Consider the following 111,974-nt stretch of genomic DNA (forward strand, 5'->3'; position numbering starts at 1 on the left):
TAGAATTCAGACATTGTTATCAGTTCAACCTGTGATTTTCCTACTGTGACATGTAAAATGTCAATTTTTTAAATGTATGTCTATTTAAAGCATTCCAAATCCACTAGATCTTAACTGGATGTGAATATTAGGCTAATTATTAATCAAACACTCACCTGAGAAGGTTATTCAAACAATATAAACCACTGTTTACATTCAGGTATAGCTTATTGTGTGAGGTAAAGCTGGTTTTAATTTGTTTGTTGGAAGTTTTTAACAATCGTCAAAAAATCTATTTTTCCATGAATGAATCAATGACAATACTTTAAACAACAATTCATTTTATTATTAACCAGAGGATTATATAGATATTTGAAGGTGATTTGGTTTCCTGGGTGTGGTTTCACCAGCTGCGCTGCTGAAAGAAATATTTGTTGGAGTATAAAGGATATGCACAAAGGATATGAGGTCTATCTACAAATTTAACACAAGCAGATGCACCACAACAATGTGACCCAAAGTAAAAACCTGTCTGTTACATAAGGATCTATTTTAGCCGGCACCAGTAAGTTAGGTCAATCATGTGATTACTGTATATTATCACAGGGTTTTATCTCAGGGTGTGCTAATGCTGAGGTGCAACCACATTTTGGAACATACACAAATTAACAAATTGCTACTTATACTTTGAGGCAGACTTTACAGTGAGACATAAGAACAAAGTTATGCGTATCTGAGAAATCCTCTGAGGCTATGCTCTTGGGAACACACATCAGCAAGCAGGAAAATATCCGCCATCATTTGTTTTTATGTCTTGAAGAGAAACTGTGTGATGGAAAAGACTGAACACTGTGGAGTGCTAAGAATGTCAGGCCTGCAAATACAAAATTAAAACGAAATATCCAGTTTTACAAACATTTTCACATGTGATTTCTCAGGTTATAGTCAGTCGTGAGGCACTCATATTGGACAGGCAGTTTATTTACAAATAGCAGACCCGTACACAGAAAGAAAAGAAAGTCATGATGGCAAATTTCCAAAGAGTGTTGGGTGATGGAGAATTTGTATCCAACAGATCTCAACAATCAAATTCCCTCAATCTCTAATTGCTACTGGCTTGGGGCATCAAAAAGTACTCAAAAACATACAATCACCAACGGTCATCAGCAATTTACTTTATAAAAATATCACCATGGTGATCCACAGACTCACAGATTTGACCGTCGAAAGAAAGACATATTTACAGTAATCCACACAAAGGGAAAATGGAAAGAAATCATTGGGGAACAAAAAGGTTGGAGGAAAAGATGAGCAGTGCAGAGAGGGTCCCAAAAGGCAAAGCTTGAGCAATTCTTGCTTTAAGGTCTCTAAATGGACACCTCTTAATCTTTTTCATTTGACCTGTAAAGATCAGACAAATATATCCGTTAAAATGGAATCACAATGGTGGAGGATTGTACAATTTGTGATGCACAAAGAAACATTTACAATACAACAGATAAACTTTGAAATATTAAAAACAAATATATGTTTTTAATTTGCAATTGTGTCTTTCTGATTTGTCATACATGCAAAATGACCTGTGAGGGTAGAAAAATGCATGTACTTTATAGTGTTGGCATAATAATGACTTATTATGAAAGAAATACTGTTTATCAGTATTGTCTTGTACATTTTGATTAACCTGAAATGAGAAAACAGTGCCTTAACAAGAATTTGGTATGAACACAACAGAAACAGAACTAATTACATACTGACAATAGAAAGTGTTGGATATGTTACTTTGGTGGACCACTATTAATTGCCATTACCATTTATTATCTGAAATTTTCACAAATGATAAACAACACATGAACTAATGACTACTGCAGGAAAAAAACACTATCTGTAGTATTTTGAAAGTGGTACCATATGGATCAGGTTTTAACTATAGTCTGACATTTCTTTTTCCCAATTATTCCTTATTTTTTGTATATTTATCTGTTGGCAACTTTAGTTATTACATCAATCTTTTCTTAAGAAACATGCAATTAACAAAATAATAAGTTGTATAAGGTAAACACTTTAAAGACACTAAAACACATAAAACTAAATATGACCAGTATGCATGTAATGTAGATGTTACAATCACACATATACAATTGTCATCGTACCAAAAAAGAGAAACATATAGGTATAAAGTTTTCATTCATGTGAAATCTCTCCTAATCTTTTATCCATTATTTTAGGTGTATACAAACAAGATGTGTATGCCATATATCCCAGGACTGCACTAGCATTGTGTTTCAAATTCTTTCTATCCAGTGGTTCTGTGTACCTATCATAGTCTGTAATTACAGAAATGTGGTTTTAGACATCAAAGTAGAAGAAAGAGCAGAATGACTGGAGGATTTGTAGAAAACTATGCTGCATTAAAACCAGAATGTGTGTGCAGGTTGGGAGAGGTAGTCAAAACATGACAGACAGGTGACTCAGGTGAGTGAGATATGCCCTCAGCAAGATCTCACCTCATAGTTCTTCAGCAGTACAGCCAAGGTTGACAGACTGACAGGGTTTAGTATCTAGAATGAGACTGCCAGTGCTGAAGGAGCAGGGGGAAAAGGATGAGAGGACGCTCCAGTCACAATTGAGACCAGTACATGAAAATAAAAACAAACAGGAGATGTCGTGCATCCATACATTCACATAGAAGCCTATGGCTATATGGCCTCCTCTATCTTTGTGATACAATTAGCACAGGTACATCTATGAATGAATAATACTGTGATTGCAGCATGCAACATGATACATTTATATGACATGGGTAAGAGATGTCATACCACAATGAGAATGATGGACTGCAAGCCTAACATGTCACTCTCACTCCTCCAGGTGGATGATGTATGGAAATCCAGGAAGAAAACTGACCTCTGACCACACAGTGAGGTGAGGTAAAGTGTCCTTCCTTTATATTCTTAAGAGCAACATCATCAGCTAAGACCACTAGCTTTTACTGATGATTGATGAGGTGATGAAAGGTGAGGCGGAGGGAGCCCTCTGCTGGTGAAATATGAGATGATGACAGGATGGCAGCCAGATGGGAAAGGATCAGGACAGCACACTGGTGTTCTGTGAATCCACGTCTCGCATGTTCATGACATCTGTACTTACTCCGCACTCATACACAGGGTTGTCGAAAGCTGACTCTTCTGTCATGTTGTCATACGGTGGCGAGGATGTTGGCATTCTGATAGACTTCCCTTGGAGTCTGAGTAAACAGTAGGGAAACAAAGAACATCCTGTTAAGGCTTATTTGATTCCAAGTGAAATAAATAAAGTTTTAAATTGTTACTTACTTGGCAAAGTAGACATAAATCCCAAGGACAACCACCAAGATGATTGCAGTTGGAATAAAAACTGCAAGGGCAATATTGGTTCCCTCCATGCCATAATCCATATTAACAACTAGATGGGAAAAAACACACAAATCAGTTATTTCTTACTGCACAAAAGAGAAATATTAATATTTATACTGCAATGTTTTGATGCACAGCTCACCATCTAGCCTGCGTTCGTTCACATATTGAGTTGAGGATGCTACCAAGACACAAATGCAGTTAGTCAGTATTTGGACTAGAGTTGTGTAACACAGCGTACAGCGCATGTATTACATTTAAGCAAAGTATTTGCATTCACAAACAGCAACAAAATCAATGGCACATAATATGGTCCAGGTCGTATTGTATTTCCAAATGTTGGGAGAATTGTAAAAGCTGAAAAGCTTGCTACAGTGTGTGAGCATAATTCACCTCTGCAGGCAGGGGGAGTGCTATTCCACTGCGACGGATGTCCAGGGATACAGTAGATGGTGGCGTCACCCTGAAGCTCATACCCTGAGTGGCAGGAGAAGGTCAGCATCTCCCCTGCTTGGTAAAACGCCTTTTCAGAGCTCTGCACACTAGTGGAGGCAGCACCAGGGTTCCTGCATGGCTCATACTTTTCAGCTGAGAGGAAGGACAATATCTTAGGTCACAGAAATACTCACTCACTCACATTTGTACATTGTACTTTATGAAAGTAAAGTAGCCCTATTCACTTCAGTTTTGTATGTTGAAACTACAGACGCATGATTTGGCAAAAAATAAACCAAAATTCTAATTGGCACCTTCAAGCACAACATGTTTAAATCATATATTCAAAGAACAGTGGTGTGTGTGTGTCCATGTGTGTTTCCGAATTATGTGACTCACGGACACACTTGGGAAGCCTCTCGCTCCACTTGGGTGTGGCTGAATCTCGGTTGTAGCAGGTGAGGAGGCTGTTGCCAGACAGGACGTAGCCTTTATTACAGATGAACTGCACTGTCGATCCAACGGTGAGGCGGCTTCCCGTGATCACCTTATGACTGTGCTCCACATTTCCAGGGTCCTGACATGTCATAACTGGTGCATCACCAAAACAAACGATGATTTGTTATCATTTCCATTGGTGATGTTGGTAGTTTAAACAAGCAAAATAATTATTTACATTATTTTTATATTATTACTTTTCTAGGATAAATGACAGATTGTGCACAGGTAAATTCCTAATACTGTAGGTACTTCAAGGACCTGTTTTAATGCCACATAAGATAATTAAGCACTATTCACAGTATGGAAAAGGGTTTTAAAAGAGTACAGTACTGCTACAGCTTTGAACTCCTTGATGCTGCAGAACTAGAGATATCATCTTTTTTATTCCACATATTCCTCTTCCTTGTCCAAACCAGGTCCCTACATTATCCAAAATGCAACTCAACCGCAACTTCTAGCTACTAGTCTCAAGAAGAGATGAGGAGGTGGCTACCGACCTCTAAACAGAATCAACTGATATGCTGAATGCTGACTCAAGTGACATCACTTGAGGCAAATCCTCAGATCATCAGATTTTACACAGCCATAAAATTCTTTAAGTGACTTTCCCTTTAAGAGCTTTCCTTTAAGTTCACAAATCACAGTTGCAACCAATGATACTATGGAACGTTGGCAGAATGTTAGTTAGTAGTATTAGACGGCTAAAACAAGGCCTGCGTCGACACTTGAGTTTACAATGGCTTCAAAACGCCTGCTAATTGGCACCCAATCAAAATATGACCCACCATTGTATCAGAGTTTGCTATTGTGAATCAGCCACGTTAAAATATGAAGTCTTTTTTCTGCGTTGTATCACCAATCTCCATCCAGTACTAATTTCCTTTGAATATGTTGTATATTTGACATTTTTTAAAATTGTGTCTACTATATACAGTTTGCTTTCTATTCGAGTAACTGAACAGGCATTACATTCTTTCCTCTGCAGCATGTTCAGAATAAATTTACTAAGAGAATAAAAGTTTTATTATGTAATCCAGTCTCCTCACTGTACTGAAGCCAAAATATTCACAGACTATATGACTGAGGGCTGACTCTTCTGCTCTCCATGTGTCAAAAAATGGTCAAAATACGAAGTTTTGCATGGTTCTTCTCACCTTCCCCACATCTTGGCACGTCACCGCTCCAAGTGAGATCCCACTGGCACATGAGGATCTCAGAGCCTACCAGCTCAAATCCAGGGTAGCACTGGTAGGTGATGACAGTGCCATGGATGAGGTCAGGGTGAGATGTGCTCTTCCAGCCGTTGGTGATCTCCGGCAGCTCAGAGCAGGTATCGTTCCTCGGCACCTCTGTTGGCGTTGGAGCAGTTAGTGTTGCGTTGTGTTGGTGGGAGAGAAGATATGCAGAATGGGAAATGTTGAATTACCGATACATTAATTATTTTTATTGACACAATAAGAAAAGACGATGGTATTGGGAATGCAGATAAACCTCAATAATGCTGTTTTGTATACAGGATCAAGATTGTGAAAGGACACAAGATGACCTTGTCTGTGGGAATACAACTGCAAATGTGTCTGTTTGGTGTGCACTAAACAGCAGCAGTTTGAGAGAGAATGTAAATAGAGGTTTGTGATGTTTGCTGGGAGGAACACAGCATGTGGTTTGGCACCAGTCAATCTGTGCCTCCCTAACTGCACCATACATGGCCAAGAACACAAAGAAATGGGCAAAACCAGCTGATGTTGAAGTACCCTATTATTGTGTGTTCATGTTTGTTGTTATCAAATCCTGTGCACCTGGGATAAGCCAGAAGACAGGCAGAGGCACAGCGAGAGAAAGAGGCAAAGAGACAGAGGAATAAATAGACTTTTTTTTCCAATTGCTAACCTGCAGGGTTTTAGGTACAAGTAAAATTTTATATTTCACACTTAACCATTCTTTGTTTTGTTTTTTGTCATCATACATTTAATTACATTTAATTCTAAGATAAAGTTATGGATTTCAGTTAACCAAGAAAATTAAGTAGTATTTTTTATTCAACCATAGCTGAACATACAAAAAGAAAACCACAATCTTACCAAAGAAGTGGACCACAAAACCATTGTTGTAGCCATAGATGTTGGTGGCAGGATCTGACTGAAATTGAATTGTGACATCAGCCATGGAGGTATAGAGCTTGAAGTGTGGCCGTGTGCCACTGTATTGGCCCAGGATGTTCGCTGTCAGGTCATCACCATCATAGAAGGTCAGCAGGTCATTCTTGCCAACATGGAGACTAGAACAGACATAAAATAAGTGGTTACATTTCTTCCTGGTGATATGAATTAAGGTTTTTTCTATAAAGTACAGCTATGTCCCATGTCTTTGGTTATGTGGTATGATGGCTGAGTATTTTGCTCAGAGCTTTAAGAGTTAAGCAACTGGTATCCTTCTTGGCTGATGAAAGCAAAAGCTGATGGCATAAGGCGATGTCAGCAGTCCTTGGGAAATAATAATTCTGTTTATACTGGATGGATCTAATGTGAAGTAAACACTAAATAATTCATGATGTATGCCTTTTCAGTCCCCCACATTGCTCTGATGAATATGTACTATAAAGTGTATATTTACAAAAATGAGCATAATATACCATTATCCTCTAGGTCACTACACCTATACAAAAAGCGGACAACCAGGATTATAGAAAATAATGACAACAAATAGAGGAAGAGATGTTGTCTCATAATCAGAAGATTGCTGTTCAGTCCCCAGCTTCCCAGAAAGCCCAGTAAATTACTCAGTAATGGAGTAAATGGCTAAGTAGTTGAGTAAAAGAGGCTTTTCCTTCCATTTCCCTACGACATCATAATGACACATAGCTCATAGTTGAGCCAAAGGGCTCTGTGAGCCCTTGATTTAGGGACAATGACATGGCTGGATAGCTAGCTTGTCTTCTTGTTAAACATAGGGCTCTATGAGAGAGCTTTGATATGATAGCAATATTAAAAGTCAATAACACTACGTATGGTAAATTTAATTTGCCATTATGTTTAATTTATGATGGCTAGACGACTGGGTCAGAGCATCTAAAACTGCAGCTCTTGTGGGGTGTTCCCGGTCTGCGGTGGTCAGTACCTATCAAAAGTGCTACAAGGAAGGAAAAGTGGTGAACCAGAAACAGGGTCATGGGCGGCCAAGGCTCATTGATGCAATTGCTGAAACAGTTTGCTGGTTCTGATAGAAAGATGCCAGAACACACAGTACATCACAGTTTGTTGCGACTGGGCTGCATAACATTATGGCTGATTGGTGTATATTTATGAGAAATAAAGATTTTGTTGTCATTACATTTATTTCAGCACACTAATTTAGAACAGTGGCAGTTTCACTGGAACTACTTAGTAGGTGTCCTACATCAGGTATTAATGTACACCCTGCAGTCAGAATAGAGTATTCACCTAGACCATGGTATTAAAATGTATAATTTCAAAACTATGTGGACTATCAAAATCTGAAAAACAAGTTATATCCCGAGTGGTCCAGCTATGCTATGTAAACAATTGAATGTAGATTGCTCAAAAAATGTAGGAGTAAAAATAAAAAATGAATAAATAAAAATGATTTTGTTTCTGAGGTCCAAATGTTAAAGGCCAAAATGTAACATCTGAAGTTATAGTGCCACAATCTGATCAATCGATAAAAAACATTTTTGTCTCTGTAGTGGGTGAGATTTCCAGCCCATCTGCTGAAATTGAGAACTGTTATGGTTTCTGAGACCAAGGTAATTTTAGAGAAACTCGTTGCTCTTTATGTGCCTTAAGCACAGGGGGACAGAATAGCAGTGCAGATTGGCCGATAGTTTTGTGTTAATATTCAATAGGTGTACTGAACAGAACTTAGCAGTAATAGAATAATGCCATTAGGTAGGAGCACTGCTTTTATAGCTATGTCACCTGTCCCCTGCATAAGCTCCCCCTCACCATTTAGTGTGTACGATCAAGAAATTAATGAAGCGCACATACAATTTTTGGGAGACCAGTGTATTCCCAAAATGGTAACTGATAAACCTCACAGCTTCTCTCGATTCCTTTGCAGAATTTTCATTAATGCATTAAGGGTCCCTCGCTTGTAGTTTTGATCACACGTTGTTATCAAATCATCATTGAATTTTCCTCTGGATTTATCTCTCTTTGTCACTGATTTACTTTGGCTTTTCAAAGATATCTATTCTGTCTTGTCATCTAGTATTCAGTTGTGATCCTTTATGTTTGTGTATACTTAAAGATAGCTGTGTGATAGGTCAAAAGTCAAAATATTTCACAAATAAATAAATGGGGGTTCTGAGACAATTTGCTATTGTCTGATTTAAGAATAGCCCTGAAATACACTCCTAGCAAGGTTGCAGGTAAAAAAGTCACACAGCATCCGAGAGACATATTCAGAGTTACTGACGGGTGATTTACGTCAATAAGATCACATGGCAATCAACATGAACCTAGAATAAGACCACATAGAGAGGTCAATCTTTGTCAAGAAAGCCTTCCTATGTCTGCATCCTAGGAACCAACTAATTAAAATGGATAACCAAGGACAAAAAAAATCACCAAGAAGAAAAACAGTCTGCAGGAGAACACAAAAATGGAAAATTGTTTGGTAAAACATTTGGGTGCCTATACTGTATATATTAATAGAAATGCTAAGTGTACAACACAATACAATCATGCATTCCCAACAATGTAGCAGAAGCAAATCTTACATGCAAATTGCCAGAGTGTTATTATTTCCCTCTGTTCTTATTTCTATCAATTTGTACTTTTTTGTACTTTTAATTTTTTCTCAGATTTTTCATTTTGTCAGTTCCATATGAATGACGGTGGATTTTCTTGCCTAAATTACTTCTCTAACAACTCTATTTCATCTTCCGTAATCCACTGTTTCTATGTTTATGGTGACTAGCCCGTGACCTCACTGATGTTCTGATATCTTTTCCCCTTCCTCTGGCATTCTCAGATTGACCATCAGAGCCCATGATCACTGAATATGAGATTCAAACATGCACAGACTAACTACCTTTTTTATTTTTGTGGGAACAAAGACAGCAGTAGAAGTCTAGGATGTGGTTTAAATGTGATTGACAGAGTTTTATGATAATAGAAGGAAGCTAATGGCCCTAGTCTGTTTACCTCTCCTCAATCTAACCTCCCCCACAGAGTTTCCATGTCACTTCTGAGTAGAAACACATTGCAGTTAAAATCAATTAAATGCATCCACTTCAGGTATATTCATCCAGACTAGGAACAAATTCTACCTATTTATGTGATTTATGTCGACTATAAGCCTTAACCAATAATTACACCCACAGGTGAATTCCCTGGTTAAGGCTAGCAAGTCCCTGAGGGCACAAATTTGAGACAAAAACATGACTTTATTCCACTGTCTGTTTGTGCAGTGTGCTGGTGCTGAAATTTGGACAGAACTAAATTCCAGCTTCTCCTGATGGACACAAATAATAGATGCCAGCAGCATGAATGAGAATGAAATGAGGTGCTGAGTGACATGGTACTCCCTCCGGTTAGTTGGACAGCTATGGGGACAATTTACACCTCCATGTTCTCTAACAATCAGCGGCTGTGGATAGAAGTGACAGGAATGACAATGCCAGTTTCCATTTCCAGACAGCCATGGAGAACACTTGCATGCATATGTGGAAATGCTGTGTGTGCAGTGATCAAAAAAGAAGAAGGAAATAAACATAAGACAATAAGCCCATGACGTTTTATTACTCTTACATTCTTTGTTAGGTATATTTTTGTCACATCTTATTTGAAGCATCCTCAATCTATAATATGTACCCTGCTCACACTTAGTGGCTGCATCGGGTGACAGACGATGGGGATTTTATTAGCAGTAGGAGTAGTAGTGTCACAGTTGTCACAATAAAACGGGGGTGTCCAAGTCCACAGACGAAAACCGCAGCCAATGGTGTTTGCATCTCCACATCTCACACTTCACTTCACTTCTATTCAAGCTCTATCCTTCACTTGCTGCTCATGTCAACAAGGCTATCCACCTTATCATTGCACTGTATTTCCCCTTATCTCCCCCTGTGCATTCAGACTAACCTAGAAGGAGGGATGGGGTACTGTCAGTTGGCAATCTTACTGTGTGATTAACTCCAGTCTCTGCATTTCATCGAACTCAACACAAATATACAGCACCTGCTGATCCCCTTTGCTATGTACAGGTTAGCAATTCTCCCAATTAGTCTAGTTCTTACTTTTGACTGCTTTTATTGTAAAGCATTCTACTCTCCTTCACACTGGTGTATTTTATCAATACAACAACCCATATTCTTTATCTTCTTTAACTAATCTGATATTAGATAGAGCTCAATAGCATTGCCACTGATCTTCATCCTTTACTGATAACTTTATACCACAAACATGTTTTTGTTCTTGATGGTGAAATCTGCTCTCAATTCTTTATCTTTCAGAAGTCAATGCTGCTCAAGATTGAGACTGTGCTTCTCTGTGTCTCATCTTCATCATGGAGAGATCACAGAATTAGAATCTGTCTTCACACTTTCCACTGAGGCGTGGGTCTGGGGCCAAATTCCGATTTTTCTTCCTGACTTGCTGAGACACACAGCTGATATCCACCTCAAAATTACCTTTCCAGGACTGACCTTCTTCTTTTGGAAAAATGTACACCCGCAGTTACTTCAGAACTAACAACAATAATTTTGGTCTGATTTTGGGCAACATGCAAGGCCATCAGCCATATCCGAAAACAGCAGATTTATAATCAACAGCACTAGCAAATCGCACACTGCACCACTTGACACACAGTAACCTTTCCTCCTGTGTGGGTTCCTAAATAGTCTCCCCTGTCGCTGTGACTCATCGAGAATGCTGCTGTCAACCTTGGTTTTAAATTTTCCCTCTGACCCCATCCATTCGCTCCACTCTCTGCTTGAAGTGTTTTCATAAAGCTGGTGACAATACAGAAGAATGCCAAACACACTGTGCCTTCAGTCCACACTTACACAGCACTCTGTGGTGAGTCACTACAGGTTGCTCAACTGCCTTCTATGTAGCAACCTGGCAACCGCTCCACCCAAATGTCATCCCACCTGGCTCCTTTAATGGTTTCCCCTCCAGACAGGAAAGCAGTCAAGAAATTTAAACTTGGTGACAGGCACTCTGCTCCTGTGTGTTGCTGTGAGAGCATAAAATTGGCCGCCAAGCAGACAATCAAAATATCGCTGAAACTCAACACTCAACTTAAAAAAATCACTGGAGTCTTGTTCTCCTGTGATTGGACAGAGCCTGGATGACTAATAAAGACTAATGTGAGCTACTACTAGCCAAGGTGATGTTAAAATGGTGATGTGTGAGGGTGTAAGACTGGCTTTAACATAGTTAATTCCAAAAACTTTAAAGGCAATACTTGTTTAGAGTTGTGTAATGTGATATATCTTCTCCACCGAAGAGGCATGGGTGTTTGCAAAGGTCTGTTTGAAAAAGGACTTAGAGAATTTCTGGAGACTCCTCTGCATACCAATGGCATCAGCTCAATTCTGCAGATGAAGGGGTGACAGCTGTGTTTTGTATAAGCCTCTAGGCATTTTGTCACCTTCACTGACCTGTCAAGGGAAGTCTAAGGGACCCGGCAAATCTCCAGTAACTCTAACAGAATGGAAATTGCTTTCAGTGTCAAGCTTTTCAAAAGGCAACCTTCTACATCTTATAGACATATTGGACATTTGAATTGTTCTGCACAGTGAAAAAGGTTATCTTTTCAAATAAAAAACGATTAGTGTTCATGCCCCTACATAACCCCAGCACAAGTGGACTTGCAAATGGCATGTTATGCTCAGAGTCTCCACAAGAGGACTCTATAAACCCAGCATGTTGTATCTAAAAGGTCTCTGTGCTCAGTAAACTGACATAAACATTACTACTGCAAAAAAAAAAAAAAGACGTCCTCACCATGTTTACAGGTGAAACACATTTCTAGATACAGTATACTCTAAATGCTGATATCCACATGCGAACCATTTACCTTGTTCAGTTCCACAGGTGGGGATATCAGCTGTAACCTCTTGTCTCCTGCTCTTGCTCGAGCCATGCTCCATGCTAATTAGCAAAGAGCCAGCCCTCCTGTTTGGCCTAAATTAATTAATCAGTCCTCATTATGCACACTGCTCCTCTGTAATTGCCAGCACAGGCACAGTGATGAATGATAATACAGAAAACATTCTCATTAATGTGGAAAAGTGTGTGCCCACCCTTATAATGAGACAGCTCTCATCCACAAGAGCCTTTTGTCACTTCGACATGCATAACACGTGCACACAAACAACACTTTCACACAAATTACATGTTGACCGAGCCTTAAGGAATGCTATTCTCAAGATGCGCAGGCCAGACATGAGGGTAATGGTAGGGTCTGCAGGGAGCACACAAGCTGTGGGTTTTTACTGCCATGAATGCCATGCATGACCAACCTTGAGATAAACTAGAGCTGGCCACAGCACCATTAATTTACAGCGAGCGGCCTCATGTGGTTCGGATTAAAACAAACTTAGTGCTGGTGCAATTTAAAAAGACTTGACCGCTGAATGAAAATCAGTTTACCTCAAATCAAACTTGTTTACTTCTGCATGGGGGAAAAAAATCCCCTCTGATCTTTTTTACCCTAGGTGCACTGGTCGACTTGCAATATCAGACATTAATCACTGAAACTTAATCTCCAACTAAAGAACAGAGAGGCAAGCAGGGTCACACAAACCCCTGCCTTGTATTCAGACATTGCGTGTTATTGGTTTCCTCTGATGCTATTATTCCCATTTGAATTGTGGATCATATTTGTGTGGTGGCTCATATCTCAGTTGTGGTAAGCCTAAAAGATAAAAGAAGAAGTTAGGGGCATTATGTGCATTGTGACCATGCAAAGGCATACACAACTATATGCTCACAGCTGTGAGGTATCCCCCAGAGGTATTTTAATCAGTTTATTTTAGACTAAATTCAGCAACATCTAAAAAAATACTTGATAAAGTAATGCAATACAACGTTTTATGATAATAATCTGATGTCAATAAGATAAATGTTATTCAAATGTATATTTGTCAACAGAATTTATCTAAATCCAAACTGATATTACTAATACTGTTAATGAGTCAACAAAGCCAAATTTAAGTGCAGTAATACTTCTAGACTAAAATGTCTCATAGTGTTTTTTACACATTGTAATTAAAAAATCTTCTATTTAAAAAAAAAAGCACAGCATCCAGACCTCATGTCATAATTAAACTTTCTAATTTCATCAACTGTTCAGAGATATACAGAATATTCATTCTTACAGCAAGAGTATTTTTGCAAACGCCTACAAACAAATGACCACCATGACCAATAGCTGATAGTACCCTCTGTTTCAGATTTGTCAGGGACTCTATTTTTCTTCAGCCTCAGGCAGTATTCCCACTGGTTTAATTGGAACCTCTCTCTGCCCTCTTGTGTGCAAGTGCTTTGGGCAATAACACAAATATCTTGTAGTTTTGTGTTGTCTACAGGATCCCATGTTCATGGTAATATTCATGGAATGACTCTCAAAACAAGGCAAACAGATGAATCCATAAGATAAGCAGACAAAGACGAAAATTCTAAGGCACACACTTGAATTGTTTTGTTTTTAAAGAGAGTAACATGAAGAAAACAAAGAAATGTGATCATTTACACTTCTCTTAGGAGCAATAACTTGGATAAGAAAGCCTGGGTGTGTGTATGTGCGTGTGCGTGTGTGGTGTTACAGTACATACAGTAAGAGTGATGGGTGAAGGAGAAATGCAGTGTGCCTATATTTGTGTGTGCATCAGTCTATTGCAATCTGTGTGCATGTGTGTTGAATGTGTGTTGAATTACAGTTGGGAAGGCTGGATAAGTGGCTCAGAGTAGTTCACTGCCAGAGCATATTCATTTCAAAGCCAACTCTGAGACACACACCAGGGAAGTAGGAGCAGGGAGGCTTACTGGCTAATCTGGTCAGAGAGCGAGCTGGAAGCTACACAGAATTCTTAATGTAGCGGGTGAGAAAAAAATCTAATTAGTTACTGCAACCACTGAAACACTTCCCCATGTGCATGTCGTAACATGTCTATGTGAGTTACAGAAAAGATGAGAAACATCACTGAATGTTTGTGTCTGGAGATGGAGTCTTTAACATCTCGAGGTCAATTTGACCTCCTCGCTGACCTCGCTGTGGGATTTCTCAGTCTTACACCTGAGTGCAGTCTCTTACACTTGGATGTCAAGCATGATCCTCTTGTCCTCTTCCACATGGATGCCCCAGATGCAGTCCTGCCCCTTGTCATAGGCCTCAGGCCAATTAGGAGACAGCACCACACCGGCAGAGTCTGTGATCTCCCCGCTGCACACAGCTGCAACACACAAACACCTCAGGTTGAAAACTGAGAAACATATATAAATCGTAATGGATTTCAAGACACAGAAAATTTAGACTAACATCAATTTAACAAGCAAAGTAAATTTCAAAGCATGCAATTTAACTTGCTGAATGAAAAGAATTATGTGACTTCATAGAATGGAAACATGGTCGTAATGCTTAAAAAATACAGCTGCAATAGAATGTGCAGGCTCCTTGACATGGACCTTATAAAACTGCATACTACCACTGAACAGCTTGGTGACCATGACCCACAGGAGAAGAAATTAAATTTTCTTATACCGAGCTTTACTAGAGAGCTTTTCAATTTCAGTGTTTGGCAAAATGACCATACAGGCAACAAAGGCCGAGAGTGAGGTCAGTTTCATGTGTGGAAAGTGTGTGAGAGAGAAAGAGAGAAAGGTTTCAGGGGTAGTACAGCATTTAGTATGGCGCGCAGTCTGTGCAGTGTGGCAGTGTTCATCTTAGGCCAACTATTGTATGCCTTTTTAATCTTAAGCACTTCTAAAAATCTGCCCTGCAAGCACACATGTCAAAGTAAATCATTGTTACATTTTAAAGAGGAAATTTATCATGGATCAGAGTAGAGCAGCTTAGGAAGATATAGTTAGCTGGCAGTGGTCTTTTAATATTTGAGTAAAAAGACTTCACTGACTCCTGCAGTGATCAAGTAGACAATAAAAAGCCTTGGGTCCTCAGGTCAGTCATATCTTCCTCTAAGTTCTGCTCCAGTGGAAGCACATTTTTCAAAAGATTTAACGTCGCACAATTACCCTAGCGGATGAAATCTGTTGACTCACCCCTACAAGCCGGCTCAGTCTCATTCCACTGGGGGTTTTGTGCGTCCACACACTCTATCACTACGGAGCCTTGCTCCAGGGTGTAGCCAGGGTCACATGAGAATTCTACCACTGCACCCACACCGTAGGTAGAGTCACTGCTGCTGAAGTTGCCGTACTTCACAAAGGGCTCGTAGCACATACCTTTTGCAAAAGCTGTGGACACAAAAAAGTGTCAAATGCAGGGTGACAAGGTACAGTGTGTCTATTAGGAAACTCTGCAAACTGCATGATCAACCTGCCTTCGTATCTGATGGCTGCACCAGTGGAGGTCATTGTCCCGTCTGTGGTGAACTCTATAAACAAGTAACGTCCAGTACTGAGCACGCCCTCATTGGGCAAATACTCTACCTCATATGAGTCGTACACAGGGGGAGAGTCTATGTTGTTGCCATTCTTTATCAGCAGCCTTAAAAACACAGAAATAGAAGGAAGATAGATGAAAATAGATGTAAGTGAGCCTTTAAAAGAAGTTACAAGCTATCTGAGAGCTGCCCACTGTTCCAGTTGTGGCTGTAATAACTTTGTGATAACATTTTCCACCATTCTGTAATGAGGTGAATGGCCATGTGTGACAATAGCCATGTGGATCAGTAGTTAGTGAAAAATGTAATGCAATTGCTGTTCCCTACCTCTCACTACCCTCTGTAGTCCCTTCAATTCATTCGCTTGATGGAACACTGTTAAAGGATTATAATGATAAAAGGTCCTTTCAAATTCATCTGTCACTCCCTAAAGATTTTGGTTATTTATAGCCTTTGAGGATTTTAATGGTCTATCCACAGGCATGGTGTTATTCAGAGAATGAGTTTAAAGCTCTGTGCCATCTATTAGCTGAAGACACACATACACACAAAAATTCATACTGTACAACACTCTCGCCTCAATGTGTGTTTTGAGTTTTGCAGTGTGCATACACTACCTGTCATCGTCCTCTGCCAGAGCCACCTTCTCAAAGTGAATGTGAAGCCGGTGGCCTTCAGGGGCCTCCAGGACCCAGTGGCATGTCAGATTGTTGCTGTAGTTGCCAGGGAAACCCGGCGAGACGATACGACCGTAGGTGGCATTTTTTATCATTCCCCCACAGGATGCTGTATGTGAGAAGAAAGAGAGGGAGAAGACAAAGAGTTGGAGGGTAAGATTAGATGAGAAAAGTAATGACACCAGCTATGGTATTGGGAGTTTTGGAGAAAAGTCCCTGTCTGACCAGAGATTGCATCAATATCCAGTGGACTGTGGCTGGACTACACTCGGCAGCTCACCTGGGTCTAAGAGTGTGTGACTGTGTGTGATGGACTTGTAAAGAGAACAGCAAAACGGCGGCAGTTACACTATCAGTTCAGAGCAGCTGCAGGCGGGCACGGAGAAAGGTTGGAACTGGCAGATGAGCTTTTACCAGCAGGAGAAGGATAGTCATGCGGCCCAGTTCTAATTAAGGCAGCCAGGTCCAATGGCCTTGTTTTGCCCTGTCTCCAAAGAATAGCTCCCTGTGCTGCTAATCACATGCAAACACACTCATTTGGCCTCTGAGTGTAACTAATCAACTCAGCAGGAGACAACGTAGTGAAAGCTTTCGTTAATCAAAATCACCTGCATTATAGAAGAAAGCTGCAGAGAAAGGGGCTTACAATATACCACACATTTTTGAGTGTTTAAAATGATTTACTCTGCACATCATTTTAATTGTAGAAATGGCTTCTATCAGATTCTAAATAGTATTACTCAATCATACTTTAATAAAGTTTCTTAGGAAACCATTTGGACAAATTTAATTATAAAAGAAAACAAGATTGCTTTAGAAGTCTGCCCCCAGTCTGTTAACTACTAGAAGGTAATATAATACAAAAAAGAAATCCAATCTAAAAAAAAAAAAGCAGTGAGCATACCAATTAACCTGCAGGTGTAAGGACCTACAGTTACAGAGACTTAATTTTGTGTAATTACAGTTTTTGCTGCTTTGTTGTTGCAGTTCAGTAAGGGGCTACCTCATTACCCTGAACAGCTCCTACTGGAAATGAGCTAACATGTGTCTGGCAAAGAACCAGTTTGACTTACCCACACATCGGGGCTCCTTTCCACTCCAGTAAGGTGTGGTTGCATTGCGACAGGTAAGCATTTTGGGGCCTTGCAACTTGTAGCCCGTGAAACAGCGGAAGAAGGCTTCTCCGCCAGCATGGAGGTGCGTCACAGAAACTTCTCCGCCAGCAGGCTCTTTGGGGAACGCACAGCTCAGCACAAAGGCTTGGGAGAAGAAAGAACAGAGTTAGAAATGAGAGAGCAAGCAAAGGAAACATTTTAATTAATTAGAGTATAAGTCTTTTTTTTTTTTATGTGATATTTTTTTGTGACCTGTAACGGACCTTAAAATCATCTAAAACTGAAATGCATTTGATAAATACTATATAGGGGACATGTGCTACTTTGGTTCTGCTAATGTAATGCCAGTAAAATGTATTAAATGTGTGATTGTTGCTGTCTAATGTGTAACATGTTATGCCCAAGATGTCACAAGGTAAAAAAACATTAATTCTATAATGCAATTCAATTAAACAGTTAATTAATTTGCTAATTATCTGTTCTGTAATGCAAGTGCAAATAACTACATGTGTGACCTGATAATGAAACCCCTTATAGAGGGACTCACTTGCGACCTAATTTTTTATCCCAGTTTTAAGTATTCTTTCAGCATTCTGATACTTCAGGGAAATTTTTAATGTTAAAATGACAAAAGTCAAGTTCTTGCCAAAACAAACAGCCAACAATCTTAACTGGCTCCACAACATAATCCTCTGTATCCTGCACTGTGCATAGCCAGTGCTGTGTTGCATTGTTGACCATGTTGTCTCTCCTCCAAACCACCACAGAGCACACATGCATATTTAGATATGGGGGGGGGGGGGTTCCATTGTTTGTGCAAATAAATCAAGTACAATGCTTCAACTCTGTCTCTGCCTTCCTGATTCTCACATACACACAGGCACATACAATTAGGGGTGCTTTATAACCAACCTTCAACTTTCTTCATAAAGACTCCATTTCTTAATTAATTGCAGTTTACCAGTTCATGCAGTATGCAAATGTAGATACATGTTTGCAGCACTACAGTAATTAACATCACCATGTGATGCAGCGTAGAGCCACTGCAAATACTTTGACAAATGGAAATGTTGCTGATCAGTTGAACATCATAGTGGGCCTATAATGTGATAGCTGGAAGAAAAATGGCCTCTGTAGTGGTTGTCAAAGAGTCGTGATTCCAGCAGGGTAAGATCAATGTTCCTGGACTTGCTTTGCATTGTTGTTCTGTCCCTCTTTTTAAATGAATGGTGTAGGATGGGATGGAGTTCACATGGATAATGGAGTGAGCTAACCAAGTCTGTAATGGAAGCTATTAAACAACCTTCTCTTCCTGTCTAATAACCACACTGTTCTACCTCATTAGTGTGGGCACTTTAATGATCAGACTAAAACTTTTAAAGTTCTGGTGAATGTGTTAACAACAAAACAAGCAACATAATTGGACCCACTATGGCTTGTGTTATAATAACAGTGTGATTGTGCACTGGCAAAATTACAGAAGCTACAAAGCTGAAACTATACTCAAACTTTGCAAGTTGCATGTCATGTCTCAGCTTAATGGAGTGTGTGCAAAGTATAAATAAGAGCTAATAGAAGGAAAAAACAACAAGGAAAAGGACAAAGTGGAGGACCTGCCTGTGTTGAAATTGGATTTGCAGTCTTAAAAGCAATTATGATAATAAGTAGGTTGGTTATGTAGTGCAAACATCTTAATCTACTTATGTTAATATAATTAAGATTGGTGTTTACAGAATAAAGAAGTGTACTATAGCATTTTTCAGCTGCATAGTTAAAGGGCTGTTTGGTGAGAGCTTGTCTATAGAAATGTCCTATTCTTTTTCTTACATCCAGCCTTTTTGCTTGATTCTTTTTAAATTGTGAACATCACAGAACTGTACCTTCTATCACTGCAATATGCACTTGGCATGAAACATCTAATCAGTAGTACTTTAGTCAAGACCACCTTTGTCGAGTTCAAGACCAGGACTAGTTGAGACAGAGTTAAAAAAGGTTTGAGTCTAAGTCAAAAACGAGTCCAAATGAGAGAGACAGAGTCAAGACCGAGACAGGAGAAAAAGAGTTGAGTGAGTTTTGGCAGCCAGGCATATGATTGTATTGACATTGACCCGTTGTAGATTTTGAATCAAACTAGAGTATTTCCAGTCCAAGACAAATCTAAGTGCAAATACCAACGAGTCAAAGATCAGTCTGTGACAATGGAATAGTCAGAGACCGTACAGCACTGCCAATCAGTATGTTTAGTAAAGAAAAAGTCATACAGTATAATGGGGTTAAAATTTCTGATGGTTTAAAACATAATTGGCCAAATTAAAATTTTCCTGATAAAATAAACATCAACTGTTACAAGATTTTTGACAAAGGTCCCATGATAAAACAGCCAAAGGCCCGGCTTCTTAAGATCTTACGTTTAGAGAAGAAGCAGCAGACATGTAGAAAGCAAAAGCTGACACTTGACAGACAGGCTCTTCGGTCCACACACTCAAAAATTATATTTGGGTTCTGAGGTCTTTGCATGCACACATGCTTAGCAAGTGGAGGTTAAACAGCACAAAAAGAATTCTGTAGTGGGTTGGATCTGAAGTGCTTTCATTGCAGCCAGTCATTTGTAGATGAAAAACAACACTTTAGTGATGTTTCTAGCATTACCTTGAAGCTAAATTGGATATTCAAAAATGTTATTCCATCAATCTTTGAACACATACTCGAGGGAAAACAGCCCTAAATGCATAATGGCCATAAAGGCTTGTGAAACTGCCCTCATCTACTATGTTTTAATCTACTGACTGGGTTTTCTTTTATACAAGCCACTGGTCCCCACCATAATGAAACAGGCCTTTCTTTTGCAGTAAATCAGTGAGCCACAGGGACGAGGTACACTGCCCCTGGGTCATCCATTCAATTCATAGTTTATCACTAGCTCCAATGAACCTCGTTATTGCCATTATCATAGCAGCATTTACATCCCTATTGAGCATGCAGTGGGAGAGCCAGAGGCAAAAATTGTGGAGCCAATTCCTGGAGTATTAAATTACGTGTTGCCTCCATGCCAGTAGATGTGGTGCTGGGCCATAAAGTCTGATTGTTTTGCCATTACAAATAATAGATCCACAGTGCAGACAGCCAGGAAGATTAGCTGATAGTACTATAGGGCCACAGGAAACAGACATGGAGCTTATGTCTTTAGTGCGTGTTTCCTTGCAGAGGAAAGGCAATGGTCACATTGGTAACACTCAGGTAAACCTTCAGTTTTAAAACATTACTAGTATGGACTAGCATTTCAGATCAAATGTATGCTTTTGCAAAGTGATAAAAGTGTGCACTGCAGACAGGAAGTTGCAATGTACACCGAAATGTGCACATTTTCTGAATCACAGAGCTAATTTAAACAAAATGCTAATGTGGTTGTTGCCATTCTGATTAATCCCTAAATAAGTGATAGACAATTACTGTCAAACAGATAACAGGGTGTTATCTTAGTGGAAGACGTGGTGTGGAAATGATGTACCACCTCACTGTGTTCCCATATTTCTTTTAAAATTACTCTGTTTAGATGAAAGAGGGCATCCCAGGTCAAAACAAGGAGACATTAATGCTGTATCGTCAATATCAAACATGCATTGTACTTTATTTAATATTGTTTTAAAATTAAAATAAAAAGCAAGGAAAAATAGATCAAATTTAAATCTGGGATTGAAATGGCATAGTTTCACATTCTGTTTTATGTGTAGCTTATCAGAACCAATACGTAATCATAAGGAATCTGAACATGGACTAAATGTTTTGCTTGTTTGTATGTTTTTTCAATTTATTTTTGTCATTTCACAGTACTTGTTCACAAGAGTTCAAGAGGAACACATCCTGTCTTCCTGTCTTTCTTTTTCTCTCACTTATCTGTGCAACAGCAATTAATTTGTCCTGCCTTTTATGAACATGAAGTCTTTCTGTTTGTCTTGCTTCCTGCCCTTTCTCACCGATTTAAAATTCAAGTATTTTGTGTCAAAAAAATATGGGACTATGAATCTGTATTTTGGGTCCAATAATGAGTGACGGTTTCTTCAGCCCTGTGTCAGGGCTAGAGATCAACTTTTGGAAATCATTTAAAAAAACATTCCCTGAAAGAGCACTTGATGTGACTACTGCATTCACTCACACACTCTTCGCATTAATGAGCCTTACTCTGCTGTATGCACATTTTTCATTTGCTGCAGTACTTCAAATTGAGAATGTTGCTCTTCAACCAATAATGGACAAATATTGTTGACTTGGGCAAAATAGATGAGGTGAAGAAGCCAGTAACGCTAAGTTATCCACCGTATTTGGACAAACAAATAAAATGCATTTCAATTTAGGCCTAATAAACTGTGTTTTCATCCATTCAGGTAGAGAGCTGGAATGAGATCAAACTTGGCAAGGGGAGGGCAGGATATAATGACAGAAAACAAAACACAAATAATGCAAGTAGTGTCAATTGTTATTGTTATATTTAATGGCTGTATATTTGGAAAATATTATCCACCATGGAGAGAGTAAAATGTGTTTCAAAGGAGACAATATCCTGTGCTGATGACCAGTCATCCCTAGTCTTGTTGTTGTTTTGGTGCACTGTGATGGCAGCAGTCCTGCAGTTAGCAGGTAACTTGTGGGAGGTACAACTGTCACTGTGTCCAAGCCTCATGTCCTGGCTGTGCACCAAAGCATTGCCTTTTACAGAAAGATCAATAGTGTTGTCTCTGCGAAAGTGATTCAGTTGTACAAAGCCAGACCATAGTTCTGTCATGATATGGCCTATTGATATTTATGTGGTTGGGTTAAAAACTCGATTTTAATGGTCATTTACTCAATAAAGGCTATTAAGGAGAAATAACTTTGGACTAGAGGCGGCATCTCATCAATGCTACTGAGAGGTTGTGGCAAATGGTGGATCACTGCCAGGGGCAGAGGTCCTCTGGCCACCTCACTTCTCAACCTGGCTTATTAGTTACAGCTAATCAATAATTCCTGTAAAGCATCACTGCCGTTGGCAATGCCATTGATTATGCTCTACATACTTAATAAAATCCTGCGATAACAATTCAAGCTCACCTATAGATGTTAAGAGGTCAGAGATGATGGCAATCATTTTATCAACTAAATAACAAGGAGGTTGTGGTTCCATCCTAAATTGACTTCAATTTAAACCCACAATGCTCATGCATACAAATGATTTTCCTTTTTAAATGAATGGCAGCATTGACTTGACTCCTCTGTTTCAAAAGTAAGAATATATCTATTATTGGTAGAATTATACCCTTTGTCAAAAAACTCTTTTGCATGCCATCGACACTTTAGGATGACTTTTGATATCCTTTCCACATGCTTGCATGCATTGCACACAAATGTATTATAATTTAACAATGATGTTAGGGGTTAAAATTGCCACCGTTTAACATATACAGTGCCCATTACATACAGATCTCCAGCATTCTCATACATTCCTTCATCACCATCACCACCAGTGTCTAAACTCCATTAGCAGGTTTCTTTCTCATCCTCTCATCCGGCTTTCATCCTCAATGACTTCTTCACCGCCTGTCGATTGGACTTCTTACTGATGACGGAAATCTAGTTGAACACTGAAGGCTTGCTCCACTTGGGGAACTCTGTCTCGATGATTGTAACTTTTTTAGCAGAAAAGATCTAGATCCTAGAGAAGGTGTAGCCGCTGTGTGTTAATAACATTTTAATTGCTGCCTAGTGAACTCTGATCATTTTCAGCCTCGAGGTGCAATTAATCAAAGTAGGCGTGGTCAATCCCACTTTAATTGCACTTTAGTCTAACTAAAATACACAAACCACCACTGATGACCCAATTCGTGGACTTCCTCTCAAACACTATGCCTAACTTTGACCAAGTCCTGATTCTTGGTGACTTTCCTACTAAGCCTCTTGTGAATGAATGTATGCATCTGTTTGAGTCATTTTATCTTGCTCTTCTTCCCACTGGACTCACTCACAAACTAGCCAATACATTTGGTCTAGTCTTATCGTCTGGTTTTCTGACCTGCAATATTGAAATAGTTGATGCTTGTCTGTCAGATCAGAGTGTTTTATTTGTCGCACCTCTGCTTTTCTTTCTGTCTAAAGCTCATCTCCCTGTACATTGGTCCCGCTTCATTAACTCTTTGACTGCCAATAAGTGCTCTGAGGCTCTCTTCCCCCTCTCACCACTGAGGAACTTACTTTCTTATTTAACACCACCTGCTCTTCTATCCTGAATTCCGTTGCTTCCCTTAAATAGAAAAAGCCTAAGCCTAAAGGTCTGCCTTGGCTCAGCGACATCATCAGAGCCTTAAGGAGATAGTGCAGAAGATCAGAACGAAAGTGGAAGTGTGACAAACTTAAGATTTTCTTTGAAATATTGAGACACAATCTTCACAAATATAATTAAGTGGTTAAGGCTGAAAGAGCAAAATACGTGACTATGAGGACACATCTAGTGATCTGGCAGTTAAAAAACAAGTGTGATTAATCAGTTTCATGAATTGTCTCAAGGATATAATGGGTTGGATGGCTCAGAATTTTCTAAAATTGAATGAAATCCATCAAGTTTTGGCAACCTGTCCACCATTGTTTAACCACATGTCAAAACCTTGGTATGATTTTTGATTCCGCCTTTAAGTTTGACAAACAAGTTAAAGGGGAACTTCTGCAGATTTTTACCCGAGTCTTGATCGCTAGATGTCACCAAGTACTGTCGATAGGAAAAACAACGACCAAACTAGCTAGCAAACTGGAGTTCCTGCAGCTAATGGCCAGAGCTCCCAGTTAGTTATAATACACTTTTTGAGGGCATATCCTAAAGAGTGCCTTTTGCTCCTCTTAACAGACACAAAATGCAATTAAAATGTCTGTGCAACATGATCAGGGCCCTTACATGACAACAACATGCGTTTTCAACTCATACATTGTGCAGAAACTGTTTAAATTCAAAGTTTACAAGTACTGTCACCTACCTGTTTTTCCATCGCTCGCTTCACTGAAAGCCCAGAAGAGTCGATCACGGAAGTCATGCCTTAGCGACGAAAACTTTAAGTTTAAAAAGTTTATTTCCCCCTCAAAAATGTCAATGTCTTCACACACTACGCTCCAATCTGCACACTACAACAACTGAATTCCCACGGGACTTCAGCGCGAGTCTCGTGATCGACTCTTCTGGGCTTTCGTGATGCGAGCAATGGAAAAACAGGTAGGTGACAGTACTTGTAAACTTTGAATTTAAACGGTTTCTGCACAATGTATGAGTTGAAAACGCATGTTGTTGTCACGTAAGGGCCCTGATCATGTTGCACAGACATTTTAATTGCTTATTGTTTCTGTTAAGAGGAGCAAAAGGCACTCTTTAGGATATGCCCCCAAGAAGTGTATTATAACTAACTGGGCAGCTCTGGCCATTAGCTGCAGGAACTCCAGTTTGCTAGCATCGGTTTTGGTCATTGTTTTTCCTATCGACAGTACTCAGTGACATCTAGCGATCAAGACTCGGGTAAAAATCTGCCGAAGTTCCCCTTTAATGCTGTAGTTTAAGCTAGTTTTTTCCAACTTCACACCATTGCTAAAATTAAGCCATTTCTCTCTTTCAAAGATATTGAGAAAGTCATCCACACCTTTATATCCTCTGTTCTGGACTATTGCAACTCTCTGTACACTAGAATTAGTCAATCATCCCTGTCCCACTAACAGTTGGTCCAGAACACCGCAGCAAGGCTCCTGACAGGTATTCAGAAGAGGGCCCATATTAGGCCTATTCTGGCCTCTCTCCACTGACTGCCAGTACAGTTCAGAATTGATTTTAAGGTTTTCCTATATGTCTATAAATCTCTTCGTAGGCTGGCTCCCTACTATATTGCAGACCCCCTAACCCTGTTATTCTACATCCAGGTCTCTCAGGTCTGCTGGCTTCTGGCTGTCCTGCGTTCCTGTGTGGTGTGACTTTTTTTAATGTCTGTATTTCTTTTAAATTATGTTTTTCTTAATTATGGTTTCCTCTACCTGCTCTGGTCTGTATAGCACTTGGGGTTGTTTTATAAATACAATTGATTTGATTTGAATGAACAATGGATGTTCTATGTAGATGAGGATATGCGCATAATGCATGTGTACTGAGGAAAAGATAAGAATAAGAATGTACAAGGAAAATGGAATGCCCCTCTCCTGTCCCACACTCCTATACATATCAATAGTAAAACACACTCATAGTCATGTTCCAAGTTTCAAGCTCACCGCTGATGTTATAGAGGCATCCATCAGTCTGCCATCGCAGGCAGAGCCAACGCTATGCAGATATTAATTACCCTGAGCTGAGATCCATCTCTCCACAGTTCTGTCTCCTTCTCCACGCTTGTCCAATCACATTTCTCACAGCCCATTATAAAGGACAAGGTGATACTCTGCTTACCAAGGAGAGGAACACAAATTGAAATATCTTCTGTGTATCCAATATGCCTAGTCTTCTATAAATCTGCTCTTTGCATTTTTTCTCATTAGTAACTAAATAAACACAATTTGTCAGATTGTCTTCTAAACCAAATAGGATGTTGGTGGACAGGTAATGCCACACATCTGACAGCAGGGATTTTATATACCAAACAATTACAATACAGAGTTACCTAAGTTGTCTATGTGACAGTGTTTCATAAGGGTTTTATAGGGTCATAACAACTGATATCATAAAGTGCCCTGGAATATCTACTGTTGTGTCAGACAGACAGACAGATATCAATCATCAATGTTAAGATGAAGCCCGCTTTATATCAAATAAATTGTTTTGAAACAAACTAATTAAAAGTATTGAGAATGAAGCTAGACACTGCCCTGGATCAGACATCCACAGGCACCCCTGAGAGGGTTGATATTTTTATAATTATTTAATGATAATGGAGTTTGATTTTTTTAGCTTTGCTTAACTTCTACTCTGTGCTGTAAACAACACATAGTCAATTATCAGGGTAGATTTACTATTATTGTCCCTGATATGAACCTTATCCTGGTTCTATTCATATTTTTGATATGACATACAACATAAGAAACCTGGTCACTCAATATCCAACAAATGACAGTTTCTGTCCTTTCTACTTACAGTAGGCTATATTATTCATAAATATCCAGGTTTAAGATCAGTACAGATTTTATCATTTCATATTTTCTTTAACTGATTAACAAGTATGTGACTGGTGTGAAGGACAAACCTGCTATGAGTCTTATCCAGGTTATAATCTTATTAAAGATCAAATGTTTGCATGGATTATAAGAAATCACTTGATTATTCATGTTCTTCTTACTTTTGTGACCCATGTGAGCAAATGTCACATGGGTCACAAAATAAGCAGCAGCCAGCAGTTTCAATAAATAATATTATGGGCATCAGCATCTTGTATAGTGCCGCCACCAAGTGTGTCTGTAGACACCTCTTATGACCAGGTGCAGTGTGACCATTGGGTTTATCTAACACTTATTGTGGAATGGATCGATAAATAGGTATTTGTATTGATACAAATGTCATATATATAATATATAGTTCAGGATGTCCATCTATATTCATCAGTAAATCACACAAAATCAGAGCGAAAGAGAGAAACAAGATTTACTGAAATGCAAAGAAAAGTGAAGTAGAAAAGTACGCCAACTGACAGTGTAATATATTTCAACCATTTGTAAATATCTGTCCCCATCTATGCATCACCCTGTATAATCTGTACTGACCCCTCGCTGTCATCATTCAGCCTGACCACACACCCGTATTCGCATATCCAACAGCGATGGGCTGATTTATCTCACGTCAGCAGCACTGTTTTGATGGTCGCTTTCATTTTCGAGCTGATGAAAGCACTACAATAATGTGGTGGAATGAATGTTTTGTCCACTAGCTTCCACCATCAACTCAAATCGATGGGGCATGTAATTGGTGGCCACTTTGTGTGATTGCTAAGATAAACAGACATTGTTGCGGACATGGAAGATCAATGTCAGGCACAAAACAAGCGAGAGAGGAAGGGGGAGATATTTATGGGCCGTCATATTCACCGACAACATACAGTAACTATCTCTGCTGACAGATTTTGCTGCTGTTACACCCTGTGTGTCCATGTTCTTATTTGACCACATTTCATTCAGTATTGTTTTAATCTCTGCAAAGGCCGATGGAATTCAGCACTCACAAAACCATTTAATGTTTTTATATGAACCGCAAGTTATATTCCCTCCTGCCATGGACATCTGACTGACAAGTGTGGGAAAAAAAACAATATCCACCCAACAGGCAATGTTTTGGAACAGAGCATTTTATACGAAAATAGACCTTGTTAATACTTTTTTTATGTGAACTGAGCACAAGAGTACATTTCTACAATGACAGTTGTTCCCTCCCTATCTTTGTTGGGTGATAGCTGCAACATGATAAGAAGCAAAGAAGAAGAATCTCTTCCATTTCTGTAAATAAAAGTGATGGCAGCATAAAGGCTGGTACAAGTTAGTTTTTTCTTTGTACATACAATTTGAATGCATTGTGAGACTAAGCTGAGCAGTTGTTGGACTGATGCACAGTTTGAACAATCTGACAATGTAGCTGGCATGGTAGTGGCTCACCTTGGTAGTGCAGCAGGACGAACCCGGAGTTGTGCTGTTGGTCGCTACGAAATCGGATGGAGATCTGGTTGCTCCAGCTGCGTAGTACAAGGCCCCTCATCAAGACTGACTCATTGGCAAGGATGAATGGTTCTCGGCCACCTGTATCCTCCACTGTCACCTGCTCCCCCTCCAACACACTCACATTTAGCACCTAAAAAAAAAAGAGACCGTGCCATATGATTACACATAGGCCTTTATTGCTGCATTTTTGCACATCATGCATGATCTCATGGTAGCATGTGGTTCACTGACTGGCTTACCCTTTTCAAAGGGGTCTTTACAGAGTATCACATTGCACAAATAATTATCAAAGCTAACAGTCAGTGCATGATATTTTTAGATATTTTAGAATGAGCACATTTATTCTGAGTGAGCACATTTATTTATGTGCAGTATTTGAAAAGACCAACAGACAAAGTTCATTTTTACTTATAACTAGACCAACACTGAACATAAAAAAATCACATTGCACACAAAACCGGTGACACACTGCTGACTTATGAGGTCTCAGTTCACACCAGATGGGATCTTTATTCAGCGCCGCTACTGTTGTTCCCATTTAAAGTAGTCTAACAAAGTTGTTCTTAAAAAATGGGTCACCCGCTGTGTTACTTTGCTCAGTTGTCTATCACAGTTGCGCAGGGATATGTTTGGTTTCGTCATTTCTTTGTTAACCTGCTCTCGGATTGTAGACATGTTTTTGAGTAATTGTAGAATCTGCCTGGGTCATTCCACTCGTGTTTTGCTGCACGATTGACTCATCCTCTTCCTGTGTTCTCCGTGTGCCCGTAAGCCACTCTGACAGCAGTGCTTTATGTCTTCAACAGGTTTGAACAGCATCTGCAGCTAAATCTGGTGAGGGAACCTCTGGAGGATTGCATGTAGTTAAACTGTCTGGATAATGGAGTACTGACACATTCTGGAGCAACATCTGATTCATTCCCCACAGAACTAGGGAAGAGGTATGTTAATCCAACAACAGGTCGTGGTTATTATTCTGTATGATAAAAATAAAAATATGTCACCTTCCCTTGTGGCATGTCTTAAATAGTGTTGGGGTATGATACACTTTTATTAAAGCTAATAATAATAATAATAATAATAATAATAATAATCATTCTGAGTGATATGATGTTAAAGATTACTAAAACTCAAAATGACATTAAAATAGCTAAAATTTAGGATTATCATACAGATTAAATGTTGCTGTTCTGTGCTTGCTGGACCCAGCTCCTGTCTTGAAAGATAAGTGCACCATCAAAGCTAATTCAACCACATCTATCCCAAGCTCTCAGTGAAATTCATAACATGTTCTGAAAGCTACTGCTGTCATAGGCAATGGGCTCAGGTCTCAGGTATGCCATGAGGCAGAAAAAGGGTTGCCCTCCATAGGCTGATGTCCCTGAGGTAATATGTGTGCAGGAGTGTTAGTGCAACAGCCTGGAAAAGCTGAGACAGTGGGCAGGATGAGCACACTGCACAACAGAGACAGGAAAATGAATTTGGTCGGGTTGACTAACTGTCACTCAGTCGAGGGGAGCTGACAATGAGCACAGAGAGGCTAATGGACACTCTGAGACTGAGCTTAGAGGTGACTTCTTCCTGAATGATCCATGAGGTCAGCCACATTGATTGATTAGATTTTTATCACAAGCAGAATTTAACGCAACACCACTCCAGAGGTTTTAAGACAAACTGAGAACACAGAGAGCAAACAGTAGATATTATATATAGCCAGACATCAGATATTTCTTTTGTGTGTGTGTGTGTGTGTGTTTGTGTGTGTGTTTTAATACAAAATTGTGCATCTTGTCATTGTAGTTTAGGTAGTTTAGTTGTTGCAGGCCCCTTAAACAGCAGTGTCACAGTGAGTAATAAAGGAAATGTCACATGATTTTAGAATCCCTGTTTCTCAAGGGCAACGGCAATGACAAAGCCTTAGGCACAGTACGTTTTTTTTTTTTTTACTTCAGCCTTTTTTCTCTGAGTTAATATGGAGGGCTTGGATGTTTTGCAAATCGGGTTATTTCGCCTACTTGGTAATCTTATAACTTCCTAATTCACTCCACAGAGCAGTACAGTAATTCTCCCTCAATTTAACATTCATACTTATATATTCATAAGACCGAAATGCAGACAATGTGGAATTGCAGTTTCACTTTGTGGCTCAATCGTCTGACAAATTCAGACAACCATGGAGACTCAATTCTAAATTGCATCCATAATTGATTATATTTTGATCAAATGTAGATTGTTTACATTGGGGTCTCATATAATGTAGCTTTTCAAAATTTCAACATTTTCAAGAAACAGGAAATTTTAATCAATACATGTTAGTAATAAAATAGATGCTATCAAATCTCACAATTTAATTCTAAAATCATTATCCTGTTAGGTGTTACTGTTGCTTCCACCATTATGTTAAGCTGATGAGTCAATTAGATGATATTCCACCATGGTTCATACATTTTTCAATCAACCATCTCTCCAAAAATCAGGCCAGAAATCAAATGTGCATCTCGCTAAAGCCCTCCGTGGAACTGGTGGAAAGCCTTTTATCCTAGCTCAGTTCACCCACCCCTAGTTGCTCCAAAGATGGTCGTCTGTCTATAATTTGAAAACAATACAATATGAATTAAAAGAAGAAATTTAAAATGTACTCTGCAAATAATGTCTGTAGTAATGTAGTATTAAAGAACTGAAGAAGTTATAGGGGAAAAAAACCATTTAAATTGGACTTTATTCTTGATGTAAACAAAGCAATAAAAACAAGTTGTCTTTTTTCTTTCTTCTGTTTTTAATTAATCTAAATGCATTAATGGAATAGTCAAAAGAAATATTTATACAGATGTGCCTACTGTATTGGGATTGCTAGAAATCATGATGTTATTTTTTCCATTCATGTGGGGTTTTTTTCAACTCAAGAAAATAATTTTTCATGTTGTGTACTGCTTGTTGTATATACTTTTATTTTTTCCCGCCTGGACTACTTTAATGCACTTTAGGCTGGTATCAGTCAAGGCTTCCTCCACTGACTCCAATTGGTGCAGAACATTGCTGCTAGAATTATAACTGGCACCAAAAAATATAGACATATTACTTCTGTACTAGCCAACTTATGTTGGCTCCCTGTTCGCCATTGATTTTCACATTTTATTGCTGACTTTCAAAGCATTAAATTGCTTTGCTACACACACACACACACATATAAATATATATATATCAGATTTGCTGACTCCTTTCATTGTGTCACTGTAGATTGATGGATGGGGCTCAGCTAGTCAGCTAGTAACCAAGGGCAACCAGGACTGTGAAGATATAGTCCCAGGCCATTGGAATATTTTACCCATTGACATCAGACTGCTCGTGTTTGAGTCCCCTTAATCATTAATATGACTGTGTGATTGCTTTTATTTAGTAATTATTTATCTGTACACCCCTTTGAATAAAGTTTAAAGTGATTTCCAAGAAAAAGAATTAAGAAAATACAAGACTGTTGCCCTAACTGTTTCACCAAAACATTTTGTGACAAAGTTGCAGTATTCCTGTTGGTTATGAAAAGATTACAAAACATTTTGACTATTTTAAATCTTGATTTTGATTATTATTCACTCATGAACTGATGTTCATCAGAATGCTGATTGTAGAAAATGATCTTGAACTTATAAAGACCTCTATAAAGTCTATTTGTTATTTAGTAACACCACACTGGGCAGGTGTTTACGGTGTTGTGTCCATCCACTGTATGGTACGCACTTTGGTATTCAGGGAGGTCAAACAGATGTGGTTCTGTCTGTGGCCACTTGGTTAACATATACCAGGGAGGCTCATGAAGGACAGGTGAGCCGATAGTGGACAGTGAACATTTGGACTGATGGATAGTTTGGCCCAGGAGCGCCCTATCATCTGTCATCCACCCTGGGACCTGTCAGTGCAGCCAGCAACAGCTGTCCTACCTCAATTATGAATCATTGGCCATGTCAGGAGACATCAGACTGCCTTATCTTCACCAGTGCTGCAGCCAAATGCCCAGAGGGACTTCTTTCTCACTGTCTCACACACACATGTACGTTTGTGCACGTATGCACACACACACACGTGTGTTCCTGTGGACTGTAATGAGAGCAGGCTTATTGTAACTTCTTGCTGGAATCTCTGCCTCAGCAGACACATTTGTGGGACTGGGGATTTGGCTGACCAAGCACACTTCTGCACCAACCACAACATTATCAGAGGATGCTGTCTAAACATTGTGCGGTTCCATTTTGAGAATTGTGTTCAGAGAAGAAAGAATGTCCTTTGGTGTTTTTTTTTTAATACAGTTTATGAAAAGAAAGCTCTAAACCATGCAAGAAATATAAGACTATCCTTTGGGTAGGTGCTCTTTGACGCCAAGTGTTTCTCTCCCCCCCCCAACTGTTCCAATAAAATATTTCCAGGGACCAATCAAAATGAGAGGACTACAGGAGAGAGGGTCATCTCTCTCCTCTAGCCAGTCTTTTCAATCAAACCACTATAATGAGCAGACCATCCTGCAAGGCCATGGTGCAATCGACAGACTAGGACTGCACTCGGAATCCAAAAGATGGGGAAAATTCTCTAAAATAAATGTTTCAAAGGATAACAACATTTGCAGGATTGAATACCTTGATCTTTCTGTGTTTACCATGACCTTTGTCGGACAGGGAGCTTCCAGTGTGCCGCAGTGTTAAACTATCTGAGTGAACAGTGTGAAGAAGTGAAGATCCATCTTATCGCATCCAAACAGAAAGCAGCCTGGCATGGCTTTTAATCTGTAACTATAGAGTCACCACTGGAATCTGACAGTTAGTTCCAAATAGGAGATAAACTAAATAATCGGTTTCATGCAATTAGGGATAATGTCTACTTAAAAAAGGAAGAAAAAAAAACACTCAAAATGCAGTTTGGGCATGAAAAAATACACAATCTGTCAAACAAACTGGACTTTTTACACAATCTTGCAATCTTTATTCACTCGTTTATTAATTTATCCGTAAGCACACAGTGTGAGTTAACTGTCTGCAGAGGCTGCCTCTAACTGATAATTTACTGTTGAAAACATCTGGTGGTGCTCTGCAATGAACATTTACACTGACTCACAGGAGCCATTGCTGATGCAGAAATGAGCAGTATGTAATCAAAATGATCCCACTATACATGGAAATTAAATGACCCTGCTGCTGGGGGCAATAAATCAACAGCCATTGGACTCACCAGCTGCAGTGTCATCATTACTATGATAAAAACCCACTGGCTTATGCAGTGGAGCACACTGGTAGCGTACCTACCTCATCGCCCTGTATCTAAGGCTCACATTTGAATAATCTTGGTACATTATATCCAGTTGGTGTTTTTGTGTATCTCCTGATAAATTCATACAAAAAAATAATTCTTCCAGTGCTCATCATATGAAAAACGTTATCTTAATTGAACATTCACCTCTATAAATAAAAAGCCAAGGCCATTTCGTATTTGCTCTGCTGTCTAAAACAATGGGTCCTTACCAATCAGCAGAAGCTGAATGTTAATGAGAATGTGCCGGAGCCAGTGGCTGAATACAATACTAATTTATGTCACACCTACGATAGCCCATTTTATGCTCCACAGATTACCAAATGTCCCCACCACATAGTGAACATCTTCTCAAATATTATTTCTTTTGTATTGTTTTTTCTTCCAGAATCTTACAATAAGGCACACATTAAGACCCTCAGCATTTGAACGAAACACACTGCTTTTTAAAAAATCATCCTCACTGTCTGAGGTGCCTCTTGGGCCATGACATATCCATTTATTTGCTGCAGTGTGCATTTTTGCATAGATTTAAATTCATGCATTGCTGATTACTCTTCATATTTTCCAGAACGAATCTTTACTCTCCCATTCTCATCATGACACTGAAAGAGTTGGAGAGAACATAGCCTTCTGCCAGACAGAGTCTTCTCCCTTTTATGACAGCTAGCAGGGTGGAGGAGCAATTAGTGTCACCTGAAAGCATTCCTCTCGGGATTGCTGGGCCCCATGAAAACTCATCTCGGCAAAGCCCTGACACCCTAAAAAGCTCATCAAGATCAAACTGGCCTTCTTTATGTCCTGCCCTACTCCCTCAAGGCACAACATGATGAAGGCTTCCTTCTGCCTCATCTCAAGTTGATTAAAGGCAGCAAGCCCATCGTGGCCTCCATTACTGAGTCAGGCTCAGTTTCTCTGGGACATATCTGCTACGTGTGGTTTAATCTGTGCTGCTGCAGAGCGGATTTACAGAATGACCAAAACTTTCGCATTACTTTGTTAAAACACCTCTTTCTAGTATGTCAAAGGTGTGGAAAAAGGATTACATGTTTTTATTAAAGGGGAAGTTTTGCTTTTACAAAAGTGTCGAGACCGGTGGAAATTTCATAACACTTTCTTGTGGCCCTTCTATCTGATGAGAGCGCTAGCGGTCACTGAACACCAACAAAACAAATTTTATTCCCTCCTTCATCAGCCACACTCGGCCAGGGTCAATGCCATGTGCATTTTGCTTATTTGGTAAGAAATACTGGAATTAAAATGAGAGTGCTGGAATCAATACAGCAATTCACCCAGCACTGAGAGGAGGCTGTGTGTCAAGTGTTGGTGCTGCTTATTAACATGACTATTGATTGGAGTCAGAGGAGCGTGGTCGCCGAGGCAGCATCAAATACCAATCGTTAACCCTCAAGTCAGGGTTAGCTATAAACATTTGGCATGCTTTGTAACATCTCAATTCTTAAAGGTGCATTTCACTGATGATCCACCTCAACAGTGTTTTATCCCCACCTGAGATGTAGATCATTAGCACATGCAGGCTTGAGCTGATTAGATGTTTTGGTTTTATTTTGCTTTGTTTGGAATTGTCTGAAACAATATTCACTCATTTGAGAGTGAAAAACTTGGAAGCTGTAATTTTCCCCACCGAGACTCAAGGCCTTTGTTTCATATTTATAAGCTTTAATTAACCAAATAAACAAAGAAAAAGTTTCTCTGTGTTCTCTTCCAGTTGATGGACATTTTAAAATCTAACTATACCAGCTTGGCTTTCACCTCAAATCACCTCTTCTAATTTCATACACCATCTTTGTTACAATATTATATTTCCTTATCACAGAAATCCTCCTTTAACAGTTGACTCTCATTTTTTTTTTTCAACAAAAATGAATATAGCCTAGCTATAGTTGTGTTAATTCAGTCGTGTGTTCTGTTAATTTATCCTCTGGTTCTGGGAAGCGGAGCAGGCAGAATAGAAAAACTGATAAATGAGAGCAGGACAGAAAAGGAAAAAGAGAATGAAAGAGTTGTAAGAGGGATGGAGAAGAGGAAAAAAAGAGTTATACAGTATTGACCTCAAAATCCTCCCTTACCATCTCCTTGAATGATGCTGCTTTAAACCTGTCAGAAAATGGAAGCACTCCCCCAATCAGCCTTTGAGGCAGTGGGAGAAATTGGCTACGTCTGGGCTCCTAACCCCTGAAATGTATCAACCACTCTCAGTCCTCCCCACACAAAACATTCTCTTTTAGCACGAGTGCAGAGATGTGGCCACCATGAAACAGAGCTGGGACAACGTGTGCAGAGCCCCTCAGATGGTAACTCCTTGAGACCCAGGCAGGTAGATCAGTGAGCAGAGGAGACGGAGAAATCAGAGCGGGACAGATGGCCTGGAAAGAGCTGATAGCTAGCTAACCCAGCGGATTTATTTGATCAAATAAAAAAAGCTCCAAAACAGATTTTAAGCACTTTAATGCCACAGCCCAGTTCTGGAAAACCTCCATCTGTCCTCTCCTTAAACCTTATTGCCAAAGCGACTGCGAAGAAGAGGAGGAGACGGATATAAAGGACAGAAATAAGTGTGCTTAAGATATTGCCAATTCACCGGTAAAGACTTCCATTTCCACATATATGGAGAGAGGGTCTAACTACCACATGTAAACTACACGATCTACATCAGTCTTAATTCATAGGAAAACATATCTAAAATGATCTCAAATTGAGTGACACAGCTGTTTTGACATGATCATGAAATAGAAAACTATAGTTTATATACAAACTGAATATGCCTATTTTCTAAAATAATAATTCATCACACAATGTAAGTGGTAAGATTGATTCTTCATATTGTGTATATAAAACTGCCAACAGTTTATTTCAAGGACATGAAAGCAAAACTTTCCTCCATAATACAGAAACCTGCTTTGACTTTATAAAGTTATTCATCACTGCTAAACTTAATATAAAATCTAGGAATGTCACACACAAATCTATCTAATTATAACATTCTACCTGTTCAAACACCTTGCATACATTTATTATTTACTCATGTGCAGACACTAAAGTACAACACCTTTTGTAAAATATACTTTCCGCATTTATTACACTATTAGTTTATATGTAAACTGAAAGTTGTTGTTACAGCCTCCTAATATTTGTGCAATTATTCTGCAAATAAATTGTAATGTGGCCAGAATCACCAGATGGGGCAATGCATTATATGCCGTTAGCTGTGGCAGAGAGGTTGAACAGTCAGGCTGAGGGCAGTAAATTCTCCTGATACATTTTTCATCCTCCCTCTTTTGCAAGCTGCCAGTATTCACTAAACACAGAAAAGGTCTGATCTTGCTTATTTATTCTCTACCAATCTCTCTATTTTTGAATACTGGTGGAAATTAGAGGGGTCTGAGTGAAATGACAGACAATGTTCCCATATGTGTGTCTCTACATAAATATTTATTATACAGCCACTGCATCTGTCCTTCAGGGTTTTTCTTTCACCTAATTTTCTTCCTTTGCCCTTGCAAACTGCTGGTCTGTCTGTTATAATGATGACTCTCTTCCATAACGGAGGCTGGCTGCCAAAATAAGAACATGCACTTCCACCATAATGTCCCTCCTACGGCTCCTCCGCTCTGAAGTGTGGAGCATAAGCATTTTTTCCCATGTTAATGTTTGGCACAGTAAGTTGTATATTTCAGTGTTTCCAACAAATATCCGAAAAAAACCTCTATGGCCACAAATCGGCAAACTGTCAATAAGCGGACCAGAGAAATGGCAGGGGAACGTCTGTCATCCCTGCAGAGGACAAGACGATGACAAAATAAGCTCATCAGAAAAGTGGAAGCAATCAATGTAGTCACTACAACAACAGTTCATTTTATCTCTTTTCCTATTGAATCTATGTTTTAAAGCATTGGTTCGCAACCTGGGGGTCCTGACCCCAACTAGGGTCCCCTAGTATAAATATACAGTACTATATACACTATATCATTTTTAAAGTTTTGATTTTTATTCAAAATATAAATGTAAAAAAATCTCATGGAAGGTGAAGACCTGAACACAACCCATATTCACAGAGCTATCTGTGTGCAGACAAATGACAACCGGATAGATAGATATCAGCATTGGTATCTCTTGTGTACCGTCTCCAGTACAGTGATTCATTTTTTCCAAATATGAGCTAGTATTGTATATCACCGTCTTAACATGTTGACTTGCCTGGCTTCCTTGCTGGTGCAATAATCGATACAGAAAAATAAACAATAAAAAAGGTGGAGGCTTCCAAGTAGATGATCTGATTGAAAATCTGCTAGTGACCCTTGTTGCACTTATTTTTTTACACAATTATTTTCTATTAATGTTTCCTGTCACTCTCTAGTGTGAACTGACGTAAAATGGCAAAAGATTATTATATTGGGTGGTTGACCGAAAAAGGACAGAGGATAGTAGATGGAATGCAGCAGATTATTAGCCACCCTTAGCTCTGAATCTCAGAAAGGTGGAATAATTTCATATTTAAAAACCTGGTTTATCTGCATATTTCTGCCTATGAATGTGTGTGCATACATGTGTTGGATAAAGTTCTATCAAATAGGTAAATCCCATGAGACAACAGCTAAATGTGTATCCAACTGTGACGGCTTGCTGTAGGAATTAAACACAGGTGAGTCAGGAGGTTGTGAATTGTTGAGAACATAACATTTTCTGTGCACACTGCTCCTTCCACAAGTATACTTTCTGATCTCCTTCATTTCTTTAAAACCCCTGGACCTGGAAGGCCTCCAGGCAGAGGAGCTTCACACATTGCTGATGAGAAGGTATGACACATACTTGACTTAAATTTCTATCTTTCCATCTTCAGTTAGTTCATGTCTCTGCCGGAAACAGATACCATGGCTCCTCATTCTATTCAGCCGTGCCAAGCATTTTTCTGTATAGTTTGCCATCAGATCAATATCAGTTTAGCTGTACGAGGGAGGGAGACTGTGGACCCATCTGTTCACATGATGGTGCTGAAACACATGGCTTCCTCCTGTTTCTTTATCAGGCCTGGTAGACATGATGATAAAATGTCTATATGTTTTCCCATTATAGGTCCAAAGAAATTTTCTGCCAAATGCACTGGAAAAGCATTGGAAGTTAAGAGCTTATTCATCAAATGTGGTGAAATGCACACTTGTGTGTGCATGCACATGTGCAGGTATGTGTCGCTGTGCACACTGTGTGTGTTTCCAGATTTACTTAAGTTACCCAGAGAAAGCTTTTGGAGAAAAACACACTCTCAAACATATACTCTGTCAAGACTTATCTTAGCCCTCCAGAGGCAGCAAGACAAAGCTCACACATTTTAAAGTCTCCAGTGGTAAATGAGGCGTTTGAGGAATTGCAAATGCCAGGGAACACACACACTGACAGTTAATTTTTATAACCTTTTTGTGAAAAGACTTACCAAGCAAACATTCAACCTGAGAAAGACCCCATCACTTGTGCCCCCATCCACCCACTCACCCCAGCAATTTGCTGCCTGTCTATCTCCATCAACCCACACAAGACCAGTGAGTACTGTAACAGCTAAGACTAAACCAAAATATGTCAATACCCTCCACTTCTTGAATTAAACCCTTTATTGCAACATTTTATTTTATTTTTTTTACTTTCAGGGCAAATTCTTAAGAATCAAACAGCACAGTTTTTGTTAAAATGGCTATATTGTTAGATTAACAATGTATCAAGTGATGATTTGTGAACTGGATTGCTCATTGTGACAAACCCACAGACAATTATCACCCAATTCAGCAGTTCCTCCTAGCTGAGCTTGGTTTTTGTTTGTTTGTTTGTTTGTTTGTTTGTTTGTTTGTTTGTTTGTTTTTTATGGCCGGCAACTGTTCTGTTTTGGTTTAGTCTCTCTCATCAGCATCATTTCCAAAAGCAGGCAGATGCAGTGAAAAACCACGATTAACCCACTGTATGATACCTGCAGGCCATCAAACAGCAAACAAAGTTGTTAGTTGGTTGTGTTAGCTAGTCAACATATTAAAGCATTTAGCCGCTAAAGTAAGTATTTGGTCAGGTGGCATGAAACTGAACTGCAAATGTATGCTAATGTTACACTGTACTAGCTGTGTGTGTAAATACTAACTGTTTGCTTGTCATGTCACTTATGAAGTGATAAAATTGTAAATTGTATTTACAGCTGTTTCTGCTGCCCTCAAGAGTAGGTTTAAAGATGCATTTTTGAACTTTACCACTTTACCAGAAGTTGCATGTTGTGGTTTAAAAATTGAAGGGACAACATCATACATCAACAAAGAGAGCCTTAAACACTGACCTGAACCTCAATGCCATATCCCAGGTAGACCGTAACCAAGTAGTTACACTCCACTCCAGAGTCAAGTTGCTGCAGAATTTCGATGTTACCCTCAGGGTCAGTGAAATTCAGACTGCATGGTTCTGTGGGAGACAGTAAAAAAGACAAGTGATTCCCTCTTTCCCGGACCACTGATCTCTCTGACAGCCCACCTGTGTCTCCATGGCCCCATAACCCTCTAACTATCTCTGCAGATTTCCTCTCCGACACTGCTCATCTGGGCCCTCAGCCCTCAGTGGCCAGTGGAAAGGACAGGCAGGACACATCAGGGAAAATCAGATTGTTTTTGACACATGAGCAACTCTGTTATCCCTGGTGGAGAGATGAATAGCAGTGTGCAGCATGCCAAATAAAAGCAGTGATGTTGATGACCTGATTCTTAATTTTCCTGTCCTCTGGGATAGATGTGTTAAATCTCTGGTGGAAGGTAGTCTCAACTTTGAATTTTCATCTGTGAAAAACTTATTTGGATGCTGCAGCTATTTAGTTCCCTTAGCCTTTTGGATGTTCTGCTTAGTACATCATTGAAAGTCAGAAAAACCACAAAGATCCCTACCTGCTGTTTGCACGGTGGTGATGGTGGTTGTTGTGGTAACGGTTGTGGACGTCATGGTGGTACCCTCTTCTCTGGATGCTGAAGTTGGGTTGAGGAGTGGATGATCTGGGCTGGTTTTGTTTTTCACTGCTGTTTCCCTAGCATCCCCTTTCTCCACCCTCATTGAGGAAGGTGCAAGGGTTCCCTCTGCGGGAAAAGCACTCCAACTTTGAGGCCGACTTCTCTGCGAGGATAAGGAAGCCACTGGGTTGTTTTCACTGACTGAACCTCTATTGTTGGGGGTCACTTGAGTAGTGAGGGAGTCTGTTGTTGGTTCTACCTTGTCTTCCCCCCTGGTCCTCTCTTTAGATATCTTCTTTTGAGGGAGAGACATGGGCGGCCTTGGTGTTGTAGGAGAAAATGTGGTCAGTGGGGAGGTGGCAGCCACGGTGGCAGTAGAGGCAATGTCTGAGAAGGCTGGGGCATCCTCGTGGGGCACCAACTGAGTGACAGGGTCTTTTGCATCTGAGGCAGACACAGAGCCTGGCATGGTGGAATAGGCGGCCACAGAGCCATCCCTCCTAAAAAAGTGCTGGTCACCCTGGAAGTCCCGTGTAAGTAGGTGCTCATGAAGCAACAGGCCCTTGAGGACAGGCTGGTGGTTGGGGACGTTCATTGGTGAGACAGTGGTGACAGCATGGACTTCGCTCTCTCTGTCCATTGTTGATGAGTCCCTGTCTGGGTCCATTGTCCTCTGACTGATATCCTTGGGACCTAAGACTAAAAGAAAAAAGAGAAGATGGTTGTGTTAAGCAAGGCCAGGAAATATACAGTACACAAGAGTAGTACATCTTTTTGACAGTTTCATTATAGAATCATCAAGTCTGCAATAATCTACCAAAATTATGCCTAATGAGGTGGGAGCCTGTCCTTATGTATAATTCTTCCACACATATTTTGTTGCTATTTAAAGCAGTTCATTATGCACGTACGTGTGTGTGCATGTGTGTAGAGTTGGGGGGAGGGGGCTGTAGTATAATAAGTTATCCCTTATATCATCCATTATAGAAGCTTTAATAATAGAAAAACAGTCTGATGGGTTGACATATGTAGGTCACTACGAGTAACGTACAGTATATGCATGGTGTGACATATTTGACTTTCTCGACTGTACATTTAATTGAACTACATTCAAAAGGAAAACCTGCCCGTGGACTACAAGGACATTCTTTAAAGATTCCCATGGACGATTAATACTGACAGTCGTGAGTAGCAGTTTGCAGAAAGTCAGTTTATTATCAAAGACTAATTCCACAATCACACCCACGCGAAATGAAATCTCTGAGCGGAGAAACACCAAACAGAAATAAAGGTTTAAAAACAATTTTCTAAGGCATTCTTGTGTAGGCTAGTGTTCTTATTCCCTTTTTTTCTCAGCTACACATGCACTACTCAAATACAGTGCACACATTTTTTTTTATGTTTTACAGGAAAGCACTCAACCCAGAGAACAGTCAGAAAACCACCCAAAAAAAGCATAAATAAATGTGGGTGTAAACTGCAAAACAATCCTATCAAGATCTGACAGATTTAAATACACTGGTATAATAACTAACATGAACTCAAACAAATGACAACAACAAAAACAGTGTTACTGATACATCAAATTAGACAGGATTGCACTTCATAGGGTAGGTGTCTGAATTGTAATAGGAAATAGGGAATAGATACTAAATTACTTCTCTTTCCTTTTGCCTACACACATACTAATTATCATGGTCTAGTTGACAGTTGACATCATATGTGTTACATTATTGCAAGTCCCAGAAGACATTTGCTGACACAAGTTTCCATATGGAACTTTCACATGACATTATACTGTGAAAAAGCCAAAACAAAAGATGTTCTCTTCCAGGGTGACTTTGCCATTTTGGCAATGACACTGCTAATCCATTTAAAAGACAGACTCAGTTCCAGTTTTAATGAAACAGCCATTTAAACACAGTTAGAGTTTAGTACCGGCAAACAGATGCACACATTTAATAACTGATTAAGCAATAACTTCCAAAAATAACAATGTAATAGCACCACTGGGAAGTAAGCAACACAAACCTGATTTTTAAGTTAAAGACTGGAGGAATTAAAACTGCACGTGTTGGCTACACCTGTCTTTGTGACAACTTTCTTTTCGGTCTTAAAGTCCACTTACAGTAAAAGAGGCACCCCTTTACGCTAAATGATACAGTGAATACTTTGCTTTGAGCACATACAATTCTGGTTTTAGCTACAGAGCCTTCTTCACATATAGAAAGCCAAATCAAATTTAAAGGAGCAGTATAGCCCGATATAAAAACTATTATCTACTCATCTTTATGCCTCTGTATCTTTTAACAGCTCAAAAAGGACAAACTGGCCAATCAGTTCAGTATGTAATTAATGTCATGTCAAGAAAAACTAACAGCATTTTTTTAGGAAAGTTAATATTCAAATTGTGTAAAAAGAAAATTGACAGCGCAAATCTGTGTGCATCCCCCCAATAGTGTGTGATAATTTAAATTTGGACCCATGGCACAAATTAACTCAAACATGAACTCAGCTCTATCTATTAAAAAAAGTGGATGCTTTTGACTGAGGTTCCTGGAGACCCACTATTTGAACTCTTAGAAATCACTAATTAAAACATTTAAAAAACAGTGATATTAAGGGTGGAAGGATGATAGTTAAGTGTGTTTCTATAGCCAAATGATTGCAGTGTGAATCCAAAAGTGGCATATTTACACCACTGTCTGATACATTTTCCTCAAATCAGTTGTTTGGGGTATTTGTAGTGGTAGAAATAATCTATTCAAATGTATTACACTTGGAGCAAATTAGGTACATTATGTCTGAAGAATTTTTTTTTAAATCTGGCAACCTTTTCTCGATTTATCTATTTATATTTTATCTATCTAGTCATCAGATTTCTCTAGACAGTGTGAACAGCAAAGATGAACTCCTTTGTATGTCCTCAGTAGCTGTGACAGGACAGTTATCCTGAAATGATCAAAAGTTCTCCAGCTGGCTGCTAGTTAGACACACTCCAATGGCAACAAAGATTTTTACCTCATTTATGAACCTTTATGTGGAAAGAGTTTTCTTTAGGTTTTGAAATTTGAGTGCTGACTTGCTGTTCTTGCTGTATGTATTGGCAGGATTCCTTTGTATCTTGTTAAGACAGAGGTAGAAATAAAGGGTTTTTCTTTGTGTACTGCTGGACATAAAAATAAAGCATCTATGGAATCCACAGTCCTTTTAGGACGGTGAGATGAATTGACTAAAAATAGCTGACTGTGAATTCTTGCTTTCATTTTGGCATCAATACAATCTCCCCTTTTCTCTTTTTCCATCTAATTTTTTGTATTTTTCACCTCGATTACACTATACATCTTTACTCTGTGCAGTTGTGTATTGCCAAATCGCACATTCGAACAACACTAAACATACATGTTTATCTAAAGCTAGCAATATAAGCATTAAATAATCCTATGTGCTTTTTGTTTAGCATAAATAAGTAGCTAAGATAAATACCAAAAAGAGTAAGGGAGTTTGTATAATCCTCTTATTTGTCTACGTACACGCGTCTACATGAAACAATGGCATCTGATTTGACACCTCATTTAGCTTGCATTCAGGGTGACAGTTTGTCTTAATGAGGCAGAAAAGCTGCCAGAACACTTTTCATGCTTATAGATGATAAGATGTTGTTGACACAGGCAGCAAATGAGTGCGGTATCCTCATTCTGTTAGCTACAGTTCTCCAAGAGGATGAAGGAGCTGGAACTCAAAACAGATTCATTTTAAAATGGTCTGTAGAGATCAGTTGAATGCTTATACAATGATTGCATCCATATTAAATGTCTAGTAAAAACAGTACCGTGCATGGGTGAAACAGTATAACAATACATTGTGAAATTATTTTCAAGGTGAGTTTGTGTGATATTTCCTTATAAAGGTTTGTGTCTCAAAATTCCAAGTCAGATTTCTACCCTATGTCTTTTATCATATCATACATGCTCTAGTTTACAGTAAGGTTTTACAGACAGTTTATCGTCAATACCTGTTTTATCATCATGTCATTAGTTCTTAACATCTGATTAAATTAGAAAGCTTGCATATTTTACAATTGATTGGCTTTTTTTTTTTTTTGATGTATTGATTACAAGCGCCAGTTGGTTTTCCTTCCTCCCTGAAATAGATGCTTAAATCTGCTTGCCAGGAGGCAAACATTCACCCTGGAAAACTGACTTTGTTTTGATTGATTCTGTGAGGATTCCCATAACGGGAAACATACATTTAGGTTTTAAATGAGAAATGGTCTCGGAATAAATGTGAAAATTAAGTGTGCCACGGGAGAGGCTCTGCTTTGCTCATAAAACTCTGAAAGTAGTTGTAAGCCATTGTAACATTTTGCTGATGCAGAGTAGTTTTACCACCATGATGCAGCTAATATAAATGTGATCAGGCTATTCAAGAAGAAGAGTAAACAATTTTGTTACAAAGCCTCTCCCAGGCTGACAGAATTGACACATGGTTTTACATTTTACTGGCAGACGCGACAACACCACATTTATCTTTCTTGGCGACAGAAGCAATTCAAAGACCTTTTGATGTTCTAAGATGGAGGAGAACCATTTCCTTGTAGCCTTATTCTGTCACAACAAAAGCTGCACTATAAAGGCAAACTAAGCATATTTGACATTTCCCACAACCAGCGAGAATAAAGAGTGTAAAGGGAGGTCTTCATGAATGATTGAAGTAAGGCTGCCCTCCTCCTCATAATTGCAAAGTATAGAGGAATCTCAAACACACACACATACTGTATGGTAAAGCTGGGGAATTGTTCTTTTGCCAAGATTTTTGTTATTGCTACATTGGACTTGTAACTGAACCTTGCCTTTTATTTTCTTGTCTTTGTCTCCCTCTCTTTCTCTATCTGTGTCAGATTCTGACCATTCAGTTGCTGCCCCTCACTCAGCATATCGATTGAAAATGGAGAGTGAGAACAGAGAACTGGGTTAAACCAGAGTTTCTCATACACAGATCAATACAAGATCAATGTGTACAGGTTGGAGACTTCACTGTGGTGATTACAGAGGAGCAAGTACTGCTACCACGCTGTTCTCCTCTCTGAGCCTTAATTGGGTGAGAATAAAGCTGAAAACTGAATTTTAATTTGTTGAGTATTAGCAAAACTAAATCAATATATACAAAACAGGAAATGGCCAATTACAAACTCTTTTTCATGCAAGTTGCATTTATTGGTTATAAATTATGTGAAATGCTTTTTTATCTCAGCTGCTGAAAATCCTGAGAGATGTAAAATGAAATAGAGATTATACTGTGAAAGAGGGAGCAAAACATTTTAAAACAGGCAAGCAATGAACTTGTATTTGTTCATGTATGGAGAACATATAGCCTAAATAACAAACAATGACAAACCAAACAAGTAAATGGTGGATTATATTATATATATTCATCAAGAATGCTCTGCTGACATTAGCAACTCGCTCAAAAACTACCAGTACGTCAGATTTGGTCTGTTGATTGTTATACAGTTAAGTAATGCCCTTCCCACACCCCCCAGTTCCAAGCAAGTAGGAGAAACTACGGTGGCCACAAGAGACTCTATCTAGAGCCAGTGTTTTATTTGTCCATTCTGGGCTACTGTAGAAACATGGCAGTTCAACATGATGGCCTCAACGGCCAGGATCTCTTCCCTCTGTTGATAAAAACTGCTCATTCTAAGGTAATTGTACACCATTGAAAACATACATATGAATTTTATATTCTATTTCTGCCATTAGATCCTCTTAAATGTTACAGGACCTTTAAGTAAATGTGTACAAGGTGTAACACAAGTCTCACACCTATGACCCACAGTTAATTTGTAGTTTGTATTAAGTGTGTATTGTGCAAATTCTAACATGGTAGGTTGGACAATCAAATCCAGCCAGACCACTAGATAAAGAAGCTTTTGTATAACAGCTGTTTTCATGTTATTGGAGATGAAATCAAATATTTGTTCTGAAACAAGCTACAATGTAATGCAAATGCTGAAATGATGTTCATCTGATTGGCTAGCCAAGCTTGTACTGTCAAGTTGACATACAATTACAACCTTTGCTAGACCCTGATCTCACCTGTTTCCATCCACAGCTAGAAAATCACACCCTACTGCCAGCCAATTTAAATTTATTGTGCTTGAAGGACTCCAATCAGGTATGGATGTACTGTAATATGCTGGCATAACCAGTCTACTGTCAGAACAAAGTGATCGTGATGTGCTCTGTCAGGTTCACAGAATGGGTGTCATGCTATCATATTTAACCCTTCACATGCCAGCAAGTTGCATCAAGTCACAGGCATTGAATACAATCACAAAGAGGTGAGAACACTTGTTAAGTTGTGCTGTGTATTGTATGGTTCCACTAGTGGTCAAATATTTTTTGGTATAGGCTGAGTGAAAGTGACAGCAGAATTAGCAGATATTGGTGCTTAAATTTAATAACATGTACTCTGCACCTAATATAAAGCAGTAGATCCAACAGCTTAAAGAAGATACCATGCTGCACACTCAAGAGGTTATGCATCTAACTGCATTACATCACACCACACTGCAGCTGGTTAATTAGAGCTAATTCATAAATTAGAGGCGGTAATTACCATGACAGAATGAGATTACTGTTATCTTATTCTGAGCTGAGGCACAAATACAATAAAATACCATTTATTGTCCTTGGAGAAATTTAGTTAGTGAGATGTTTCTTCTTCTGTGTGTACATTAGTAGAACACATTCAGGATAGGTTGGGGTCTCAGAGGAGATCTTAAGCCAGAAGCAGGGGTCTTAGTGTGGAAAACATTCACCTCCTCTTAAAGAAACTGATTGTGCCGTTATGCCATATCACATCCAGCTATATCTTGCCAAAATACACAGCCAAATATGCAGCCATTATTGACAGATATCTGGTTACTGATGCAGAAAAAATTTACTTGACAGTATGAAATTATTAAAACAAACTTCAGTGGATCATTAAAACTACATTGAGTTGTGGTGAAAATTAATACACAATCTGACTGTGGCACGCTGCAACATTCACAAATGCTTAAAAAGGTTTAGTCCCTCTCTAAAGTTTCAAAGGTTTTCTTACTGGATGAAGTATGAATATGAAGAGGATGTTATGGCATGGGTTCAAGTTTTCATTAATCCCAAGTGCAAGTTAAGTTAAGTGCTCTTAATTCTAATACATTATAAATTGCCCCTTGGTTTCTCATTTTATTTTTCTCATCTTTATATTTGCTGCAGATTTCCTTGCTTTTATCATATAGCATTTATTTTATTCTGAATTGCATACTTAGTACCAGCACTTTCATTGTCTTATCGCATTTTTATTATGTTTATGTTTCATGCTTCTGTGTTTTTATGCTGCCTTGCTGCAAAAAGAATTTCTTCTTGTGGGACAATAAAGATCTGAACTGAAATGACCGTCTCAACTGGGCTGCTCATCTGTTTTTCTCAACATACTAAAAGCATTAGAGAAGGCAAATACTGGTTTGCAGAAGACTCTACTGACCAGATAATAATAAATGGTGTCTGACTATCCTGATTATGTGTGACATGTATAGAGGAGGTACAAGCTCCTGCTTTGCCCTGATATACAATGGATCCATGACAATCTCTACACTGACTAAGATGACAGAGTGAGCAATCATAGGGGAATCCTCCTCAAGATGGCAACAGACAGCCTCCTCTCTTCAGTGCATATCAATGGAGTCATCAGTGAACACTCAGTACATCGAGAGAGCGCTAATAAGATGGGACAAGCTACACTCGAGGCAGGCTGCTGATTGACATCAATCTCCTTATATCCAGGGGCTTTATTTCCTTATTATTACAGAGAGCCACTAGACAAGCAAATCAATAAGCAGCTTCCGCTGGGCTCAGATACGAGGCCTTCAGATCACTCAACATGACTCCTTTTAGGGTACGCAGTGGATTTTTTTTGCACTCATGAATTCATTCTAACACCTAAGGTGAACATTTCCTAGTAGTGACATTTGCTGCAAATCCTGCAGTATGTGCAGATTCTACACTTGTTTTCATAAAGCGATAAGGAAAGACTATAGGAAATAATGGGGTGAAACTGATAAATGATTCCATTAGTTAACTTAATGAATTGATAATTTAATTTGGTTTGTGGGTGTGACAGGTGCATGAAAGTGTAAAAAAAATGGTAGCTGGAAGAAAATTAAGAAAATTAAATTAAGTGAGCGCTGGGTGGAAGAATAAGCCTTTTACAAAACAAACAACAAAAGGTCACAATTTCATTCCCCACACAGTAATTTCCAGTCAAACAAGAACAGTACATCCATGACTGCAGACATTCCATTTTCAGAGCATCAAATTTCCCTTTTACTGTCTGTCTGGTTTTTGAGGATAACAGCATATTGAGATGAGACACACTCTTATCCTCCATCTGCCCTTTGACTTCATTGAGCGGAACCATAACTTTTCCTTTTCATTTATTATGGCCTGTCTGTGTTCTGGTTCATTGAGCATTGTCCTTCAGACAGGCTTTAAACAAACTGTGTCTTAATGGTGCTAGAAAGCTCATAAGACCTGACCTTTAAGCTGGAGCAGAACAAAAACAGAGCTACCCAGGACCATTATTTGCATGAAATCTATTGTAAAGCACTAAAGCTGCAGGGGGGTAAATGGGCCAACGTTAAACAAATCTCAACTCTAGGGGTAAAATGTGGTTTAATTTGTAATAATCTTCTATAATCTATCATTTTGTTAGCTGAATCAACTTGCATTTCTAATGCCACAGCTATACTTAATTTGTCTTCTTCTTCTGTGCATTATTTGCTTTTCACCTTTTATGTTGTTTTTTCACCAGAGAATTGAGGGACATATTGTTGTACAAATGCCGGGTTTTAAAATGACATCATTTTCTATAATCATGGCAGAATCTGTCTCATATAGAATGCGGGATCCTTGTTGTATTTCAATTTAGCAATGTGCTGCATCCTCGAAAATACTGGGAGGAATGTCTCTGTTCACACTTCATTTCCTCCCATTAAAGTAATTTATCTTTTCATTTTCTTCTCATTTACTACATGGTGGAGTCAATTAAGGATAGAGCTGTGGGTGAAACAAAACCTGCAACTTTTAAATCTGTAGTGGATTACTGTATTGTGAGAAATTTGTGAAGTAGTAGAAGTTCTGTATACATTTGATAACTACACTTATCTTACTTTTGGCAGAGTCCTGTATTACTTATTATTATCGGATCACAGGTGTATACTTTTAGCATTACAATAATATAATACATCAGTATATAGAGGGGAAGTATGTAATGTATATCTAACTACAGTCACACTTTATTTTCACGTAACGGGTGCAGGTTGTACATTTGGCTCTACTCTTGACAGCACAGACATTAGAGGGGAATTTAAAGCTGCCTGATTGATGTCACACTCTCTTCAAATGATTTCCCAGCACCATAACAATTCCATCAGCTCAAGGAAAATACTACTTAAGGGCTACACTGGCCATTTTCTACTTTATCTGTGTACTTGTCATAGATTGACATGCCTATGTATGCCATCACACTAGTCAATACTCAATGTCTCATAGAGAGACTGGTATCAGTCACAGGCCACATACGTAGAAGCAAAAAAATAATCATTTCAGCCTCAAGAACTCCATCGTTTTCTTTATCAGACAGCAAAGACCATCTGAAACCAAGGAAATTGAAGTGCCAACAAGAAACATTGAGGACCATTGTCTTTGTTTTTGCAATGTTTTTCTTTTAGCAAAAGACTCTGTGCTCTTCTTTTCATGTTAATAAAGCTAATTTGAAAGGAAGTGAGGACTGTCAATGGTTTTAGCAAGCACGGCAGTATTTGGAGCGGCAGTAGAGATGAGTTTAAAAGTCTGTTAAGTGGGCTTGCTTGGCACCCAGTTGTTTTTTTGTATTGCAGTGGAATGGAAGAAAAAGAGAAGATAAGCTAATTGAATTGGAATAAGAGACCTGTATTTTCAAAAGAATTATGGCAACGTAGAATAATATTTTTTGTGTTGAAAAAATCTAGCATCAGGACATCATCAAATTGTTTTACTCGCTAGAACACTCCAGCAAACTAGAAATCTGTTGCCTCAGTCTCACACTCTGTGGGGGTTTTCTCCTGCAGAGTCACCTTCCTTTGAAAGAAGCCTCCTGGCATTCGCAGTGGAACAGAAACGTCTCTGTGTCTCTTTAATACAGACTTAAGATTCAGTACAGTTTACCTTGTGCCTTAGCTCTCACCCGACCAGCTGTTCCATTTGTCAACCTTTACAGTGTGACACACAACCGATCCTGTAATCTGTTCTATACCCGGTGCACCCACACACATGCAGTTTACACACAGCTGGAAAGTACACAGATAACACAGACACATGCTCTTTATAACCTGTAATAACACAAGTCTGTTATAATTCCTTTGTATATCAAACCCACAACCACATTTGTTTTAGACAATACACTGAATTGTATCTCTACAGCATATTCTTTTGTCGGTGACAAGTGGACAAAGCCATTAAAATAGTCTACTGAGTCATGTTTTAGGATGATATTAAGGACAGTGCTTTATACTTCTCAGAAATTTAGGCTGAACATTTGGTGTGATATCTCAAAGTAGTTTTCTGATCTGTTGCTTCAGGCCAGTGCTGCTCATTTTCACATGCCTGAGTATGTTAGATAATTATGACATGAATATTATATTTCATCAATGGTTTCTAATATGGGTATCAGACACAGGGAAAATCTACAGTTTGCAGGGAATCGGTTGTGAAATTCATCTGCAAAGTAACACTACAAGAGTTTTCCTTTGCTTTTACATGTTCTAAAATGTGAAATTGAATGTCCATGGATAAGAGGAAAGAGGTGAGTTTACTGTAATAGTGCTGGATAGCAGAGCAGAAGCGATGTTATTCAAGTGTGAACCTTGACCTTTAAAGGATCGGTTCGAAGGAGGCGGATGAGCAGACTTTCAGCCAAAAATCACTTCTGCACTTACATCTGCCAGGATCAGGGCAAAATGTGAGCAGTGCATTTTCTGTGCACTCTGCTGAAGCAAACAAGCAAAATAAAGTATAATTGGTCGAAGAGATTAGAAAAGAAGAGAAAAGTCAAAAGGATGATATGTGTTTTGAATCTCTTTTAAGAAAAGACAGCCACTCACAGATTGGAAGACTCACCACTAGGTTGCTACTCTTTGAGGGAGATGTTATTTTCTTACCTCTAAACATGACAGACACAAACTGGAAAATTCCATCTAAATCGAGTGACCTAAACATAGAAAAGAGGCTAGAGTCTATCGTTCTTGCTTTGATCAGGACCTCTGGCCTATTTTTCATTCCAGGGATTTAGGTTAGTATCAGTTGGATACCTGTAGAAAACAAAAGTCTCTTCATGGTATCTGATCCATAGTATCAAACAGAGTTAAAAGAGTGCAATGGACAGCTTTCATGAACTTTTTCACCTTTTTATTTTTCTGCTGTCGTGGGGTATTAGAGTCTGAACCAGACTTTAATAGTTGTTGTCGTAGCATTGCACTTATCAATTCTTTTATCAATAAAAATTCTTTTTAAAATGAAAACGATTACAGCACAGCTCTTGTCATGTAACTGCATCAAATCTGAGCAATTTCACAAGAACATTTTTCAAAGCAATCTTGAAACCAGAACCCGAATATAAAACACAAACAATAATAAGCTAAATCCTGGAGGGAGTGACGGGAGAGAACGAGAAAGGGGAAGAAAGATGTGTTTAAGCTGAGGCATTTTAATATGCTGGCTGCATGTAATGCTGAAATTAGTTTTATGCGTTTTGGCAGGGGAATGCCAGAGAGCAAAGCCAGGTGAGGGCCTGTGAGTACACAAGTCTGAAAACATAAACGCTGTAAACCAAAACACAAGCTGCCTATTGGGAGGTGATGGGAAACAATATTAACATTGACAGTGATGGATGATGCTGCTTCCTTTAGAGGTCTGATAGATACAGGGCCCTTTACAGCTGAGAAGCACCATGTTCTAGACAAAAAGGCCATGTGTGCTTCACATACACAGGTAAAAGCTGCATAAGTATAGAGTACCAATGCGCTTTTTTGCATTCAGATTTGCCAGCTAGACTGTCAGTAAATGTGAGATATACCTAACAGCACATTCATACTCTACAGCAGCACTTGCATTGCATCTGAACAGTTATGTGTTGATGTCCACCACTGTTTAGACATGTGACATTATCAGCCTCAGTGCATCAGCTTGCACATCTTGCTAACCCTCCTGATGAAGATTTCAAATAGACTAACAGTGCTACTTTGCTTACAGCTATTAAAAATATCACGACTGGTACCAGTGGGAGAAATGTACCAAAAAACAACAGTACAGTACGCATCATAATTTAATGGCATGTTGCTGATTTGTCCCAGCAACTATTGTGTTTATGTGTGTTTGAATGGTGACCACTAGTATTAGCTTTCCTTTTCTATCAGTAATGACAAGTGAGCATCCATAGTTCAAACAGTACACACAAATAACATCCAAATCAGTTTATGGGCCTCTCAGAAGAAGAAGAAGAAGAAGAAGAAGAGCAACTAAAAGGGAGATCAACAGCCACCCAAACCTAAAAACAATATATAATATTGTCCTCTGCTGCAACAATCTAGAGCTCAAATTGATGTTGCTCCTCACCACAACAGTTCTATTCAATATATCAGCCAGCCACTTGTGGTATTTTAGCTTTAGAGCGATTCCCTTCAAATTCTCCCCTCATATAGCTTAACTGTGTTTTTACAGCATGGGAAAAGGTTAAAGAGAGAGATAAGGTCCTGGAGGATAAAATAAAACATGAAATTGTCATTGATAATAACAAGAGATATGATGACTCTGCTAAGCTAAGAGGGAGATTGAAAAATTATGTAGTTTTACACACATTTCTAAAGTAATTGTAATATTTACGTCATATGAAAGATATGCAATCTAAATTTCCATGCTGTCACTGTGCTGAAGCTTAATTTTGCATCATAAGCGGCACAGTAATTATTCTGTACATACTTACAATACAAAAGACACATGACATACAAATACATATGTAAAACTATGGAAATTGCTTCATATTTGAAGCTATTTGAAGACTATATCCAACAAGACAAGCCTGCGATCACATAACAAATAGGTAACATGTCACTGCGGTAGTTTAAAAGAATCAGAAGATTTATTGATCATATTGACTTGTACTACGTAGGTTATTCCTGCTTTATTAAATCAATAACTTTACAGTAGGAGGGTGTTTTACTTCAGAATAACTAGCAGCTGCTTCAAATAACTGCAACACAGCTTCTTGTAGCTTAGTATAGCATAGTTTTAATAAACTGCAACTGATAGAGGAGTCTACTCACATATATTAGAGAGGCTGCAAGTATTCTGCTCTGATAATATTTAAACTTCTTACAGAAAGGAGGGCCCTGCCTCATGGTGCAGCAGCAGGTTATGAAGTGCTATAAATTACCATACCAGGTAATTGAAGAACATCAGTAGAACCAATAAAGCTGTAGCACTAGCAGATGGTAAAAACAAAACACAGATGATGAACAAGTCTCATAGCAAGCAGCTGTTACTCTCTTTGGACACAAAGTTTACATTAGCATTGCTGATTCCATGTGTACAATTCCAAAAACACCTATCATTGCACTGAAGTTGCAAAGTTGTTTTCCATTGGCTTCTGTGTAATGAAAAGAATCACTGCAGTTTATAAACTTATTATTTTATTAATTTTTTTCTGTGCTTTATAGCTTCACCAAAATTGGATTTCAAGCCTGGCTACCCTAAGAGGATCTACAAACACATGTGGTGCAAGAGCAAATTTGTGTGGAAGAGCACCGAGTGAAAAAATAAAAGAGTGAAAATTAATGTGGTTTAGCCTGAATGGATTTAAGGGTCTGGAAAGGAAATTTTAGTGCCCAGTCATTCATCCCTCTCATATCACTGTTAATATACATTTTTAATGGTTTGTCTGTTCCAGCTCAGCAGAAATCTTGAGGCATTCATCAGTAGGTGTTTCACTTTCACAATGTGTCAAACTGTTGTGTGGGTGGCATTAAATTGTTGCATTAATCTAGTTCTATAAATTATAGATCCCTGCAAGCAGCAATATTGTACAGCTGATGAATGACTCACAAAATCAAAAACAATAATGTAAAGAGACGATAATTCAGTTTTGTCAAACATAAGGTGTCAGTGTGCTTCAGAAAGTGTATGAACCCCCTTTCCTACCATACCTTTGCAACAACATAATTTACAAGGTAACCGAAAATCCAGTGAGCATGATAAGCACACTACACATATGATTATTCAATCATGTCTCACCCCTGTCAATGATGGCAGGCTTTTTGCCATCTGGAACAGGTAAAAACACTTCTATAAAATATAAATTCATAGATGTGTTTGGACCAGCAGATTCAAGATTCAAGATTCAAGAGGTTTATTATCATATGTACAGTATAAACACAAGGCTAGTACACACAACGAAAATCTTACTTTGCCCAACTCCCTGAGGTAACGCACAAGTAGAACAGTAAGAACATAATAATTAAAAAAATATATAAAAATGTTCAATATGAAAATCAGTTGTACCAGATTAAGTAATACTGAACCCCTTACTGTTTTGCATATATTTCCATCCTGTCTCCCAAGGAGAAAATATTTAGGAAAACATAAACAATGTCCCATAACTAACAACATGTATGTACTATATACCGTTTATACATTATAATCCTTAAAGCCCCTGAAAACACGGTTACAATCTTAAGCATCACTCTTAGGGGTGCAATGTGTAACATTTAGGAGGCTCTATTGGCTGAAGTGGGAATATAATATGCATAACTATGTTTTCATTACCGTATAATTACCTGAATATAGAAATTGTTATATTGTTGTCACGTTAGAATAAGCCATTTATATCCACAGATGCCGCAGATTGTCTTGCATGGAACATAGGGGCATTTTTCTTTGTGCTTGAAAGGGGAAGGTGAAGCGATAGAGTTGCAATTACACTGCTAGATCCCACACTACAGCTTTAAATTTTGAAAATTAGTGACTACAAAGAAGTAAGTGACATCACCTTTTCGCAAATGAACATTGCCCAATTCATATCAGTGAGAAGGGCATAAAGAAAAAAAGAGAACAGAAATGTGAAATAACTGATACTGTTCTAACTTTGGCAGAACACTGTGTTCACGTATCGCTTCACATCGCTTGTAAGAAGCTGATTGAGAAAATAAGTTTGCACGGCCTTTAAGATTTAAGCCTTGGTTTATTTGGTGACACCTGGGTTTGCTGGTTGTAACAGGAACTGTGTTTGATTAATTCAGGTCCCAACATGTACTGACCACAGGGGCCACAAAAACATCTTGAGCTGTCTTTGTCAGAAATGACAGAAGAAGAGCAACATGTGTGTCCATTTATTATTACTCAAACAGTTTTATTTCCCCTTAGAAACAATGAAAATGACTATAAAACAGTTCAATCTTTTCTGAAAAAAACCTAGTCATAAACAGGATAAATCATTGATCATCACTTAACTGAGCTACACAGAACATAAGTGTTCTCTAAACCAAATATAAAATATTTGTCATATTTGTGACTTCATCATAATTGTCCCTCTAGTGTCTCTTGGCTATATTTAAAACTGAAGCTCACAAATCAGCTGCAGCTCTGGAGATGAATGCAAAATGACTAAACTTTCAAAACAAGCAGACATCACTATACTATGACTGACTAGATGCCATCTGGAATAAACTGAAAGATGAGCATTAATTGGTAGGTGAACAGTGACACATACTTAGCTGACAATGCTCTAACAATGCCGGAAACTCAGTCTTTCATTTGTCTCTTTCATGTCTCTATTGTATGCTCCTCTTTGAACCCTGTTGAGCATCTCGTGTAGCTCCTCAAGGTCTTTAAAGACAGCAGGTGGTCACAACACCCACGCCAGCAATAACCCCTTGTACCACTGAGCCCATGTAGAGGAGCACATCAAAGCCGATACTCACATCTGCAACTGTTTGTTTATTACACAGCTACGTAGCAAGACAGGAGATGAACAGCTCTTGATTTTAACAGGCTGGAAACAGTTCTCTTCAGCATGAACACACACAAGTCCTACTTTCAACTGCCTACATACAGTGATCATCCATGTCGTGTTATTATTATGCTGCAAAATCAAACTTGTCAGCTACAAAACTACACTGTAATGTATCACATCAGGGTCTAATTTGCCCACAAAAAAAACAAAACCAGAAGAACATTGTTGCCATGCAATCCTTTTGTCAGCTGGATAGCCTTTCATGTATTTCCAGCATACAAAGTTCAGTTTTTTTTAGTTCCTTGCCAGATAGTGAATCGTTCCACCAGGGGCATCGGCATCTTTGTGTGACAACCTCACTGTGTGATGTTAGCTGCTCCAGATGTTTTTATGTTTTACCTGTTTTGCTATTGTTTGCTTGCTTCTACTGTACAATGCAACACTGCGGTGTCACCACGGTCAGATATACTCATGGGTCATCAACAGTAATTCTTTGAAATTGTGAAGAACTCCACCCAGTTTATGCTCTGATAGATTTGACTGGAAAATGGCATCCTGTCATTGCCACATGACAAGAATGTCGAAGGTATTTCAAACCTTATTTTTCACACAAATCTGTTCACATTTGAGGTTTAACTGAAAAGTTCAGACAGTAGCAAGAACTTAAAATCTTGATATGGCTTCAGCTCCATATATAAAAATGAAAAACCTTATCAGCGTTCATCAGTATCTTCTGGCAGGTTTCACAAACATGACCCAAAAACTTCTCTCTTATCTGTTTTCAAAGTGATGTGGACTGACAGTAGCAGTATCATGCATGAAGCAGGGTGAATAATTCAATGTACTTTTTAAAAGGACAAAAGACTAGGGGAGAGTGACAACTTGTCAGCAGGAGATAAACTGGGCGAATGAATAAGAGATGAAGAAAATAAAAGTGAGCCAGCAGACGTGGTAACCCAGTGCCATCCACTTTTCTGCAGCGTGCTTTTATATGTGTTTATCGCTTTACCCTTCCTCCTTTTTTTCTCCTTTTGTTGTTGGGCGCCATAAAAAGAAACAAGCAGATTTCTTTCTGTACATTTTTCGGTTGCCAGTATGTCAGAGCACATAGGAGCTGAAGCTGAGGCAGAGCTTTTCTAGTTCAAAAGGGGTCATGGGAAGAGAGGTGAAGAGATGTTTAATGGTGACTAACATTGGCTGTTAATGCCTTTGGCCACTATGTGACTCACTTTAGCTCCCGTCAAAGTGAACTCTGACCAAGTGTGTCCAACACGGCAGCCTATGTGCAAGGCTGAAGGGAAGCTACACGGACAAGACAGGGGAGGGTGCAGAGCGTAACTAAGGGAGCGGCCAGGAGGCAGGTTCTGCTATGATTTGACAGTTTATGGTCAGTGCATTTATCACAAATGTCATCCTTCATCATCACTGAGTTGTACCACATAACCCTCATATAGAAATATATAGGAAAGGTCTGGATAAAGGCATCAGTGAAGCAGAAAATGCTGGACATGGAGTATTTGATGACATTTTGACAAAGTAAGTTGAAAAAGAACAAAGTGCAGTTCAAAAGCAATTTAATTGCCAGTGACGGAAAACATCTACAGGAGTACTATCATAATATGAGTTGTACTCTTAGTGTAGAAAGAATATTTATGTGCAAGGCATGTAGTATAAAACCTCATATTCACAAGCCAATTCTCCTGGATAGCTCACCTGGTGGAGCTGGCACCCTATGTATCAAGGCTGAGTCTTTACTGCAGCGGCCCAGGGCTCAAATCCGACCTGCAGCCCTTTGCTGAGCATCATCCTCTCTCTCTTCCCATATCCTGTCATTCTTCAGCTGTCACAATTGATTAAAGGCACTAAAAGCCCCCAAAAGAATGTATATATATATATATATATTAAAGTATTGTTCAAATGTTCTGTGGTGATTTGTTTGGGAATGCTGCATGGTATGAAACAAGAGAAAGAAGAAGAGATTGGTAAGAAAGAGAAATTTCTTTTTTGTCAAGTAAGTTTTTTGAGAAGAAAGGATTAGAACATGTAGGACATGAGAATGCAGTGTACATTTTCACTGAAGAAAAGCAAAGCTAGTATAACAGTTAGTATCAACATAACTTAATTAAACGAAATATACTCTCAACACACACACAGCCTCACTTCCCTCCCTTCTGCTTTGTAAGTAGTATACAATAAAGATTGCAGTGGAAAAATTGTAAAAAGAAAAAAAGAATATGCAATGAAAATTGTATTGGCCAGTAGACTACACAATGACTGTACACTATTAAATGTCTATTCTTGAGAGAGAACCTTATTTTTTCAAGGTAAAGGGCATTGCTCAAGTATATTTTGTATAATATAATAATGTTTTTGAACACATTTATACAGTTCTAAAGCAGCAACATTTTTAGATTTCTATCTAAATCTAATTTAATGGATTGAAATGTGAACAAAACCATACAGAATGGTACTTTATGTGTTTCTGTGCTGTGTTCAAGAAAAGTACTAATGCCTGACATGCAGAATATTTTCTATCGTCACTACATTGATTCTTTTCTTCAACAACTAACTTCAGGCATAGTAGTGATCCTTTTCAGGGCATGGGTATTCACTGACTGCACGTCTCCAGCCATATGTTATTCCCCTGACCTTAGGATTTAAAAGGGCAAAACAAAACAAAAAACAAATCATAATTTTCCATATTGGACTTTATTAATACATAAACAGATTAAGTTGGATATTTGTGCAAGCAGATATTCCATTAATTCTAAAATCCACTGCCTTGTTTATAGATTGAGTTGTAAACTGCTTTTGAAGCGCTGGCAACATTTTACCTTCCACAATCACAGTGAACTAGACCCCAACAATACAGTACATGTTATTAATATCTAAATGCCAAGGTTAGAAATGAAAAGTTTCAACTGAAAAGCACCTGTTAAGAAATGATGTCTAGCAAGACGTGAAGCACATTAGTACATGAGGTACTAAATAAGTAAGGAGTCAACTCAACAGCCTGGATTATGAAAGCACTATTATCTTGAGGATCAAATCATCTCTGACTGAATTTCATGGTGGCAGCACTTTTCATAACAGATACATAACAATTTGGAACAAAACCCTTCAATTAGCTGAGATACCATTCAGTACATTGTTTCATTCTTGTTTGTCTGAAATGTTCTCTTTTTCTATCGCTTTATGCTGCTTTCACCTTGTTAACATCTCTCCTGGAGTCCAAGCATTTCCCTACCATCCCTTTTTTCTGTGGAATATAGTGAATGTTAAATCCAGGGATGGTATCACTGAGTGTGAGCTCGGATTATGGTCATTTATGGGCCCTGAAATCCATGATACCAGAATTTCTCACAAAACATGATATATTTTCTAGCAGATCTTTATCAGTACTGTATATACAGAAATGTACCAGGGAGAGGGGCAGTAATTCTTACAATCCAAAAGTAAATCTGGTAAATGTGTACATTTCCTGGTTAATCTTAGTGGGAAACGGTCGTCACAGTGGTGCAAGGTTAAGCGGTCCGTAGCGCCGTGGAAAATACAAACCTTGGTCTAATCCCTTAAATCTTGGCAGATCTACCAGCACAGGGGGAAAAAAACATACCAGCCAGTATACTGGAAACAGATACAATGTGATACACATTGTCTCATTGTTAAATGTTTTATTAGCTCAGCCTCGTATGAAAAGAGCCTTTTCATTTGGTCACCTGATATTTCTCCAACATTTGGCAGGAATAAATGAAATGGACAGATAATTGCAACCGTCATTTAAATCATCCTATTGCCCCGAGTCATTTAACTGCTCTGGTGATAAGGAAACATTTTTAGTGTATATTAGTGAAATTTTCAATTAATTTCAGTGCGATTGTAAAATGGAGTGCTCAGTGTTTTATATTATTTGACAAGTGATTTTGCAGTCAAGTACAAAGCCAGTCTTCAAAAAGACCTGAGGTCTTGGTGGCACCAGCAGCCTCTGACTTAAATACTTAAATAAGAGAGAGTCACTGTTTAGGGCTTGTTATAGCATCATTTGGCGTCTACTACAAAGTCAGCCAGCACCCTCACACAGCTCCAGTTACCTGTCTGCTTTCCCCCTTAGGGAAGTGAATAAGCAAGCGGTCCGACACATCACTGTGTCAGCGCTCCAAGCGGTGCCAAACACAAGGTTAAAAGGACAGCAACCTTTATGCACAGCTGTTCACAGAGAGGTTATGCTAATGCTGATCTTAACTCAGTCTGAAAGAGTTGTTGTTTTTAATTTTGTAGGAACATATCATCATAGTTTCATCGCTTCTCCTGGGAGAAAAAAAAAAGTAAAACTAAATCAGAGATTTGGACTGGCTTAGAGCCTGAGAGCATCAGACCTTGTCGCCCTTATTTTAATATTCTGGACCCAAAACACAAACACACATTCTTCTGCCCTTAAGCCAATGTTTTGAGGTGGATGTTTTCAAAAAAAGAAAATTAAAAATGAGCATGCAAATGTGCGACATTGACTGGAAGGATGATGAATCTAAATGAAATATTAATAACTTCTATAAATGTGTAAACAAAAATGTTCAATTCACAAGGTTCCTATATTTACTAATCAATAGTCTTCATGAAAAATAAAATAAAGATTTATATACCTGCCCCTTTTGGTCTGAGATATTTTCTGTTATGAAAATCTTTCTTATTAAAAGTAGTTTTTTTCCCACTGGAATTAATTAAACCTCCTGTGGAGTTTGTGGAGTCTGAATTTTAAAATGTTCTGTGTCTTTGTGAGACAACCAGCCACTCACTCCACTACACTGCAGTCTCTTCAGTCATGCTCTCTGCCAAAAAGCTTAGCGTCAAAAGTGCTGATGGCCGACTCCCTGGATCGAGGTCTGTGGATGAGGGACGTGTCACACAGTGCCAGAGTGGTAATCAACTACTTGTGAGAGTGTTGGAACAGAAGCTCTGATTGGGGACATTTAATATACAATACATACTACCAATGTCTTCTGTTGCTTAATCTTATTTTGAATTAAAATTGGTTTTATTTTAATGTTGACAGGCATTATTGTTGTTGTTCTGCACCATAAACAGCTGTTCAAATATATAACTACAGTAACACAACAAGACTTTAAATAAATTAGTTGCTGTTCAGTGGGCTCACAGCAGTTCATTTACCACCAAATACAATATTATTGTGATTATTTATAAAACTGGGCAGCCAGGCAGCCTCATTTCTTCTCTTTTACATGCTGCTCAGTGGGATACAGCAGCAGCCACGACCTGCCAACTTGCCTGTAAAGTGGTCCTCTTATCAGCTGGGAATTTATGTCAGCATGTGTAGTGCAATAGCTACATTTACAGATAAAACCATCTATCTCTCTCTGTCTGATGGCTGAGGACAGAGAGTTTAGGTCATGTTGCTGCTATAGCAAAGAGATAACTGATGAAGCGATGACCCTACGACGTCACAGAGATTGGCACAGACAGAGTTTTATTGCCCAGAAAAGGTCACTGAAGCAATAAACAAAATCAGGCGCTGACTGTGCGGGCAAGGTTGTTGATTAAAACCTGAATTTTGCTCATAACTCTGTGGAGAACTTACAAATGAGACATAGACTCATCGACCGATCGCACCACCACTATAACCCAAAGACAAAGGGTAGTTCAATAAGGTGATAGAGCAGATAAAGAGCTGACATTTGAGGCAACAAGTGACAAAAATAGAGCGAGAACAGGCAGGAACGATGCCATTTCATAGCGTCTGAATTACAGCCGGTGCACAGCTTGCGAAACGGGGTAGATTACTGTCATCAAAGATCTTTCAAAGTGCAGACTGCTGAGCTTCACTGAGTTGGCAGCATTGCCTTCTGACAGATTTAGATAAGAAACTGTTAGCTTTACAGTATTTTATGTCTGTTATTTTTTTGACTTTTGTCATTCTGAAGACATGGAGAAAACCAGTCGGGATCAAATCTACAACAAACATCTTCACTATGACTGTGCAACTAATGGAAATGAAACAAGAGGAGAGAGATCATGTTCCCCATGAAGAGGTGTAGGGCGCAAATGGATTTAATTTAGCAAACTGAGAGGTGAGAAACAGCAGAGAAAATTCTTGTATCTAACGCCCCCCATGAATATCATTTTGTTTAGTGCTGTACTGTAATGTAGTGTGTAAGAATTGAAATAGTGGCAATAAAAGTCAAGGTCTAGCTACAATTCCTTGTCTAGTATGAGTGTTGAACATCTAGTTAAGTGTCTTTATCAAGTGAAGACACACTTTTTCCTGAGGTGACCCTAATGATGATAGATTGACGGAGAACATCCATCGGTCATGCAAGTGTCTCTATTATTCCAGTGCAGCCCAAATGAAAGGAGCTGCAAGTTTGGTTGTGAAAACTATAAATTATGAGGCTGTTTGTCAGACACTGGGAACAGAATTTGCACTGACTTTGCATACTGCTGATGCTGCAAAGAGATGCAAAATGGCATTTCATTCCATTTGTGATTGAGTGCAATTGTCAGGCTATGAGCTGTAGTGTCATAAAATACACGTTTATTGAGCAAGACAGCCAGACTCAGACAGGCGTAGTTTGTCTAGACAGCATCATCACAAGGCCTCAATCAAAAGAGAGCTGTTTTCAACAAATGAGAACTTAAGAAATGTTTGACTAAATAAATGTGGAAATTTTTTTACCTCACCTGCAACAATTGAAAAAAAACATCTTCGCTTTAGTTGTATATTGATATAAGGACTGAATTTTAATGTCAGAGTCTGTGTCTCATATTGAGAATTTAAAGATATCTCACATGACCTTCATCATACATCAGTCATTCTCGTTCACCTCAGCTTTGAACAGCCACAAAAAACAATAGAATTCCGACATTATTTTTCATTTTCAGATAATACTGTACACCGGCGTGACCATGATCTCTGAGATACGATTTAATTCCACAGAAGTAGACGGCTGTCATTGTCAATCTGTAGCTTTATTTTCTCAAAGAGGCCCTTTGTTCTCCCTGTGTATCATCCACTTAAGTGCGAAGGGAAACCGTTATCAGGCCTGAAATGTATTGTAATTGATGAAAACTATTGAGAGGGACAAAAGGACAAAGAGAGTTAGGAAGACAGACAGCGAGCGATGTTTGGGGGAGATGATGGCAGGAGAAACCCTGGCCATCCAGCAGAATTTTAATTACTGCAGGCAGCAGCACTTCTCGCAGACTAATCTCCTCCACAGTAGGATTTATAGGCATTACTGATGCTGACAAAGTGATTGCTCAGGGAGAGATAAAAACATTATAAAATAAAGCATGGAAATGGATATGAATAACACTTCCTCCTCAAGGCAAGGTTGTTTTAATGTTTGTTTCACTAAACTGAATTGCTTATTAACAAACTGCTTTGGATTATTACATTATGTGAGAATAAGTGTGTGTTTTTGCATGTGTGGTTATAAAGGCTTAATGAAAAAAAAGAGATTAAATGGGGGGAGAGTGACACTGGTCTATAATTATCAAGCAGTTTTGTTCTAAACTTGAATAAAAGTCTTTTATTGGAATTTAAGCATCACAAGTGTGACTTTCCTCAGCAGCAAATCTAATGCTATTTTAAAGCCGATGTGAGTGGGGAGTAGTAGTGATGAATCCTACGCTAGTTTTTTCTAACACTCGCAGTTAGGACATCCCCCCTCACCCCTCCTTTCCCTTCCTCTTCCCCCTTCCTGACATTTCTATTATTGAGAGAAACAGCAACTCTAGGATAGCATGCTACTGCTGCCGCACTATATCCGCTCCGACTTAATCCTCCTGGCATTTCACTAGCCTGCTCTCCTTCCTCACACACGCCAAACTATTTAATATTTAATCCACTTTGGATGGGATTACCACGCTACGGGTTAGTTGAAAATTTTGGCAGGGGACAGTCTTATCAATGGTTATGATGCATGGCAATTTTTCCCTTATTTCCCCTTTGGCTATGAAAAGGACCGTCAGTTGATTGTGCTTGTTGAGTGTGAACAGGGATTGATGAGAGGTCTGAGTCTGCAGAGAGAGTTCCTAATGAACAAATAAATCAAACATCTCTCCAAGATTGAGCCAGAGTCTCACCGCCTGGATCGCAAAGTCACACCACATCAGACTTACTAAAGAAGATGATCAAGGGCACTAATTGAATTGCAGTATACACACGTACAGTGCAGTGTGCCCCACCCCCAGACAACTGGAGCTATCACCTCAGTGGGTATTGCCTTTAATTTCACAGCCTTGAGTCAATTTCACAGCCCGCAATCTCCATATGTTTATCTACAGAAATGTAATTTATGTTATTAGTGACAGTTTTTCAGCCACATGCTCAAGTGCTCGCACACACGCCATAAACAAGACACTCTGAGACATACTCTGAATGAACACACATACACCCACACGGTTGAAGTGTGAGAGCAAATATCTTGTAAATTCAGTGCAAACTATAATGTTCCTGAGTGAATTCATTCAGCTTATGTAGGAAATTGCTGGCTGATTTTTAAAAAGAACAGAGGAAAGTTATCAAAGAGGACGCTGATGACTTTGGATTGACATTCCGCTTCCGTCTTAGGAGCTAAAGGAAATTGTGACTTTGTGTTGAGCAATTAAGTGGGTTGGTATAACATACTGCAGAATTACAGCCGCACACAGTTTTTTCCTTTAAAGGAGGCCTGATGGGTAGAAGTAGAACTCTCAAGGTGTGATTAGTGTTTTAAGTAAAGCTTTCCATAAATCTACATAGCTGAGATGTTCCCTTTCATTTCCAACACTGCGACTAGTTCTTTGTCTACAAGGAGCCTTGCTGCCAATCTAGCAGATGGGGAGGATAGAGATCATTACTGGAAAAGTCAGGATATATTCTTGTGTGATCAAAATAAAAGCAAGGACCCCTCTGGAGGTTTGTCTGCCTAAGAATAGAAACAAAAACATCAACTCACAAATCTTGCAAACTAAACGAAGTGATAGAAATACAATAGAACTCGTTTCAAAGCACTCCATAGTTAATCATCCTACCGTATCTACTACTGTGGTTCCTGCAGCGAACCTGAAACAACACGTTTGCATCACACCAGGTTGTTCATTGGTTAAGTACCTCTCTCAAAATGAAGTGTTTTATTTAAAGGCAGAAAAACATACAAATACACTGCTTGAGTCACAGCACTAGTGACCATATACAATCAACTTGACCATATATGATTTATTTTCAGGGGTCGAGATCCAACTTATTACCAGAAATGATACAGGTAAAATCATTTTTATGCAGGGGCTGCTTGGCACAAGATGTTTCTGTTGTGTACTTCACCTCACACTCCTCCACAATACAGAAGTTATCGAGCAGGATAAATTGAAGAATTTGTGCAAAGTAAGCTAATGCTATTCACCTACATCCTTTAGGATTTTCTTGCAAGCTACTAGGTTTGGCTCATTCCCCCGGTCGAATCCTAAAACTTACAGTGTAGTTTCCTTGGTGGAAGCTCACCTGTGAGTGCAGTAATGTGCAACATGGACAGACTGATCTTGGGCACAGAAAAAACGATTAGGAATTATGCCTGTCCGGCTACTTTTGTCACCAGACAGTTCTCTTGGGGTTGTTTACTACTTACACTTTTTGTATGTGGTTCAGAAAACATCACAAGTCTCATGTGGAATTGAGAACCTGTAGGAGACGGATTTAGATGTGTCCCCAACCCAGCCTATGCGATTATTGAAAAACTGCGTGAGAGCTCAGCGCCGCAGCATGAAAAATGAGATTTGTAATGTAGAGATGTGGATGCAATACGACAAGACAAAATGTGGGAATGCCCACTGGCCTCCTTCCCCAAGCTTACATATGATAAGCTGCAACTATCGTGTCTTGAGCCGCCAAGTTGGTGTGTAACACGGCCTCATCTGGCAAGGGCAGTGGGCTATGACATTTCACCCCCCTGCCAAGAGGATCCTTCTCCTATCTTCTCTCTCCAAAGCCCCCGTGGCCTCTCAGAGCACCGTCAGCATGCAGCAGTCAGCTGAGGCTGATTGAATTAACTGACACAAAATAGATTCTACTTACTCAACCTGCTGGACAGATGAATGCATCACTGACAGACTTCGAATCCAGCCAGTGTGGAAGTGTGTCTAATACAGGCTTCCACAAGGATATAGGGATGCGGTGGCTCAGACAGCCATTAGGATAAACACATTCTCAGTGCTACATCCAATACAACTGGGACAATATAAACCCTCAACCCTGGCATGGACTTCTCCAAGGCTCTGCGAAAGGTTTCCTGTTTCTGCACTGCATCAAAGGCAGGGTTGGTTGTTTGACGTAAATGTATTTGTTTCCTAGCAATAAGGTGTTGGTAGCCTAGAGTTAAAGAAACAAGTTTGTTATTAGAGGTTTCTTGGGATGTTTGGGTTGTGGAAATTAATTAGAAGCACTTTCCTGTGGTTGCAGCAGGCAAGAACTCAAGCATGAGTGAATGCAATTGCATAAAATCCTCCTTAACCCCAAGGATGTGAAGTGAATGTGCATAAAATAAAATGTACACTTCCTGTGAAATCCACAACATCAACCAGCCATACATATGAAGCAGGAATGCAGCGCGGAGAGTATGATCAAAACACTCAAGAGGACTAATGGGTGTTAAGACCAGTGTTGTTGTTCTATTTGTTGCACTCAAGGCCCCAAGGCAACATACAGTTTCAGGGTCGCTTAAAGCAGGAATTCCTGAACTTCTCTAGTTTCCTAGTTGTACTGTGGCACATGCCTGTGCAGACAAAATTCCTATTTCAGAAAAGAAAAACATTTTGGAACCTCTGCATGTGAAATTTATTTAGTGAAATTATTCAGCAGAATTAAACTTCCATCGAACATTTTAAACGAGCATTGTTTAAAAGTCACAAACCTCAGCTGTATGTATCTTTACACAGTAATCACTTTTTCTTCTCTTAATTTGCCGTTGCTGTCTCCACAAGGAGACACTTAAAGAAGAAACCCACATTTGGAACAACCCGGGAGGATGGGCATGGGATCAGCCTCAGGGATTGACTCATTGATTCCCTTCAGCCCTTGAGGCAGGCTATGAGAGCCACTAGGCAGGTTTCAAGGGCTCTCATTACAGACACGTACATGTAAAGCTGTTCACTGCTGCCTGACGCTGTCTGCAGAAGAAGCCTAAATTGAGCACTGCAGTGAGGATGATGGATAGCCTTGTCTGGGATACAGATGGCTTCTGCAGGGGGTTCGGCTCCCCTTTGGGACGAGTCAGCTGGGCTGAGGACCACATGTTGACAGCCAGAACCTCTTCGCAGTGTAACATAAGGCACAACAGTGCCATCTATAACTGCTTGGAGACTATGTACATCTCTGAGATGCTGTGCCAGTACCACACGATCAATAAAGCAGAGGAGTGTAACAGTAACAGCACCAACATGCATGTTATCCATTCCTAGCTGTGCATAGTCATGTCTAATGTGAGACCCCCTCTGGAGACTGTAATTCCAACACCCACACTACGGTGTCATAGTTAAACTACTGTTACATTCAAATCTTTTAAAAACATTTTGGCAATAGGAAAATGTAAAAGAAAACAATTAATACATATGAGCTTGAACTTTGTAAATGTTGTTTGACTTTCAAAAATGAATAAAAATAGTTAGTAGCATAATCAGAAGGAATTATCAACAAATAATTTATATGCATTTGTGAATTATTGATAACTAATTTAAACTAAGAAATACTTCATATGTCATTCATAAGCTATAAAATTAAATAAATAAAAAATGTTAAAAATGTGATTCATGTATCATTTATAATTTTTAGATAATTATACCTTGCTGGTCTATTACATCATTTATAAACCTTTAGAAGTAAAAGTTGATAAGCACACATAATGTACTATATATGTCTGTGCTTTGACTTTGAGGCTTTGAGGCTTTTTGCTTTGGATTATATTTGGGTGCATCAGGTCAAGCTATTGCCCCAGCAAAGGAAGAAAAAGCAGTTATTGTGAGTGCAAATCGATCTCGATCCAGAGAGACAAACTCCGCCTCCCTGCTTCCTAAGAGGAGTTGACGTTTGTCCTACCCTTGGAGTTCTACTGAATGTGTTACCACATCCTCCAGCACACAGCAGCCACATATATAAAACTGAGCAATTGGCGGTTATAGTGGTGGTATAGAATAGGAAGATCTGCGCAGTACGTCACTTTGACAGAGAGAGCAAGAGGGTAGTGGGTGATGGAGTGCACTTGTGTGACTAAGGGCTCCAGGGTCACATGTCTTTGTGTCCTGCCCTTTGAACAGGCCTTGCCCTCCTGGTCCTGCTGGTCCTGGCTCTCCTGTTGGTACAGGTACAGCTAATCAGAGACTGTGGCATTGGGTCCATGCAGTCAGCCTTGAATAAAACATGGTGCGAAAAATCTAATCAAGAGAGGGCATCTGCGGCTGTCTCAGGCTGCTGGTACCAACACTCCAGCTATTCACCACATGTGTCCTCATACTAATGACAAGCCTAAAAGGAGGCATAGGGCAACCTCTTTTCATAATCAAAGTGTTTTTATTCATGACATGTCTATTAATTAGTTTGGAATAGTCGGCACCATGTTCTCAGAAGAATTTAAATTGGCTGAAGAGGATTTGCCCTTTCTCTGTTGAGCCAATGATTTCTTGGCAAGTCTTTATAACCAGGGAGGGATAAAGAGGGGGGGAGGAAGAGACAAGGAGATAGAAAGTGCGTGTGTGTGTGTGTGTGTGTGTGTGTGTGTGTGTGTGTGTGTGTCTTTCTTTCTCTCTCTTTCTTTCTTTCTCTCTCTCTCTCTGTGACTGACTCCTGGAGCCTATAAATCACTGGGGGCAGCAAAATTGAAACTGTCAGTGGTGTTTGTCCTGTTCCAATGTATCTAAGATTGGTGTGTATATTAGTGAGAACACACAAACACACTGGAATTCTTTTTTTTTTTTTTTTTTTTTAAATAGCTCTCCCCAAGTAATACCTGTTTTTTGTTTGATCTACTGTAATATAAAAAAAATGGAATACAATGTAACTTAATTTTAAGATTTCCTCAAGTGGATTAAGCAGAATTTCTTGAATGATTGTTTGATGGGTAGAGACAACTACATGACAAACCTTAGGATTGCATTATATCCTTTTAAAACTCGGCACTAGTGGCTCCCATGTATTATTTCTCTCCAACAACTAGCATGACTTTGATAATTAAATGTCTGCTCTCGTGGCCTAATCTCCATCCTCTGTGCCTCACCTCCACAGATAAGAAGCTATTAATGTCTGTTTATGTCTCCTGTCATTAAGGCTGTACTTAAACTTCTTTTTAACTTTTGTGGCAATACAATACAGACACAACAGCATTTGTTATCTGCTTTCATTCAAACTGTGAATCAATACTACTCCGCAATTCAAAACCACAATAATGGAACCTCATACGCAACCTGTCTCTGGTACAGTTAACAAGCAGGCGTGCAGTATTGACACTTGTCAAGACATAATCAGCAGTGATGTTTTAGTCATGGTGAAGGATTGGAACAGGAGGCAAATTGTTTGCTAATTCTCATTTCACACTCCCAATGTGAAATCAGCCAGCCACACAGAGCACCGGTTCCTCTACATGCACAATGGTCTGGCTCGCTGCGTAACACCAAATTATCTTTCCCTTGGCTTAATTATTCATTAGGCAAACATAATTAATTTAAGAAGCTTCTCTCACAGGAAGTGTTTCAAATAAAGGCCAGAAGGACAGCTTTCTGCTTAATCATTAACTGAACGCAGAACACAGCCAAGAACCTGCAAGGGTCTGAATGCTTTATTGAATATGATCTCAATCTGTGCCAACAGTTTCTCACAATGCTGAAAAGTTGAGGCCCTGTATGAAAATGCACTGAAACATTTTTATTGGTTCCGCTGATACAGCTAGAATACCTTCAAATGTAAGCTCTTAAACTGTATTTTAATGTCATTGTGAATTAACTTCCACAATAACTTGAGCGAGGAAAACAAAACTGCAAACTCCACTTGCTTTTGATAAAACTGTTTTCCAGTCCTCACTCCCACACATCATTTAGCAGGCCCTATTTGTCTCATTGTATCTGACGGAGCCATGATGCTTGTGTGACTGAGGTGATGTGAAACCCAGACAGACATATTTTCTTCTGCGGCCCTTCTTAGCCAGTCCATCTCCCACCCTACACATTTACCAGAAACCCCTCCTGATTACACACTCTGAGTAAACAGGCAGGCACGCACAAACTCTGCCCTCCCTTCTCCTCCTTTATCTTCCCTTCCTTCGCTCAATGTTCCCGACTCTAACGGAAGCATCTTAGAGAGAAGGCAGAGATGCTTTGATCTATCTTCTCCGTGATTCTGAGCTTTCAGATCAAGGGGCGGTTTGTCTTCAAGCTCACCAAATCCTCAGACGGCCTGAGACAAAGAGCAAACATACTGAAGTGCCTTTCCAGATCCATTTGCGTAATGGCAAAGCTGGCTGTTAGTGTGTGTGTGTGTTTGTGCATTGACCCTTTTCTGTCATCCCCCCTTGTGCCACTCCATTCCAACAATCATTACAGACTTCTTTTTTGTGGTTGATTATCATTATTATTACACTCTATATTTCAGCTGTGATGAGATGTCTAAATTGAAGGACTGTGGCCTCCCTATCACGTTCACCATTGTCTGTGTTCACCTTATGTCAAGTAAAGTTTCTTTGTAGGTGTTACTCTCAGCAAACGAACAATCCTCACTCCTATTACCATGGAAACAACAAGATTTTTTTCCCTGAGGATCTATTAAAACACTTCTATTCTGAGGATCTATTCATAAGTCAATGAAAAGGGTAAATATGACACCTCTGTTGGTTTGTCAATTTTGCTTTTAAAGGCTCTAAACCAAGCAGCAACCAAAGAGAGATGGGTTGTTTATATTCTTGAAACTTAAAGAAAAGGAGAAAATAATATTCTATAATCAAGTTTCCAAAAACAGGTACAAGGGTCAGGGTTATGCATGTTCAGCTTCTTAAGAAAGCTAAGTTTGCCTTTGCTATATCTTAAATTGTAGGGGGAAAAGAAAAACATAGCACAATTTTCTTTGTATTTTATAGTATATTGGACGGGCAAAGTGTGTCTCTGTGGATTTAGTTTTTTTTAGATATTGAACCATCCTTCAATTTGATACGGTTTGAATAAGACTGAACTAGCAAAGCAAGAAAATATAAAACAAGTCTGTACATATCTTTCACCATGCAAGAGAAAACAATAAAGGGACATATTACTCTGAGATAAAGTCAATTAAAAAAAGTCTAACAAATGTGGCAAATATTTTTCTTATAGTAACATTGTGATAACACGTAACTTGCTGATATTTCAGTTTAATAAAAAAGCAACAGTAATTTAATATAAGTGTTAATAAGTTATTACCCAGATAGTATATTGGGCTTTTCTCAATATACACATACAATGAAACAATCATTTTGATATGTTTCAGAAACTGCAACCACAAGCAGTAGCATGTAAACGTATTAAAAACCTGTTTGCCTTGTGCTGTGAAATGAAATGCGAGCTCCCAAATCCCACTGGATTACTGTATATGGTGACAAATCCAGTTGGCTTGAAACCATTCTCTTATCTTTACTTTAATTTACAGCTGAGTGCAGTAGATATAGAAAAATGTCTGAAGTTGACTTTTTTTTGGGGGGGGGGCAGCCTCACTTATGGCAAGGATACTGACACACAACAGACAACAAAAGGAAAGGCTGCAAAATAAAATGACTCCAAAACCACAGAAGACATTTAATCCAATTTCCTTGGCAGTTGGAGCTGTGTAAAAATCACATAGTGGTTTGTCCTCTATAAAAGCCATAGGGATGGCTATATGCCATCCAAAGAGGCAATCCAAAAACACCAGAATTGATCGAAAATCTAACAGGAGAAAAAAAAACTATTCAAAGACTCAACTATTGGAGCCAAAGGACAGAAGTAGAAATCAACTTGTCCAAGTAAAACAGTGAGAGAAATGAAGCATCTTCCCTCAGTTTTTAATTTAACTTAACTGAATGTTTATGTAGTGTTTTGTAATATTAAAACAAATAATCCTGGCAGAGACAAAATGATAGACAGAAAATATCATAGACACAGACCTTAAAATCCAAAATCTGATGAACCTCGCTGGAAGTCAAACCATGCTTTAACTCGTTTTTGTATTCTCTCCATGCTACTAAAACGTTAAATACACTATAGGCTGACTTGCACTACTTAAACTATGTTACTGGGAGCTTCCTCCTCCCTCCTGTCTCTGCATTACCTTTCATCACTACGTCAAATGTGCATCCACACGCAGAGCTGGAGCTCCTGGAGAGGGGCCAGGGAGCGTCCCTACAGCCTCTCAGCAGAAACAGCTTTGTCAAACTCAGTTAGCCGCCTCCGAGGGGAAACACCTCTTTCCACAGTAATACTCCAACTATTCACATCATGCCCCTGCCTCTGCCTCAGCCACCTCATCAATCCACACAGCAACAAAGGTAAACAGCCTCGCACCTTCCAAACAGAGGCCCGTGCTGCTTTGTTGACACAGTGCATGTGCAAACCGCCTGCACAGAGGGTGAGCAACTCACAGGACAGACTGAGCTTCATTTACAGAAGGTAATTGCACTGGAGCCAAGTGGTGCACTTTTGTGATGAGATTTTTTCCAGCTTTGCTAAAACCTTGTCTAGATTTGTTTACTTGCTGGATGGAACTGCTTTGACAGGGACATACAATAAGTTCAGATAAACACAAACATGTCACCTTCAAGCAGGAACGGCCACTGACACTGACATGCTATTTACTAACTATCCTCCCTTTTAAGTACACCTAGCTAGGTATAAAATAAAACAACACTTGTGTGGATCCCTTAAGAAATGAAAGGAAATCACGAAATCCAGGATGAATATGAACATTTTTAGGGTTTTGAGCCCTGTTGGATCCTGTATGTTGTCATGGTTTTGTTAAGGCACTCTAACTTAAAGTGTCCATACCAAATGGTGTATCAAATGTTTTCCCTAATATAAATAGAAGTGGAGAAGATTCCCCACTACTCTCCCTGTCTCTTTAACTCCGCTCTCACTTTTGCACCTTCCTTGTCAAATTGTTTATAACCTGCTACCTTAGTTGAGCCGAGGCACAATTCTTGCCGTGAAAACACAGGATATACCCTCATAACTGTGATCTCATTGAAGGTGTTTGATTCCTCTCAATGTGAAATCTGCAACTTTTATCCCATACTACGTACATGTTCCTCTGTCTTACTTTGAATTCAGTGTGGGTAAAAGTGAGAAATGCATTTTTGAAACCAACCGATGCCAAAAAATCTGTGTCATCCCTTATGCGGAGATAATAAGAGACACTGCGCACTGGAGAATCTAACCCATTATTTCAACAGCTGTCCTCACGCGTTACAAATTCAGTTTAACTCATTTTGTCCTGATGAAAAACACCAGATGTAGCGGAAAATTTCATTCACAATACAACAATAGAAATGGAGAAAACTCAAGAAGCGAAGCAAGCACGGACCAAGATGAAGTGAAGGGGGCTGTTAAATAGTGCAGGGTGCCAGGGTCGAGCTCAAACAGAATGATGGGGGGGCAGGCGTGTCTAAACAGTGCTGTCCATTGTTCTGAAACAACAGCTAAAAGGTAGTTACATGTATCTTGGATAATTTTATTATTTTTCTTTTGCTATCTTTCTATAGAGCTTAAACAAAGGGGGTAAAAACACAACTGAGGGGGCTAAGCCCCCTTAAGACCCCTTGTGGTGCCGGGCCTGAGCATAGCAGTGGTTGGTAGCAGCATGGACAAAAAATGCCTCAAGATGATCTCTCACAGAATATTTTCTCTCCTTTTCTTAAGGCTGCTTGCTGATAAACATCTGGGTTTTTTGTTCCTGCAGACTCTAGGCTCCCCTAAAAGAAATGTGTTTATGATGCTGCTCATGTTGATAGTGAAAAAAATAGAATAACAGGATTCCAGCTTAGAGCTCATCTGCTAAAAAGGATAAATCGGAGGCTTTTTCTTTGGTTCTATTCAGACTGCCTCTTAAATCCAGTAATGATTACTATATACACAGAGACAAATGAAGTTTGTCAGGGTTTGTGAATTGTGCTATTTAAGTGTGGCCTATTATTCTAAATATAAGGATAGAGAGAAAATCAACAGTCCTTTAAAACTGGTGCATTTCAAGGCAGTGCTGCATGGTACAATGGTTAGTATTGTTGCTTCAAAGCAATGGGTTTTGTTTCCCTTTGTAGATTCTGCCCCAGAGTACCTATGCTGGGATAGGTTGAGATATGCTCTTTTTACTGAATTGCCCTGTTCCAGCTCATTGTCCTTGTCCTTGCTCCATCTGTAGATAAAAATAGTCATTATACAGTAATGAAAATATACCTATGAATATTACATTGATCAGCCATAACTTTATGACCACTTGGGCAACAAACTGTGATGCACTGTGTGTTCTGACACCTTTCTATCAGAACCAGCATTAACTTTTTCAGCAGTTTGAGCTACAGCATCTCGTCTGTTGGATCTGACTCCAGCCTTCACATCCCACGTGCATTAATGACCCTGTCTCCGGTTCGCCGCTTTTCCTGCTTCCAACACATCAACTTTGAGGACAAAATGTTCACTTGCTGCCTAATATATCCCACCCATTGACAGGTGCCATGATAACCAGATAATCAGTGTTATTCACTTCACCAGTCAGTGGTCATAATGTTATGGCTGATTGGTGTATATTCCATTTCTGGCAGTAGAGTTTCCTAAATGTTACACACTAGACCTTTAAGAGAAATTAATAAATACCTACCTATGTTTCATGATTACGTTGTTTCAGGTGAACCATTAATTATTAGTTTTCCTCACTTATATAAATCAGTGATGTGCCATTATCCATTAAATTAGTTCATGCGTGTCTAAATGCATAAGCAGTGAAGAGAATGATTTATGTCTATGGTTCAAATGTGGACCAAAACCTATTAAGGCATGGATTTTGGTTAAAGTTTGGAAATTTTGCTTTTTTGTCTTCTAATAATAATAATAATACATTTTATTTATAAGCGCTTTTCTAAATACTCAAAGACACTTTACATAAAAAAAAACAAAACATAAAAGCAGCCAAACAACATCAAATAGTAAAACATTAAAAACACATCAGACTTAGCTAAACATTAAAAGCAATTTTAAAAAGGTGAGTTTTTGTCAGTGATTTGAATGTTGGAAGGTCGGTACAGTCACGGATGGGTTTGGGGAGAGAGTTCCAGAGGGAGGGGGCAGCTACAGAGAACGCTCTGTCGCCCCAGGTTCGGTGCTTGGTCCGGGGTGGAGGAGTCAGGAGGTTTGCTTCAGATGAGCGGAGGCTGCGGGATGGATTGTGGCGATGGAGCAGGTCAGTGAGGTAATAAGGAGCCTGGTTATGGAGGGCTTTGTGTGTAAGGAGGAGGATTTTGAACTGAATGCGCTGTGGAACTGGGAGCCAGTGGAGGGTCTGGAGGACGGGAGTGATGTGATCACGGGTGCGGGTGTGGGTGAGCATACGTGCAGCGGAGTTTTGGATGTATTGTAGCTTATTTAGAGTTTTGTATGGTGTGCCATAGAGGATGCTGTTGCAGTAGTCGATTCTGGAGGTGATGAAGGCGTGGATGAGGGTTTCAGCAGCAGAGAAGGAGAGTGATGGGCAAAGACGGGCAATGTTCTTGAGATGAAAGAAGGCAGTTCTCGTGATTTGGTTTATGTGATGTTCAAAGGAGAGGTTAGTGTCAAAGATGACTCCGAGGTTGCGACTGTGGGGGGATGGAGACAGGGTGGAGTTGTCAATGGTGAGGTGGAAACTGTCTGTGGTTTTGGTGAGGGATTTGGGGCCGATAATGATAAGGTCTGATTTGTCACAGTTGAGTTTGAGAAAGTTGGAATGCATCCAGGATTTGATGTCGGTGAGGCAGTTGGAGAGAGTGGAGTGAGTGGCCGGGGTGATGGATTTGGTAGAGATATAAAGCTGGACGTCATCGGCATAACAGTGGAAGTGAAGACCATGGTGGCGAATGATGTTGCCAATGGGGAGCAGGAAGAGTATGAAGAGGAGAGGACCAAGCACCGAACCCTGGGGGACGCCTTGGGACAGGGGAGCATTCCAAAAGTTGAATGAGAGGCTCTATACCACTCTTGTTTCTGTACACTAAATATGAAGCTAGAGCCAACAGGGTTTGTTCAGCTTAGCTTAACCTTTGACAAAGCCAGTCTTTATGCTATTCCCAAAATGACAAACTATTCCTTTAACTTAAGGGTTAGAGTTAAGGCTAAGAAAAGGTTATGCTGAGATTATGGTTAGCTGTAGTGTCCAGGTAATTAATGAAGGCATTATGTAGGAAAACAGGTGTTACTAAGAACACTAACAACAGCTTGGACTCAGTAAGCCATGACAGTGTGAAAGTGAGCGAGAATGCCAAGACCCTGAAACTGATGCAACTACAAAAGAATTTAACCATTATTTCATTTTATTATTTCCTACTGTGACACCTTAAAATCTCTTCTGCAAGAAAATGCCTATTCCTCACCTGTCCACCAGGTGTTATCAGTGTGTTCCCATGTCCTGCACACCTGTGGCTCTTCCCTTCACCAGCTTTTGTGACTGCACATGCTGCTGCACCTCATTAGAACCCGTTTTTTTGTCAGATCGCCTCAGTTGCCTTGACTGTTTTTGTCTACCTGTCTGCCTACCTGTTTGTTTCCTGTTGCTACCTTTCCACAATCTGTGAGTTTCTATGTTTTATTTTATTTTCTTTCTTGCAAGGTTCCAGTAGAGTTTTTGTCACATCAAGTTCTCTACCTCAGTCTCCTGCTGTCGTTGTGTCTGCAAAATTGGGTTCAAAAGTGTTCTTCTTTGTCATGTTCGCGAAGATGTTTTTTAGTTTTTTTCTTGGCCATAATTGTGGATGGTGCAAAATGCAGTTGTGATTCCACAAAGCCGACGAGTGATTTCACACTCTAGGCCTGATCCTAGATATGCTTACATCATTTACACTAAATCATGTATGAAAAGGAGTGAAATAAGGCAATATGAAATTGGTTTAATATGTTCATATGTGCATCCAGAACTTCAGTCAACATCTGACTTAAATAAACAGCAGATTCATAGTTACGAGTGGTACTCTGTGGTTGTTTTTATCTCTTGTTCAAATAAACCTCTCAACTTGTACAACATCAGCCTAAGGTTGGTTAGTATTCCATGATGCAAGGATTACATCCCAGAGGAGCTGAAAAATCTATAGGCAGGGAAAGTAAATGGAAATAATGATCTGATTATGGCAATAATGTTGCAGCCACAACACCTGCAATCCATAGTTAGACTGAGTTGTTTACATGGCCAAAATACACTGAACATATGTTACTGCAATAATGTTAACTTTATTTATTATGAGCATAATCAAATTAACATGATTTTACAGTAAATCTACCCCAAATTTCTCATATTTCCACCAAAGGAAGGATCTTAACACTTTCACACTTTAACACTGTATCCTCAAGATCCTCCACAGTGATTGGCATTACAGCAATAATATAAATCATTAGGCCTATTCCCACCTGAATACCTTAGTTTACGGGGTAAATACTGTCTAACAGTTCTTGTCCAGTCCTTTTAAGGATCATCGCCTACTGTCAGAATTCCTTTTCTTTATTTGCCTTCATAACTCAGATGTAATCCCTCAAAGCACACACAGCCAGGCTTCATTGACTGAATACATGCTCCTCCCCCAAGCTGCAGGGGTATTTTTAGGAACCTAAATGGGTTAAAAAAAAAGTTTAAATGAGAGTCAAATAAGGATTTTTTAAATTATTATTATTTGTCTATACTTTTATGATTCAGAGGTAATAAAAAAATATATCAGTGAAGTGTAATGCTTGAGTAATAATCTATTTAGATCATTTAAATACATATTATGCCCTACAAACACGTGGGTATATGGGTTTCAGCAAATCAGCTAAAAACCACCAGAATGCCACCAAGAAGTGCAGCTTAACAACAGACAATATACAACACACACACACACACACACACACACACACACACACACACACACACACACACACACACACACACACACACCTCTAAATACACACTGCAGACATCTGTTTCCAGACAATCACACAAAATTTAATCCAAAATGATATAACCACAATCATAAGCAGTTAAATAGAAGAGATTCCCATCAAAACTCCAATAATACAAATGCTGTAAGGATGGTAAGTAATAGAAAAATTCCAATTTGTTCACACACTAACATGCTGATGTTAACCAAGTATAATGTGTTCACCATTTTTGTATAGCATGTTAGTATAATAACACTCACTAATATACAAAATATAAAATATATAGATATAGACATATAATATAGACACACAAAATAGACATACAAATATAATATCAAATTTACAGGTATTTGCTCATAAACCAAAGTATTGCAGAAACTGGTAATGCTGATGATGCTAATGGTAATCCAGCCAATAGTAACTCAAAACCACAAATGTGGTTATGGTGGCACTAGAGAAAGATCAGGGGATCACAGTCGGTTCCATCCTCTGGGGATCATGAGCATGGTAACCAAACTAATAGTAGTTATATCAGACATCTTTATTTCACAAGCTGAAAAGTTAAAATGAGAAGGAATACAAACAGATATCAAGCAATGAGTTACATTATGTCCCTGTCAAAGGTATTGTTTGGCTTTCAAAGCTTTTCCTCCATTAATAGGAAGCCACTAAATATCACTTCACCATTCATCTATTTCACATCATCTTGAAGAAATGTCAGAAATGCATGGAGCTTTTACCACTAAAAGCTATAGTCCAGCAATCAATGGCGTGGTCTAACAGAGCTCCAGCTGTTCCCTGCTAAGTAATCCATTCTTAAGGGCGAGTATTCTTTTTAAAGGCTCCTCACTGCTTTGACAGATGAGGACAGCCACAATGAGCTGACTCTCCATCACCAGGAGAGAAGCAGCGGCAGAGGACTGCATTATAACTGACAGACAATTGCCTGACCACCCGCCAGCTGCTTGGACTGACAATGTTCGATATTTTGAAGATGGCGGTCGATGTTAGAACCTTTAAATCATACACAAGATCCTCTGGGACGTTACTTCAATACATCTCACTACAGAGAAAGAGGCTCACGGTCACATAGCGGCCTTCTGCTCCGTGTCTGTCTTGTCTGGACTTAAGACGTCAGCTGTACAAAATGCTTGGAAATGGATGGATGCCTGTGATACTTTGCTTCATTTTAGCCAGTGATTCAGATTCAGTTCAGTCAAGTATTATTTTCACTGCAAGAAGCCAATGTTTTTGGTGATCTTATCATCAGCTTTTCATATGCATATGCTTCTTCCCTGGAAATAAAATCAAGACAGATAAGGGAGCACAATGGAGTAAAAGGCAGACACGCTGCAACTTTACGGTAAATGCAATGACTTTCCCCAGTGTCCTGCGCATTGTCTTTGCTTGTGTTTGTCTTTGACTATTTTCAATTACTCGTGGAGCTACTATCCCATTCCTTGATCTATCCACAACATTGTTATCTTTCTCTGCTACTTATAATATGTTTACTCATCCTGATGAATTCAATTACATCTTTTCAGAGGAAATTACTGTGGGGGTGGCTCAGCCTGCCAGAGGTCAGGACTAACTGTGAATACTAAAACTACTCCTCCAAACACATTACACAGCCTATTACCTGCTGCTTTTCACACAGCACTCTCCAACCCCTACATAAGCCTTTCCACTGCCACAGATGAAATGCTTTCTAGATGGGATGTGGCGTGGAGAAGAGGGGAAGAGAGCTGGAGCTGTCCCCAGGCCTAATCGTTTCAGAGAGCCATCCCCACTGCAGCCGCAAAACACGCCAGTCCTGATTAGGGAGGTGTGTGCATGGCCAGGCAGAGCATGAAAGGTGTGGAAAGGAGGCTTGGCCTGAGGGAGGCTAACCATGCCGGCTATTTTTTCCGTGGATCGATAAGGCACAAGGCCAAAGGCAAAGCAGGTAAAAGTAAACCAGCAACGTACTGCTGTGACAAAGTGGTAGACATCGCTTCATTTAGGGTTTTGCCAGAGGGTTATTCTTCACTTGGAATAAATTAAATGTGTATGGCCCCACCCGGTTTGGAGAGTCACAGTTTCGGAGTCCATTGCCCTCCCTGCTGGAAGTCCTGCCCCAGTCCTCTCCTCTGAGAGGGAGATTTCATAAGTGAAGCAGCTCTGGGTGCTTGCTTCCGATCCAGAGGAAATTTTTCTCCTTTGCTGAGGATACATGTTGACAATTTCATTCTAAACCTGTTACTTTAAATCTCTGAGGAGATGATTGTGTTGAGACAAAACACAGGGTGTTGGAGAAACCTCTCACATAATTATCTAAATGCAATAAACCATTCCAGTTCTGTCCAAACTGTCGAACTGATTAAACAAGCAGGATTGCAAAAGCTATCAGGAAATTCTTTTTTTCCCCCAATTTTCTCTCTCTCTCTCTCTCTCTGTCTCTGCAGTGTATATTTTTAAAATGCTTTAGAGTATTGTACTATGTATTTTCCCTTACCCTTTTTGTCCCACTAAAAGTAAAGTAAAGCATCATTATACAAAACTAACATGTAGCTACAGTTTTACTGAGGATTAGCTCCTTAATAACTATCTTAAAATATAAATAAATATAAATAACATAAATAATTAAATATAGATAAATCATTAAATCATCATATTCAGAACACATATACATTAATATTCACATCCAAATATCATATACCATACACACAGACTAGATGCTAGGCTAACTGGTTAGCATACAATGGTGTAGTATATATATTTCCTCAGACTGAATATTTAATGAAGCTTATTCTCCATCAGTGATACCATGGGCAGCTGTGGGTCTTCAGTCAGTCCTCCCTTTTTGATCTCTCTCAACTTAATTTCAAAAGCTTCATCGGCTCTTGCAACGACAGCCGCTCACAGCTGGAATTCAAGTTAATTCAACATGAAGCGAAATCTGGCCAAGAAGGACATTTTTTAATTGAATATTAACAACTTGGAACAAATTAGAAAGACTCACATCTGAAACTACACCAAGGAGAACAGCATTGACATCCGTGGCCCTTAACGCTGTCTCTCAACATCAACAGTCCCTCCAGCAACTGTTCCATGCTACTTAAAAACGTCAAAGTTTGATCAATTTGAAACATATTTGCATAATATTTAAAGTTAACTTGCTAGCATGTAGTACTTCTGTGTTAACTTGCTGTAGGCTAGATAAATACTGATTTCATCTGGATAGGTTACAGGAGTAAAAACACCACCACCGTAGACTGTGGCTCTTTTTCTGACTTGCTATTGGACAACATGCCACTGAAAATCTCAACCTAATAGGACATGTCTGTTGTCAAACGGTAAACAAAACTCCCGAAGCATAAAACGTCGCTGATTCAATTAATTCATTTTTCAGCGTTATTGCTCATGCCTGAAATGTAACTCCGTATTTGCTGTTTGGGTGCATTAAATGCACAAGTTTAGATTTACTGATTACTGATTTAGGCTGAACAATAACTGTCTATCAAGAGCTTGTGAGTTAAAGAACCTGTGTGCAGGATTTAGTGGCCTCTAGCAGTGAAGGTGCAGAATGCAACCAGCTTAAACCCACTGACTCAATCGAACGCTAAGTAGAAACTGCAGTAACTGCAAAATCTGCAAAAAAATATGCAGAGGGCCTGTCTAGAGTGAATGTTTGGCTTGTCCGTTTTAGGCTACTAAAAATGGCTCATTCTAAGGTAACGAAAACAGAACAATTTATTTTTTCATTCTCATTTTACACTAATGAAAACATAATTATGAATATTACATTCCTTTTCTACTATTACAGGCCCATACATCTCAACAGACATTGACCCTTTGTGAAGTGTGGCCAAAACATGTGGCAAGCAGTTAGCACTTCTGTTAACAGAAAATAGCAGCACTGTGTATGTTATTTAAAACTCTTGTTAAATACCATTGCTGTATTCTCTCTGTGTATCAGTGTGTAAACAATTATTTCTTTGAAGAATGGAAGAATATCAGTTTGCTAGCCAATACTATAACTGACTTCTGAGTATGTTGGTGTTGATGTTATTTTATTTAAAGATTCTAAAAGAAAAATAAAGTATAATGTATGTAGAAATGAATAATAGTATGCATAAATAGACATTATGTTAATTGGGAGAGAGCCCATTTATCTGTTCTCTATGCTGCAGAACAGAGTACGTTTATTTAATTTGTTAGTTTACCCCAAAACAAGGACACCAAAATGTTCAATTTCTCTAGGGTAAATGAATGCCACCACACTCATCTCTGAGTCTGCCTTAAGGTAAATGCAAAATGTTAAACAAAACAGAAGAAAGGAGGTGAGAGAACCTAACAAAGAAACTGTTATTAAAAATACTTATTTCCCTATTCATACATGGCTGGCTGTCCTAGTTTTTAAAGCTGACACTGCATTTTGACCACACAGTAAGGCTATGTGAAAAAAAAAATAAACCATGTGTCCAACCACTGTGTTCTCCACATCTGAATTTTATTTTAATATTGAACTGCAGATTGAGCTGAAATGCAGCCTTGATTTAGTGAGAACACCAGGCTTTATTTTCTATAGGGTAAAACCAGCTGTTGGAGAACCATGCCAAGCACAACAGTGATGAAATCCAAAAAGATCCTTGCAAAAATAGTCTTTTTCTTTTTGACAAATAGAGCTCCACACTTTTGAGGAAGAAAATATATGAGGCAATGACTCAAATTAGGATGCATAGAACATTCTCACGGAGCGAGTGAGGCATTTGCACATGAAGAGTTGAAAATGAGTCGCATTCAGCCAAGCTGTGAGCTCCACCTAGGAGGCAGTGAAAGAGACCGAGACAGGCACAGAGAGGGGCTGAGGCGTGCAGGCGCCAAGCCTTGAAGAGGGGCATTCTGGCATAATGACTCTCATTTACCATTGACAGGCCTTGGGAAAGTTAAACTAATTATGACAGCACACAGATGCTGAATAGCCCTTGATGAAGTTAATCACTGGCAATCCCACAAACAGGTGTTGAATGATTTCTGTTACCTCCCCTGGAATTATAGGATGTTCAGATTTTTCCAGTGCACCACTCAAAGCAACAATCTACCCTAAATATGCAGTTTTATTCCCACAATCCTAGCAATTTTCAACATTTATGAATATGAACAACACCTCCAATGCCAGAAAACAAAGAAATAGCATTGTAACCTGTGATGTCAGTGAGATGAACAGGCAGGCTTACTATTGAGTTAAATGAATACACATAAAATGTTTTTTTCAAAACATGAAATGAACTTCATTCCACTGTGGTAACAGGTGTCAATACAAAAGCGGAACCGCAGAAAGCTCTCTCTTCTGGGAGTTCTTGATTGCTGTCAGTGCAGCTTTAATATGCACCTCTTCCAATCAAGACCAAAACAGCCTGATAGTAAAGTGGTCATTTTAGGGTCAAGGTAAGCAAATTGTTTATCTCCATGTGGACTAGCTGCTAAATTGTTGTTTTATACAGTCTAAATTGTAATATGTTATAATAACAAATCACTTTAGTCAGATATTGTCAGTTTACTGATCCAATATGAGATATGACAAATAATCTTATGTTCTGGAACAACAAAGACAATTCACAATACACATTCTTGAAACCCACAGTGGCATGTCAATGAGAGCTCTGTCAACCATGAGGAGATCATAACTCATTTAATGAGCTTCAGGATACATAAAACATTCCTTTCTACAACTCCCAGATCACTCCAGATCATTGTTAGCAGTCAGAGATAATGTGTAAGCATAAAGATAATAGGCTCAGCTGAATGTCATTAAATTGTGTAAAACTTCAAGTGCCGCACCAGGGCCAACAAAAAGTCTCCACACTGAATGGATGTGTGATTAGCTATTACATATCTGTCAGAATTGTATTAGATGTTCTAATTTAGATGCAAAATTCAATTAGTATTGAGCGGTTTTGCAAAGAATGAAATGGAAACAATCATAACAATCACTGTGAGAGTTTTGTAAATGTAAATGTAGATTCAGTACACTGACTGTTTAAAGTGGTTAGGAATGTTTCCAATGCATGGATTTCTTGTAGGAACTGTGAAGATGTTTATGTCACTTCCTAGAATCTGACATGACCCAGTGCTTTAAAAGTTATAACAGTTACATCTGATAACACGCTTTATATTAGGGTGTAAATTTGATCGATGCCTCTTAGAACAAGTTCAAGCTGTAGCCATCAGGTTGTCAATCCAAGTTAATGTTCATAACAAGATTTTTTACTTTGTCCCTTGGAGATTCGCACTGAGATAATTAAAGGCCTGTGGCGATCTCACTCAGTACCAAGTGTGACTCTTTGCAATTTGGTAATCACATCCTCAAAACGCTGTTGCTGGTTGCTGCTGCTCATTTATCACGCTGCACATACCTAACCAATTCACAAACATTAACTGTTATTTATTTTTAATTCTCATGAAGCAAGTGCTGTTTTTATTCTAATTAGATTAATGAACTTATTTATTTTGTTTATCTTTTTAATGATGTGCGACAGATTATATCCCAGGATACAATTGGCACACATATCTGGACAAGATGTCATTGTAACAGAGGACAAGTTTTATTATAGATTATTTCATATAATTATAGTATTAGATATTTAATATAGGAATCATCTATGCTAACACAGATAGACCAGCAAACATACTGTATCTATAAGTAATTTCAGAGTCACAAACCATTTTACTTGTATGTCTTTCAGATATGACACTCTAGGCCATCTTCAAAGCATAAGTGAAGGCTGGAGGACAAACTAAATGAAAGTGCCTCATGATGGGGCAGATTTAGGGGCTCTCTACTTTATTTTTCTTGTTGTTTTTGCTGTTAAAGGTGTACATAAAGAACTGTGAGGTTTGGATCAGAATTTTAATAATCCTCCTTCAAACAGGGTTTTTCTCCCTTTCTCTCTCTTGCCAAATGACCTCTTATTAATTTGAAAAAAGGGATAGAAAGCTTGACCAATTCATTTGCAAAGCAACATTATTTGTTACAACTGCCATTATTATATTTTCTCCATCAGTGTGTAATTATTTCTTTCATACTTACATTGTCTTTTGTCATTTGAATGTTGTTCTGTCTACTGTATTTGATGCTTTCTACATGAAAGAAATATCCAATGCTAAAAATTAAGTCAAAGACCAGGACACGCTTTGCAAGAAATGCTTTTTGTAATATGTAAAAAGTCTTTAATCCGTCTGCTTGCACATTGTTTCTGACTTTGAAAAGATATGAAAAGTTAAAAGCCAATAAAATAATTTCTCTGGATATCTACATTCATGTTGACTAAAATTTTTAAATGCATGCTGTGAAAAATCTTGCCGACTATAGTGACAACACTATAGGCTACATTCACACTACAGGCACGACTGACCCAAATCTGCTTTTTTTGCTTATATGTGACTCAGATCGTTTTGTTTTCATGATAGTGTGAACACAACAAATCAAATGGAATCTGGTCTTTGTCATTGTGAATGTAGTCTTCTCTATCTCCACAATCCCTGAATACTTAATGACAACTACATTACACATACTACACAAAAATACATAATACATACATATTAGTGTTAATCACTATAGTTACAAGCCACCTGAATTTGCACTAAAAATAGAAAATGTAAGGAGCAATGCAACTTGCACTGAAAAGAAAAATACCCAAGCAGTTAAGGAACAATCAGTCGCTTGTAATTTTGAACAACAGTTGAAGAGTTCATTTAGAAAAACAGACGAACGCCATTCTTAAAATGAATAAACCAAAATCAGTTTGATTGATTCTCCCTGGAATAAACATGATTTAGGGAAATAAATAAAAATGGAGATATCTGTTTTTGCAAATGAACCTTTCAATTATCAAGCTCCATTTATTACTGAAATAATAAAGTGAAAACGTCTGAATGAATGTGCACACTGCAGATGGGAAAATAATGGCACAGTTCCCTAAATTTAGCAAAATGCCTGTCCCTGTGCTCATGACAGTGAAATGGATGGATTGAGTGTTTGTATTCCCTGCTAGGTAACAGACTGAAGCAAGTTCACAACAACAGGCTGTGCCACAAATGAGAGATTAAGACCTCTGCGAGAAACGAAACCTCACTCATTCCTGTGCATGCCCTTGCGTTCAAAACTTCTCACAGTGGCAAAACATCACAACCACGAGAATTAAAAATTGAAATGGCCTCACCTTGGAGAATTTACTAAGATGTGAGCATTTGCTGGCGAAGCAACAGCAGAGAATTCACTAATGGAAGCTGTTAAATTTTATTTTGCTCTAAAAATAGTGCACTGTGCATTTTTCCTCTCCCTGGAGTTTTGAGCAGTGAGCGAACAGCGCAGGTGTGTTCTTAGGATATGTGCAATTGTGACTCTGAAAACACTCATAAATTCATACATCTACTACTAAGCACTACTGTACAGTATTCCACTGCTGAGTGTACTCAAACAAGTTAATTAAACCAATATAAAATGACTTCTGATGGCGTAAGGCTGTGCCGCAAATAACTGGATTTGTACTTTGCTTATGCAAGGTTCTGAAACTCTGTATTGGAGCAACGCAGCACCTTTCTTCCACTAAATGTTCAATCAGTAGATGCTTTGTTGATAGTGTAAAATATTGTTTCAGGCACTGGTCCAGAATTGCACCTCATTTTTTTATGGACTGAGATGTAATGACTGAAACAGCCCAGGCAATGTGAGTTCATTTTCACAATTATTACATTGTTTAGTCATCACTTGTCCCTCATAAATGTGCTCATTTTCAACATGAAACAGGCCGCTTTCATCAAAGGCTCATCAAAACAGGACGTAGAGAAGCACTCAGTTTACTGTCATTTATTCTTCCTAACACTAAAGGGCTGTGTTACAATAGTATGTGAGGTCCTCTGCCCTGTTCATAGAAAAACCATCAAAAGGTGCTTTTTCCCTATATATTCAACATAGTACTGCTTGATTTTGTATGATATTTTGTTTACCTCATTCACGAGTCATTACTCACACTGGACAAACTGTATCTGCATGCACTGCCTTCGAGGTCTCATGTCTATGTACAGTTGCTTGACAAAGAAGAGATACAGATCGCCACAAAAAGGGGGTGTGATAGTAAAACTGTGCAGACAAGTGGAAACACGGACACACCAACAGAAAGCAGAGTTGCAATGATAAAGAGGAGGCAGACGCACAATGGAGAAATAATTAGGACATGGCCAGTGTGCATGAATCCTTCCATAAGCACTCAACTGTGTCAAACAGCTTGGTCAATAATCTTCAGCAATTCCTGAGGATTAGAGTCTTATTACCGAGCACCGTCTGTCACACAGACCTCAGTGCCCAACCAACTCACTCCCTGACTGTTTACTAACATCTCGCTGGACCAATTCATCCCATTAGGTTGAATATGCTTCAGAATAGTGCTTAGTTTGCGAATGTATTATGAAGTTTTTTTTTCCACTTGATTTCATGCTGTATGTGTGGCAAAATGTGTGTGTGTTTGTGTACGAGTAGGGCGACCTAAAGAGGTTCTGTAAGTTGTGATCGACAGTTAAACGTTATGTAACTGACTGTTAAACACATTTGACCCTGTGGTGAAATGTCAGGATTTATAACTTCCAATTAACTATACTCTGTGTGGAGTATGGAGCCACTTGGAAGCGGATTTCTGATTTAATATTTAAAGAAGTCGTATAGAATGTGTTCAGAGTAGGTGTAATGGCATTGTCTTTGTAGTCAGCTTTTGAACCGGCAATATTGTCCTTTCTTCAGCTTGATTGTGAAAATTTTAAACAACAAATTGTAAAACTTAATATCATTTAAATGATTCTGTAAGCACTTCACTGTGCTCATGTCTCCACATTCACACTTGTAGATCTCACAGTCGTGAACCTGGTGTCATTGCCCAGCACTCAGCTCTACCCTCGCCTGGTGTAGTTTGACAGAAGGAAGTACACGGAACATCCCCACAAAGTACGCATAAGACCCAAGTTCTTACCTTGTCCATGTATTTGGGCCACGGCAGCGGCCAGAACCAAAACCGCGAAGAGGCTCTTGAATTGACAGTCTCGTCTCACACACATGTCTACGAAAGTCGAGGTCGCTCTTCGCGTAGCTACAAAAACACGTCCTTGTGTTGAGAAAGAATACTTCCAGGGCTGAAAAAATAATAATAATAACAAGAAGCAAAGCGAGAATCTGAACGAGTGCGAAACATAAACCGAGCCGTGCGGCTTGTTGTTGCACTTCCGTTAAGGTTCGCGGAGTGAAGACAGTCGAGAATAATCAAGTGAAACGCGGAGGTGCCTTTTTAATTTGGACGCTCAGTAAGCGGATTCGTAGCTATGTGAGCAGTCGGAGGCAGCCGAGGCTTCAGCACCGCGGACAGCTCCTAGCGTCGGCTCCTGGAACAGCCGCCTCAAAGTTAAATGGGGAGGAACACTGTACTCTCTGCTTTTTATCTCCTTTTCCTTTACATTCGGGACACGGTCATCCTTTTCTTTTAGGTTTACCAATTTAATTCTGCTGTTGAGGCTCACTTACAAGAAGCACCGACAAACTGTGTGTTCTTGTCATTTATTTATTTGATTCTTTATTCAAACACTAATCTCACTGAGATCTGAAGCTCTTTTTAAAGACAACGGTATGAGCATGGGGAGAAAACACATAAATTCATAACAAACACACAATTAACCTACAGTCGTTGCACATTTAGAAAAAACCATTACAAGAAGTATTCAAAGTGCTTAAGTATAATATTATTGTAGTCATAGTACTCGATTAAAATGAGACCATTTGTGAGGAGAATTGTATTTAACAGTTTAACAGTTTGCAGTTCTGTTGGCACATGTAGTGTACATTAAGTTAAAATATTCTAACATTATCATAAATGTATTTAGATGTGATCGGAGTGCAGAGATAATTTGTTGTTTTTTTAGATAAATAATGTACGGTGCAACTCCCCTCTGTCAAGAAGACCAGCCCAGCTATTCATATAGGACACAATGGTGAGTGAACAATTTATCATTTGTGATAAAGCGCAGTGCCCTGTGATAGCCAAGGGGCTTTAAGGTGGAGAGAAAGGCATGCATGAACAATTTGGCTATAAAAGACAGAATTGTGTTTCACATTGATCCTAAAAGTGAGTCTGTAATCTAGCCAGATATCTATATTTGTATGCCATTGTCCGTGCCACCATTGGATTGCATTGTTTTTCATGTCTATCCCTAAATTCAGCATACACCGTTCTGGCTAGTTTCTAGCTCACATGAGTCAAGACTGCAGCTGAGTGGATTTCTTTTTTAGTATCATTCCCAGTCAAGTTCGGACCCTGCTGTGCATGACGAGCCCTGAGGTGAGACGTTCCTCAGGTGCTGGAAATAATCACACCATGCTCGGAGTCTCTTAGGTCACTTTTTTTGTCCCTGTTTCTAGGTTCAGTTTATGTCTCAGGGCTGTATCTATTTGATATATGTCTGGCCGGCGTTGGCAGGAGACCTCTACTTTAATGAATAAAGTGAGTATCTTCAATCGGTTACTGCAGCTAAAGCATAACCAGTAAATACACTATGTGGACAGTGTAGAGGCGAGAGCCAAAAACTGTGACAAAGATATAACAAACAGTGAAACAAACCCTTCAGGAAGACATGGGTTTAGTCTCCTGTGTAAGAAGAAAGTTACCAAACTGAAGCAATGAGAAACTCCTACAAGCTTTAAGGGCTGCTGTTATGTGGCTTGGGTTGACCTCTGACCTCCCTGTGGAGCCAGAGCAAGTGAAAAGATCAATATAGTATTACATCATTGTTCTTGTAACAGCAAAGCCAGGTTAGACATCAAATAGTTGCTACAAATTATGTTTTCTTTCAATCATTAATAATCTCACCATCCAGTCTCCGTATGACAAAAGTGATTATTCAGTAATAACTAGTCAGATATGTTAGTTGAAATATCAACCCCCCTTTATCTACTATGCTTATCATTACACCCTCTTTAGTTATCTAGGTCATATTAGCCTGTTATTTTAAAGAGGCTTAATATAAGGCAGAAAAATAATTGCTATGTGCCCACACTGTGTTTATCCAGTCAGTAACTTCTACATAAGTGATGCATGAGCAGTAATTGGTAAAATTCAGAGGTGGTTCACAGTCTACAAGAAGACACAAGCCACAGAACATACAACTTTTCAGGATGGTTTTCTATTTTTTATGTCGCATTGCACTCTGTCACCTGAATAGAAGGAGATACAGCAGGTTGACGTGCATTCACAGGTCTGTTGTGCATCAAAATAAAAGCAATTAGAAGACGAGAATAGAGATAGGGAAGGGAGTGGGGAATAAAGGCTTTGGAAGGCAACCAGACTCTGACTTCATTGAAGACACTAAAATAGTATGTGTAAGCAGATGCTATTTCAAAACAAGACCATTCATTCTAAAAATAAAGGTTTACAGTGGAGCAGTGAAATGTACATCTGTTCTCTGAGTTCTACTCATGCAGTATCTCACCATCAGACAAGTGTGATGTGTTATCATTAGTCGATGGATGAATCTCCCACTTTTCTGTCACACGTCTGGTTCAGCTGCCTTGGATTAGTGGAACTGTTATTCAGAAGTATCATGTACATCATTTTGTACTTGCCTTTATTCTCCTTTTTTTACGTTAACTTTTATTTCAGCTTCTGTTTGACTTTGTCTCACTTTGCCTCCGTCCCCTCTGTCGCTGCACCAACATCTCTCTTTTTCTTCTAAATTTATCTCGCTGTTTCCCTCCACATCCCCAAGCACGGGACACTCCTTGCATCAGTCCCGTATACTCCCTCTGGACAGACTCAGAAAAGACTCTAATAGTGCAACTTTCCCTTTAGTGAAGCTCGGTGGAGCCATAAAGCAGCCCTGAGGTCTAGTTGGCAGCCAGATGGTTGCAGCCGAGCTTTCATTCTGCTAATGGGGTAGGGGGGCAGAGCAGTTAATGAAAATCAGACCCTTGAAATGAAATGACCAATGTACCAAGGTAATGAGGCACACATCGGCAGCAAGCCTTTACAAGCATTAAGGTAATCTTAGATGGCAGGATTATGTAAAAAATATCTTATGATGACTGTTCATTGGATAGCTAAGGACTGATTATTACACAGCATGTTCAGCCAACAAACGCACTCCTACTGACTCAGAGTACTGTCTGTGATATTTAGATTGACTGGCTGGGTGCTTCATCCAAGCAAGGCTGTGTGCCAAATGCTATCAATGAGCCTCTACCCACGTAGCGTTACAAGCTACAAATTACAGCCCACATTAAAGTCACAGACAGCGACAATATCACAGTCACAGGACTCACAAACGCATGCGGGGCTAATCATCAGGCATTACATTCACAGTGCAGAAACTGTGACCCCTTTCAGCCAACAATCGCAATTAGAGCACTATCCCGAAATCTGTTCACTGTTCACTGTTATTTGCTGCTATTTGTTTTACATTAGGCTGTGCCAATCAGACTTCAGCCATTAGAGGGGAGGAGAATGTGAGAGATTTCAAGGTTTCAAGATTTGAAACGGCGGGATAATATCCAAGGTTGTGGTAGAGAATGACATATCTTACTCAGTACAGTTAGTGAAAGCATATTTCTTTATCTAAAGCAACTCAATACAGCAGAGTTTTATATAAAAAAAAAAAGTATCATCACTGTTCAATAGTGGCAAACATTCTTTGTTTTTTAACTATAGTAAACATCCAAAGAAGTCTGATCATAGAGAACAGAACAGCTGGTGTTATTGTGCATTTTGTCAGTGCAAGATTGTCAGGGACATGTATTGATTTTCTCCAAGAGTTTCTTTTTATGATTGTTGGAACGTGTATTTTGGAGGTTTTTTTACGCAATTTTCTTCTCCAAAACACTATTCAAAGAAACAGATTACACATATTTCACATTGGCAAAATGTTTGATTTCATATACTTCCACATATACACACTGATGGATTTTTTCTTTTAAAGTTTACATCATTATTTAAATGCAAATATTTTGAAGTTCATGTCAGTGTTGTCACTAGTGTAACCTTTCATTTAACCACAAGCGCAAGGCTTCATTTCACAGCATAATGTAGGTAAACTTGTCAAATTGTATTAACCATGGAATAGATAAGAGGAAACTGAAAACCTTTCTTCTTTTCCTTTCACCTCATTATTTTTTCACTTATTGTAGTATGCAGATCCTAACAAACAAGCATACCCTGCATATAATGTAACAGTTACTTATTTTAGTTATTTGACTGATTTAGTTGTTGACATGAGTCAAGTGTTGTGAGAAAATAAAACTGGATTTGATTTTAATGACACTCTTTTACCACAATCTGTAAAACTTCACCTCAGAACAGGATAAACAGGCTGAGGGTGTGATGCGTATAATTCTAATAACATTCTAATAATAACTAATACAAAACCAAAACAGACTTGACTCATTCTGCTCACTCTTACATTTCAATATTAAAACATTTTTCTTCATATTTTCATATTTCATAGATAACATAGCCAAAATGATGATGAGGAGAGTAACCAAATCTCTTTTCTCAGAGCCCCAAGAGGTTGTTTCTTACACGCCAGAGTGTTGCTGGTAATTACTGTGTTTGTGTTTGCAAAAATTACACTTCATCAGGACCCAGAGAGTCAGTGGCTAACTACTTAATTAAATCTACATTCTTAAACATGTAAAAACAAATCAACTAAAACTAAGTAAATAAACAGAATCAAAGTGTCCCACATAAAAAATACTATATTAAAGTATTAATGGGAGTGGTTCATCATCAGAGTTCCAAAAAATTGACCAAATAAGTCATTTTAATTTGTGTTTGTGATTAGATTATGATCTTACCATAACGGACACACAGTATAATGCTTCAATGCTTTATATGAGTTACCTTTAATATCATGTTACCCATACTGGGGAATCTTTAACACTATTAATGCTCCTCTACTGAAAAAAAAATCTATAATGTTAAAGACAGTTCCATGTTTACTGATGTGCCACTGTGAAGAACCACAAATAGAAGTGTAATGGTATTTGTTTATTATGTTTAATTTAATGTTTGTCTTATCCACTTTATATCCTGGTCCTTGCTACAGCAATGACCCAATTTCCCTATAAGTAACAAGCTTTTTCTTAACTAGCCCACGCCTGTGTAGCATAAATAGTTCAGTGTAGTTTGCAACATTGTACCGTCTTCCTTCTCGTCCCCATCCCCCTGCTCTTGTTGTGCACTTCCTCCTGGTTGAGCCCAGTTAATTGCACACTCCTCATTACCATGTATTGGAAAAGAGCTCCCTCTGAGCAAGTCAACTGCAGTAGATTTTTCAAAGATTTCAAAAAATCCATTTTCTGCAGGAGAAAAAAGAGGGGGGGTGTGTTGGTGGTGGGGTTGTTACAAGCTCCACCTGACCTCTGACCTCAAATTATGAATTTCACAAACTGCTTCATGGATCTGTTGGGTACAATAGTGTTGGGAGACAGACTCTAGGAGGAAACATTGCTCTTAGCTGCCCATTTTCTTGTTTCCACAGCAAACTGCATGTGAGCAGTGAGGACGGTTGTTGCGCTCAGTCCCAACAGAGGGAATAGAGTGGATGTGACCCCATAGACTGAGCAGCATCTGTTAACCCCCTGATCATTGCTTCTATCTGACGGCAGGGCTGGAGCAGCGTCTGCCCAGTCATGCGGGACCCTGCCAATAGATTCAGCAGACTATGGTAATGAGCCCGAAAGGATTCCCAAGCTCAGTGCTGTCACTTTGATGACTCCAAAATTAACGCCGTGCTAGAAATTCTCAACACCTGCTGTAATAACATTCAAAGATAGAGGGAATATGTCAGTAATACAGGTACAAGAAAATTAATGTAACCCCTCTTGTCAAATGTAATTAGAACCATAGTGGCTCAGATATAGCGCAATGAATGTTTTGAAAGGGTGAAACAAGAAATTATTGCTGCAGTGGGAAACTCTATTTTGTCCTGATAACAGTATTCTGTGTGCCTTCGCAGAGGCGTATGTCAGGATGGAGTTTTCTGTCCATAAGTATAATAGAGTTCTCAGCTAGAAGGGTTTGTATACCACCACACACTCAAACCGTTCCTTTATACAGCACACACACAAAGTCAGAACAAACACCGCACACACACACACACACACACACACACACACACACACACACACACACACACACACACTACCACCATGCAAGATGTCATAAACATGCAGAAAATTTGCATTTTCTCTCTCACAAACACATTGACGCAAATCTTTCATGGAGTATGTGACATGTTGTCCAATACTTTTACATCCACATCTCTGTTCACCAGCTCTCCTCTTCAGCTAGCTGTGTACCCCTCCCTCTCCTTGACCTTCTCTTTTCATTAGTCAGAGTGTGTCTCATGCCCCTGAGCATGCTGATAGTGCACTGCTCCAAGGCTGCATTTATCAAGATGATAAAGTACTCTCAGACAACAGCCAAGTATCTCAAGGCTAGTGGCCACGGTACCTGACAAGTGACAACAAGTCACACAAACAGCTCCGCCTCCAATCCTCCCTATCTCCCCCTCCCGCTCTCGCTGGGCCATATACCATGCCTAGTTGGTCACAGGTTGTTGCCTTATGTCACACAAGCCCCTAATGAGAAGTTAAGTGCAGATGAAGGCGGGTGACTGCACAAGACAACAGATCTGCCCCCACATACACTTTCCCTCCACGGACACAGACTGCACACAGATGTCCATGGCGTCTGGGTTCAGCGACATCCTGTTAAACCATGCAGGCCCTGAGTTACAGAAATGCAAGTCTTTCCACTTTAGCTTCAGCTTTTATCTTTGCCCGCCACTCACCTCACTTTCCTCAATTCAATGGCTGTTTCCCACTCTCAGCCATAAAGGTGCTGTCTTGCCTTGAGAGAGCAGGGGCTCCAGTCGGCAATCACTGTTGAGCTCTCAGACTCAAACTGACAACTGAGATGACGGGAGGGTTATGTTATTCTCTTCAAAAGGTATTAGCAATTGCTCTAATGGAAGGCAATGGGCGATTTTGACAGTTGTTTTTTTTTTGTCTCGCTTCTCTTTTCTAGTAACCATTAAATTTCATTTGGACGTCATTTTTATATTAAAACACATGTTCAATTAGAATTAAAAAGTATATTGTTCACAGAGAGTGATTTTTAATGAAAAGGCTCAAAAGGCAATTTTACTTTATTGCCACAGTTTGATTTCTTTTGTTCCTTCCAGCTAAAAATGTACTTCTCGCTCTGCCTATATCTCCCTTGCTCTCTTTCTCTCCCACACACACACACACATACAAACACATACACATAACTGAAGTGACAGTCTGACAGTCAAACAACATTTACCATATATAAGCTATTTAACTAATTTACATTATTGTACTTTAATATTCATAGATTATCATAGTTTTTGCATGAAAGTCACAGACTGTTAAATTTAAGATTCAGCAGAGCATTTTGTTTATATGATGTGACACCAACAATTCCCTTCTCGTACAATAAACATAAACTGAGCATATAGTTTATATTTTCAAATAAATATCTAGTCAAATTAATAAAAATCTAGCAAGGTGTTGCTCTGAAGAGCTACTCTGAAATCCTGCAATGACAGCTATCTACAGTAAGTGCTGTGCAAGGCAGTTGCTTGGGATTTTAAGAGTTCTTCCACATGTCTTGCTGTTGAAGCACAGGTGCACACTGCTGAAGGATGTGATCATGGCTACACAGAGGTAATAGAGGACCTCTTGTCAAGTGCCTCTGAAATACCAAATGTCAAGGAGGATGGACGGTCATTCTATCACATTTTGTCATCTTCTCCTGGAGCTGCCAGGTTAACAAACCATTTTAAAAAGTGCTGCTATTTGAGTTGCGATTGTAGGTACATTAATTGTACATTATTTACGGTTATTTCTTTAAAGCATGACTGTAGATTTTAAAACAGAGAACACATTTGTATAAGGTCGATTGGCACTTAACACTTTTAAAGCCTTTTTCGTTTTGATGGCTTCACTTCACCAAAGGGCTATACAGATAATCAAAGATCCTTCTACTGTGAAGTCCACTGTAGTCTTTTGAGTGACAATTGCACATGTGCATTGAATTGCTTTCAATCTCTTTGATTTCATTCCTCTAGCTTTGAAAAAAGGCTTTTCCATGTTTCTGTGAACACATGACTTTTACATCTATCAGTGACATAAAAGGACACCACAGCTCTGCCGTCTCAGTGAATTAAAAAAAGAAATCAATGCTCTTCTAAAGCCAAATATTAAATAACATCAACCTGAAATCCTCACCAACTGCAACTGCAACTGTGCTTCCAGTGTTGTGCTTCCTGTCCCTCTATGTATTAGCTTTTTCTCACAAGGTTGTTTCTGTATTCCAGATCATATCTCTCTGTAGATGCTTAACTCTCACCTTTGTCAGTCCTGCTGCATGTGAACTGTCTGCTGAATCAAAAACCTCTCCAGAGCTTCACAGCAATATTTTGGTTTTGGTGACCATTGCAGTGCTTCCTTTATATTTTCAGTTTCATCACTGGTAACGCTGTATACTAAAAAATCAGAATTCTCTGATAAGTTCACTCTCAGCAGAAACTATCTCTGTCTGTATGGTGGTGTTGTGCACTTGGTATTGCCAGCTGCATTTATTTGTTTCATGCGTCACTATTTCCTTTAATGTTCTTTCACTGTATGAGGACTTGGATTCTTAATGGCCTCCTTGTGTTAGGCTCTATGTAACAGTCAACAGGAAACTTGATCTGGATCGTTTTTCTCCTCCTCTTATTCAAAACATAAAGCACTTCTCAGTTGGCATCAAGAACAGTTACTGGGCTTCTTCCTTACTGTACTCAAGACAGTGACATGATGGTAAGATTCACAACATGACTGAATAAACATCATTAAGGAACGCCTTCTTTCCAATTGCAGCAACCAGATTTAAAAGTATGGCTGATGAAATATTGAGACAAAGAGTTTTCTCTAACTGGTATAAAGCCTCTCCTTCTGCCACAGTGTTAGTGACCCTATTGTCTGGAATATAAGTCATATAAAACAGCTAAAATGAGTGTCACATGTCAGCACAGGAGATTAAATTTGCACCATAGAAAGATGAGAATTTTATCTGATGTGTCTCATAAACTCTTTTTGCTTTTATTCCACCCTAGACATTCAATAAACATGATTTTTCTGTTTTAGTGTCTGCTTTTATCCTGCAAAAACAACTAGCCGTATAAACAATATTAACAATAACCTCAAAGATTAAAAAAAAAAGAACAGTACATGAGCCCACCATCGTGACTTGGAGCCATGACATTTCCATTGATTGATTTATTTTTAGTTCTGCCTTGCTGATTTCCTCAGAGGTCTGTGTCTCATTGCTGGATATGTGACATTACACAGATCCCTTGTAAGTGATATTGTCTGAAAATGATAACATCCCTCTGCAATATTATACATTCATAGAGGCAGGTTGGTCTAGGTTTGAACCCACACTCCTCCCCAACAGTCAATATCTATGTGCCCTTGAGCAAACAACTTCACACCCAGCCCCTCCAGCAAAGCAGTGAAAAGTGTGATTGTTGTAAGTAGCTCCCAGGTGTGATTGTCTATGAATCTTGATGCTGGTGAAAAAAAAATCAGCAGGGCTCTGTGAATCTTCCCTAGAAAAATAAAAAGACACTGTCAAAGATAAAAAAAAAACAGAGGCTGCTGTTCTATTCTGAGTTACGCCTGTATCTAACTGATGGTGCCAGGCTGAGGTCATGACCTTGTGCAGGTTGACTCTGACCTCCCTGAATGGCCTCAGCTATGGAGCACGGATCAGTTTGGCTACAAACAGCTGCATATGAGCAACTGCTCTGCTCTGCTCTGCCTGACCTCACTTCTGCTGGAAGGGTTGGAACTAAAGCCCTGACTTTAATGGACTTTGTCAAGATTTGCTCATGAAGAATTCATCAGTATTTGCCTTTATCTGTTCTCAGATAAGTCATTGACAAACCAAAACAATGCTGTGATTGCTATTTCTCAAATATTCACTCTTTGCATTGTTTCTAATGATTATCTTACATTTCAGGTTATTTGAAATAATGAATATATATATATATTTGGAGGTATTGCTCACGGATACTTTAACATGAGGACAGGGAGAGCCGGGGATCAAATAACCAAACCTGATTAATGGTCAGCGGTCTCTACTGCCGAGCTACGTACAGTGGCCCACCAATGATGTCCCCTTTCCAAAATCTAATGCTGTCTGATACAAATGATCCACTATTGTTGAATGATTCATCAGTTATTTCAGTGTAACCTTATAATGGGTTTGAAGGATCCAGTGAGAATAATTTACTGTAACTGGACATTTGCTTAGGAATAAAATAGATTCTGTTTTGGCATTGTTTATGCCATCTAAGAGTATTCAGTCAAGCAGTATTAATGAACAACAACTCTATAGCATGAGTGTAGCATGAGTTATGCTAACTGGATTATTTCATATTAGTGATTCTTGATATAATAGTATGTTATATGTTGAGCCGCTGAGCTCTCGGCTGTTACTGATGAACCTTCTGCACAGCTCTGTTTGTGATTCACAATACTGTCTGTATTCCACCGTCAGCCTCACAGACAAATCACAAAATTGTAGCCACATGGTCACATTCATCTGTACACACACCTTTACTGAAGTCATTATGAAGAAATTTGTGTTATAATTAATTAATTAATTAATAGTTAATCAAAGTTGGAGAGAGCAACATAAATACATAAATACATAAATAAATTATAAATAAACAATATCTTCAATATACATAGACTAGACCATTCGACATTTTTCACACGTAACAGACAGCAGAGTTTAATACTGCAGCAAATACTCCTTAAGCAGCTACTTGGTCAGAAATATAACAAAAGAGCAACTGGTTTATCTGTTTATTGTGCAACGAAACAAACTCATATATAGGTATGCATAGGTAGGCCGTTTGAATCCAGGGCGGGAATGGTGGACTCCACCACAAACAATGAAATCTACTCATATGAAGTTATTCAAAGAATGTATAAACATTGAATGATTATTGCAGGAAAAATACAGACCATAAATAGTATTAAAAATGGGATTTCATAAAAATTTAACTTTATGGCAACAAGCTACTACATTTGCATACAATCAGTTATGTTGCTTTGGTAAATAGCTTAGCAACAGTGAGTCAAACTTTAATTTTTGCTAATCTAAACAAAACTAATAGCTAGTCATTGCTGGATAAAAACCTTGAATGTGTGGTCTTTTTTAGAAACTGTGTGCACTAGCATAGACATATTAAACACATTGGGGTTCTCAAAGATTTCCACTTCTAAACTTTGATTAAGAAATAAAATATTGATTAATACAAACATGTATTCTGAATCCCAAAGAATCCTACTAACCCAGGCTTAAAACCAATGGAATCAAATTCAATAAAGAGCGGGACAGTGGCATTTTAAGCTCAAACCTGAACACCGGGTGGCTGTGCAAGGTGCAACCAGAAACTGAGAGGTGAGCGGGATGCAGTAAAAGGCAGGTGGAATAAAGTGACCTGGGGGCTAGAGCAGAGGGGGGTGATAATAAGGAATCCATGTGACTGACTCAGACTGATGGGCTTACCTGGCCATGAATATTTCAGACAGCACTGAGGTGTGTTATTACAGCTCAGTGGGAGCACTCACAACATGGGGTAAGACATGCTATCACAGGATAGGACTGAGCACACACACACACACACACACACACACACACACACACACACACACACACACACACACACACACACACACACACACACACACACACACACACACACACACACACACACACACACACACAAACAATGCAATTTTTTCCATCAGTCAGAAAGAACACATTTCAGATTGCGTATTCATGTTGAATAGCTGAATGACAAAATGTTTTCATCAAAAAACTAACAACAGCATCTTCCACTGACATGCTCCCTTAAATCGATATACCAACTAATCAATAAGCAGGGAAAGGTTTACACACTATCATAAGCTTAGCTCTGAAAGAGGAGAGAGTAAAATCAAATCCATGTGCAGCATTTTACATGAGTTGGAACAGTCCCTTATGCCAAGAAGACGATTAAATATGTTTACATGGACTGGCTGCCCAGGGGTCTGCAAACTAGTACAGCAAACCAGCTTCACTCAGACAGCTAACAATCTAGAGCCTCTGGCTATTCTCATATGTTCCCTCCATTATTTCACCAGCGTCTGCCTCTCAAACTACAATCTCTTTTACAAAACAGTGTGTGGAGATGAGACTGTCATTGAGTACTATGACGGGGAGTCGTGTGCGGGTTAAAAGCACCCAAAAAAGCTGTTGAGAAATGCACTTTAAATAGATTCAACATAGTGGGAGTATTATTGTATATGTGCTGTAGTAGGTTTCAAATCAAATGCCTATGGCATAAATACTGTATAGCTCATGGACATGGATAGAGCTTAAGGGAATGAAAGTAACAGCTATACACAATTTATAGCATTAAATTGGCCTTGGTTTTCTTAGCTCAAATCTGTATCATAGCTTTAGAAGAGGCAACTTTAAAATAATTCAAAGCAGCAAAATAAAAGAATAGATATTCAAATTCTATAGAATGCCAGTAAAAACAATAGTAGCCACTATCGACTGAGTATTTCCTAACACTAGTTAATGTGGTATTCAGTTGAACTTCCAACACCTTCCAACATGGACACCTGAGACAACGGCAAAGCCCCAAGCAGGGAACTGCCAGTCTTATGCATTAAACATTATCCCTTAGTTATTCATCAGAAAGGACGCGCATTAACCTGTGTGCAACCTGAACACCATTAATATTCAGCAGATAGCCCTGTTTGAACGGGTCCAAAAATAAACGGTGTGACATGTGTTTGACTGGTAATTAAGATGTGTGGTCCTGCAGCCACATATGATCACAAAAGTATGCCATTTGGCAAATGTTTTATATGCTTGCCCTGAATTCGGATCTGTGTTTGAAACTTGTCACCAATATAACTTTAATATTATTCATAATATTATAGCTCTAGATTTTTGCTCAAGCCCTCTAGAGTGTCTATACACTGCTGAATACACTGAGCATGTTTTATTTATGTTAACATAGCTTTATTTACATATCATCTATAGGCTGAGAAACAGTTGAAAGAACTGCTGTTTCACACAGTATCATTTATGTCTGAAAACAATAATATTTTTAACCAAATTTGTAAAAAAATTCTGTGATTTGCAATGGCATACATACACATTTAATTAAAAAGCCACAACAAACAGTAGAGATCAAAATAACTTGGATGGAAATAATGTGAATTATAATTCTCTATTTGTGTGTATAAATAATGCAACAATTGTTCTATAAAAATATTTTTAACGATTAAGACTAAGGTTTTAAACATTATTACAGGCACTGGTGTCATTTGTCTTGTGTTTTGGGTTCCTGGTAACTTTATACTTTGTTAAATGGACAAAACAGGGTAAATGACACTTTAAAAGATGAAGGCAAAAATAAATACAACAGCATACAAAGACAACAATTAACCAAGAGAGGCCATTTAATGAAAATCTAAATTGTTATGTAGTATACATACATACATTTATATGGTTTTATAAAATTTAACATAATCCATGCTTTACAGCATAATTTGGATAACCATCATGTTCTGTTGGAGCTGATGCAGTGGGAGGGGGGTTAAGTGTTATTTGATGGCACCTGAATGATATTTGTTGAGGGATAAAGGATAGGGAGCGTGATCCCAGTCAGTCCGGTGATTCAAGTTAATTATGTTCTGTCTAAAACCTCTGGGAAAAAGACCCCTTTTAGCAAGTAATAAGTTTCTATGGTCAGCTCTGTCACAGATGCACATAAACCGATACTAGTGAGTTAATAAATCGGCAGATAAGGTCAAGCCGATATTGCTGCAGCAGCTATTTGAGTTCTCATAGATGTTACAGAAATATTTATATGTCTCTGGAAAGTCCAAACTCAATATTTTACCCAGCCAATTTAATTATTCACTGCATTTCAGGGAGAGCAAAATGATCATGAGAATCCTGCCAGTACAACAGAACTGGAAAAACTTAATGAAGCTCACCTGTCTGATAGAAATACAATTCTATGGCTGATTCAGTTAGCTTTTGAATCACGCTGGCAGGCACAGAACTCCTTGGTTTGAGACTGGGGAGAGATCCTCGGAGGAAGCTGCCGTCTTTGCTAGCATGAATAGCACCTGTAAAATAGCCAAGCAGGTGTACAATCAACCCAGAGCAAATTCTTACACCTGCCAGAATGTAATTTTGGAGGAGCAGCAGGATGCCTTCCACTTTATACACAAATCACACTGGCTTTGTGTGTGGGCAGGTGTATGTGTGTGACTCGTGTGTGTGTGTGTGTGTGTGTGTGTGTGTGTGTGAGACCTTTCATTACCTTTTCTCCAATGAACAAAGCAAACAATCTATTTATGAAAGATTAGCTTGAAGCTTTTTATTCAGATAAAATAGCATGTTATTTTAGTTTGATTTAGATAATGCTATTAGTTTATTTGAAGTTTAGTCAACATTTTATCATTGAAGAGATCAAATAAGCAAGAAATGGCTCCAGCAAGTGCGTAGTCTCTATTTAGAAGATAACGTAACTGCACTGGATACTATTCAACATAAGCATCTGCACTATTTTGGAGATTAGAGGAAAGGGTTGGAAGGTGAGAGGCTTATAAACTCCATCCATTCTCAACTTATTTTTCCCAGCTGTTCTACATAACCCTGACACTGAACTTACACTGAGGGATTCACTTGGCAGAGTTAAGACAAAATGATTACCAAATCGTGTTTTACAACAGCCTTCTCTTATTACCCAGAAAAGAAGCAGGAGGTCGTCTCTCAGTCAGGTTCATTTGTATAAATGGAGACCTTTGGGCTCTGTGGGAGAGTGGAGGCAGACAAAATCACCACAGATAAAACAGCATTGCAAACTGAATGTTATGTGAAGTGAAAGACCAAATTGTTGGTTTTACTGCGGGTGGACTTTCACAGTAACTGCAAGCTATCTTACACATACATATTATCCACATCAATATGAAATATTAATATATAAGGAAAGCAAAGACGTAAAGGGGTACTCCAGCTATTTAGTATTGCATTTCTTTAAAGTCACTGGACTCACAAGACAGATTAACATTAATTAAGTTCACAGACAGGTAAGTGAGGATGTATGGTGCAGCCTATTTTGATTTAAATGCTAACACATTTGCAAATTCAGTGTGTCAGCATGCTAACATTTGTCTATTAGCATTACACTTAGAGTAGAGTTTACAGTGATGGCAATATCATTACTTTTGCAGGTAAATCATTGAACAAAATGAAATTTTGACTTGACGAGGGCCCTAGATATGAAACTCAAGGGATCAAACTAATTACAATTAATCCTGCAGACATTAATGTCTGTACAAAATTTCATCCAATCAGTCCATCCAAGAGTTGTCAAAGATTTCAGTCAAAACGGGGAATGTCAACCTGCTGGTGGTGCTAGAGGAAATGCCAGGAGATCACCAAAGTCAGTAGGATAAATTATCTGGGAACCATGGATGTCTGTATGCTGCTAGCATGGATGAAAATAGAAAAATTAAATGGGCCAAAATTAAATCATATTACATCATCAGGCTTATTTTTTCAAATCTCCCTCCAAAGCCACAGAAGATATGACAGACAAGTAAGCCGACTGTCATGAGTAAAATTATTATTGGTCATGGCAATTGTGGTAATGATTTGTAAATAATGATGTGAGTGTGTATGTCACACTTAGATTTTCAGGTACAGTGCATTTCCTCTGTCAGGGCAAACCTGATTTGTTAGGTATTAGTTTCCCTAGCTTTAAAGAGGGCAACAACCCATGCATGCAGCTTCTTAGAATTATGAAAAAGAAAGAGAGCTTATTTGTTTTATTAATTAAAGGAGACATTCACTGTAATTTGTATCTAATAAACACACACACACAAAAAAATGAAAAGGCTCATTTAATCAGGCAGACAATCCAGCTGATGCTGTCATGTCAGCAGTGTCGATGCCTATTGCTCCACAGGACAAACAAACCATGGAGGTGGAATTGTGGAAACGAATGTCAGCAAATGTCAGATGGCACAGCTTCCCTTGGGGCTTTGTCTTGAAAACAGCAAGCAGTGGCTCACAGTAGCTGCATTAATAAATCAGAGTACTGGTTAATGATGAATGGATTAAAATTGTTAATAGTTACATCTTTGAACAACATGCACATGCAATGAGAGACATTGTTCCATTTAAAATTCTGGAGAGAACCACATCCGCATTAAGAACAGCATGTGTTGAATGACTGGGTCCTTCCCTTCACTGTTGCCAAGGGAGCTGCAGTGGACATACATGAATAATCTGGCAGGGCTGTGACTTTATCCTCCAGTAGTGCCACCAGCTCTGGGCAAAGTTAGAGGTGAGGCTAATGCCAGTGAAATGTACTTGGGCAGTGGAGCAAAAGAAGCAGTTGCTCCTCCATCATTAAATTAGAGGAAGCCAACTTCAGCTTTAACACCGTTACTTTCCTCTTTCTGTTTTTTTTCATTGCTCAGCCAGAGTAATGTGATAGAAATCTGATGAAAATCATCATGATTCAAAATTTAATCTTTCAGGATTTTTTTGCATTTGGCAAGCCAATTCATTCCCTCTGTTTACTCGCAGTGAAAGTGTAGGGTTTCAAAACGGTCACAAGTCAAGGATGAAATTGTAATGCTACCCTTACGTGCTTTTTGATAAGTGGGTGAGATTTTTTTTGTTTTGTTTTTTTAGTTTCCGTCATTGCCCTAAAAGATTTGAAAAGGTTAAAAGAAATGGTCAAATCTGTGAAAACACTTGGAGCATTTTAGGTGAACTGTTTATTTTGAGCAAAAAAAAAAAAAAAAAGTTAAAACATAGCAGTCGCAAAGTTGCAGATCCCCAGGGGGAGTGTTGAATGACCTGCCAAATCTAATTTCTCAGTGTGTGTATTTACCAGAGTAGCTATAGTGGGGGAAAATGTATTGTGTCAGCGCCTGGCAGTTCTCTCTGTTATGGAAGTTCAGTGACCCATTATTTAGTGGTGTGGTGCACACTGTAGTGCATGGCAGCAGAAATAGGATCATGGAATTACTTGATAGCATACTTGCACATTCTGGCTGATTAAAGGTTTGGGTAAGATAGAAGTACATGCTGTATAAGAATTCTAGGTAGACTGTAAAGGCAAATCACAGGTTAAGGATTTGTTTTCTAACAGACCTGAGCATTCGTATTTTTCCTTGAGCAAAAAAACACACAATTGTTTTACAGCTACATTAAACCCACACTTGTCTATGTGAATGCATGGTGCCAAATAGAGTTCAATGCTTTATTTTAAAAGAATGGCATACTACTTTTGAATAACTTGCAAGCTGTGGATCAGTCATGCATCTAGAAAATGTACCAATATTCAAAAATATATCCTGGACATTGATCACTATCAGCAATTGCTAAGCATATTCACAAATATTAAGTGTATACTGTAAATTTTAGTGCTTAAAATTCTATTGCATTTAAATGATTATACCTATCTCTTTCATTTCTTTATCCTGTAATGCCAAAGTGCATACATTTTGCAAAACACTGAGCCCTGCACAACACTGATTTTGCATTACATCACACAGAACTTTGCCGTTCGCCAAACAAATTTGAAGAGAGTGAATCCCAACTCCACTGAGGAGTGTGCATCAGTGTAAAGGCTGCTGAAACAAACCTTGGAAGAATCTGATTTCCGTCCCACGGACAATGAGGCCCATCACTCAGCATCTGCCATGTAGTACAATGGATTATATTTACACCCAAGACAGCACTTCGGGGCTCCAGGGACGCCATGGGATGCACAGGAAGCGGAGGTCACTTGACCAAACACAACCCATGCAGGCCTGTGGAAAGATAGCAGCAGCCATACATCATGCCATAGGCCATCCGTCACCCAGACTGCTCGATTTGAGGCAGCCACTTTGAGATTTGCCGCAGCCACTGGCCCTTGAGGGACGAGCTGTTGACAGAGCCTCCTACAAATACACTCTATACCTCTCAAAGGCAGGACACTCTATACACAGATCAGAAGTGTCAGGATGTAAACTGCCATCACACACAATTAACTGAGATGATTTTGGTTCTCATGGTTTATCTTATGCGGACATGGCCAGGAGGCATAGAGATGGTGTAACTGTACAATGTTTATAGTGTAACTTAAAGCTTTTCCATTTAATGAGGAACATAAAACACTTACACGCAAAACATTTAATTTCTTGTCTTCTGGCAGATGGAAAGATATTGGTATTTTTTGGATGAGAGAAAACCATGTCTAAATACTGTCTGCAGCAATGATTCACTGGTGCTGTATGCAGACTGAGCTCAGCATAGCAAATCGTCTTTTTATGGTGCAATCAGGAAGGATCTGGCAGTGGTTACAGAAGTGTAGTCCGGTTCTACAATAACTGCAGTATTTTTGGATGAATGGAAATGAATCCGTGAGTGAAGGCAAAAAGCGTTACACTGAAAGTTACAAGGCATTCTCCTAGATGCAAACATTGAAGGTGCTAGTGTTTTATTTTCATTGTTTCATTTCTTATGATGCTTTAGCACTGATTTGTAAATCCTATATTTTGTGACAATTATATTGTTTGTGCCACAAAGAGGATTTTCACAGAAACTCTGAATGCCTTATGTTTGTGCAGCAGCCATTTTTCTGTCTTGTTTTGTAAAGCAAGGGTGCAAAATCCAAAAGATGCCACACAATGTAAAATTCTGCCAAATGACTTGATAAGATGATGTCATTTATTTAGTGAAATTTTGTCTCAAAATGTTTCTGGTCATGATTTACTGAACACGCAGCCTATTGTAACAAGCCATTTTGAACAACTCAGAACACAATGTGATATTGGATTTACTCAGCATTGTGGATGGATAACATAAAACAGAAAATCTGTACAAAATACATTTTGTGTAGCTACAATTCAAAAGTAACTAAACTAGAAAGGATCTAATATTGGCTACAACAAGCACAGAACTAAATCAGTTTTAAATCATCTTTATATGGTTACCCAATGCTGGTGCTAGTCACTTAGTATTGCAAAAGGAAGGCATGCTTTTCAGGGCCCCATGCAGAGTAATGGCCCCTAATGTGTCTGAACCAGTATCCGGTATTTCTAATTAGTTTATACTTATATGTTTTTATAAGATCTATTTTGGTTTTGATTACATAAAAAACACTTAAATTATCTTATGTGTTTAAAAACTGTTGAGTTTAAGTTGAGGATGGGTCAAATGCATGTTTGTAACTGATGTAATGATAGTGGTGTGGTGTAGGAGAGTGAAGGGGGCAATCAAGTCTTTTAGCTGTATTAATAGCACCTCTCCAACAAATACACTGTACTTTCACCTTCAGCACTTATTTGTCTGTACATACTGTAGCTGCCTGAACATAATAAGGACGTACAGACTGAACCTCAAAAAAGCTGTATTTTTCGACATGTCTGCCATCTGTTATTTTCCCGAAAAACGTTACAAGCAATTTCCTTTTAGTTCCCAGTTTAAGCGCTGCCTCACAACCAACAGTTAGTTAGGTTGAGCTGTTTGAAGAGTCAGAATTACAGACTAAACCTGCAAATATATACACTACCCGCCACAGACATCAATAGGAGGTTTGCAAATTATTTATTTCTAACACTGGAGATTTATAGTCCCATTTCTCATGTCTTTGGGAAACCTGCCTTTTCATCCTGGTAAGGTATAAATAGCGAGAGCTTACCTCTCATTGAAATGCTGTACTGTTTAGCCAAAAAAAAAAAAACTGCAGATAGCAAGAGACGACAACTCTAAATTATATGTCTCTGTACATTTGGCCCCTGCAGGAAGAAGTGAAATAAATGTATGTGCCCTTGTGCTGTATGAAGTCCACTGCAGGTGGACAGGCAGTGTAGATTAATTTATGCCACTGGCATGGGAGGGTTCCATGCACATACAGTACATAGCTTGAGCAGCGGTCTGGAAAAGAGAAAACACAGAAGCACTTCAGACTGCATGCCCTTCACTGCAAAGGATGAAGGTGAGGAAATATTATACATAAATGGATCTACCTGAACCTCCAGTGTTGCAGCCCATTTATACTCTTGCAAAGGTGTCAGGAAGAAAGAAGGCCTTCCAAGCTGATATAACCTTTCTTAACAGCATCACCTCAAGTACTGATAGTGAATAATTCAGTGCCTATTAGTCTACCATTTGTCTGGACATAAAGTCTCCTAGCAACATTGCTAGACTTTGTGATCATGTAGGTTATTTTGTCACAGAGAACACTGCTATTGAAAGGATGTTGAGGTAGTGCTCCACATTAAACATTACTATATATTGTCCCAGACATAAGCCTATATACATGTCATTGGGGTATCTCAAAAGCTTTAAAATACATTTCTGTGCAAATCAATGGGCATATATCCTAAGAATAACCAATTATTAATAACCCACCATTTCCACCATTAGAACATTATTTCTTCCACATAAAGCTCAATGGCGGATGTTAGATGCTGACATAGTATTCTGTGACGGCCTTGTACTAAGAATTAATCCAACCAAATGCTAAAAACAGAAGAGACAATAGGCCAAACAGAGTGCACACACTGTCAACAGAAAATAATGAAAAGGCAGCAATATAATGATGTATGTCCATAATATATAAATTTCACTAATGATGACTCAGACCATCCACTGCAAACGCAATTTGATACAGGCATGCTTGCCCACACTTTGAGGCTGAGAGATTGTAAATGTCAGTGGCTTGTCACTCAGACTCAGTCCCACATGGGCAGTGAGATGGAGCCTGCTAAAAGGGAAGACCAAATGACAGTACAGACATTAGTATCCTGTCTGTCTCATTCAGTGTCCAACTGTCGATCTCTGGATGTGTTTGAGGCACTACTTTACCACTTTATGCATTTTCAAATTTCTATTCAGTGCCTGATTATCTTCATTCAATACCTCACTGCTAGATGTTGATTGGTTCTCCTCCTTGAATAACTGTTAAAAGTCTCGCAATTGGCTGCAGATTCAAATTGCTTTCCCCAATTTCAGTGGGGTTAAGATGAAATGGAAAAGAAATGGTGTCTTAGATTCAGGGATCAGATATGAGTGAATGTGTCTTCTTCCTTCGCCACAGAAATGAAAAGTTAAACCTTTGAAAAACATCATTACAAATATCAGACATCCTGAGATATAAAAGCTTTTTTAAAAACAAACACACAATACAGTTGATGACTGATCTAGTCTTTTACCCTTTCACTCTTTCTGCGACTTTCATTTCACGTCTGTGAATATTCATTAGGATGGCATAATTTCATTGATATTTGCATCTTAATTTGATGATCCAGTGAATTCACTGTTCACTGATTTAAAAAATGTTTGTCACATTTAATTTTGTTTTGCAGAAGGTGATAATTATATTTAAAGCGAGAAGAGAAACATTTCAGGGTCCTCCCTTCCAAATTGAAAAATTGTTATGTTTCATTTTAATTATACAAGATTATACTGTACAGACCACTATGGGTTAAGATGTCTCCACCACTTGACAAGAGTGATATGCATATGGTCTATGACAGCAGTCCAGATCTGGTATAGATCCCAGCCGAGCTGTGCACAGTCGTTTCCACTCTGCACATGCCAAGACTCAATGACACAATACCAGTCCAGAGCCAAATGGCCACTAGGCGTTTGTATTAGTTTAAATAAATCCCACTTTGGAGAGGAATATATTCCTCTGGACATTGATGCAGTGCTGTATCCTGGGGTTTGAATAAAGTGACTCCAAACACACCAATGATTTCCATCTGCTCAGTGAGTTATGCTTGTAAATTCTGCAATTAGATGCATAGTTAATTTCTCCTATCTATCAGTATATAGCTCGTGAGTTTGGTTGTGAAGACCACCAAGCTGTCAAGTACTGGCACCAAGTCGAGAACATTTTATCTCGCAGTGCAATGACTCGTGCAGTGGCTGAGCTGAAGAATTCATTAAGTCTCTGGTAAAGTCACCATGATGTACGTTTTCACACTTAATTTTCAAACTTCACTCATTTCCTTTGTGATTAAAGGCATCTGCATTCTTAAGGATGGATTAGTTTTAAAGTTCCATCAGGAAAAATATTCTTGCAGTGAATGAGATTACCAAGAGAATGTCTAAAATAATTAGTAACAGCCACTTGAGGTATCTTTGGGACAGGCACAAGCTCCTGGGCAGAATGAGAGTGACCATGAAGTGGAACTGGACAGCTTGGCAGCAGCTCTCAGGAAGCAACATGGCCTCCTGGTTGGAAGCAGGATCTGGAGATTCAAGGATCATTAGAAATGGACCTTAATACATGAATGGAGCTGAAGAGAAAATGAGGAACAATACAATAATCAGCACCTCAGTCAATACAAAACATTTGCTGCAAATAGTAATTTAGTTCTTGGCATAATACTTTCTGACTCCCCTCCCTTTAAGACACACATACATACAGTACATGAAGTCACAGCCAGGGCAGCTTCTAGAGGGTTAAAGGGCTATTAAGTAATCTATTACTCCATTTATCAGTGCAAGAGGGAAGTGCAAGCACAGCAGTAGCCTCCTACACAAGTCTGTCACCCCACCCCACCCATGACAACCCTCCCATCTGTTTGGCCTCTAATTAATATGGACCATAAAGTTGCGTTTTCACTATAGAGATGAGCTAATGAGAAAAGAGATCCATGAGATGCAAAACACTGTTGCAATAAAACTGCTTTGTCATGCGCCATTTGAGCTTGAAAATAAAGCTTTTTAGCAACAGAAATATGACACACATGTTCTCTTTCTCTCTCGTAACACTGTTCTCAATCACTTGGCAGCTAAAAACAAAAGTAGGACAAACAGTAGGAGGATTTTGAGATTCTAACAGGTGGGAAGGTGTCGTTCCAAATCTGAGAGTAAGATTTGATTAAAAGCCATAAATTACAGCACATGGTCATATGCTCAAAGCACGCA

At 38.9% G+C, this 111,974-nt stretch overlaps 1 protein-coding gene across 6 annotated transcripts; it reads right to left on the bottom strand.

Moving 5' to 3' along the window:
- Nucleotides 1-303: 303 nt before the first annotated feature.
- On the bottom strand, nucleotides 304-89,237 carry LOC127364444 (seizure protein 6 homolog). 6 transcript variants are annotated; one of them, XM_051402003.1, is made up of 18 exons: nucleotides 88,866-89,237; nucleotides 40,597-41,355; nucleotides 40,002-40,123; nucleotides 28,319-28,511; nucleotides 17,654-17,839; nucleotides 16,521-16,689; nucleotides 15,841-16,007; nucleotides 15,560-15,754; nucleotides 14,595-14,733; nucleotides 6,392-6,588; nucleotides 5,465-5,659; nucleotides 4,209-4,400; nucleotides 3,768-3,962; nucleotides 3,517-3,555; nucleotides 3,315-3,423; nucleotides 3,130-3,226; nucleotides 2,487-2,560; nucleotides 304-1,380 (listed from the first exon to the last, which is right to left on the bottom strand). In XM_051402003.1, the coding sequence occupies exons 1-17, from the start codon at nucleotides 88,948-88,950 to the stop codon at nucleotides 2,534-2,536; spliced, it is 3,066 nt and encodes a 1,021-aa protein (XP_051257963.1). In that variant the 5' UTR covers nucleotides 88,951-89,237; the 3' UTR covers nucleotides 304-1,380; nucleotides 2,487-2,533. The 6 variants fall into 6 exon arrangements, 4 of the variants coding, with proteins under 4 accessions (XP_051257963.1, XP_051257964.1, XP_051257962.1 ...); XR_007885025.1 differs by having other exon boundaries at nucleotides 304-2,560; nucleotides 2,799-3,226; XR_007885026.1 differs by having other exon boundaries at nucleotides 2,487-3,226.
- Between the last annotated feature and the right edge of the window lie 22,737 nt (nucleotides 89,238-111,974).

Source organism: Dicentrarchus labrax, unplaced genomic scaffold (assembly GCF_905237075.1).
Source record: "Dicentrarchus labrax unplaced genomic scaffold, dlabrax2021, whole genome shotgun sequence".
Lineage (NCBI taxonomy): Eukaryota > Metazoa > Chordata > Actinopteri > Moronidae > Dicentrarchus > Dicentrarchus labrax.

Bases quoted from the DNA above. Each gene is read 5' to 3' on its own strand.
- LOC127364444 (XM_051402001.1), bottom strand. From the start codon at position 88,950: ATGTGTGTGAGACGAGACTGTCAATTCAAGAGCCTCTTCGCGGTTTTG. The intron at 14,734-15,559 runs GTGAGTCAACAG...TGTGTGTTGCAG, and splicing joins GACTGAGCCGGCTTGTAGGG to CTGTGTGCAGCGGGGAGATC. The intron at 3,556-3,767 runs GTGAATTATGCT...GTGTCTTGGTAG, and splicing joins CACTCCCCCTGCCTGCAGAG to CATCCTCAACTCAATATGTG.